Source organism: Ambystoma mexicanum, chromosome 3p (genome assembly GCF_040938575.1).
Source record: "Ambystoma mexicanum isolate Mex_15411 chromosome 3p, UKY_AmexF1_1, whole genome shotgun sequence".
NCBI classification, from domain to species: Eukaryota; Metazoa; Chordata; class Amphibia; order Caudata; family Ambystomatidae; genus Ambystoma; species Ambystoma mexicanum.
The window spans coordinates 434,042,833-434,187,011 of record NC_090925.1 but is presented as its reverse complement, the minus strand read 5'-3'; positions in this window follow the sequence as shown (position 1 = coordinate 434,187,011).

Here is a 144,179-nt window from a genome sequence, read left to right as displayed (position 1 = left end):
TGACATGTTTCATAGTATTCAAAAGTCTAATAAGAAAACAGTTATCATTTCACTATTTAACATGGCAAGCTTATGAATATTGCATCTCCATCATGTTTGCTGCACACAATGCCTACGTTTGTACATGAGCACGTTAGTGTACTGGATGAACTAATTAGCCCTTGATATTTATTCCAATGATCCTTCACACTTTTTTTTATTAACATTACAATAAGAACCCCTTGTACAGACTTTTCATGAAAGGTAAATGCACATGTGATGTCATCAGTGATGTCATCAATGACATTTGTGATGTCATCTTTGATGTCCTGTGTGTTAGTCTTAGCAGTGCACTGTAGTGGTGCTGCTGACGAAAAACTGACGAATTTCAAGGGTTTTTCAGTTTTACTTGGAACCATAACATCCCTTTAACAAAGTTTTTTCACTGAATATATATATATAGATATAGTAGTGGCCATGTAGTTATGGTTAAGTTGCTGTTTCCATAGGACGAGCACTTTTTGGGCGGCTTATAACTTCGCTCCCCTTTGGACCAAACTTTGCAAATAAAGTATATGGCCCACTCTGAATTTTTTTATATAGTTATAGGGGGGGGGGGTCCCAAAACTTTTTTTTTCCCATAGACTGAATGGGGAAAAATTTTGCTCGCGCCTACAGCACAAACCGCTGGATGGATTTTCACCAAATTTGGACCAGGAGTAGCGGCTTGGTCCCAAAGGTGTGCTTTTGCAGATTTGGTGAAAATCCGTCCAGTAGTTTTTTTTTAAAATGACCAAAAAGTAGGTCATAAAAAATTAGTGATAGCTGTGTTTGGTCCGCGGACACATGTCCCTGTCCGCTCCGCGGACAGTGTCCTGATTGGCCAATCGGCTTGCGTGATTTCTGCAGCCATGCAACATGTTCACTGATTGGACGGTGTGGAGCGTGAAGCGCGTCAGATTTTCGGTAGCGCCCGACATCTTGGATTCGCGATTGTCCGCGGACAGCGCGGTGAAACTTGGTTTAAAATTTGTATTTAGTAGAGTGTGTTGGTGTGTAAGAGTGTTTAGGGAGGGTGGGAGAGTATGAGATTGTCTGCGGACAACACGGCTGTTCAGAAATGTTCTAAATTAACTAAATGGGGGGGTGTTCTGAGGATGCAATATGTGTCCATTTTGTTCGCAAGCAAGCTGAAACTGTTCTAAGAACACATGCGGTGTCCTGAAATGTTCGTAAATAAACAAAATGGGGGTGTCCTGAGGACACTGCCGTATTGTACTCTGGTAAGTTGAATGTGTTCTAAGAACACTTGTGGTCTCCTGAAATGTTCGTAAAAAAACAAAATGAGGGTGTTCTCAGGACGCTGTCCGTATGGTTCGTTGTGAAGTTTAAAGTGTTCTAAGCACACTTGCAGTGTCCTGAAATGTTCGTAGGGTGTGCTGAGGACGAAGTCCGTATTGTTCGATGGGAAGATGAATGTGTTCTAAGAACACTGGCGGTGTTCTGAAATGTTCATATATAAACAAAATGGGGGTGTCCTGAGGACGCTGCCCGTATTGTACTCTGGCAAGTTGAATGTGTTCTAAGAACACTCGTGGTGTCCTGAAATGTTCATAAATAAACAAAATGGGGGTGTCCTGAGGACGCTGTCCATTTTGTTCAATGGCATGTTGAAAGTGTTCTAAGAACAGTTGCGGTGCCCTGAAATGTTCGTAGGGGGTGTCCCGAAGACACTGTCCGTATTGTTCTCTGGCAAGTTGAATGTGTTCTAAGAACACTGGCGGTGTCCTGAAATGTTCGCAAATAAAAAATGGGGGTGTTCTGAGGACGCTATCCGTATTGTTCTCTTGCAAGTTGAATGTGTTCTAAGAACACTTGTGGTGCCCTGAAATGTTCGTAAATAAACAAAATGGGGGTGTTCTGAGGACGCTGTCCGTTTTGTTCATTGTCAAGTTTAAAGTGTTCTAAGAACACTCACAGTGTCCTGAAATGTTCGTAGGGGGTGTCCTGAAGACACTGTCCGTATTGTTCTCTGGCAAGTTGAATGTGTTCTAAGAACACTTGTGGTGTCCTGAAATGTTTGTAAATAAACAAAATGGGGGTGTCCTGAGGACACTGTCCGTATTGTTCGATGGCAAGTTGAATGTGTTCTAAGAACACTCGCGGTGTCCTGAAATGTTCGCTAATAAACAAAATGGGGGTGTCCTGAGGACGCTGTCCATATTGTTCTCTGGCAAGTTGAATGTGTTCTAAGAACACCTGTGGTGTCCTGAAATGTTTGTAAATAAACAAAATGGGGGTGTCCTGAGGAAGCTGTCCATTTTGTTTGATGGCAAGTTGAATGTGTTCTAAGAACACTCGCGGTGTCCTGAAATGTTTTCAAATAAAAAAATGGGGGTGTCCTGAGGACGCTGTCCGTATTGTTCGTTGTCATGTTGAAAGTGTTCTAAGAACAGTTGCGGTGTCCTGAAATGTTCGTAGGGGGTGTCCCGAAGACACTGTCCGTATTGTTCGCTGGCAAGTTGAATGTGTTCTAAGAACACTTGCGGTGTCCTGAAATGTTCGCAAATAAAAAATGGGGGTGTTCTGAGGACGCTATCCGTATTGTTCTCTTGCAAGTTGAATGTGTTCTAAGAACACTTGTGGTGCCCTGAAATGTTCGTAAATAAACAAAATGGGGGTGTTCTGAGGACTCTGTCCGTTTTGTTCGTTGTCAAGTTTAAAGCGTTCTAAGAACACTCACGGTGTCCTGAAATGTTCGTAGGGGGTGTCCTGAAGACACTGTCCGTATTGTTCTCTGGCAAGTTGAATGTGTTCTAAGAACACTTGTGGTGTCCTGAAATGTTTGCTAATAAACAAAATGGGGGTGTCCTGAGGACGCTGTCCATATTGTTCTCTGGCAATTTGAATGTGTTCTAAGAACACTCGTGGTGTCCTGAAATGTTCGTAAATAACAAAATGGGGGTGTCCTGAGGACGCTGTCTGTATTGTTCGCTGGCAAGTTAAATGTGTTCTAAGAACACTCGCGGTGTCCTGAAATGTTCGCAAATAAACAGAATGGGGGTGTCCTGAGGACGCTGTCCGTATTGTTCGTTGTCAAGTTGAAAGTGTTCTAAGAACACTCGTGGTGTCCTGAAATGTTCGTAGGGGGTGTCATGAAGACGCTGTCCGTATTGTTCGCTGGCAAGTTGAATGTGTTCTAAGAACACTCGCGGTGTCCTGAAATGTTCGCAAATAAAAAAATGGGTGTGTTCTGGGAACGGTGTCTGTATTGTTCTCTTGCAAGTTGAATGTGTTCTAAGAACACTTGCGTTGTCCTGAAATGTTCACAAATAAACGAAATGGGGGTGTTCTGAGGACGCTGTCCGTATTGTTCTCTGGCAATTTGAATGTGTTCCAAGAGCACTCGTGGTGTCCTTAAATGTTCGTAAATAAACAAAATGGGGGTGTCCTGACGACGCTGTCCGTATTGTTCGATGGCAAGTTGAAAGTGTTCTAAGAACTGTCGTGGTGTCCTGAAATGTTCATAAATAAACAAAATGGGGGTGTCCTGAGGACGCTGTCCATTTTGTTCGATGGCAAGTTGAATGTGTTCTAAGAACACTTGTGGTGTCCTGAAATGTTCGTAAATAAACAAATTGGGAGTGTTCTGAGGACGCTGCACATTTTGTTGGTTGTCAAGTTTAAAGTGTTCTAAGAACACTCGCGGTGCCCTGAAATGTTCGTAGGGGGTGTCCTGAAGACGCTGTCCGTATTGTTCTCTGGCAAGTTGAATGTGTTCTAAGAACACTCGTGGTGTCCTTAAATGTTCGTAAATAAACAAAATGGGGGTGTCCTGAGGACGATGTGCGTATTGTTCGATGGCAAGTTGAATGTGTTCTAAGAACACTGGCGGTGTCCTGAAATGTTCGCAAATAAAAAATGGGGGTGTTCTGAGGACGCTATCCGTATTGTTCTCTTGCAAGTTGAATGTGTTCTAAGAACACTTGTGGTGCCCTGAAATGTTCGTAAATAAACAAAATGGGGGTGTTCTGAGGACGCTGTCCGGTTTGTTCATTGTCAAGTTTAAAGTGTTCTAAGAACACTCACAGTGTCCTGAAATGTTCGTAGGGGGTGTCCTGAAGACACTGTCCGTATTGTTCTCTGGCAAGTTGAATGTGTTCTAAGAACACTTGTGGTGTCCTGAAATGTTTGTAAATAAACAAAATAGGGGTGTCCTGAGGACACTGTCCGTATTGTTCGATGGCAAGTTGAATGTGTTCTTAGAACACTCACGGTGTCCTGAAATGTTCGCTAATAAACAAAATGGGGGTGTCCTGAGGACGCTGTCCATATTGTTCTCTGGCAAGTTGAATGTGTTCTAAGAACACTTGTGGTGTCCTGAAATGTTTGTAAATAAACAAAATGGGGGTGTCCTGAGGACGCTGTCCAGTTTGTTCGATGGCAAGTTGAATGTGTTCTAAGAACACTCGCGGTGTCCTGAAATGTTTGCAAATAAAAAAATGGGGGTGTCCTGAGGACGCTGTCCGTATTGTTCGTTGTCATGTTGAAAGTGTTCTAAGAACAGTTGCGGTGTCCTGAAATGTTCGTAGGGGGTATCCCGAAGACACTGTCCGTATTGTTCGCTGGCAAGTTGAATGTGTTCTAAGAACACTCGCGGTGTCCTGAAATGTTCGCAAATAAAAAATGGGGGTGTTCTGAGGACGCTATCCGTTTTGTTCTCTTGCAAGTTGAATGTGTTCTAAGAACACTTGTGGTGCCCTGAAATGTTCGTAAATAAACAAAATGGGGGTGTTCTGAGGACGCTGTACGTTTTGTTCGTTGTCAAGTTTAAAGCGTTCTAAGAACACTCACGGTGTCCTGAAATGTTCGTAGGGGGTGTCCTGAAGACACTGTCCGTATTGTTCTCTGGCAAGTTGAATGTGTTCTAAGAACACTTGTGGTGTCCTGAAATGTTTGTAAATAAACAAAATGGGGGTGTCCTGAGGACACTGTCCGTATTGTTCGATGGCAAGTTGAATGTGTTCTAAGAACACTCGCGGTGTCCTGAAATGTTTGCTAATAAACAAAATGGGGGTGTCCTGAGGACGCTGTCCATATTGTTCTCTGGCAATTTGAATGTGTTCTAAGAACACTCGTGGTGTCCTGAAATGTTCGTAAATAACAAATGGGGGTGTCCTGAGGACGCTGTCTGTATTGTTCGCTGGCAAGTTGAATGTGTTCTAAGAACACTCGCGGTGTCCTGAAATGTTCGCAAATAAACAAAATGGGGGTGTCCTGAGGACGCTGTCCGTATTGTTCGTTGTCAAGTTGAAAGTGTTCTAAGAACACTCGCGGTGTCCTGAAATGTTCGCAAATAAAAAAATGGGTGTGTTCTGGGGACAGTGTCTGTATTGTTCTCTTGCAAGTTGAATGTGTTCTAAGAACACTTGCGTTGTCCTGAAATGTTCGCAAATAAACGAAATGGGGGAGTTCTGAGGACGCTGTCCGTATTGTTCTCTGGCAATTTGAATGTGTTCCAAGAGCACTCGTGGTGTCCTTAAATGTTCGTAAATAAACAAAATGGGGGTGTCCTGACGACGCTGTCCGTATTGTTCGATGGCAAGTTGAAAGTGTTCTAAGAACTGTCGTGGTGTCCTAAAATGCTCATAGGGGGTTTCCTGAAGAGGCTGTCCGTATTGTTCGCTGGCAAGTTGAATGTGTTCTAAGACCACTTGCGGTGTCCTGAAATGTTCACAAATAAAATATGCGGGTGTTCTGAGGACGCTGTCCGTATTGTTCGATGGCAAGTTGAAAGTGTTCTAAGAATCCTCGCGGTGTCCTGAAATGTTCGTAGGGGGTGTCCTGAAGACGCTGTGCGCATTGTTCGCTGGCAAGTTGGATGTGTTCTAAGAACACTCGCAGTGTCCTGAAATGTTCGCATATAAAAGAATTGGGGTGTTCTGAGGACGCTGTCTGTATTGTTCTCTTGCAAGTTGAATGTGTTCTAAGAACACTTGTGGTGTCCTGAAATGTTCGTAAATAAACAAATTGGGAGTGTTCTGAGGACGCTGCACATTTTGTTGGTTGTCAAGTTTAAAGTGTTCTAAGAACACTCGCGGTGCCCTGAAATGTTCGTAGGGGGTGTCCTGAAGACGCTGTCCATATTGTTCTCTGGCAAGTTGAATGTGTTCTAAGAACACTCGTGGTGTCCTTAAATGTTCGTAAATAAACAAAATGGGGGTGTCCTGAGGACGATGTGCGTATTGTTCGATGGCAAGTTGAATGTGTTCTAAGAACACTCGCAGTGTCCTGAAATGGTCGCAAATAAACAAAATGGGGGTGTCCTGAGGACGCTGTCCGTATTGTTCATTGTCAAGTTCAAAGTGTTCTAAGAATCCTCGCGGTGTCCTGAAATGTTCGTAGGGGGTGTCCTGAAGACGCTGTCCGTATTGTTCGCTGGCAAGTTGGATGTGTTCTAAGAACACTCGCAGTGTCCTGAAATGTTCGCATATAAAATAATTGGGGTGTTCTGAGGATGCTGTCCGTATTGTTCTCTTGCAAGTTGAATGTGTTCTAAGAACACTCGCGTTGTCCTGAAATGTTCGCAAATAAACAAAATGGGGGTGTTCTGAGGACGCTGTCCGTATTGTTCTCTGGCAATTTGAATGTGTTCCAAGAACACTCGTGGTGTCCTGAAATGTTCGTAAATAAACAAAATGGGGGTGTCCTGAGGACGCTGTCCGTATTGTTCGATGGCAAGTTGAATGTGTTCTAAGAACACTCGTGGTGTCCTGAAATGTTCGCAAATAAACAAAATGGGGGTGTCCTGAGGACGCTCTCCGTATTGTTCGTTGTCAAGTTGAAAGTGTTCTAAAAACTGTCGCGGTGTCCTGAAATGCTCGTAGGGGGTGTCCTGAAGAGGCTGTCCGTATTGTTCGCTGGCAAGTTGAATGTGTTCTAAGAACACTCGCGGTGTCCTGAAATGTTCGCAAATAAAAAATGGGGGTGTTCTGAGGACGCTGTCCGTATTGTTTGATGGCAAGTTGAAAGTGTTCTAAGAACACTCATAATGTCCGCGGACATTAAAAGTTTCCATAGGCCATAGTTGAAATGTTTGAGTCTATGGGTGTGATATGCTGCAGTGGTTGTGGGCAGGGCATAGAGTCTTGGGTGCATGGCCATTTGGCCATGCACCCAAGACTCTATGCCCTAGCCACAACCACCACAGCATATCACACTCATAGTTGCTTATAACTTTGAGTCAAAAACACATTTATAAGGAACAAAGTTATAAGCCACTATGGGTGTGATATGCTGCGATGGTTGTACTTATTATAATATAGTTACTGTTAGGTTTAGTAACTGGAGTACATGTATTTCTTGTTCATTTCTGTGATAAAAGAAAATAGCATGTTAGTATTAGTATTTTGTAATGACTTATTACATTGTATAATCAACAATTTTTTTTGGACCCTCATATTTAGTAGATTACAAACCAGAGTACTGTGCAAATTGCTCAGTTTCTGTGTTGCTAAAATCATTGGGAGAAAAAAAAATCCATGTTGGGTTAAAAAAAAAAAAAATTCTGTTATGCTACAGTTTCTTTGTTTGTTTGTTTTCAGTGTTCACTTGTTGTTTCTGGCTAATGCTTTATACTTTGGCTTGTTGCAGTTTTTTGGAGCAGTAACATATTATTTATTTGTTTGGATATTGTAAAATTTTGCAGCAGTTAGATACCAGTAGGCGTATTCTGACTGTCTATTTCTTTATATATTTTAGTGGTATTGATTTATCTGTTTGGATATTGTTACATTTTGGGACAGTTAGATACCAATTGGCATATTCTAACCTTCTATTTTTTGCTCTAATTTAGTGGTATTCATTTATCTGATTAGTTGTTGCAGAATCTTTGGGCAGTTATATAATTTTTGGAATATTCTAACAGTTTATATTTTTTTACTATAAGTTTACTTAAAGTTTAAGTACAGTTTAGTTATAAAATTTTGGTTTTAAAAACATTAAATAAGCGTTTGTAAGATTTGCTGGTAATCTCTGCTTTAGAGTAATGGTACTATCATTACATTCAAACCATCCACATTTCTTTTTTATATATGCAGTGTAGTGCCCTGAATTGGTTGTGGCTCCTGCGTGGTCGATTATACCTATTGTTGTGAAGGTTTTCTTACCAAGTGATATTTGACCATGTGTGAATCCAGTCAGCTTGCAGTTGTTTTTGGTACCATCTGCATTGTAACGTAGAAGCATTAGTATTACGTATTTACTATGTGTTTGTATTACTAACGTGGAGCGATTATCTGAATTGCAGGTCGAACATAATCTACCATGGTTTGCTAGTTGCTAAAATGGAACGGATTCACAATTAGGTATTGATATATACACAAAGCATTCATTGGGGATTTGTTCTTGTGTCACATTGTTGCAGAGAGTGCATGTATGTTTCCACATGTATGAAATCTGAAGATTTAATTTATAGGTATGTTTTTGTTTTCCGGTACTAATAGTAAGTACATTAGAAATTCTTGTGGATCTTCCTGTGAGTTTATAGTGAATTTGACCATTCCAGCACACCAGTCCAATTGTTGTCTTATTCCATGAACACTATACGGGTTGTCAGGATTGTTTGTTGCGTTTCTATGAAGTACTAACATTTGTATACACAATGGGTCTGTAAAGTGTAAGTAAATGTTGTCAACAATTGGTGGTAATTGAAATAGAATATTGATTGCTACATTTGCGTAGCAACTTACACCAATTTCATTTTTAAGTTTAAATGGACCAAGTAGTTTTGTATCTGATTGATTTTTTTTAGTTTGTCTTCCTTCTTTGATGAATTACCTGGTTTACTTTCCCTAATGGGTTCTTTTATGTTTGTGGTACTTGTTGAAGTTTTAGTTTCTTTTACTCTCTTTGGAGGATTTGCAGTGACATCCTGTTGCATTTCTGTTTGATTTAGTTTTCTTTTACAACGTTTTACTTTTTGTGGTACAGAATATGTGTTTAGATGGGGGGTGTATTGTGAGAAAAGTCTATTGTATTCTAAAAATGCAAGGAATATCAGCGTTTACTTTACTTGCATCAAAGTTGATTAGAAATAGACCGTCAAGTGTACGTAAGCGTGATAGAGCTACGTAGCTCATGCCTTCTTTAAAGACTGTGTTACCAATGTCTATCATTGCTTTGTCTAGGGCTAGACCTTGTGATTTATGAACGGTGACTGCGTATGCAAGAGTTAGAGAAAATTGTTCTCTGCGTATATACATGTCTTTGAAGAGAAGGAATCGAGCTGTTCAGCGTCCTATCCTTTTTATTTCTGAAAGTTTGTCAAAGAGAATATTGACAAACTGAATTGTGTTGTCACGTGGGTATGTTTGCTCCAGTGCTCCATTAACTAGTCCTTGGTCCACGTCAAGGTTACGTTTAAGCATTACTCTGCAATTTAAGGATAATTTTAATATCTTTTCCAATCCTGCTGTGTTTGAGATTGATTTTTCTAAACTATTTAGTCTTGTTGTGGCTTGGTCACATATCGGTAGTGTCATACCATGTACATCTAGTTTGTCTGTGGCGCTAATTTCCATTATTATTTCATTGAATTTGAAACAGCTTGCAAGAGTTGGCATTAAGGCCATACAATTGACATTTATGTGGGCTAATTGTTCCATACCATCTGTAGCACATGCATTATCACCATAAAGTGCATGAATATGCCGGGTTTTCAATATTGCTTCTGCTTCTTTAGAAAGTATACCAACTCTGATACTTTTTAAAATGTTGGCATAAATGAGATCTGCAGATTGCAGCATGTTTTCTGTTAATTCTCTGTATTGGATATGTTGCCAAAGGTTGACATTTCCAATGCTGCCAACAGTTTTACGACAGAGTTTGTGTCCTAATGTTTTAAAAATAGGCTCACCTTTTACTGGTGTCAATTGACAAAGATCTCTGAAAACAATAATGTGTTTTCCTGCAAAGAGCTCTTCATAGTTTGTTTTGAGTACTTCTTGTAATCTGAGGTGAATCAAAGCCAACATTAGGTTGGACACCATGCTCACTTCATCTATTAGTAGCATTTTGATTTGTTTCAATACTCTGCGTAGTTCCATTGCAGCTTCTGTAGAAAGTTTGTAATAGTCTCATTTTTTTTGGTGTTCTACTGGCAGGAGTAGTAATCGGTGTAAAGTGACACCACCTATGTTGTAGGCAGCTAAACCTGTGAGGGCAGTGACAACAGCTGACAGTTTGTTGTTAGTCAATTGTTGAAGGAATTTACCAAGGATTTTGATTAGGAATGTTTTGCCAGAACCAGCTTCACCACTGACATACAATAGTATAGGTTTGTAATTTTGGCAGGTGCATTCTTTGTTTTCATGTTGTACACCATGTGAAATTTCTTTTGTTACTTCTTGAAAAATGCTACATTGCTCATTGTTTAGTTTTGATTGTAGTATAGTTAAGTCTTCTTTATCTTCATACTGACACATGGTGTTTTCTACTTCTATCATAGCTAATTCTGCCTCATTTGTTATTAGTGGCTCTCCCAGTGGTTCTTGGCTTCCTGTTACAGAAGGTTGACTACTGTCAGAAGTGTCCTTATCGAGTTGGGCCTGGAGTTCTTCTTCGTGTTGCAGTTTATTGTGCAACATTGTTTTGTACTGTGAAAAGTTTACATCAGTTATAGTGCTTTCATTTGCTGTGAAAGCGTTTTCATATGAGTCATAGTTATCTAGCATTTCTTCTTCTTTTCTCCATGGTTTAAAGAGTTGTAGCAGGGACATGTAATATACTTCTTTATGTTGAGGGGTCTTTAATGACAATTTGATATGATTAATTAAATTTGGTTTGGTGAGTTTAACTAAGCTGCCTTCACAGTTTGTCACTCTGTATTTACCGTTTTTTTCATCAGGTTTTATATTATTTTTGTATGTGTAGTTTTGGGCTATGTGGTATAGACACATGGTTTCCAAAGTGGTACTCCTGTTTGGGTAGTATGTGTCCAATACATTGTTTTCTAAAATGACTTGGCTGTTGGGATCATGTTTGGCTAGTGTTTCTATATCTTTGTATGATTTTAGAACTCTTTTTCTAGATTTAGCTGGACCAAGACTTAGCCATGCTATATTTTCAGATTTACCATACAGTGCAGTACCAGTTAAACGATCAGCTGCTTCATAGGATCCACATTCTCTATGGGACAGCATTTTTATGCCCAAGCTGTATAATTTTTGAGACACTGTTTTATCTGATGACAGGTCATTCCAGAGGTCTTGCAGCTCTGTCTTTTCTGCTTTGGTTAAGTATGCTGTGACATATCGTGCAACTGCAGTAGAATTGTCTGCAATGTACTGCACATCTATGTTTGCATTCCATAAGTGGGCAATGATTGCATTGTAATCTTTGATATATTTTTCTTCTTCTTTTCTTTTTATGTAATATGTATTTTTATGTGACTTACCTTTAACACTATGTCTAACTGAAGACATGAGGTTGTTCACTTAGACCTGTATTTGTAACTGGTCTAGGGAAACCAAATCAGCATTTGGTGTAGTGTTTCTCTTTGTTTTTGTATTTGCGACAACAATATTTGCCACATTTGTGTCTTTGAAATTGTAAAATTTGTGCAAGAAGATCACTATTTTTGGATTCCGATGGAATTTCACAAGTGACATATGTTTCAATAAACTGTAAAACAGTGGCATCACTGTCTTGACCAAATTTAGGAGCATCTTTAATCCATAAAAGCATGTGGATATGTGGTGCTCCTCTGGCTTGGTATTCTTTTCTACAAAAGAAGTGTTGCACTTCTCCAAGGGGAGGAACAGTTTTATTACAAATAAAATGTAGCATAGCAATGAAGCGATGGTGAACATATCTTGAAACATTAACAGGATCCAGAGAACAAAGTTCTCCAGGTGTTAGTATATCTATGTTTGTTTTGTTTTTGTGCGATATGCGTAGGAAATCTTGTAAATCTTCCCATGCATATTCTGCACAACTTAATGTAACAAACCAAGTGGGTGGGCCAAGGTTTCTGATCATACAACGTACATCTCCATGACGTTGAAACCAGTACTCTTTAGTACCACGCATATTTGATAATAGATTTGTAATATTTGATTGTAAAACCTCATCTTTTTGTTGCACTTTTTGTAATAATTGTGTAGCTGTCATATTTTGAAAGTGTGATCCTGATTTTAATATGTGTGCAACTCCGTAACATAAAGTTGCTAGTTCACTTTCAAAGAGTAGGTGGAATATGTATTCCGCATTTTGTCTAAATCTGGGATCTTCAGAATACATCCGTAATGAGCGGTATTCTGATGCTGATATTTGAATAGGTCTATCATCGTACCTTCCTCCTTTGCCAGTAGGAAAGAGTAGAGGAAAAGCACGTGCTTCTATACTTTTTTCCCATATGCTGATTGGTGATCCTTTTGTTTGACGCATTTGGTACGTTTCCAGTGCATCTTCTATCGTGTCATTAGAGTGCAATGGATGAATTGTATAATGGTCTAAAGTGTTTGATATTGTAGCAGGATCTAGGAGCTCAAATTGACCAGCTTCTTGTGTCTCTTGAATTATTCCAGTTGTATCCTTCAAGTTTTCTTCAATATTAATTTCTTTGTAATATTCATTATTCTCTTTAAGATATTGCAAGGCTTCTCTAACGTTATGTAAATCTACCAGCTGTTGCCAATTTTATTGTCTTTTGTAGGTACTCCATTTACCAAGATAATTAAAGATTGTTGCATTGGACGTTGCACTCCTAGAGTGTGCACATTTTCTTTTAGATCTAATGGTAAATACACTAATTTTCCACGAATACCTTTCACTAATTCAGAGGGAGGTAATTTTGCAGTTTTTGGTTGAAGGCGTATTATTGCTTGAAATGGGTGCACTGTTTGAATTATGATGGTCTCATTTAAATTAAGTTGTTGAAGGGGTTTTGGTAGTGGATATAATTCCAAATTATGTGTGATAGCATGTGAAGGAGTTTGGTTGTTGTCAAGTTTTGTAGTGCAGTAACTACAAAGTATTACAGGGTCAGTTATTTCGTATTTGTTTTCTGCTATAAGGTAGAGAGCTATTCATTGTCTTCTATTTTGTATAATAGGTCTACAGTTTTTATGTTACTTTTTTAAAAAGTTATGCGGCAACATACACACACATGGTTTGGTACTTCAGCTGATGTACTTTTAAATTTTAGTATTTCTTTTTTGTATGTGTGTAGTAAAAGGTTGCCATGTGTAGAATTGTTACTAATTTGGTTTACAGCTATTTCATTCTGTAAGTGGGTTTCACTTCCAAAATATTTTTTCTGGATAGTCGATTTCTTCTAGTAGGTCTTTTGCTGTACCATGTAGAAGAATGTTATTTAAATTGGCTAGTGCTAAAGCAGGACTTTTAGCATAGTACAGTTTATAAACAAGATTTCTTACAGATTTCTTATAGTTGAATGATGTGTTGATATCCTTTTGATATCATGGAAGGTGGTTTTGCAAGTAGGTCCTGTAATGCAGGCCAATGAATGTCCTTGTAGTGCTGTGTACTTGCGTACTGGACAGGTATCCATATTTTGCAGTAGTTTAATTTTGATTTTGTCTTTGCTTTTCACATATTGATTGAGGAATTGGCGTAAAGACTTGAAAAACTGTTTGGGAATGTTACACATTGACGTGCATGGCCATTTGTACACTGAATGGAGGGGTAATTCTAAGTTTTCAGGACATATTTTTGTAAGGAGTTCTTCTTGTTCCATTATGGTATTATTACCTTTTCATAACCTCGACCACTGCTATGTATGGCAATTGTATTTGTTTGCTTTTGTTTGTACACTTCTTCATTAAAGTATGGTTCTGTGCTCGTAGTGTGACTCCATTCACCTCTGCAGATACTTAAGAAGTTCTTTCTGTTGACATTTTGTTTATTTAGAAGTCTTTTTTGTAATTTAGTTATTAGTTTTGTTAGTGGTTTCATTTTGTTTAACACTAAAATAAATAACTTTCTTTTGAGAAGAATTGCACTGTCTATCAACGCTTCTAAGATTAATTTCCTATGACAGGTTTTAAGCTTTGAATCTGGTTTCTCTCCTGTTTTTATGAGATTTTGAAGGACTTTGTGACGGAACATTTTGGCTAAAATACTTTTCTTGGTGTGCTTACTTTGAACTATATCAAGATTTAAAGAAGCAGTTTTATCTGTAGTGATAGCTGATTTTCTACTAATTGTTTTTTGGTTTGGTTTACATTTTGATAGAGGAAGCAAAGTTTTTGTACTTGAAACTTCTTTTGTTTCACTAAATGACTGTATTAGCTGTTTTGTTTCAACTTTTTTTTACAAATTGTGCTAGAGATGGATGCTTATGTTGTACACTTTTATTTTCATTTGCTCTACTTCTGCGTTGCTTTCTATGGACTTGATTTTTGGTAAGCATTCTTTAGGGTCTGTTGAAAAAAATAAAGAAGGTATGGGTTGTGGTGTTCTGCAATGTATGTGTGATGTGTGCATGAGTGTTTGAGTAAGATGATAAAGATGTATGTAATGGTGTGTGATTGTGCATTGGGAACTACAACTAGTAGGGATGGGTATTCTTGAATTAATGTGTTACTAAACTGGGGTTCAGATGACAGAAAAAAGTAAGCTGGTGGTGTGGAGAAGTATAAATAGTATATCTAATGATACACAATTAAAACAGTGGTTTTTTCTATAACATCTAAATTCTAGCGGTTGAGTTGGGTAATTTGTGTCTCGAAAAATAAGAATTTGTGGGCCATTCTGGCTGTAAATCGCTGTTTAAGACATGGGGATTTTTGGACAGAATGGTGCAAAATCTCTATTTTTAGGCACAGAAATAGCATGAATTAACCTTACAGTGTGTTTGAGTAATAATACAAATATTATGGTGATATTCAACTTACTTTTTTTCTAAAATGAACAGGTTACTTCTTAGTTGTTCTTTGTATTTCAAATTCGGTTGCTTCTTTTCAGGAGAATGGTCTTCACTGCAATTGTAAAAGAAATAATTAGTAATTTTGTTTGTATATAGCACTGTTTTTAATTTAGACATTGATGTTTTCAATTGAAATCCTCAGCGCCTTCCTCAAAACCATTAAAACTATCTTATTTGCATAAGATGCGTCGCACCAGTTGAATACATATGAAATGTTCTTAATGAACAAATTGTATTGCAATGACTAACTGTAGCAAACAAAATATCTTTACTATGTCTTGTGAAATTCATAATGTACCACTGAATACCATTATTCCTGTAACTAAGATCTTCCAAGTAATAGTGCCTCAATGTCATGGGCTGCTTGTCCTATATAAATGCAAGTAATTAAATAAATGAAGAAATTAAAAAAATATGTAATTGTACAAGTATTATTGTTTGAGATTTGAAAATAGAGTGTGCATGCAATTTTTTTGACTATATGTAGTCTATATATTTCATTTAAAAAATGTTAGTTTAACATGATTTGAGTGGGTGTGTGTGTGTGTATAAAGAAATTAAATAGTGTGAAGATTTGTAAGTGACAGTTTATTTTAGGAGATTGAAGAAAGACAGTAGATTCATTTTACAGATTATACAAGCTAAACGTCAGTTAGAAAATGTGTTCATGTACTGTACAGAAAATATGCATACCTGTAGTTTGTGTTCATGCATATGGATATGCATGGAGCTGCAAGTAGAAATCTTGGAGACTTGTACAGTATTTCTTGTAGATGGTGCTTGCCAATGATATGACACTTGTACTCAGAGAGAGTCACAGTACATTTGCAGTGCTGATCTATGATGATGCAGTTAGATGTAGAGGTCTTGAATGGTCATGTGACTTCGTATCTACGTCCAATGAGGGAATAGCACAGAAAGTGAACTGGAAATGGTAGAAGGGCTGTTCATGTTACGATATGTCCGCGGACATGGCGGTAGTTTGTGGACATCGGGTGTTACATCCGGGGATATTTGGGTTCAGAAGTCATGCAAATGAGAATGAGCACTGAAAGGGATTGGTCAGGAAAGATTAGTGGGTGTGTTGTGCCAGGAGAGAGTTTCTCAGATACTCTTTTTGCTGCGAGAAGACCAGATAGCTATGGCTGTGTGTTTCAGAAAACAGATTGTTTGGATTTTGGGAGACTCGTGGATATATTGGTTGAGGTGCATGCAGAAACCTGTGGAGTAGCTTTATATCTTGGATTCCAACATGTGGAAGTACACAGGCATGGAGTACGTGCAATAAAGTGGTTGGACTTGTTACCTCTCTGTGCTACTTTGGAGACATAGCAACATCCAGATATATTTATAATTCATTGTGGAGGGAACAGTTAAGGACATGTGTCTGAAATTTCTTTGCAATTTGCAATGAAAGAAGGACTTGGGAAGGTCATGGACATGTTTCCAAATTCTCAAGTAATTTTTTCACGGATTGCGCAGAGACAAATGTGGCTTCGTTCTTCTTCATTTGATCCACAAATCGAGAAAGCAAGGCGCAATGTCAATAAGGCTGTTTGTGCCTTTCTAAGAGATTTTGACATGCCCTCTTTTCACAATGAAAATATTATGTTTCGTAGTACATACATTTTTCGCAGAGATGGAGTACATCTAACTTATGCTGGCAACCAGATTTTTCTAAGAAACATACTAAATGCATTGCAACCTTTTTTAGAATGACAGCATCCATTTTGAAGTAGGTTTTGAGTATTTATAATTTTTGAAACACAAACACCTCCCAAAGGCTCTTTTCAGAGCCACCACTTCCTCCCAGAGAAAATTGCAATGGTTTTGATAGGGTAGCACCCCAAAATTTTAGATGTCCGCGGACTTCTAAAAAATACATAGGGCCTTGCTTCATTTATTTTCACTTCTATTTTTTAACTGTGAAAGGCGGCTCTGAAAAGAGCCTTATTTTTTTTATTTTTGTTATATTATATTTTTTTTGGTTTTTTATACACAACACACTAAGAGAGGAGGGGAAAGGAGGGGAAAGGGGACACACCAACCACAGGGATAAGAAAGGGCGAGCTGAGAGAGGAAGATGTAGAGTGGGTTTTATTTGGGTAGTGAGCAGGTCTTCTCGTGCTCTGAGAGGATAGTCTCAAAAGCACTACGAAGTCGCTCCCCCCTGCAGAGTACTGTGTCGCAGTACATACACACAACTGTGACCCTCGAAAGGTAAGGGTCATCAGCATTATGTATAGCCTGTGAGGCAGCTTAAGGAAGACGCTGTCCCGCAGAGGTGTTCCATGTGGTGACAGGATCAGAAACAGAGGATGAAGTAGAGGAAGTCAACCTACTACGCTCCTCACAAGGTACAACCTTGCGAATGGCCCCAGAGTGAAATGACCTTAGGTGTCGCTTCATGGTAGTGGGCCCAAAGCTGTACGAACCATGCCTCCCGCGACTGAGTACCATTTTGCACTCATTGCAGGTGACTCGGTTCGCACAAGCCTTAGGACCATCCCCATGAATGGTAAATAACTGCCACACCCAAGACTCACGCCGAGTGCGGGTAGTAGGGATTTCCACTACCTCATTCTCGTCATCCTCTTCTTCCTCCTCTGCATCCTCACTCCTGTTCCCCTCTTCAGGCCCTTGGGGAGGTGGTGGTGGTGGAGGGGGTGGTGCTGAAGCAGGTGCAGCACCAGGTGGCAGTAGTGCAGCCATGGATGCCATCTCGATGATGGTGTAATCTGCAAGTTGTAGGTAAAACAGCTGTGCTCTGAAGAATAGCCAGAAACACAATGAGAATAAGCTCTAGGGCGTGGTCTTTTATAGGGGTGCTTGTACGCGGTTTGCGGACATGCGCGCTGTCCGCAGACAGATCGAACACAAAAAAAGGTTCAAAAACTTTCAAAAAGTATGTAGAAACTCAGGATTAGTATGTGGGACTTGTTCTATGGTGAGCTTTTATTGAGAAATATTGTGGATTACTTGAAAATGTACTTTTAAATTGTTCGGGGACACGAACAGTGTCCGCATTCAGAACACACGATCAGCATGGGCGCGGTCACATTATCGCTTCGCGAACATGTTCGAGAAGGAAGCGGCTGTCCGCGGGACACCAAATGCACAGACATTGGTTTGCGCATGCACGTTGATGTTCTGCAGACACTGTTCGGGTCCTGAAGTAATTAAAAGTGCGTCACACGTCAAACGAACAGTTACGGACAACCATTTGTTCTTAGAACAGTTTAACTTCCTTGCGAACAATACAGACAGACATAGCGTCCTCAGGACTCCTCCATTTTCGTTTATTTACGAACATTTCAGAACACTGCGTGTGTTCTTAGAACAGTTTCAACTTGCTAGCGAACAGTACGGACAGGTATACTGTTCTTCAGGACACCTCAATTTTTGTTTATTTACGAACATTTCAGGACACTGCTTGTGTTCTTAGAACAGTTTTAACTTGGTAGCGAACATTATGGACATGTATTGTGTTCTTCAGGATACCTCCATTTTCATTTATTTACGAACATTTCAGGACACCGCGTGTGTTCTAGAACAGTTTCAACTTGCTAGCGAACAGTACGGACAAGTATAGTGTTCTTCAGGACACCTCCATTTTCATTTATTTATGAACATTTCAGAACAGCCGCGCTGTCTGCGGACACGTAAATTGTTTTTTTTTAAAAACTGAAACTAATTACAACACGATATAAAAATGTAACTTTATTTAACATATATTAACAATTCATGACAGAGAAGGTGAGGCAGAAACGGAAACAAAAACAGGAGAATTAGGGGTTTCAACATGATTGGTATCAGGTGAAGAAGGGATGGAAGTCTCATCAAAAATGAGTGGCATAGGCTGGGTGACTGAGGGCCTTTCACAGTATATAGACAATATTCTCAAGGAATATGTTTTGCTGATGCCTTCCTTTATCAGGGATAGTACACACGTTCTACAAATATTGATGGATACAACATGGAATGATGATTTTCTTTTGGTTACGATGGATGTCACTGCTTTGTATACCTCCATTAGTCATGAACTAGCCCTACACACCATTGATTTTGTTTTTCAAGATGTGTCCGCATCTTATACACTACAGATTGACATGTTGAAGGAGTTTTTGAGATTTACATTAAACAACAATGTTTTCTTATTCAATGATACTTATTATTCCCAGGTGAAAGGTGTTGCAATCGGGGCCAAATTTGTGCCTTTATTGGCCAACTTATTCATGAGTTTCTTTGAAAAGAAGCATGTGTATTGTAAAGACAAGTATAAAGACAATTTGATATTATGGAAAAGATTTATCGATGATATCTTGATGATATGGAAAGGAACTGAACGAGATTTACTGAATTTCATTGAATATTTGAATCTGAACAATTTTGGGATCAAGTTAACAGCTGAATATAGTACCACCACAATTAATTTTCTCAACCTAACTATCTATATAGAGAACGGCAAGATTGAGACTAAAACATTTAGAAAACCGACAGAAGTGAACTCCACACTTCATGCAGAGAGTTGCCATAAAAAAACTGTTATTACCAACATAGCAGTAGGAGAATACTTTAGGGCACAGCGCAACTGCTCAACTGAAGAGATGTTCAGGCAAGAATGTGATCTTTTTTTTGTCAAAAAGATTTGCTGAGAGAGGATATAGTGACAAGGTAATTTCTAAAGCCTATCAGAGGGTTAAGGGGAGATCCAGGATGGATCTGTTGAGCAAACATACTCCTGAGGACCACAATAGATCTCCACGTAAACATAGTATCATAACTAGATATAATAGAGAGGCTGGCTTACTGTGCAACATTGTCAAAAGACACTGGAGTATATTGCATCTTGATAGGGACATTGCTCGCTTTCTGTATGACAAACCTTCTTTTATTTACACCAAAGCTCCGAACTTAAGAAATCAACTTCATTGGTATCAAATCCTATTCCAAAAGGTACAGATTGGTTGAAGCCCTTGAAGGGTTTCACAAAATGTGGCACTTGTAGTATGTGCCGTTACGCAATTCCAGAATGTTATGAATTCCATAATTATCTAGGCATAAGAGTTTGTATTGAGGAGTTCATAAATTGCCGCAGCAAATTTGTGATCTATGCAATTGTGTGTGTATGCCATAAAGTTTATGTGGGAAGCACAATCAATGTGTGTTAGAATAAGGGAACACATCTCCTCATTGAATAGAGTAGATCATAATCTGCCACTTACTATTCATTGGCAAAGTCACCATCAACTTGATCAGGTTAAAGCTATTTAAAAAGGTCCATTTGCGCAAACGTGGAGGTGACCTGCAACTCAAGTTAAGACAAATGGAATCTAAATATATTTGTAAGATGCAATGTGTCCTTATTGGGCTCAATACTGATCATGAAATGGGAAACCTGTTGTAAGTGGTATGCACATAAATATGCACTCCATGCTGTGTTGAATTCAACTGGTCAACAATATTATATTTTACTAATTTTGTATGTCATTATTGTATCTCACAATGTTAATCATCAATGTGATATTCCAGTTTATTGACAGTGGACGCATATGTGATTAGGAAGCAATAATCTTGTGCCAATTAGTACCAATAATAGTGCATTGCCAGGTCCATGGGATCCCACAACAAGTAACTCACCCCTAAAATGCTGCATCTTTAGGACTCAATGGTCTGAGATTGGACATCATATATTCGATTTTGCCTCACAAACTTATTTAAATTAATTATTGGAATAGAGGATCTCCATTAGAACCTAATTGGGTATTATACCCAACTTTATGACATAGTACTTATCATATTAAATTATTTTGTGTCGTAAACACATCTTTTCGGTGTTTATAACACACTGTTATACATTCATTCAACGGATTACGATTCTTTTATTTTGGGACTACACATTAGCCACATTAAGCTAATAATCCCTATTGATGTGTGGTATCTAATGACTCGTGCCTTGAATAATAGCACATCATGCGTTTAAACACTGCACTCTATGCACCTGCGCACTAGCTGTATTTTACTTGCAAACACGTCCTATGTTACGTAACTCGCATATCTTAAGTAACTTTTTATATCAATAGCCTAATCTCTCAGAGCATGCGGATTAGCAACCGCACATGTAGATTACGTGCCAATCACATGCGCTATGACGCTGCGGGCGTCACACGTCACTTCCCAATTCTTCTGATTCAACATAAACTCACAAGCGCATTGGACGCGCGCCGCTAAAGACCGAAGGGGATCACACGCGAATTACAAGTTCAGAGGGTAAGTGACCTTGCCGTCAGTACTTGGATGCCTCATACACATATCACAGAACTCAATTTATCATGCTCTAGAATGGCAATACCACAATCCATAGTGGCGCTATGAATTGATTACATAATACTTTTTTCATTAAGTGCAGCCTGCTAGCCAACACACTTCAGTTCTAATTTGTTATTTCAGGTATTTGGACCCATGGATTGTAGCGACATGTATGAAAACTAACACATTTTATTCACTAATCATTAAGCATCTAGCTTGTGAGTATTTTCAGTGCTCTTATATAACTTTACCATCACTGATGTTTATCTAATACAGTTACTATATAGTGTACATTTTCTGTTTTAATATCTATACAGTGACTTCTAGTTTGGGTAAGTCCCATATTACCTATATCTCAATATTAGTGATGATACATGTAGCCATCAATATAACATTATGACTTTCACATTTAATCTACTAACTATGAACACTTTGTGTCTGTATGGTCAGAGGATTGGCCCATTGGGGATATCTCTCGTTTTTTTGGTAATGGCAATGCACGACCTAACATATAACAGAAACTCACTATAAGTGTTGTTGAATTAAGTTTTTATTACTTACCTACATGGCTCATTTGATTTTACTCCTTTTGTTTTCCTTAACACCACTGCCTTGGATTTAATTTGGTATGTAAATCATTATTTATATAATTTTTGGATATCATTTTTGTTCTGTATTTGTTATATACACAATTTTGTGAAATTCTGATTTATGTATACTTGGAATGAATTATAACAGCCTTGAGAACGACCCATAGGTCGAAACACGTCTCGGCTGTATCAATTAAATGGATTCACTGGACACAAGCATTATTTGTCGGTTTTACTTGGTTCTGATCTAGTGTTTAGGTCTCAGCGCAAGACAGCACTACCTATGCTATGCTTATTATGAGTGTGTCAGGTTAGGGAGACTGCATGTGCTGATAGTTGCAGCTATTAGACCACTAAACTTTACACAATAGGACCAGCGCACCATGCACTGTTATTCCCTAAACTACTATTTTACTTTGAAACCATGCCTTCCTTACACCATATAATGTAGCTGCTTTCAATCTTGGCTTCAACAAAGACCGGTCTTGTATCAGTCTCCCCAACTCACTGCCTGTTTTGACTTCACTGATGCTGCTTTCTTCTTGGAGCCAGGGATGGTACCCAGCGGCTGGTGATTCTCCCCACCTTGATTACTGACGCAGGAGGGCGCCAGGTATCTGCGACAAACAATGCAGGATTCTTCAGCTTGGTTTCCTGTTCTTACACTTTCTATTCTAGAGGTCTCTGGAAAGTAATGGTTCCTTGTCGAAGAGGTCAAGGGATTTTCCCTCCTTGCTATCCTCTTTGGTTTTTTCGTTTTTCCCCTCGCGCTTAGCTGCCATCTCAAAACGGATGTTTCCTCATGTGCTTTGCCTCACTCAGAGTGTGCTCTCATGCTCTGCCTTTTTTCCGTGTGGGAAAGTGTAAGGGCAGTCAGGTGTGAGTGATTGTCGATAATTGCCTGACCCATAGTATTTGGACAAGTTGGGTACACGGCTCAGGTGATAGTCTGTTTTCCCTTAGAGCGGGCTGTCTGCGAGAAAGTGTATGTGTAGGTGTTGTAAAAGGGGATTAGAGTTCCTAAATATCCTACAGGGTAGGATGGGGTAAATGTGTTACAGGGAAGGGGATACCACGTCTTACCATCCGGATGACAGATCCCCGGGGGCTAGTGGGGGAGGCACCTTCTGATTTTTCACACACCGCAATTTCTTTAGGCGGCTAAACATTATTCCTGCTAAGAGACAGGGTGAATGTTTTGAATTCTTCCAAACTCCCCCCTTTGTCAATCTATTTGGGGTTAATTAAGTTAATATACAGTCAAACATGCTAACGGTCTACACAATCCCTCCCACTAATGAAAGGAAACCCACTAATGAAAGGGAATAGGTTAATTAAATCAATCCCCATGCTAGAATTTGGTTGGACAATCTGCTCACTTTTGGTTATCTCTCGGCTTGGCACTCATGGAGACTGAGCAGAGCTTCGCTTGTGGGGAAAAACAGGATTCTGGCCAGCACTTCCGTCAATGGGATCCCACAGCAGTCGTCCCTCTATGGCTCCAGGGAAGTATCACAGCGCCTGTTTTCTGATCTCACCACCAATGGGAATCTCCAGCCCTCTTCCAATATTTCAACCCATATGAGGTTTCAGCAGATCTCCTTTGGTGATTTGTTTAGGCTGCTTCCACAGTGCAAGACCTTTTTATGTTCTAAGCCCCTCCCATGGAACATTAATGTTAGGAGGCGCTAACTTATGATCTTACAACCAGGATTGGACATTTACATTTCTCTCCATCCCTTATGTCCAGCCTCTCTGTGCGATACATCCAGGGAGTGACGGGAGTGAGGTAAAGATGTACCCCTACTGTCACTTACATTTTTTTTATATGTCAGTTTTTGCACTGAAAAAGTCACAACATGGCAACAACCTGGGATTTTTCAAAGAAACATAATAACATATTTTTCAATACAGTTAATCGTGGCACATTTTTAGAGGTTACTCTCATGTTCACACTGTATGGCATGTGTGAATATTAGTTTTTATAGTTTACAGAAAAGCTACAATAGTTTATAAATATAGAATTTTCTACACAACTATGTAATTACAAAAGCAACCAGTTCTCCAAATGCAGCTTTTGGGGAAGATAGAAACAGAATGATAACATGTTAGTGATAACATGATTTCCAAAAATTGCATGTGGATCAAATTTACATCAGAATCACCAGCTTGTTACTATCCTTCAAATGACATATGGATGAACTCAGTGCGACTTATCGTTTCTGGGAAAATGAACAATTATGAAAGTCCATTTAAACTAATGGAAAAGTTCAAACATGTTATGCAAATCCAAACCTCCATTTCTCCATGTAGGTTTCATTTCTCTGAAGACAAGGGGCCTCATTACGAGTCCGGCGGTAACCGCGGCGGTAAAACCACCTGGTTACCGCAGGACTCGTCTTACCATTCCGCCTCTGTGATTCCCGGAATTACCGGGGCATTACAACCCCGGTTTTCTGGGAATCACGGAGGCGGAATGGTGTTAATCCCCATTCCCATCGAGTCCTATGGGACTCGATGGGAATGGGGATCAAGGAAACACCCGCAGCATCTCGTAATGCTGCCGGTGTTTCCTCGTCCGCCTGCAGGCGGGCGGTGTTAAACCCGCCAGGTCAGACCTGGTGGGAACATCACCTCCCGCCTGCAGGAGTCGGGATCAGGCAGTCCGGAAACAACAGTGGCGGCGGGTTTACCGCCACCGTTATTTCCAGACCGCCTGAGTTATAATGAGGCCCAAGGGGTCCAGATAGTCTGCTGCCTCATTGTTGGTTCAGCCTGCAATAAAATGATCAATCTTTTCCTTTGATGACAAATGTCGGACTGTAGCAGGCTGAAAAGATTGCATCTCTCGGCCCAGATGGTCTCTTGACATTAATGACATATTAAAGGCAGGCCATCCCCCATTGAAACCAAGACTCAGTCTACAAAATGTCTTCAATTTGGGGTATTTTTCAGAGTTCAGCTTTGCTTGATTGCAGCCTATGTTTATACAGCCCCTCAATAAATTCCTGTTACGCTCTGGCTAGGCCATTTGCCCTTCAAAGATATGAGCTTTCAGAGACAACAGGGCCTCACAGATCTGGCAATGATTGAAGTTCGTTTTGAATCTCCAGGTGGAAGTTAGCCCCACTGACCAGAATGCTGTACCTTGCTTGTCACAATATCTTTCCTTATAATATGTTCATTTTGGCAGCGGAACACTTTTCTCCACATGTTCATTTAAAGTTGCAAAATACACACACTTCAGGACATTTCAGTCCCTTAATTTGCACACAGCAATTTATTTATTAATGCTGCAAACTTTAAGTAAAGGGCTGCTGCAGTTCATTCTGACCACACACAATGTGCATTTCCATTTACCACAATGTGTGCTTCTGTGTTGGAAGGTGGGCTTTAGTCCCTTTTAAATGAATAATATTACTTGGCCTTAACTTTCAAATGCGTGGCCCAGTTTCTCTTAATTTCCGGTGTACACAGCATTTTGATATGTGAAAGTTTCCTGGATAATCTGCAAAAGAGTGTCCATCTTGAATTTGTCCTTCCTGAGGAACTTGTTCAAGCGCATAAGGTCCAAGAGGTTTACCTACAGTATTTCAAATGACATTTTTTCGAATGCCATAATGGCGAAAACATTTGGCCGGAAGAAAAAAAATTTGAATGTCTTTTATTTTATTTTCAGTGAAAAATGTTGCTTTAGCCTCTCAGCCGACACTGTGATGTGCCTTTTCAATTGGGGTTTGGGGGAACCCCCCTTTTTTTAACCCCTTTTTTTAACTCACAAAACCAAAAAAAACATGTAAATTAAAAAATAATGATGGGTCTCAGTCCTCCGTTTTTCTTGGGGGCCAGGAAATAGGTAGAGTACCAGCTCTGGTTCTGTTCCGCTACAGGTACCTTCTCCACGGAACCTTTCTCCAACAGGGAAAGAATCTCATGTAGGAGGAGCGGATCTGAATCCCAAAGAGATAGTTCACTCGGGGGACAATCTGCAGGACTTTGCAAGAATAGGAGACAGTAGCCTTGGCCCACTGTCTGTAGTGCCCATGTAGTTGCTTCCCACTGGGGTCCTGTGAGCAAAGTGCTCAGAAAGGTGTTGGGGTTCTGGCTTCTGCTATGAATAAAGTGGAGGTTGCGCCTGAACATTTTTTCCTCCACGACCTCTAGGGCCACGTGTAAAACATCTTTGTCCCTGCTTCTGACTTGTCGGACCTCTTCTCCTTCGACTTGAGGATTAGTAATAGCAAAAGGATTGCTGTCTGTATCTTTACTAAGTCCAATGTATGGCTGCACCTGAAGATTTTGCTGCAACCTTTGAAGCCTGTAATTCCTCGAGGGTGTCATTGGCCTTAAGACCAAATACATTGGAGCCATCGAAGGGCATATCTAAAAGCCTTGAATGGACATCAGGGCATAGCACAATGTGCATTTCCATTTACCACAATGTGTGCTTCTGTGTTGGAAGGTGGGCTTTAGTCCCTTTTAAATGAATAATATTACTTGGCCTTAACTTTCAAATGCGAGGCCCAGTTTCTCTTAATTTCCGGTGTACACAGCATTTTGATATGTGAAAGTTTCCTGGATAATCTGCAAAAGAGTGTCCATCTTGAATTTGTCCTTCCTGAGGAATTTGTTCAAGCGCATAAGGTCCAAGAGGTTTACCTACAGTATTTCGAATGACATTTTTTCGAATGCCATAATGGCGAAAACATTTGGCCGGAAGAAAAAAAATTTGAATGTCTTTTATTTTATTTTCAGTGAAAAATGTTGCTTTAGCCTCTCAGCCGACATTGTGATGTGCCTTTTCAATTGGGGGTTGGGAAAACCCCCCTTTTTTTAAACCCTTTTTTTTACTCACAAAACCAAAAAAAACATGTAAATTAAAAAATAATGATGGGTCTCAATCCTCCGTTTTTCTTGGGGGCCAGGAAATAGGTGGAGTACCAGCTCTGGTTCTGTTCCGCTACAGGTACCTTCTACACAGAACCTTTCTCCAACATGGAAAGAATCTCCTGTAGGAGGAGCGGATCTGAATCCCAAAGAGATAGTTCACTCGGGGGACAATCTGCAGGACTTTGCAAGAATTGGAGACAGTAGCCTTGGACCACTGTCTGTAGTGCCCATGTAGTTGCTTCCCACTGGGGTCCTGTGAGCAAAGTGCTCAGAAAGGTTTTGGGGTTGTGGCTGCTGCTATGAATAAAGTGGAGGTTGCGCCTGAACATTTTTTCCTCCACGACCTCTAGGGCCACGTGTAAAACATCTTTGTCCCTGCTTCTGACTTGTCGGACCTCTTCTCCTTCGACTTGAGGATTAGTAACAGAAAAAGGATTGCCGTCTGTATCTTTACTAAGTCCAATGTATGGCTGCCCCTGAAGATTTTGCTGCAACCTTTGAAGCCTGTAATTCCTCCAGGGTGTCATTGCCCTTAAGACCAAATACATTGGAGCCATCGAAGGGCATATCTAAAAGCCTTGATTGGACGTCAGGGGCATAGCCAGATTTACGCAGACACGCAAAATGCCTAATTACTGCACTAGACCTCATGCATTTTCCAACACAATCTGATGCGTCTAGTCCTAACTGAAGGATTGACAGGAAGTCTCCATTCCGACATTAATTAGGTTATTAAAACCTTCTTGCAACGTACTCCCCTTCAGAAATGTTTTCTGCAGCTTGCGCAATAACATTCCATAATATGTATGTATATTTTGCTAGTGCACAAGATGTGTTAATGTCTTTTAACCCATGCTTCCTGCTGAAAATAACCTTTTTGCAAGAGCGTCATAGTGCTTATATCTATCTGGAGGGATGGTTGGATAAGCTGCAGCTTTTGAAGTTGCCGCGTGTACATCTACACTCTCTTGTTTTGGATGCTTACAGAGGAAATCAGAGACCAAGGATTATACTTTTTCACCAACTCTTTATTTCATGCCGGAGTGGTGTCTGGCTTTTTCCAGATTTCCATAATTGGGTTCTTTAGTGCTGTATGGAAGGGCAGCACATGCTCCTTACGATGACTTTTATCTAAGATGTCAGTTAGATCATCTTGTGTAATGTCCTTTCAGGATGATCCCATCCAAAATACTTTAACACCCTATTCATGACAGTCATGTAGGCCACAATTGAATGAGAGTGCACATCTGGTGCATCAGAATGAACCTCAGAGAAGGTATCCAAGCCACTAGCATATTTCAAGCATGAGCCAGGTCTTCTAGTCAAGAATGATCTGAAATCACTTCCTCTAGAACATTTGCTGTTCCAAAACATTCCTATCCGAATGGGATGGCCTCTTTTTCCTCCTCGAAAATGGATCCAAAGGATATAAAGAAATCAGCTTTAGATTGGGGGTTTGAATTTTTAGGTTGACTCCGAGGTTGACATTGATGTCGAAGGTCCCCCTTCGACTTCGACTCCGAGGAGGATGTCACTGAAGCCTTTGCTTCGATGGTAGCTTGACGGTCGATGTCGGAGGCCTTTCAACTTGGGCTTTCGGGCATGTAGGTCGAAGCCTTACTTGATTCCCTGCTGGTTTTGGAGGACGCAGTGGGATCAACTGCCTTCTTAGGCTCTTTCCATGGACCAGCAGGCGTCGCCTTCGAAAAACACCTCCAACATTTTTCTTGAATCTGAAGACCGCAAACAATGGCGTTGTTTCTTGTGGGGTTAAATGACAGCATCATGTGATATAACAGGAAGGCGAGGATAGGCCTTAGTGCAAACTACCTTGATCTAATGGCAAGGCACACTAAAATATTACAGGCCTAAAACCTTAACACAGGGAAAAAAAGGGCCTTGTAAATTAACATATGGATCTTGCTAAAGATGACACACGGAATAGTGTATTAAGAAAAGTGTGTGTCTTTCTGCAGTCAAAACACAAAGTAGGATGCAAAGAATAATCAGATTGCAAATTGAAAAGGCACATCACAGTGTCGGCTGAGAGGCTAAAGCAACATTTTTCACTGAAAGTAAAATAAAAGACATTCAAATTTTTTTTTCGTGAGGTTAAATGACAGCCTCAACTGAAATATCAGGAAGGCCAGGATAGCCCTTAGTGCAAACTACCTTGATCTAATGGCAAGGCACACTAAAATATTACAGGCCTAAAACCTTAACACAGGGAAATAAAGGGCCTTGTAAATTAACATATGGATCTTGCTGAAGATGACACACGGAACAGTGTATTAAGAAAAGTGTGTGTCTTTCTGCAGTCAAAACACAAAGTAGGATGCAAAGAATAATCAGATTGCAAATTGAAAAGGCACATCACAGTGTCGGCTGAGAGGCTAAAGCAACATTTTTCACTGAAAATAAAATAAAAGACATTCAAATTTTTTTTCTTCCGGCCAAATGTTTTCGCCATTATGGCATTCGAAAAAATGTCATTCGAAATACTGTAGGTAAACCTCTTGGACCTTATGCGCTTGAACAAGTTCCTCAGGAAGGACAAATTCAAGATGGACACTCTTTTGCAGATTATCCAGGCCCTTCATCTCCAGGACTGAATGGTGTCCCTCGATTTTCAGGATGTTTACTTTCATATGAAAGTATACATTACAGGCCCAGCGGTAGCGGCCCTGTAGATATGGTTAAGCAGCTCAACTCATAGGAAGAATACTTTTTGGGTGGCTTATAACTCTGCTCCCTGTGGACAAATCCTTACCACAAAAAAGTATGTGGCCCACTCCGAATATTTTTCGGAAGTTTGGTGAGGTTTCGTCAAGGGGGGCAAAGTTATAGGGGTGCCAATTTCTTTTTTTTCCATAGACGCAATGGAATTGTTTTTAATTTTCTTGCTCACGCCTGCAGCCTAAACCGCTGGATGGATTTTCACCACATTTGCGGCAGGACCGGCGGTTTGGTCCCGAAAGCGTGCTTTTTCTAAATTTGGTGTCATTCTGTCCACTAGTTTACTTTAAAACAGGCAAAATGTAGGTCCAAAAAAATGTGTGATATCTGGGTCTGCTCCGTGGACTCATTTCCCTGTTCACTGTGTGGACAGGTATCCGATTGGTCCGGAGGGCGCCGTGATGTCTGCAGACACCCAACGTGCCTGCTGATTAGCTGGTGAAAAGCATGATGTGCGTCATATTTTTCCGAAACGCCCGCCATGCTCTATCCACGGACAGCCACAGAAGTCCATGGATAGCGCAATGGGGAACAGGGCTGGGAAGAGTTGGGTAGTGAAAGATGGATGATATGGGGCTATTTGTTTAGGTGGAAGAAGAGCTTGCGGGGTGCGGACAAGGCCTTGGGCGCAGCAGTTTATGTGGTGACTGCAGGCAGGCTTTATAAGGGTAGGAGACAGGAATGTAGATGATGTAAGGATTTTTGCATAGGTAAAAATAGGCCATGTACCCGAGAATCTAGGCCCTGGCACATCTACCACAGTATAATACGGCCATGCAACCAAGAATTTGGCCATAACTATTGCAGTAGATTGTGTTTGGTGGGCAGTCGGAGAAACATGTTTGGGGTTATTTGCTGACTGCAAGAGGGCTTGCTAGAGTAGGGGAGTGGAATCTAGATCATATGGTGATATTGCCATTGGTGAAAAATAGGGTTGGCAGTCTATTTAGATGTCTGGAGATGGTGTTTAAATTGGGAAGTTAAGGGCAAATTCTAAGGACTGGCCACAACCACCACAGCATAATACAGCCATGCACCCAAGAATCCGGCCACAGGGTACATGCATTGTAATAATATGGGTACAGAAAGGGAATTTGGCCATTGAAAGAACCATTACAATAATATGTGTATAGTCATTATACATACCCCATAGGCCGTGTATAGTTTTTGGAACACAGTGACACAATACCATTGAAGTGGAAATGGTACTTTTCATTGATGTACCATTGGGGGCACAGGTTGACTATGGTAATGCAGGAGAAATCTTTGCTTCTTTCTCTGTGAAAAAAGCATAGCATAATATGTTGGGTTAGGTACTTCACAATGTCTCATTGCACACAATCTCACATATTCATGTACTTTTTAGACCCTCATAATTAGTACATTCAAAGTACTATGCTTCAAATAACTTTAATGTGCAATTTGCACAGTTGCTGTGTTTGGTTGCATAAGCATTGGGGCTGTGGGAAAAAAATCCATGTCGGATTAAAAACACCATAGTACATTTATTTGACGTTACGTGTCACACTATGTTTGTTCTATGTGTGCAGTACTTAAAGGAATGTTTAAAGTGCACAAATAAGTGAATTTTCTGTTACAAGCACTGTTGTAGTAGGAAGAATTGTAATGGTGTATGTGTTTTGCTTTTCAAAAAGTGCTGGTGATATGGCTGTAGTTAGATACCAGTTGGCGTATTATAACTGTTTATAGTTTTGCAGTTTTTAAGAATATAATTTCATGCAGTTTGATTCCTGTTGGTGGATTAAGTTTTTTACTATTGGAAACTAATATTGTAGAACTATGGGTGCACTTAAATACCAGTTGGCGTATTCTAACTGTTGATAGTTTAACAGTTTTGAAGGGTATGTTTTGAAGCACTTTCATTCTTGTTGGTGGATTTTAAGTCTTCCACTATTGGAAAGTTATATTGCAGTGTTATGGGTGCAGTTAGATACCACTTGGCGTATTTTAACTGATGCTACTTTTATAGTTTTGAAGGGTATGTTTTGAAACACTTTCATTCAAGTTGGTGGATTGCGATTGGATTCACTATTGGAAAGTAACATTGCAGTGTTATGGGTGCAGTTAGATAGCAGTTGCCGTATTCTAACGATTGATAGTTTTACAGGTTAGTGACTAAAGTGTGTAGACCCAAATCAGTACATTTTAAGTACTATGGGTGAAACAACATTGGTTTTGCACAGTTGTTGTTTCTGTGTGCGTAATTATTGGGGAAAAATTGTATAGCATTATCAAAAATGTACAAAATATACATCTGTTGGCATATTGCCACGTTGTGTACCCACTTCGTTTGATAAATAAGTTCAGGAGCTACATATGGGATGCATAGCAAAAATCCAATTTCTAGTCTTTCCAAGTCCACATATAATGGCATTGCATTACCCATTTCAAATGCAATTTTTACCTGTACCACATCAATTTCCCTCCTGGTCAATCTTTCTATCATTTGACGAATAATATCCTGCGAAACAAAATACAAGGGGATACGTCCTTGAATCAATTGTGAAACTGCAGTTTGAACTTCTCTCATATAATTCGTTAATAGTCTATCAACAGGACTCATTATGTTCAATATTTCATTTAATAATAATAATAATAATAATAATAATAATAATAATAATAATAATTATTATTATTATTATTATATTGAAACGGTTTTCCATTTCACAAACATAATTGTAGCGCCATGGATGTAGTTACATACTAGTTGCTGTATGCTAATCTTTTATAGTTTTACATTTCAGAAGGGAATTTCTTTTTAGCACTTAGATGCCTGTTGGTGTCTATCGTGCACTAACTTACGATAGTTTTACAGGTCAGTTACAATATTTAGGTTTAAGGAATATTAAGTAGGCATATGCTAGATTTGCTGGTGATCTATGTTTTAGAGTAATGGAAGTGTCATTGCATTCAAACAAATCACATCTTTTTTAATGTAAGCAGTATAGTGACCTGCACCTGTTGTGGTGCCAATGTGGTAGATTATGTCTACTGTTGTGAAGGTTTTCTTGCCAAGGCACAATTGCCCATATGTGAAGCTAGTAAGCTTGCAGTTGTTTTTGCTACCATCTACGCTGTACCTTAAAAGCATTACTATAAAATATTGGTTATGTGAGTTTATGTGTAAGGTGGAACGATTGTCTGAATTGCAAACAGTACATAATATTCCATGATTTGCATTTTTTACCAGCTGATGAAATGGAATGGATTCACAATTAGGTATAGATACATACACACATCGTTCATTAGGGACCTGCTCCTGTGCAACATGGTTGCAGAGAGTGCATGTATGATTCCATGTGTATGAAATCTGGAAGATTTCATTTATAGGTATATTTTTGCTTTCTAGTACTTGGGGTAAGTACATTGGAAATACATGTGGATCATCCTGTGTGTTTATGGTGAATCTTACCATTCCTGCACAATAGTCCAATTCTTGCCTGATTCCTGAGACACTGCAAGTGGGTTCAGGAATATTTGTTGCATTTCTATGAAGGAGGAGCCTTTGCAAAAACAACTGGTCTGAGCCGTTCAAGTAAATGTTTTGAACAATTGGTGGCAATTTAAACAGAAGATTGATTGCTACATTTGCATAGCAATTTACACCAGTTGTGTTAGAAAATTTAAATGGACCAGAGAGTTCTGTCTCTTTGTCATTTGCTGGACCGCCACTTGTTTTATTAGAAGACATATTTCTCTGCATAGTTTTGTGGTTGTGCTACTTGGTGGAGTAGCAGCTGCTTTCAGTTTCTTTGGTGGCACTTTTGGGAGATCTCTTATAAGTTCTGTTTGCATTACTTTTACTTACTTTTTTCAAGTTTAACTTTTTGAGGAACAGGGTACATATCGAGATGGGGTGTGTAGGGTGCACATAGTCTGTTGTACTCCACAATGCAAGGAATGTAACCCCTAAATTGACTAGAAATAGTCCTTTGAGTATACGTAGACATGACAGTGCTACGTAACTGTTACGTTCTTTAAAGACTGTGCTGCCAATGTCAATCAATGCCTGATATAGGGTTAGACCTTTACATTTGTGAATAGTGACTGTATATGCAAGAGACAGAGAGAATTGTTCTCTGCATACATACATGTCTTGGAAAAGAAGGAATTGTGCTGTTGAGCATCCTAATCTTTTAACTTCTGAAAGTCGATGTTGACAAACTGAATGTTGTTGTTATGTGGATATGTCTGGAAGCCAACAACTGTTCCAACTGCTCCATTAACTAAACCTTGCTCCACGTCAAGGTTACGTCTCAGAATTACTCTACAGTTTAAACACACTATTAACATTTTCTCTAAACCAGCTGTGTTTGAGATACAGTTTTCTAAGCTATTCAGTCATGCTGTTGCTTGTTGACACATAGGGAGTGTCATGACGTGCACTTCCAGTGTGTCTGTGGAGTTAATATGCACTATTGATTCCATTTCTTTTTTTAACATTGTCTCATTGAATTGCGTACAGCTTGCTATGGTTGGCATTAAGGACATACATTTTACATTTTTGTGTGCTAATTGTTTACCTGACATCAGGAGCAGATGTGTCATGCCCATATAGCTCATGGATGAGTCTACTATTTAAGATAGATTGTGCATCTTTAGAAAGAAGACCAATCTAAGTGTTTTTTTAAATGCTGGCAGAGATTTAGATTTCCTATGCTGCCAAGTGTGTTGAGGCACTGTTTGTGTCCTACGGTTTTAAAAATAGGTTCACCTTTCACTAGTGTTAATTGTAGGAGATCTTCAAAAACAATAACGTGTTTTCTTCCAAAAAGCTCTTTGTAGTCCATTTTAAGGACTTCTTGTAATCTGAGGTGAATGAAAGCCAACATTAGGTTGGAGACCATGCTCACCTCATCTATTAGGAGCATTTTCATTTGTTTCAGAATTCTATGTACCTCAATAGCCGATTCTGCTGATATTTTGTAGTACTCTCATTTGTTTTGGTGCTCTACTGGAAGGAGCAGTAGTCGATGTTAAGAAACACCTCCTATGTTGTAGGCAGCTAAACCTGTGGGGGCTGTTAGAAGAGCTGAAAGTTTGTTGTTTGTTAACTTTTGGAGGAATTTTCTGATGATGTTTTTTAAGAATATTTTGCCTGAACCAGCTTCACCACTTACATAGAGGAGTACAAGTTTACAGCTACAAGTTTTATTTTCATGCTGAAAACCATGTTCAATTTCTTTAGTCACTTCTAGGAAAATTCTATGTTGCTCATCATTGAGTTGTGATTTGAGCATTGGCAAGTTTTCTTCTGAATCTTCAAAGACACATGGGCCTGATTCATGGAAGTGTGCAATCCCATAGGAAAACATTCCATGAATCAGGCCACATGTGTTTTCTACTTCAGTCATGGCTAATTCTGCTTCATTTACTATGAGTGTATATATCTCTAAGTGGTTCTTGGCTTCCTGTATTAGAAGTTTGACTGCCCTCAGGAGTGTCTTCATTTAATTGTGCTTCAACTTTTTCCTCTTGTTGGCGTTCATTGTCCAACATGTTTTTGTACTGCTTGAAATTAACATTTATTATACTGCTTTCATTTGCATTGAACGCATCTTCAAATGAGTCATGGGTGCATAATAAATCTTCTTCTTTTCTCTATGGTTTAAAAAGTTGGAGTAGGGACAGTTCTCTATGTTGAGGAGTTTTAAATGAAAGTTTTATATGATTTATTAGGCTGAGTTTGGTAAGTTTAACGAGGCTGCATCACAACTTTTGACTATGTATTTTCCATTTTTTTTATCTGGTTTAATATTATTCTTATACGAGAAATGTTGGGCTCTGTGGTATAGGCCCATGTTTTCCAAAGCACTACTTCTGTTTGGATAGTATGTGTCTAATAAATAGTTTTTCAAAATGTCCTGACTGTTGGGATCATTTTTGGCTATTGTTTCTATGTCGTGGTTTGACTTCAGCACTCTTTTTCTGGATGCAGCAGGACCGAGGCTTAGCCAAACTATGTGTTCAGATTTGCCATATAAGGCTGTGTCTGTTAAACGGTCTGCAGCTTCGTAGCATCCACATTCTCTATGGGAGAGCCTTTTTATGCCAAAGCTGTAAAATATTTGTTACAGTGTTTTGTCTTTGTCAGATGATATGTCATCCTAGAGGTCTTTTAGCTCTGTTTTCTCAGCTTTGGTTACATATCTTGCAACAGCAGTGGAAATGTCTGCAATGTATTATATATCTATGTTTGCATTCCACAAGAGGGCAATGATTGCATTCTAATCATTGATGTACTTTGAAGCTTCATTTCTTTTAATGCAGTATGTGCTTTTTGGTCGATTTGCCTTTACTCTGTGTCTAGCAGAAGACATGAAGCTGTTTACTTGTCCTTTTTCTGACACTGGCCTAGGGAAACCAAAGCAGCATTTGGTATAGTATTTGCCTTTGTTTTTATATCAGCATCAACAATATTTGCCACATTTATGTCTTTAGAAGCATAAAATTTGTGTATGTAGCTCACTGTGTGTGCTTTCTGAAAGGATGTCACAGGTTACATATTTGTAAATTAACTGCAAAACAGTGGCATCACTGTCATGACCAAATTTAGGAGCATCTGTTATCCACAAAAGCATGTGGATGTGTGGTGCTCCTCTGGATTGATATTCTTTTCTCCAAAAGAAGTGATCCACTTCTCTGAGGGGAGGATTTGTTTTATTACAGATGAAGTGCAGCATGGCAATAAAGCGGTGGTGAAAGTAGCTTGACAAATTTACAGGATAAAGAGAGCAGAGTTCTCCTGTGTTTTTATGTCTATCCCTTTTTCATTTTGGTTTGATATGCGTAGGAAGTCCTCCCACGCATATTCTGCACAACTCAACAACTCAAAGTGGCAAACCATGTGGGTGGGCCAAGGTTCTGTAGCATACACTGTACATCAGCGTGACGTTGGAACCAGTATTCTTCTGTACCATGCATGTTTGCCAAGAGATTTGTGATATTTGACCGCAAAACTTCATCTTTGTCTTTTATCTTTTGAAATAGTTGGGTAGCAGACATGTTTAAAAAACTGTAACCTGTTTTCAATGTGTGTGTAACTCTGTAATATAGAGTTGCTAGTTCACTTTCAAACAGGAGGTGGAGTATTTATTCAATGTTTTGTCTGAATCTGGGGTCTTCAGAATACATTCGTAAAGAGCGGTATTCTGATGCTGTAATTTTTGTGCATTTTTCTTCATAACTTCCCCCTTTTCCAGTAGGAAAGACTAGGCGCACCAGCAAAGTACCGACAAGTACGGTTTGCTGTGGTTTGCTCCGCGTCTGCCTCCTGCTGTTGGAGTTCCCGCGCCACGTCCATTTCTCTGTTGGTGCAGCCGGGAGGATCTGTGGACCATTTGCTTAGCCGGAGGACGTCTTAGTGTGAAACACACTTTTTGCCTGTCCTGCTTGTCTGAAGCTGGAGGTTTCCCTTGCGTGGGAGGCTCTGCCCCCCCGCGCTCGGTGACGCCCGCCCTGCCTCTACAATTACCAGCGGCGCAGTGCAACCGTGCCGCGCACCAGCAAAGTACCGACAAGTACCCTGCGTTGGCCTGTAGAGTGCGTATAGGATTATACTAATGTGTTTTTTGTTTTACTTGTCTATTGTTGGTAGTATTTTGCCGTGCGCTTAGAAAAGGAACCATAGCTTTTCTTCATATAATTTTCACGTGGCAAGCTAATCTCTGTTTTAGGGGGCATTGTCATAAGTTGGGTACCCACTGGTTCTCGGTGGCTCGAGTTTCACCTTTTGGCTGTCCATGCCCACAGGAGACTGCGGGCTTCATTGCCTTTGATCTTGCGGGCTTGGTGCGGCCATTTTTGTGATTCGATGTGCTCAGTCTACATCACAAGTGGTTTATGATGGTTACATCTCTTAAGTATTAATCAGTTATATGGGGGAATTGTTTTTGGTCACATTTACAGTAGGTCTCATTGCATGTTTCTTTGTTGGGTTGCTGTCTATTTTGTTTATCTAGTTGGAGGTTTCTAAAGTGCTTAATAACTTCATCTAACGCATTATATCTATTGACTGTATACTTTTGGCACTCAAACTGCCTCTTTTGCTCTAGCCGACGTATAGCGTGGCCAAGAAGGAGGAGGAGGTCACTTAGTTTTCCCCTTTAGGCTTTTGTGGCAGGCTATGTTTTTCTTCTCTTGCTCTTGAGTCATTTAAATACAAGAGCCCTCTTTTGACATTCCTATTGGAGGTGTCCTCCGCAGTTGAGCATGAGCCCAACTTTAAGAAGTGGCGGTAAAAGAGGTCCCTTATTGAAATCTAAGAAGGCACACGCTGGGAATAAAATCCTTAATCCCACTCTCCCCCAGTTACCTACGGATAAAAAGTCATTCTTATCTATGTCCAACCTCTCGGAGGAGATGGTTGGTGAACAGGTTCATGAGGAATGTCTTGAGAGTTCCCAGACAGTAGCTCCTTTCTCTGTAAAGGTTAGTTCTTCTCCTGCCTCCCCTTTGCAAACTTTTTCCGTTCAGGAAGCTAATGAAAATCATGGCGAGGTGGGCGGTTCAGTCGGGCATGCAAATGATATAAATTGCTCTCCTTTGCAGGATCTTGAAGGCCTTCCCTCTATTTCTGATACTTCAATATTGGCACCCACAATTATGAGTGAATTAGGTAAAAGAGTGCAGCTTTGTTTGGGTCCTTCTTCTCCAGCTGCATGTTCCTTTCCCTTTCGGGAACAAGTGCACTTCCATCTGCCATTAGGAAAGGGCAGCAAAAAATGTCAGCAACTCTGTTAAGGGGGCTGGAAGGTCGTCCACCCACAGGTTACTCCAATTCTCAGGTTGATGAGGGATTGCCCTTTTGAAATTCTCTGACATCAGGACTAGATGTCTTCTCCCTAGGTAATGATGAAGCAGATTTGTCAGCCCCAAAGGGGGGTGAAAGATTAGCCTCCACCCCGGTTGATTCTTCTGCCACCCTCCAGCCATCTGATCCCTTGAGTTTCCCGGTATTTTCACGGACTTTGAACTTGTTGGACACGGGACATGAGCTCACTCATTGTTCTATAAGGGAAATGCAGGGCTCTCTTGCATTTTTGAAAGACAAGATGGCTCGATTTGAGGGTTTTATCTTTGCAGAAGAACAATCCAAGTCCTTCTATTTGGCTCAATTTGAAAAAATGTTGGTGAGTGTGAGGTCCTCTCTACAACCTCCTTTGACCTGCACTACCACTCATTCACAAGGCTCACAAACTGACCCTGGGATCCTGCCTCCTCCCCCGCCTCAAAGATCCTACTCACAGGTAGTGCAAGGTGATAGATTGGTTGAATCGAGTCTTGGTGATGCTGAGGCTATTGACCTATTGGCAGTAGCCAAACTCCAACACGATCATATTTTGCAGGTGGAACAACCTCTCCATAAGCTAGTTATGACCCATAATTTAGATCCGTTGATCTGCCTAGGTGAGGAAACCAAAATTATGGAGAGGACGACTGTTCCTCCAGATAGTCCCTCTATATTGACAGATATTATCAATGACCAATTCCCCTGTCCACCCGTGGTTTCTTTTTTGCCACCGGAATCTGACGAATGTCCTGTTGTGCATGAAGGGAGGCACTTTGTCTCTCGTAAGGCAAGGAAGTCTTTCCTAAGAGCCCAAAAACGATTAAATCAAACAAAGGCCCTGCAGAAGAAAATGGCAACTAAGGCACCCTCTGTCACTCGAATGTCGGTGCCATTAGAGGCAGGGGCACTTGATATTCCTACAATCATAAAACATCAAGATGATTTGGGATTGAACCTGTGTGATTTAAATGAGGAAAGCAAAAAACATCTACAGATTGCAGCACTGAAAATTGGCAACGTCCAAATTGCATCCCATTCTCTGCCTATGACTTAAAATGTAAAGACACAACCTCAGCTTCACTCCTTTTTTCCTAAAATCGAAACTAAAAAGGTGCTCACTCGGCTCCCTGTAAAATCAAAAGAAGTTCATGTTCGAAACTCAGCAATCGTCCCTTTGCCTTTGGCACCGTCTGTTGGTGGTCAGGCAGTTGAGTCCCTTACATCGAAAACTTTTGCAGTTGAAAGTGAGGAACAGGGGGTTAATACCCCACAACCCCAGGTTGTCAAGGGCTCTTTGATTTCGGCGTGCCCTCTCCCCATTGAGGAGGTGTCATGTCCTCAATCACCTATTGTAGAAGCAATAAATGACACATTGTTCTTTTCGCAAATTCCTAGGGACATGAAACTTATTCTTGGCTGGACTAGCGACCCTGAGATCATCGGCCCTGCTCATATTAATAGGTAATTTTTGATTAATTCATTTTTTCAGATTCCCGCTTTAAGAAATCTTTCCTCAAAGGACCTGGATTGGGTAAAACTAGCGGCCCACAATAACCACAGAGTGCTATGTAGAGTGCAATCTCAAATCATATCTAAAATGCTTTTGGAGTTCTCAGATGATTTTCACTCCATTGGGCTTGTGCCGTGTTGGTTTGCAGACATGGAAAGTGCCTGGGCCTTTCTCGATTGGGTACCTATTCCCCAAAAAGAAGGCACTGAAGTTTCAGCTCAAATTCCTTTTGAGTCGCATGCTAACCAATTGTCTCTTCAACTGGCCTCGCTTACGCAAGTGCTTAACGGTTTATCTTGGTTGGAGCCCTTGATAAAAGTTGCGGTAGCCTTGAAGAATCCTTCTCCTGACTCATAATTGGGTCGTATCACTGTTGCCTCCTGGAATTGCTGTTGTACAAGCAACCTCGAGGCATGGCATAAACGTGTCTGGCCTGAGCTAAAACCTGATCTTCTATTATTAGAGGAAACGATGGCCTTAGGCGATGTAGTGTTGGACGGATATATTTGTTTTTCTGTCCCAGCTCGTCGTGTCCAAACAGGTCGCCCTTCGGGTGGCATCGCAATCCTTATCAACAATGGGTTGAAGGTGCTGTCTTCATTATTGGATTACTCTGACTCATGCTTATTGGTGGAACTGTCATTTGAGCATAGAAATGTTCCATCCTTGTTATTGCTGTCCATATACTGGAAGCCGCACGCAGTGAAGTTGTGCCTGGTTTTAGAGGAATTGGATCGAATTTTAGGCCATGCACTCGTTTCCTGTCCAAATCATGAAACAGTTAAGAGGCGATTTGAACTCATATCTGGATCTCTATTATGCTGCACAGCCTTCCTGTAATTCCTCTCCATATGTCCAACAAGCGTTTTATAGAGGCAAACAATGGACACGTTTTTTTGAAGCATGGGGTATTTATCCAATTCAACTTGCGCCACATTCCATCCAAATTTCTTGGAAGCGTGGAACAGCCACTTCACTCATTGACTATCTATTGGCGTCAAGGATGTGTACTGGTCTGCTCGACCCAATATCCATCTTGGATTTGGGATTGAGCGACCACTACATGTTGTTTTCGAGTCTTCATCTAAGGATTGGTGCATATGAAGCCTCGGCCCCTGCTACATTGGTGGAAAGCGACAGGAATACTATCTCTGTCATATGGAATCCATCAGTCTGTAGGTAGGAAATTGGTCTTTTTGGTGCACAGGGACCTCCTAGTGTGCCATTAGGACCACTTGTCGGTTGGTAATGAGGAATCAATCAATAAAATAAACTTATTAATGATCCACAGGTACTTGCTTAGCCTAGTGAAAGACCCACAGGCTGTGGGTTACCCGCAGAATGTCCTCCCTAATTTGGCTTTGGTTGCAGACCTAAAAAAGCAAAGAAATAGGGACCTTTATAAGCTAAGAACCACGTCCTACAATTTGCAGAATTATGTGAGAGAAAAAAATTTCATTGCAGCTTGCTTCAAACAGCAATTAAAGACTCTTCGACAGGCTGAGTATAACGCAGCCAATCAACATATGATTGAGCTGTTATGCAAAAAAAAATCAAGAGATTTGTGGTCTATTCTCAGAAATCCGACAGGTAAGGTAGATCAACGAATGGTTTCTAGCATCTCTGGTGCCGAATGGGAGCAATTTTTTTGTCAAAAATATGTATTGTTGGAATTACACTCCAAGTCTGAATCAATTGAAATGCAGTTGTCTTGCCCAAGGGTTTGTCCCTGGGATGTTAAAGACATAATATGGGCAATTTCGCAACTAAAATTCTCAAAGGCGGCTGGTCCAGATGGGCTTCCCGCATGTGTCTTTAAGGATGATCCCAATTTTTGGGCGAAGTACCTGCTTGCCCGCTATCAGCGGATTTATAAAACTGGTAGAATTCCGCAATCTTGGTTGATGGCAATAGTAATTCCGCTTCACAAAAAGGGTGCTCTAAGTAACCCGCTGAACTTCAGGCCAATTGCCTTAATAGATACTGCAGCAAAAATGTTTGCACAGTTGGTTTTGTGTGACTTGGAAGCACACCTTCGTGCCTCAAATATTCTTTCAAAAGCACAAGTTGGTTTTCTGCGGGAAATGGGCACACAGTTAAATGCTTCGATTCTTGCCCATCTTTTGCGGCATGCGCACTCCAAGTCAAATGGCACAATCTATATGGCATCGTTGGACCTTTCTGCCGCCTTTGATAATGCACTACGATCTCGCCTCTGGCATAAAATGTTGTCATATGGTATTCCGCCTGCGCTTGTAGCAATAATTGCTGCCTTGCATTGTAACACCTCATATAGAGTCCGTATTAATTCTGATGGGCTCTTAACTGACAACATCCCCACATGCATGGGTGTCAAACAGGGATGTAATCTGGCGGCAGTATTATTTAATCTTTACCTTGCCGATATAGACGAAATTTGGAGTGGCTCTAATTCCTTTCCGGTAGTCTTGGGCAAACTACGCCTTGACTGGTTGGCCTTTGCGGATGATGTCATCCTATTTGACAGGGTTCCTTTTGGCCTCCAAAATAAACTTAAGATCTTTCATGACTATTGTTTGTTGAATAATATGACTATAAATACAGCTAAATCTCATATTATTGTGTTTACTGCAAAAAAAAATACCCAGGTTTACCTTTGTGATTGGCACACAATCCATCATGAGAAAAGAAGAAACAGTTTACTTGGGCTATCACCTATCGAATAGGATGTCTATAGATGGATGGCGCTTGGTGTTGAATTCCAAGCTCTACCCATTGGCCACCCAAATGAGAATTATCTTTTGAAGGTATTGTAGAAATTCAATTATACCACTCTTACAATACTACACCATGAAAGTAGAGCCCATCTTACTTTATGCCGTTGACGTGTGTCTGATGAAGCTAAGCCTTTTATTAAATCTTCTACAAGGTAAACTTTGGAAAGAGATTCTAGGCTTACCAGGTTATTTACCAAATGCAATCATTTTACATGAACTAGGCCTATATCCTTAAGCGGACAAATATCTCTGGCGGATGGTTATTACCTTTAGTAAAATGATTTCTCCTCCTCCAAACTCTCTGTATGAGGATTTTAAGGCAATGCTCGCCAATGAGTGTCCCGTCTCGATTGTGGAATTTAAAGAACGTAAATATGCCATCTTGTTATCTTTGAATATGTCCCAGCAGGATCTAATTGACTCACCGCGTAAAATCAAATCTTGTTTCTTTAAAAATGCCTGGGCACGTAATTCAGACTTGATTGGTGGTTATTCCTCATTCAGTTCCTATGCTATTTTTAGGCATGCAGTTACACCTCGGCTCCCTTATTTACTGTGTTTCCCTGACAACGCTGCAAGAAGAACTTACATGCGTTTCCGTCTGGATCTTGTCCATACCCGCTCCCGTATTAGGAACTGGTCCGGTTATAGGACTTGGGGCAGTGGGATTGTTGCAGATTTTGCTTAGAATATGCAGAGATAGAATCCTTAGAACATCTGTTTATGCATTGTAAGTTTTTTGAGCAACAAAGGCGATGCTGCTTAGGTGCATTTTTATCCTCATATTCACCTTTTGAATGCCATTTAGTTTGGCTTTGTTGTATGCAGGGAAACTCTAATACCATCATACTTGCAACTGTCAGGCTTGTCCTGTTAATTGAGGTGTACCTGCTGCCACTAAAGAATGGCATTCTTAGTGGGTTGTTTTGAACTCGCTTCTTAAAAAAAATAATTAACATCCATTTTATAATTGGAATGTCTTGTGCTGATTGTTTGATTTTGTGTCATTTTCTATCTCCCAGCTATGTCCATACCTGCTCTTTTATGCTTGTAAATAATTTTCGTCATGTCTAATGTATGCTGGGTGGTGGTTTCTTTTTGTTTTGTTTTGTTTGGATTTGTTTTGTTATGTAGGTTATCTGGGCTGTAACATGTATTTAAAGTGTCTTATTATGTGATAAGGATTTTAAGATGTGTATTTTGTAAAAGACGATTACTATTTGAAAGTGAGTAAAAATTTGTAAAGGTGTAAATTAATTTTTGCTACCAAAAACAAATTAAAAAAAAAAGACTAGAGGAAAGGCTTGTGCTTCTATTCTTTTTTCCATATGCTAATTGGAGATACTTTGGCTTGATGCATTTGATATGATTCTAGTGCATCATCTATGGTGTCTTTGGAGTATAGTGGGTGAATTTTATACTGGTCCAAAATATTGGATGCCGTATTAGGATCTACAAGTTCAAATTGGCCAGTTAATGAGGAATCCTGAGTCCGGTGGTTTCCCTTAGGTTTTGTTCAATGTTTATTTCTTTGTAGTTCTCATTGTTTTCTTTAAGATATTGTAGGGCTTCTCTAACTGTGTTTAAGTTGACTAGTTGTTGCCACATTTTTTTGTCTTTTATTGGTACACCATTTACTAGGATAATCAAAGATATATCTATTGGCCGTTGCACTCCTAGAGTGTCTACATTTTCTTTAAGATCTAATGGCAAATAAATGACTTTGCCACAAATGCCTTTTAGTAATTCAGAAGGAGGCAATTTGTTTGTTTTGGGTTGAGGACATATTATAGTTAAAATTGGGTGTACTGTTTGGATTATAATGCTTTTATACAAATTAAGCTGTTGGAGAGGTTTTGGAAGGGGGAATATTTCCAAGTTATTAGTGATAGCCTGTGAAGGCATTTGGCTATTATAAAGCTTTGTATTGGAGTATGTGCAAAGTATTGAGGGGTTAGTCATTTTGTATTTTTTTTCTGCTATAAGATAGAGAGCTGTACGTTATAGCTACAGTTTTGGTGCTCGTTCTATAAAAAGGTCTGCAACAACACACAAATACTTGGTTTGGTACTTCAGCAGATGTGCTTTTAAACTTTGCTATTTCATTTTTGTACGTGTTTATTAGAAGATTGCCATTTGTAAGTTTTCGCTACTCTTTTATAAAGTTACTGGATTTTCTAAGTGTTCTTCACTTCCAAAATATTTGCTTTGGATGTGTTCTGTTTGTTGATAGTGTTCTTTGGCTGTGCTATGTAGGAGAATGTTATAAAAATGTTGCATTTCTAAAGCAGGACTTTTTTCATAGTCTGTAAAGTGGAATGGCGTGTTGCTAACATTTTGATGTGGTGGAAGGTGTTTTTGCACGCAGGTCCTGAAATGCAGGCTAATGAATGTCCACACAGTCCAGTGTAATTGCATACTGCCCAGTAGCCCATGGTTTGCAAAGATTTTATTCTAATGTTCTCTTTTACTTTCACATAGTGATTGAGGAATTGGCATAAAAATGTGAAGGATTGCTTCTGTACATTACAAATTGAGGTGCAGGGCCATTTGTAGACTGGACGGATTGGTTCGGTGGAATGGAGAGTTGATTTTAAGGTTGTTGGGGACATTTTTTCAATGAGGGTTTCTTCTGCCATAATGGTGTTGTTTACCATTTCATACCCTCGGCCACTGAAATGTATGGCAATTGGTTTTTTCTGCTCTTGTTAATATGCCTCTTCATTGGAATATGTTTCTGTGCTGGTTGTGTGAATCCACTAACCTGCACAGAAGTTTGCAAAGGTATCTATGTTGGCATTGCACATGTTTACAAGTACTTTTTGTAGTTTACTGATTAATGTTGTTAGTGGTTTCATTTTGGTTAAAAGTAATATAAACAATTCTCTTTTGAGGAGCATTGCACTATCAATGAGAGTTTCCAGGACTTGTCTTTGCAGTAATTTGTAAAGGTTTAGTGTGATTTCTCTGCTGTTTTTATAAGATTGTGAAGTACTCTACGGTGGAACATTTTCAGTAAAATAAATTTTTGGGAATGCTTAACTGTGCCTACGTTTAAATTGGTAGATGTAGTGCTGGTGCTATTAGTAGTTTTATTGCTCTTAATACATTTCTTTTTACTTTTACTTTTTGGATGAGGAGCCATAGTTTTTTTAGTGCTAGCTAGTTCAGTTTTGTTGACTGACTGTATTAGCTGTTTTATGTGACCAATTGCTATACATTCTGCTACAGGTGGAAGAATATCTTGCCTGCTTTTAGATTTATCTGCTCTATCTTTTCGTTGTTTTCTACAGAGTTGCCTTTTGGTAGGACTTCTGGTCTGTCTGTTGGAGAAAAAAGGAAAGTGTGGGTTTGAAATCTGTGCAATGTATTTGCGTGCATTGTGAATGAGTGTGTGAATATCAGGGCAGGCATAAATAGAGGGCTGTGTGATTGTGCAATGGGCTGTTAGTTCTGGTTGGGAAGATTGTAATAGTAGCTGTCTGTGTCTATGTGTGAGGGGCTTGGTTCAGTGTGTATGACAGTGTACTGTGCATGAATAAGTAAGGACATTACAATGTTTTCATGATACTAGTGGGTGTTACGATACTGGTGTTCAGATGAAAATAGAAAGAGTGTAACTGCTGAGGTGCAATGGACTAAGAGTGGAGTACATTCAGTTGGTTTTGATAGAAATTTGTAGGCTAAAGTACAGTTACACTGCACTGTATGAGTAACTGAAAGAATACTACTACACTACTGTACTTACTTTGTAGGATGTAAAGAGTAGTTTTTTCTGGCTCTCATCTTCTAGGGGAGACGTTGCTGTTTTTCAGGAGTCTGTTCTTAACTGCAATTGAAGGAAATTAGTGGGTATGTGTGGTAATGGCAAAAATATTGTAGTCTAAGAAGACATTATTGTACACTGTAGGAGGAGTTATTAGGAAGAAGAGTTAGTAACATTGCACATGATTACGAGTATGGTTGTAACACTGCTGTTGCTTCAGACAGGTTGCCACCAGATTCCTAATAATTGTTTGGCAGCTACCTTCCCAGTGTCACTGGGACATTACAAGTCATGTTGGCCTGGAAAGTCAGGTGGTAGAAAATGTTAGTCTCTATTTGTGTGCAGTTGCATAGCACTGCATGGGAATGGGGACATGGGAGCACCAGCAGCGTTGGTATTGGAGCCGGTGGTTGCATGATAAGTATGCTGTATGGGGCTGGAGTTTTGAAAGTGTGAGTGTTGTTGTTACATTCTTGGTATTAGAAATGGAGTAATGTAAGTCCTAGTATGCCAAGAACAATGGAGAAGCCAAGAAGCATGTACAGATTAGAAAGGAGAATGTTAGTGTGTGCAATTTTAGTAACTTTCCCACACATGCATGCTTGACATGTGAGTGCTATTGAACAATGTTGGAGAAATCATAACCATTTTCTTTCATTCATTTATTAAACATTACACACAGCACTGCTGTAAATGTACGCATGTGTTTATGTGGTTTCCTTCAAATGGTGCTGCAATGAATAGTTTTAAATGCATTGGATTTTGTCATTTTTCAATCCATGTACATGGTATGCTTTTGTACCATACATCCAGTTTTCGTTTTGAGTGGGCATTGTGGGAGTTTCAGTGCAGCTTTGTTAGTGGGAGAAGTGGTTTTAAAAGTGACAGAATGAAAGAAGAAAATAACAGTTTGTACATCGGAATGGGTGTGTTGTGGTAATATATTAAAGTTTCACATAAGATCTGGCACTTAAACATTCTGTGGAAATGTTTCCAATGTTGTTTTCTTTTCATTTACAAAAAAATCACAGAATGCTGCTGAAATTGAAATTTGTGTTTTCAAACTGTTATAAAAGTGCTCATTAAAAGACAACTTTCTAAGCACACAGCAGTTTAAGTTACTGCTACTTGATGTCAGGAGATTGGACAAATGAGAGTATGATTATTGAGTAGGTTATGCAGGGTAAATGGCAGGAACCCTGCTCAAATAAATTTGTAAAAGAGTTGGAAATTTACTTTACATAATATATGCATACCTGTAGTTTGTGCTGATTGATGCAGATGTGGATGAATCTGGAAGTAGACATCTTGGAGAGTTTTACAGTAGTTTTTGATGCAGGTGCTTGGGAATAACAGGAGACCTGTACTCTGAGTGTTGAACAGTACATCTGAAGTGTTGAACTGAGATGACACACTTAGGTGTAGAGATCTTGGATGTGATTGGTGGATGGGTGTGTGACTGCTTAACAGTAGCCAATAAGGAAGTACTGCAAAGAGTGAAGTAGAAACGGAAGAAGGGCTGTTCTGTGTTGCGGGATCCATGGACAATGCACTAGTCCGTGGACAGGGCGTGCCAAATCCGGGGCTTCTCCGGATGCCTGGCATGAAAATGGGACTCTGGGGATTAGCCAATCGGGTGTTCAGGTTGTGCTTTATACGAAGAGAGGGTAACATTTTTTTCATTGCTGTGTGTAGTGAAGATGGCTGTGGTTGCAGAGATGGAGAGTGTCAGTGTGTAGATGGTGTGAGATTGCTTTGTGACTGATCTGCAGAGGTATGCAGAGAGAAGTGGCATTTCTGCCACACTTGGATTTGAGGGAGTGGAGACTTTGTGGTGTGGTGTGCCTGGTCGCAATTTGTAAGGTGTGCTTGCACCTTTTTCGAGGTATGGCCACTTTCAATTCTTCAGATGTTCTTGTGGTACATCAGTGCAGTAAGTTTACAGAGTGCACTTCAGGACTTGCTAAAGGCACTTATGCTGCTTTTTCCAGGTGCAAAGTTGCTATTTTCACACATGCCACCTAGAGCACTATGTAACTGCCCCAATGTCCTCTGTCCTCAGCAAGATGCAGGAAGGTGTCTTGTGAACAGAGACCTTCACAAAAAGGGTGTTCCTGTGTATCAAGAAATGTTTAAACTTGTAAATACAACGTATAGTATTTCCATGTTGCCTTAAATGGTGATTTAATCACAAATTTTACAAATCTATTGTACCTGTATGTTATAAAGTTAACCGTATTAAAATTAAAAGTCACAGTGATGCAAAAAGTCAAGGAAAAGAGAAGAGTAGAAAAAGTGTAATGAAAAAATATTTTTCATTTTTTAGAAAAGCAGAAATTGTCTTGAAATCATGAAATAAACATGCCAGCTAAGTATCAATGCCGGTGATTGAACTCAATTAACAGAAACTGAAAAAAGTAGCTTGCAAAAAACTCAACAATGTTAGTAAAAAATATCAATATATGTTACAACATGTTACCGTTGGAAACCAACAGCAGAGAAATTATTGTTATGAAAAAACAGATAATACGTGCAAAGCACTAATTCCAAAATGCAAAGTACAGCTAAATTGACTGGCTGTCCCTGGCTAGTGCATATGTGATATATAGTTGAACCATCATCATGTGCAATTTAACAAAGGTGATATGAATTTGAACTTTTTATGAATATCAACAAATCCTTTCGAAGAATCCTAATTAAAGGATACCAGTATGAGGCTGATGTAAGAAAGCCTTAACAAAGAAAATATACATTTAAACTTTTTGTGAACATCAGTACGTCCTTTCAAAGAATCCTAGTTAGGAGATATCGATTTGATGCTGAAGTGGAAGAGCCTACGCCCTCCGCTTCCCTGAGTTAGTTGAAGCGGGTTGGGCCAACCGCTAATGTTCTAATAGTACAAAAAATTACCAAAGCGGGAGTTTGGCACAGTGGGTGTTTCGGTGCAATAAGAAGGATGTACCACCTTTATCAGGTAAAAGATTTCTCTGTTCAGCCCCTAAATAGGATATCTAGCTCTGGGTAATCAGTGGTAGGCCAAAAATAAATTGGCCAACTAGGAAAGAGAGTCCTTTGGAGTACATGGCAACAGCAACTTCAATATGTCTTTTGGGGCAAAAGTGCACACATTGGTACGCATCTGTAGTCAAAACCAGCTACAGTTTGCTGAGACACATCACAGCATGAATCATGTGCCGCTCAAATTGCGTGGAATATCAGAAAGCCCAAATTATTGTAGGAACTTTACAAGTAGTGTCAGGGTCTCTAGCAGGGACAGCTTGAAAATTAACAACACTGGAGTTCATCCACATCACAGTTTTGCCATCAGGTGGCCCCATCACTCGAGTATCACGGGGTTGGTGAAAACATGCCTTAATGTTGTTATAGGCAGATGGCCAGTTAAAACAATGCCGTAGCTGTAGCGATGCGGGTCACCTCCAAAAATGTGTTGGTCAAATGGAGCAGGAGCAGTTTGCTGTGTGAACAAACACCCAATCATAAACCTGGCCCAAAAAGTGCAGTAAGAGGCTATGGGTTTTGTGGCATAAAATAATGCTGACAAAAAGTGCTGGTCCGTTTACCTCCTTTTGCATTTCAAGCCGCTCAGTGCTGGGGCTGTCTGTTTCACTCTGGAAACATAGGGTACATTCAAGTCATCCGGAAGCTAACTGCGGTGGTGTGAACAGAGGCATATCTTCTTTTTTGTGTAGTGTTGGGATGTTCACTTTTGAGAATGAGAAAATTAATTATCAGAGTGTGAATTATTTTACTCCAGATGGCAATTATTTATCAAACATTGGAAATGGCATTTTGCTTTGAAATGTAATGAATGCTCTGAAGAAGTTCATGTAAGTCTGTAAGGAAAAAACAAGAGAAAAGCCAAACAAAAATAAAAAACAAAGGTGTTTGTTTACAAGCCCTTTACAAAAAAAGGCTCTTTTCAGAGCCACCACTAAAGAGAAAATACCTTGACCTGGGTTACATTTTTCTCCTCACCCCCTTGAACTGTACGATCTGTCTGCGGACACTGCGCTAGTCTGCGAACAGCACGTGCCACATGCAGGGCGTCTGAGGATGGCAGGCATGGAAATGGGACTGTGCAGCCGAGGGGATTGGCCAATAAGGTTTCCTGGGTGTGGTATGCAAGGAGAGAGTGTGGCAGAAGGTCTGTTTGCTGAGAGGAGTGCAGATGGCTATAGCTATGGCTGTGTCTTTCAGGAGGCAGACTGTGTGGCTTTTGGGGGACTCTTGGATCCATTGGTTACGGGTATATTTAGAGCAGTGTGGAGTCGCTGAACATCTTGGTTTTCCTCATGTTGATGTGAAGTGGTATGGAGTGCGTGATGTGAAGTGGGTAGACTTGATCTCATTTTGTGGCAATTTGGTCACGCTGCAACGTCCGGACATTATCATTGTTCATTCTGGAGGAAACAGTTTAGGCCATGTTACTGGAATTTCACTGCAGTTTGCGATGAAGGAGACATTTGGGAAAATCATGGACATGTTCTCGAACTCCTGAGTAATTTTTACTTGCATTGCCCAGACACAGATGTGGCTGCACTCCAGTTCATTTGGTCTGCAAATCGAGACAGTGAGGCGCAATGTAAACAAGGCTATTTGTGCCATTTTGATAGATGTTGTCATGTTGTCCTTCGACAATGAAAACATTGAATTTCATAGCACCAATATTTGTAGCAGAGATGGAGTCCATCTTACTGATGCTGGCAATCAGCTTGTTTTGCAAAATATCCAAAATGCGTTGGCGCCATTTTTGTAAATATAGCAAGCATTTTGCAGTAGGGTTTGAAAAAAAACTTCCAAAAACAAATAAAACAAAAAAAAGGCTCTTTTCAGAGCCACCACTTTCTCATGCAAAAGAGTGGAATGGTTTAGATGCCGCCACCACCTAAATGTCTTGGATGTCCGCTGACTTTCGAGCTATCCATGGACTTCGCAGGCTGTCCAGGGGCCTGTACCTTTTTTTGGTCCTTTTATTTTTGAACTGTCAAAGGTGACTCTGAAAAGATACGTCTTTTAAATTTTTCATGTTTTATGATTTATTTGGCTTATTAAAACAGGACACACAAGAGAGGGAAGGCAGGGTAGAGAAGGGGCACAAACCACAGGTACAAAAGGGGCAGGTGGAGAGAGGAAGATGTTGGGTGGGCCTCACTTAGGTAGGGAGCACTGTTTCTCGTGCTCCCGGACCGTAGCCCCGAAAGCACTTCAAAACTGTTCCCCCCTGCAGACAACTGTGTCACAGTATATACAATGTACAGTTACTCTCGAAAGATAAGGTTTCACTGCTTTATGTATGGCCTGCGAGGCATGTTCAGGGATCCACTGCCCCACAGGAGTGTCTTTTGTGGTGGCAGGAGCAGATGTTGAGAATGCAACAGAGGATGTCAACCTGCTACCGCCTTCAAAAGGGGTGACCCTCCGAACTGCTGCCTTGTGGTTAGACCTTGGGTGTCGCCACATGGAGGTGGTCCTGTCACAGCCCAGGCTTTCCATGACTGAGTACAACATTGCACTCAGAGCATCAAACCTTGGCTGCACATGCCATGGGTACCCGCCCCAACGGTGGTAAACAGCTTCAACACACAAGACTTATGCTGGCAGCTGGTAACAGGGATTTCCACTACCTAATCCTTTTCGTCTTCTTGATCCCCCTCTGCATCACCACTCCTGTTGCCCTCTCCAGGACCTCCAGATGGTGATATTGGTGGAGGTGGTGGTGGTGCTGAGGCAGCAGCAGCCATAGATGCCATTATATAGCAAAAGCAGAAAGCCACACAGAGCAATCTCCAGCAAGTGTCAGTCCTGGTCAGCCAGAAACACAATGAGGAGCAGCAGTGGGGTGTGGCCTTTTATAGGGGTGCTGTCCATGCACGGCGCAACTGTCTGCAGACACTTCGAGCCTCAGACGGGTTCCAAAAAAGTTCCAAAAAGTCTCTAGATCGACCAGGGCATGGACTGGGACCTCTGCAAGAGTGAAGTTGCACCTTAAAACACCCTTGATTGGCCAAAACAGCACTTTCTAACTGTCTGGGGGTAGGAACAGTGTCTGTGGATACTCCCGACGCTCAGCTCACATGATGACGTCCCTGGACGTCCGCGGATAGGACGGCTGTCCGTAGGAAACCTATTGCACGGGATGCAGTGTGCGCATGCACCCAGGTGTCCGTAGGACAGGGGTGGAACTCCCGAACGAATTAAAAGTGCATCACAAGTTTACGGACATCTCCGGACAGGCGTGGTGTTCTGAGGGCACAGGGGATCGGATGCGCCCAGGTGTCCGCAGGACAGGAGTGGGATCCCTGAACTAATTAAAAGTGCGTCACGGTTTACAGACATCTCCGGACAGGCTCGGTTTTCGAGGGCACAGGGGATCAGATGCGCATGCGCCCAGGTATCTGCGGGACAGGAGTGGGACCCCCAAACTAATTAAAAGTATGTCACGACTTTACATACATCTGCTGACAGAAGCAGTGTTCGGAGGGCACAGGTGATCGGATGCACATGCGCCCAGGTGCCCGCAGCACAGGGGCGTGGCCCCTGAATCATATAAAGGTGCGTCATGACTTTGTGGGGTACCTCCATTTTAGTTGCAGACAGCCTGGACAGTCGCTCTGTCCGACGACACCAAACAGGGCTTTTAAAAAAACACACACAACAACCTTACACACATAGATATTTATTAGGACACAGAAATACACTCAATTATGAAAGGGATGGGGTATCAGAATGGGAAACATATATAGGGGATATGGGGGAATTGGGGTTTTTGACAGACTGTCCATCAGGGGAGGAAGTGTAGAGGTAGAGGCAGGTACACCCACCCAAGCTTCGCCCCCATGCTGCCTACATGCTGGGGGTATGAGACACGTGCACTACCAGTGAGAAGGCCTATACGGTAAAGGATCATGGAAATAAGATACCCATTAAGGAAACCATATATGCATTCACGAAAAAAATGATGGCCATTTGAATGAAATCCCGGAGGAAGTGTGAAAAACGAGCGAGAAAGACAATTGGTGACGCACCCAGAAAAGAGGCAAGAGGCTGAAGAACGTAAACATTCTATGAGATCTGAAGAGGAGGTGTTAAAGATGAGCAACATTTCAGGCTCGAGATGAAGATGCTCGTGCTACAGAAATAATGAAGAAGATACCAAGTAATTTTAAAATTGTACAGATGCAGTAACGCAAGCAGACAAAGTATTCTTAAGGCTGGCTACGTAGTAAATAGATTGCGGTGATGCACCAACGTATATGCATAGGAATGTATGGACTATGGATGTTTCACAAGGCACTTTAGCAGTGCTTGGACCCCTTGAATAGAATGGCTTTTTCAGTGTGTCTCAGTTGGAAAAAACAGCTAATGACGGAGGTGATTTCAAGAAAGGCTTGGCTGGCCCAGCACCATGAAGTCAAGGCCACGTGAGCCTGGGTGTTCATGCAGTAGCTACAAAACGTGTGAAAAAAACAAACTCCTGTCCGAGACGAGGTGCAAGACCATTGAAAATGTCAGAGGTTCATCATTTCATAGTATTTTAGTACAGCAAAATGCTCTGAAACATGGTCTCCAGTCACATGGTCGGATGAAAATAGATACTGGGTTGAGCTACACCGAAACCAAGAGACAAAGTATGCCTATACTCCCTTTTAGTCTCAGGCACGAAGAACATTTACAAGGCCAAATGTTCAAAGGCTAATTGACTGGCAGACGGCAAGAGTGATGATAGATGTCAGGCTATTTGAGTGGGAAGCTATGGTCAAGACCAGCGCAACAGCACCTAGGCGCCAGCCTGCGTGCTGCTAGCGTGTGTGGAATATTACAGAGGGCTGCAAGGGTGTCAACCAATTATAGAGGGCCACGTAATAGAGAGCCCTATAGTTTGTATAACCAATAGGACGTTGTGTATTTGATGACGTTTATAGCGACTTGCACTAGAGGAGAGCTTTTTTTGATTTTTTTTGCATTTATATAGTGCTACAAACCGTCAAGCATCTGAGCACTGCTTATTACCCACAGTGTGTGGTGCTCATTTACCAACCTCAGAAGGATGAAAGGCTGAGTTTGGTCCTGCTGGAATTTGAACCTGTGCCGGCAGGCTCGGCACGGATGACAAAGCGAGCCCTACACTCGCTGCACTATCTGACTGGCATAGTTGCCCACCTGATGTTAGACACCCAATCACTTTCCCAGACAAGTATGGAAGGTATACCTAGATGTTCCCTCTAAGCCTATCACTTTCCCAAATAGGTTTTTGTAGTTTGCCATGTAGATTGACGTCAGTGATTGTTGTACTCCCTGTTTACAGACTTACTTTGCTAACTTCCTGGGTCAGCCTAATTATTGATATTTGAGTATATTCTGCATCCCCATCTATCTCGAAGTACTGCTACTTCATCTTAAAGCGCCTAGTGTTGGGTACACAAGTTCAGAAGGGATTGAGGTCTCATCATAGCGTTGTTGAATAAAGGGATTTGGTGGGGATGATTGGCTGGGACAGGGGGAAGGGGCACAGTGGTAGTGGTATCTAATATTGTCTATAATAGGACTTTTCACAAATGTCATTAACTGTGCAAAATTAGTGTTGAACTGATCCATTTCTATTAGTTATTTTGCAAAATTTGCATTTTGGGGCTGTCTGTGCCCATCTTCTTGCTCATTTGGTGGTATTTCCGGGCCGCTTTCTTCATTTGCACTATGTACTGCTAAAAAGAAAAACATGTTTTAGTGACACGTGAAACAATTTACATTACTTTTTCTACTGTAAAAATTGTATTGTGTACTATTAGAGTTATTTCCATCACTCATTTCATTGTGGGGGAAATTTTCCTCTAGCAGCTCAATACATCTATTTCTTACAAATCATGTCCATACAACAAACTCTGTTACAGGAAGAAATATAGTGTACTTACTACTTTTTGAATGGGTTTCTTTGTAGGTTGGACTTCCTTCTGACTGTGTACGCTAGACTGCACTGAAGTAATATTGTTAGATGAACCGGTCCCTTTTGTGCTTGGTGCATTCCATTATGTTGCGCAACCTATGAAATTGTACTTCTGGTTTCATAAGTACAGATTATGTATACATATTTAATTTTTGAATGTGCTACATATATGTGTTGTACTTTAAACATCTTCTGTTTGTTTGCTGCACGATATAACAATGTAAGGTAAACCCTGTGCTTTTGGGCAGTGTGAATGCTACCCGAAGTCCACGGACATTTGCACAGTCCGCGGACTCTATGGCTACAATGTTGGGGGCCAGGCGGTCAGTATGATGTAAGGGTCATGTAGAAAAATTAAGGGTATCCTGGTAAAAACCCATGAAATTCAGTAAAAAAACGTTGTTAAAGGGACGTTATGGTTAAGTTGCGCTAATAAAAACCTATCAAATTCAGTGAAAAAACTTTGTTGAAGGAACATTATGCTTAAATTGCACTAATAAAAACCTATCAAATTCAGTCGCAAAAGTTTGTTAAAGGGATATTATGGTTACAAGTAAAATTGAAAAACACCAGTAATTTGCCACCACTGTGCACTGCTAAAACTAACACCCAGGACATCAAATATGACATCACAAATGTCATTGATGATATCACTGATAACATCACATATCTGGGCCACTTGTTTTTGTTCACTGACATATCTAGGCCAGGTGGTTTTGTTCACTGACAGTCAGAATATTAAAATTCAAAAGGTACTGTACATCTAGATGTTACCCTTCTCATATGTTCTTACAGTACTTTCCTTAGAGTTTGGTCGCAGCTCATGGTGCATATAAATGGGGCAACAAGCAGGCCGCAAACATACAAATCATTTGTGTACATGAAGATAAACTTTTATGGTATTAACAGTTTCTGATGATGCTGCTTCTTTTTTGCTTACTTTAGTTTCCCTGTATGTGCCGCTGATTTGTATGCATTGTGGTCTTTATATGTATTTTTTTGCAGTACCACAAGTGTGTAGTAAGTGTTGAATTTTGATCTAGTTAGTACATGTTTAACAGTACTTAAAAATCTGATAAGGTAGCATTCATTATTTTACTATCCAACCTTGCAAGATTATACATATTGTACCTCTATGGTGCATGCTGCAAACATTGTTTATGTCTGATTTGGTTCCTGTACCGAGAACAACATTGCAATAGAATGTTGTTTAGAGGAGTACATTCTTTAATAGATTTATAATAGTTCATGATACATCTCCCGATCGCCCCTAACATGTTTTTACCAATGTTATACTCACAACCCCTTGTAGGGACTTTTCATCAACATTAATTTCACATGTGATGTCATCAGTGATGTCATCAATGACATTTGTGAAGTCATCTTTGATGTCCTGGGTGTTAGTCTTAGCAGTGCACAGTGGTGGCGTGAGTTATGCTTGCTTAGCTTACCATAACTGGAGAATTTGTGGGCTTTTTCAGTTTTACTTGTAACCATAATATCCCTTTAACCAAGTTTTTCCACTGAATTTCATAGGTTTTTATTAGCACAACTTAACCATAACGTCCCTTTAAGAAAGTTTTTGCTCTCAATATCAGATATAGCTTAGGTGCAAAACCTAGAATTGTCTTTCTTTTGGTGGCCTGATATTTTTTGTTTGTCATGCCCTCCCTTTTAGAATAATGATGCAGCTGGAGTCGGATGTAAAGCCCATGGTGGCACAGTTTACCTACAAAGGAGGCTCTAAGAGTTAATCGGATAATGTTCCAGATGAAGATGAGTGCAAAGGCTACTCCCCAGAATTGTCCATTGCCTCTTGTTAAACAGCATAAAAGGGTCATGATGAATAAGTGTTTGTTCGCAAGACGTAAGGCCCGAAGTGGGTAATAGGGATGAATCTTAGAACTAAGATAAATAGAAGTGAGGCAATGAATGCTTGTAAAGATTAGACCAACTCTTCAAAATAATATCTTGACTCACTGGGAGCCCGTGTAGTGTTAGTTGGTAAATAGAAATTGAAGACCGCTGGGTAATTTAAAAGTGAGGTGGACTACAGTGTTTTGATCTGAAATGCCTGCATGTACAGCATTGGTTTAATCCAGACTAGGGTTAAAAAGGGAAGCAACAACTGCAGCAGGACTATCTCTCAATAGACAGTGGAGGGCACGGCTAAGCAGACCAAAGCAGAAGAAAGCTGATTTCACTACTTCGTAAATCTGATTTGTAAGAGGTATATCAGGCTCCCAAACCACCCCCAGATTCCTGGCCATATTGGCCACATACAATTGGACACTGAGAAACACAATAACTGTCATTTAATAATGATTGGGTGCCAGCAAAGGTACTGCCATCTTATAAAGGATGAGTTGTAATCCACTGATGATCATCAATTGGTGAACATCAGATAAGTACTCCCCTAAACGAGGATAATTCCCAGTTCGATCAGATGCTTTAACAACTCAGTGTTATCAGCTTAAGAAGGGAATTGCAAATCACATTTGCAAAAATACCCAATAAAGGTTGAAAATAGTTTGCAGTTAAACAATAACAGGGAAAAGGGTGGTCCCTGAGGTACTCTGCAAGTCACAGGGGTGGAGTTAGACAAGAATGTACTGAGTTTGACCATTTAGGAACTTCCTACAAGGAAGCTGCTGAAAAATGATAAGGTTTGATTAGACATCCCAACTAGCCTTTTTAAATGAGAAAGAAGAATAGCATGGTCCAAAGTGACAGATGCTACCGAAGATGTAACATGACTAGCAATGAAACATGGAAATCTTCATCAGCACATTCCAGGATGTCATCCCATAATGAAACTTGAGTACCATGCTTGGGACGGAAGGTCCATTGCGACATGTCCAAGATGTGATTCTACTCAACATGATCTTGAACTTATGTAGTTGCAAGGTTTTCTAAGATCTTATCAATCCAAGATGACCTGGAAATAGGACAGATATTACTTATTTGAGTGGGGTGCAGAGTAGCTTTATTTAAAAGTGGAGAAATGAATACTGCTTTAAGGGAAGACTGCATCATTCCTTGATGACTTGAGAGATTAACACTGTCCCTAAGTGTTTTAGAGAAGGCTGTTGTGAGTGCAAATGTATTATTGCTGGCAGTACATATATGTATATATATATAGTGGCCGTGTAGTTATGGTTAAGTTGCTAAACCCATAGGAAGAGCACTTTTTGGGCATTTTATAACTTTGCTCCCCCTGGACGAATCCTCGTCAAATTCTTTTGCAAAGTTTGGTGAGGTTTGGTCCGGGGGGCAAAGTTATAGCGGGGTTCCAAAAATGTCTTTTTTTCCTGTTCGTTCTGCGGATAGGACACTGATTGGTGAATCAGCTTGTGTCATGTCCACGGACATGCAAATGGTTCTCTGATTGGCTGGGATGAAGTGTGAGGTGTGTCACATTGTTTCAATGTGCCCGCCATATTGGATCCGTGGACATCCGCGGACAGCACAGCGTGGAAGTGAGCATAAATCCAATTTTGGGGAGTGTGTTGTTGTGTAGGAGTGCTTGGAGAGGGTGGGGGGGTAAGAGATGGGTCAAATGCTGTATTTGTTTAGGTGGCAGGAGGCCATGATGTGGTTGTTGTGTCCACGGTCACTGCGGTTGTCCGCAGACATACTAAATACTGGGTGCCATACTGGCTATTTTACTTTATGATGATGTTGGTTTTGGGTTGTCAGTGGAGCATTGATTGCAATTATTTTTAGAATGTTAATTGAAGTGGATAGGTTTTGAGGTGGATATGTTATATTTTTGGGTTGTGGATATTTGGTGGGGGTTTGATTCTTTGGGTGTGTTATGCTGTGGTGGTTGTGGGCAGGGCCTAGAGTCTTGGGTGCATGGCCGAAGGGTCTTCGCCAAGGCACCCAAGACTCTAGGCCCGGGCCACAACCACCACAGCACACCCACGCTACCAAACATTTTGACTGTGGTATGTGCACTGCTTAGGGGATATATGTTTTCAAAAGTTTGTGTTCTGTTTCATTTGTTGAGGCTGTATGTAGAGTTTTGGCCAGGCCATGCAGTCAAGATTGTAGGGTTTGGCACCAAGCACTGCAGCATAAGATACCCATGGAAGCAAACATTTTGGATTGCGGTCTATGGTTAGACGTTTGCTAGAATGGGTGTGTTATGCTGTGGTGTTTGTGAGTCCATTCATGATACAGTAACTGTTTGACTGTTTGTGGTTGTATGCAGTTATTTTATGACATGGGTAATTGAAGCAGACATTCTTTTTCAATCTCTGTGATAAAAGAAAAGATCATATGTTAGTGTCAGTAGTTCATAATGAGTTATTGCATTGCATAATATACATTTCTGTAATTTGTCGACTCACATAGTTAGTACTTTAGAAGTACTATAGTTCAGATCAGTGTACTGTGCAATTTGCTCAGTTCCTGTGTTTGTTTATTAAATCATTGGGTCTGTGGGAAAAAAATCCATGCTCAATTAAAAAAACACCTTTCTACGTTGTGGTTCAATATATTCATTTCATTTATTTCAGTAGGAGGAATTGAATAGGTCTATGGTTTTGATTTGGAATTGGTGGTTGGTAGTATTGTTGCACTTAGATAGTAGTTGGTGCATTATATTTGTTTCTTTCTTTCTCCATTTTAGTGGTATTTGTCTATCTGTTGGTGTGCTGCAGATTTTTGGGGCAGTTAGATACCTGTTGGTGTATTCTAACTGTATATTTCTTGTTTGATTTTAGTGGTATTTATTGGTTTGCTTGTTGCAGAATTTTGGGGCAGTTAGATACCTTTTGGTGTATTGTAACCATTCATAGTTTTGGCATTGAAGTTTGTTAATGTTCATGTACAGATTAGTTATTAAATTTTGGTTTTAAGAATATTAAATAAGAGTTTACAATATTTGCTGGTAATCTCAGTTTTAGAGTAATGGTAGTATCATTACATTCAAACCATCCACATTTCTTTTTTATACATGCAGTGTAGTGACCTGCATTGGTTGTGGCTCCTGCATGGTAGATTATTCCTATTGTTGTGAAGGTTTTCTTACCAAGTGATACTTGACCATGTGTGAATCCAATCAGCTTGCAGTTGTTTTTGGTACCATGTGCATTGTAACATAAAAGCATTAATATTAAGTATTCACTATGTGACTGTGTTTGTAAAATGTAGCGATTATCTGAATTGCAGGTAGTACATAATCTGCTATGGTTTGTATTTTGTACAAGTTGCTGAAATGGAATGGATTAACAGTTAGATATGGATACATATACAAAGCGTTCATTAGGAACTTCTTCTTGTACGACATGCCTGCAAAGGGTGCATTTATGTTTCCACGTGTATGAAATCTGCAAGATTTCATTTATAGGTATGTTTCTGTTTTCTAGTACTTGTAGAAAGTACATTAGACATTCTTGTGGATCTTCTTCTAGTGAATTTGACCATTCCAGCACAGTAGTCCAATTCCTGTCTTATTCCATGAACACTGTAAGTGTTGTCAGGATTGTTGGTTGCATTTCTATGCAGGACTAATATTTGCAAACACAATTGGTCTGTACCGTGTAAGTAAATGTTGTCAATAATTGGTGGCAATTGGAATAGAATATTTATTGCTACATTTGCATAGCAATTTACACCAGTTGTATTCGAAAATTTGAATGGACCTGACAGTTCTGTGTCCAAGTCATTTGTTTGGAGTGTGCGTTTCTTTTTTGAAGAGGTAGTTGAGTTACTTTGGGCAGTAGCTCCTTCTTTGGTTGTGGTCCTTGATGAAGTATTAGCTTCTTTCACTTTCTTTGGAGGAATTGCTGTGAGAGCCTGCATAATTTGAGTCTGAAGTAGTTTTCTTTTACAACGTTTTGCTTTTTGCAGAACAGGATAGGTTTTTATGTGGGGGTATAGAGTAAACACAATCTATTGTATTCTAGAATGCAAGGAACATCAGCATTTACTTGGATCAAAGTTGATTAGAAATAGTCAGTCAAGTGTACGTAAGCGTGAAAGTGCTACATAGCTCATGCCTTCTTTAAAGACTGTGCTACCAATATCTATCAATGTGCTACCAATATCTATCGATGCTTTATCTAGGTAAGACCTTGTGATTTGTGAATGGAGACTGCGTATGCTAGAGTTAGAGAAAATTGTTCTCTGAGTACATACATGTCTTTGAAAAGAAGGAAGTGGGCTGTTGAGCATCCTATCCTTTTAACTTCGGATAGTTTGTCAAAGAGAACATTGACAAATTGAATGTTGTTGTCACGTGAGTATGTTTGAAAGCCAACAACTGTACCAAGTGCTCCATTAACTAGTGCTTGCTCCATGTCAAGGTTACATTTAAGCATTACTCTACAGTTTAAAGATCATTTTAATATTTTCTCCAAACCAGCTGTGCTAGAGATAGAGTTTTCCAAGGTGTTTAGACTTGTTGTGACTTGTTGACACATGGGTGTCATACCATGTACGTCCAGTATGTCTGTGGAGCCAATTTGAGGACCTCTTGTGGTCTGAAGTGAATCAAAGCCAACATTAGGTTGGAGACCATGCTCATCTCATCTATTAGCAGCATTTTCATTTGTTTGAACACTCTGCGTAGTTCCATTGAAGCTTTTTACAAGGTGTTTAAACTTGTTGTGGCTTGTTGACACATGGGTATTGTCATACCATGTACGTCCAGTTTGTCTGTGGAGCCAATTAGAAATATTGGTTGCATTTCTTTTTTTAACATCGTTTCATTAAATGTTTAACAGCTTGCAAGAGTTGGCATCAAGGACATACAATTGACATTTTTGTGTGGTAATTGTTCCATGACACATGAGTTATGTCCATAGAGTGCATGGATGTGCCTGGTTTTTAATATAGATTGTGCTTCTTGAGGTAGTACACCAACTCTAATACTTTTTAAAATGTTGGCGTATGTGAGGTCTGCAGACTGACGCATGTTTTCAGTTAATTCTCTGTATTGGAAATGTTGCCAAAGGTTGACATTTCCTTTGCTGCCAAGAGTTTTATGGCACAGTTTGTGCCCTAAGGTTTTAAAAATAGGTTCACCTTTCACTGGTGTTAATTGAAGAAAATCTCTGAAAACAATAATGTGTTTTCCTCCAAAGTGCTCTTCCTGGTCTGTTTTGAGGACCTCTTGTAATCTGAGGTGAATCAAAGCCAACATTAGGTTGGAGACCATGCTCACCTCATCTATTAGCAGCATTTTCATTTGTTTGAACACTCTGCGTAGTTCCATTGCAGCTTTTGAGAAAGTTTGTAGTAGTCTAATTTGTTTTTGTGTTCTACTGGAAGGAGTAGTAATTGGTGTAAAGTGATGCCCCCTATATTGTAGGCAGCTAAACCTGTGAGAGAAGTTACACCAGCTGACAGTTTGTTGTTTGTCAATTGTTGGAGGAACTTGCTGATGATTTTGATTAAGAATGTTTTGCTTGAACCAGCTTGACCACTTACGTATAGTAATATAGGTTTGTAGTCTTGGCAGGTACAGTTTTTACTTTCATGTTGCACACCAGGTTCAATTTGTTTTGTTACTTCTTGGAAAATGCTACAATGCTCATTGTTTAGTTGTGATTTCAGTACAGCAAAGTCTTCTGTAGACTGCTCATATTCTGTAGACTGCTCATACTGACACCTGGTGTTTTCTACTTCTGTCATGGCTAATTCTGCCTCATTTGCTATCAGTGGCTGTCCAAGTGGTTCTTGGCTTCCTGTTACAGAAGGTTAACTACTGTCAAAAGTGTCCACATCTAGTTGCACCTGGAGTTCTTCTTCATGTTGCTGTTCATTGTGCAACATTGTTTAGTACTGTGTAAAGTTTATGTCTGTTATAGTGCTTTAATTTGCTTTGAAAGCGTCTTCATAGGAGTCATAGATATGTAGTAACTCTTCTTCTTTTCTCCATGGTTTAAAAAGTTGGAGCAGGGACATGTAATACAGTTCTTTATGTTGAGGAATTTTTAATGACAATTTGATATGATCAATTAAGCTGCACTTGGTAAGTTTCACTAAGCTGCTTTCACAATTTCCCACTCTGTATCTACCTTTCTTTTCATCTGGTTTAATATTATTTTTGTATGTGAAGTTTTGGGCTATGTGGTATAGACACATGGTTTCCAAAGTGGTACGCCGTTTTGGGTAGTATGTGTCTAGTAAATTCAATATGTCTTGGCTGTTGGGATCATTTTTGGCAATTGGTTCTATCTCCTCATATGATTTGAGAACTCTTTTTCTAGATTTCGGAGGACCAAGACTTAGCCATACTATATTTTCAGATTTTCCATACAAGGCAGTACCGGTTAAACAGTCTGCAGCTTCATAGCAGCCACATTCTCTATGGGAGAGCATAGCTGTACAATTTCTGTGAATATGTTTTGTCAGATGATATGTCATCCCAGAGGTCTTGGAGCTCTGTTTTTTCTGCTTTGGTTAAGTAGGCTGTTACATATCGTGCAACTGCAGTGGAATTGTCTGCAATGTACTCCACATGTATGTTTGCATTCCATTGGCTAGTGCTAAAGCAGGAATTTTGGCGTAGTACAGTTTATGGACCAGATTTGTTATAGTTGAATGATGTGTTGATATCATTTTGACATGATAGAAGGTGCTTTTGCAAATAGGTCCAGAAATGCAGGCTAATGAATGTCCTTGTAGTCCTGTGTATTTGCGCACTGGACAGGTGTCCATATTTTGTAGTAGTTTCATTTTGAATTTGTCTTTGCCTTTCACATACTGATTGAGGAACTGGCGTAAAGATTTGAAAGGTTTTTTGGCAATGTTACACATTGATGTGCACGGCCATTTGTAGACTGGACGTATTGGTTCTGTGGAATGGAGAGGTGATACTGACTTTTCTGGGTATATTTTTGTGAGCAGCGTTTCTTGTTCCATAATGGTATTATTAAGTTTTGCATATCCTCGTCCACTGCTATGTTTGGCAATTGGGTTTGTTTGCTTTTGTTTGTATGCTTCTTCAGTGAAATATGGTTCTGTGCTTGTGGTGTGACTCCATTCACCTCCACAGATGTTTCAGAAGCTATTTTTTGTTGATATTATGTTCATTGTATAGTCTTTTTTGTAGTTTAGTACTTAATTTTGTTAGTGATTTCTCTCCTGTTATTATAAGGTTCTGAAGGACTATGCGGCGGAACATTTTTTGTTAAATCATTTTTTTGGTATGCTTACTTGTCACTACATCAAGATTTATAGGTGCAGTGTTAGCAGTAGTGGTAGCTGAAGTCTAGTTAATCACTTTCTGTTTCGTTTTACATTTTGAAAAAGGAGGCAAAGTTTCTGTACTGGAAGCTTGTTTGGTTTCGCTTAATGACTATATTGCCTGTTTTGTTTGAACTTTTTGTAGAAATTCTGTTAGAGGTGGATGCTTTTTTTTGGAGAGTTTTATTTTGATATTGTTTACTTTTGCGTTGCTTTCTACAGAGTTGCCTTTTGGTAGACATTCTTTGGGGTCTGTTGGAGAAATAAATAAAGTATGGGTTGGGCTGTTGTGCATTGTATGTGTGCTTTGTGAATGATTGTCTGAGTATGATGGTAAGGATGTATGTGGAGGTGTGTGATTGTCCAATGGTTAAATGATATTGCTTATCTGTGTGCATGAATAAAGATGCATGTACTCATCCTGGCTGCATCCCATTTTATAACACACTACAAAGCCTTTTTCCACAAATATACTGTTATTTCTCTCATTTATTAACATGAAATGACACTTTCTTAGATAGTTGTGTGTGTAAACAAAAATTTGGAGAGCAGACAGGTTTGCAAGTGACACTTGATCATATCAGATGGGAGAAATGCAGTAAACTTGTTTTACAGGTTATACAGGGTAAGTGCCAGTTATTCTGTTTACATGCATTCGTACAAGAGCTGTACATGCACTGTGCAGAAAATATTCATACCTGTAGTTTGTGTTCATGCATGTGGATGTGCATGAATCTGCAAGTAGAAATCTTGGGGAGTTTTATAGTAGTTGTTGCTGTAGGTGCTTTGCATTCACAGCCCGATTGTACTGAGAGTGATCAATAGTACATTTAAAGTGCTGAACTGTCATGATGGGGTTAGATTTAGAGTTCTTGCATGTGATTGGTGGATGGTTGTGTGACTGCTTAACACCAGCCAATGAGGGAATGGTGCAGAGAGTGAAGTGGAAAGGGCATGCCACATCCAGGGTTTCTCAGCAAATCCAGCATGGAAAGGGGACTGTAGGGATTAGCCAATGAGGTGTTGAGGTTCTGCTTTGTATTGAGAGAGGTTGTGTGTAGTGAAAATGGCTGAGGTGGAGAAAGTCAGGGTGTTGGTGCTTGGAGGTATGTTTGTGCATAGTTTGGAGCAGTATGCAAAATGTAGGAATGTGGCAAACAATGTTGATGTAGGAGGGGTGGAGGTGGTGTGGAGCACAGTGCCTGGTTTCAATTTGCAGGCAATTGTACAAGTTTTTGAAGATATGGACAGGCTGAACAGTCCACATGCAGTTGTTCTGCACTGTGGTGCTTTGCATTTGGGCTATGTCAGTACCCCTACTTTGTTGAAAGATCTCGAAAACTTGTTTGAGGCAGCAATGAAACTACTTCCAAATGCCAAGGTAATTTTTTCTGGTTTGGTACCTAGGGCAATATGGGACAATAGTTCTGTTTTTTGTTCTCAGCAAAATATTGCTAGGTGTTTAATCAACCGAGGCATGTTTCGTTTTATGCTTAAAGCTGGCATGTTCTTTTGTAACAATTACAAGATTGACTCTGATAATGTTGATTATTTTAAAGAAGATGGCATGTCTTTATCTTTTATAGGAAATGCTATGCTGTTTTGGAACATAAGGATTGCTTTGGAGAAGCTAATGTAAGGATTTTTGGAGGAAAATAAGGGAAAACCCCAATAATACAAAATAAAAGGTGTTTCTGAAGCATCTTAAAAAACAAAACAAAAAAGGCTCTTTTTAGAGCCAGCCTCAAAGTGAAAATGGGCCACACTATTTATATTTTGATTTCCCATGCTCAGATTTTTGATTTGCCCGTGGACACCATGGTTTTCCATGGACAGCGTGTATTACATCCGGGAATTTTGAGTCTGAGGGCCTCATTACGACCCAGGCGGTAAGTTACCGTCTGGGACGTACCTTTACCACCATGGCGTAAACTACGTTTATTGTCGTTATGGTGAGGCTGCTCTACGAAAAACCTATGAAATTCAGCAAAAAAACATTGTTAAAGGGACATTATGGTTAAGTTCCTCTACTAAAAACCTATGAAATTCAGTATTAAAAAACGTTGTAAAAGGGACATTATGGTTCCAAGTAAAACCGAAAACCCCTGAAATTCGCCAGTTATGGTAAGTTAAGCAACCATAAATCACACCACCACTGTGCACTGCTAAGACTAACACCCAGGACATCAAAGATGACATCACAAATTTCATTGATGACATCACTGATATCTAGGCCAGTAACAGTCAGGAACTAAAAATTCAAAAAGTACTATATTTGTAGACTTATAGTTGAAATATGTTCTAACAGTAATTCACTTGGGGTCCATTCACAGCATATGAAACACATACATAGAAGAACACACTGGGCCTCATTATGAGAATGGAGGTAGCCATGGAGCTATTAGCTTCATGGCTGCCTCCGTTCCGGCTCCATTACCGGGTTCCTGCAATGGGGACTTACTGGGTTACTCCAATTTAGGAGGACCCAGTAATTCCTCCTTGCAGGTACCCATTCCCATTTGAGCCCCTAATGGGCTCAATGGGAATGGGGAGGGAGGTAATAACGAGCAGATTACATCTGGCCCGATATTGCCTCCCTCTTCCCCTCGCGGGACCCAGAAAGCATGCCTGGTTTTACCAGGCTTACGATCCGGGTCCCGCGATGGGACGCTCGTAATCGGCACTCCCGGAATGAAGGGGGCCGGTCCCATACCGGCCCCCTTCATTACGGGAGAGCCAGCCTTATAATGAGGCCCACAGACTTGAAAGATAGCAATGCTTTATGTGTATGAAGATAATCAGTAAGGTTATCAACACTTTCTTATTGTTCTGCTGTTTTTTGATTACTGTACTTTTTCTGGATATGCTCATGTTTGTACTCACACTAATTTCCTTAGGGTCAGTCACATCATGTGATAGTTATGTATAAGGAAGTAGTAGCTTTGAAGTAGAGCAATCATTTCTGTGTATGAAGATAATCAGTTAGATTATGAATATTGTCTGGTAATATGGCTGTTTTTTTGTTTACTTCACTTTTCCTGTATATGCTCATATTTGTATATGTTGTTGTCTGTTTGTGTTTTGTTTGCACTAATGCAATTATGTAGTAAGTGGATTTTATTAGGTACTTATTAAATGTTTACAGTGTGCAAAACTCTAATAAGAAATCATTTATAATTTTAGCATTTAACATGGCAAGATTTTTAATATTGCACCTCCATCCTGTCTGCTGCACACAATGCATTGCTTAATGCACTACGTACCTCATGATATTTATTCCAATGATCCTTGACACTTTTTTATCAACATTACAATAAGAATCTCTTGTACAGACTTTTCATGAAAAGTAAATGCACATGTGATGTTTGTTTGTTTGTTTGTTTATTTTATTAATATAGAGCGTCTGACCGAGGGTATCCCGGCGCTAGGATGAGAATAACTGTTACATGGTACATTTTATCCAGATGAAATACAGATTGATGCAGTCAAATATAGTTGAAGTACATTTATAAATAGAGGTGAAATACAGGTGAAATACAGTTTTTATACAGAGAAGATATAAATTAGGTATACATTTTAAATAGACAATATGCAGTGAAAATTGCTAAGTCAAAGGGTTTAAAGCAGTAAGATTTAGCGTAGTGTAGTGGCATTAGTTTGAATAGTTTTGATGTCCTGCGGGAGTGAGTTCCATAATTGTGCTGGGAAACTGGCACCGCCAGCCCTTTTAAGGTTGTACCTAGGCACCACCAGGCAGGAAGTGTTGGATGATTGTGTGGTTCTCGGAAACAGTTTCCAGGTGAATTTGTCGGTGAGATATGGTGGGGCTTGGTGGTTGAGAGCTTTATGAGTGAGGCAGATAGTTTTTAGGTCCATTTTCTCTTGTATGGAAAGCCATTGTGGTGCTTTCTGGTAGCTGAAATATGCTCTTTTCTGGGGATGTTTAAAGCTGCTCTAAGTGCATTGTTTTGCAGGATCTGCAATTTGTTTGTTAAGATTTGTTGGCGTCTAAGTATAGGCCATTACAATAGCCAATTTAGATTGTATGAGAGCTCTGGCCAGTGTGAGGCAGCTGTTAGGGGACAATAGAGGTCTGCATGCCCTAATCAACTTGCCGGTATAGGCGGTGGCAGAGGTTGTCATACTTACCTGTTTAGTTAGATTAGAGTGGGCATTGAGGTAAAAACCTAAGGTTTTTACATTTTTGGCGATCAGTATATTGTTCCCATCAATAGGGATGCTTGTGTAGTTGGGGCTCAGTTTTAGAAGGTTATTAGGTGAGCCGACTAGGAGTAGCTCAGTCTTATCATCATTCAGGCAGAGGCCATGTGTGGCCATCCATGCCTGAATGATGGTGTAGACTTCGTTAATCCGGACGACGTCTATGTCGTAAATTCCTGATAGTGATAGGAGTATCTGGGTGTTATCTGTATAATTAGTGTTGGTGACACCCAGACGGTCCAGTTTGTCGAATAATGGCTTTGTAAAAATATTGTACAAAGTGGGCGATACCCAGGAGCCTTGAGGGACTCCACAAGTGATGGAATTGGGTCAGACGCAGCAGTCGGTGAAAAGACATGCATTGTTCTGTTTGCAAGGAAAGATTGGATCCATGTGACTGCGGGGACGGAGAATTGAGCTGCCGATGATAGGTGATCACATAATGTTTTATAGTCTACCAGATCAAAGGCAGCTGATAAGTCTAGGAGGAGTAGGATGGCTACTTTACCTTTGTCTTTTAGTTCGTGGATCTGGCTTTTGAGGTCGACAAGGGCAGTTTCCCTTCCATGCTGAGTTCTGAAGACAGATTGACGGGTTCTGAGTAATTGGTAGATTCTAGATAGTCTTGAATTTGCACATATGCAACTCTATCCAAGATTTTCAATAAGAAGAGAACTGTCGTGATGGGTCTATAATTAGTGGGTATAGCCAGATTTAATGTTTGTTTCTTCAGTAGAGGGAGAACCCAGGACTGTTTCAGGTTACTTGGGATGGAGTTACTGGCGAAAGAGGAGTTTATGAGTTTAGTGATGAAGGGGGCTAGATCTCTGGCTGCATCTTTTATAATCTGAGCAGGGCAGCTGTCGCCTTTGCAGTGAGATGTTTTAGAGATGCTATAATTTTTTGAACTTCAGGTAAGGAGACCTTATTGCATTTGAATCCTGAATTGAAGTATGCAGTGGAAGGCGGTGTCGGAATAGTAAGGTTGCAAGTGGTAAATGTGAGTCTTTAATCGGCTATTTGGAGCCCGTTGATTTTGTTAGAGAGGGCATTTTGTATGCTAGTGCACTAAGGTTTATCCTTGGTACTAGTGTCTGTTGGCGGGTTAGGGTTTTCTAGCTCTCTTAGGATATTAAATAACTCTTTAGTACTGAATGCTGCTTGGCTTATTCTGCCATTGAAGGTTTCTTTTTTGGTGCAGATTATCTCATTTTTGTAGGTGGCAGTAATAGTGGTAAGGTTGGTTTTGTTTACTAGAGAGGGGGTAGATTTCCAAAATGTTTCTAGTTTTCTCTTTTCTGTGTGTAGTACTTTGAGTTCAGGAGTGGCCCAAGAGTTCAAGTGTGCTCTGGGTTTACATTTGCGTAGTTTTAATGGGGCAATAGTGTCTATGTAATGACATTTGTGATGTCATCTTTGATGTCCTGGGTGTTAGTCTTAGCAGTGCACGGTGGTGGCGCGAGTTATGGTTGCTTAATTTACAATAACTGGTGAATTTCAGGGGTTTTTCGGTTTTACTTGGAACCATAACGTCCCTTTAACAAAGTTTTTTTACTGAATATATATATACATTTATATATATTTTATTTTATATTTTTTTATTTTTGCATGCATAGCAGCCAAAATCTCCCGCATCTGGGTGCTAGTTACAAGCGAATGTACAGGAGAAATCCAAACAGATGGTACAGGACTGAAGTTAGGTGAGGAAATGAGTCTTTAGGCTTTTTCTGAATCGCTGATAAGAAAACTCAGATCGCAGGTGAAGTGGCAGATTGTTCCAGAGGTTGGACACAACAGCTGGGAATCTGGAACCACCTGCTCATTTCCATCTAAATCTGATGGTGTGGAGTCGATGGCTGCTGGAAGATCTGAGTGGTCTTGCTGGTGTGTATTTGTTGATCCTCTGGACAAGGTAGGTGGAGGCTTTGTTAGCCAGACAACAGGGTAACTAGAATTGAATTTGCTTCGGAGTTGTGATAGTGCCAGATATCTGTCCCTGTTTTGGGAGGGGACCCCTCTCAGCCTCGGGATGGTGGCCTCCAAGCGTTGATGTCAAAGTCACTCCTTGTCAGCATTGTGGACAAATGCTTTCCCCGCCCGTCCCTGACCCTGCTCTTACCTGCTTCTGCCTGTCGCTGGCTCTGTTACTCAATAAAAGGTTAATCTCTACCTACTTTTGGTGTCGGTCTCTGCTACTTCATCAGTGGCGATGAGGATTTTCACTGCATACCTAGAGCAGAAGCAGCGACCGATTGTTCTGGAGCCGCTGTGAGCTCCCTGGGTTTCTCACCGGCGTCGGAAGGAGGCGTGGAGAAGAGGAGGAGCGACAGACACCGCATGCGCTGAAGGAACCAGGTCAGAAGGGAAGAACTGCACTTGGAGGGAGACAGGAGACCAGCATTCCCCAAATTAGGCCTTGGGCACACGCGCGCACGTACCATTCCCAACGTACATGAACAAGGACATTGAATGAGTGTGAAAGAAGCCTTCGAAACAACTCACATGTTGTCTGCTATTGTGGCACGTTGCCCAGCAACACAATGCATCACAGGAATCTCTGAGGACAAGGAAGGCCTGGGTTGCCAGGATATGGCAGACAAAGAAAGCACTACTAGCAGAAGCTGATCAGAAGCTCGATTCAGAGCTGAGAAGCACAAAAGAAATAAGATAAAAGAAGTTGGGAACACAGCACAGGGCTGATCATCACATTCAGTGGTGAAATAAGTATATACAAATAAAAAAAAAAAAAAGCAGATTCTGAGCAAACGTTAAAGGCACAGCTACATTACACTGTAACAAAACTCAAGTGCAGAATCAAACAGTACGTCCACTGATAAAGCTTGATACAGAAGACAAGCAAGAACTGACAATGGCTGCTGCTATTCCACCTCCTTCCCCGTTTCTAGCAGAGCTTGGCACCCCACCTATCAGGTGGGAAAGGTGGAGAAAGATGTTTGAGAACTATCTGATGGCCATAGGTGGAGATTCAGTCCATCCAGGAGAAAGGCTCTGTTACTCCACAATTTAGGTCCGAAGGGTCGCTGTGTGTTTGATGGTCTCCAAAGTCTGTCAGAGGAAGGGGCAGGAGAACTAGATGAGTATGCTGTGATGGTCAAAAGAATTGAAGAACATTTTGAACCCAGGAAAAATGTCATGTTTGAAAGGCACAAATTCTTTCAAAGATGTCAGGAATGTTCGGAGTCAATAGAGACTTATGTGGCTCCGCTGAGAACATTAAGTCACACCTGTGACTTTGGAGACCAGACTAATTCCTTTATCAGCGACCAATTGGTCAGGTGCACCAACAACCCTAGAGTCCAGGAGAAGTTGCTAGCTAAGGACATGTCTTTGGAGCAGGCTGTAGAGCTCACGAGAAGCATTGAGCAGACCACTCAGTACATGAAGGAGATGAAGATAATGAAACATGGGACACTGGAAGTGTGTGCAATTGCTAAAAGAAAAAGACTATCTGGACCAAAGAGGGAATAGTGGGGACACAAGTGTCTCAGGTGTGGCAACCCCAGACACACGGCGAGCAGCACATTCTGCCCCGCCAGAAATGCAGAGTGTTATAAGTGCAGGCGAAAGGGTCACTTCGTACATCTGTGCAAGGAAGCATCTATCAACATGGTGGAGCAAAGGGAGAGTAATGGTGATCAATCAGGTCTCTCAGCACCAAGTTCGCTAAGTATGTCTAGTCAGGAGGGCAGGCCATGTCACATTTTTTAAATCTCTGCTTTGTTCGAGGGGACAAGTGGTCCAATGGATGACTTCCTGATAGACGGGTACACGTTGTCGATGAAGGTGGATTATGCATCACTGTGGAAAATTGTATCTGAAGACACCCTCAAGCACACCCTGCACAAGAATGTGAAGGATCTATCTCCAGCTCAGGTACAGCCATGCAGCTATGGAGAAACTGTGATAGGTTTGCTAGAAAAATTTCAAGGATAAGTGAGGTACAAAGGAAGAGAGTGTCTGGCCAGCATTCTGGTAGCAAGGAAAGGTGCTTCTTTAATAGGATGGGAGGAGCAAAGAAACCTGGGTGTGAGGATCCAGGCCAGTGCACCAACACCCATCTCCATAGCTGAGGTGAGTGATAAATGGGCTGTGGAATTTCCAGAGGTGTTTTCAGAGAGTCTTGGAAAATTGAGAGATTTTGAACATGCCATCAAGTTAAAATCTAATGCATGTCCCGTAGTTCACAAGGTTAGACCTGTTCCGTATAAGATGAGGCAGCAACTACACAAAGAATTGAGCAACCTCCTATGAAGTGGCGTGATTGAACTGGTTCAAGGGACAGAGTGGTTGTTTCCAGTGGTTTTGGTGGCAAAGAGCAGCGGAAGGATGAGATTATGTGTTGATCTCAGAGACCTCAACAAACATATTTGGTGGAAAGACACCTTTGCCAATCATATCCGAGGCTTTAGCTGTATTGGGAGAGTCCAGTGGCAGGAAAACCGTCTTGTCAGTGGATGCAAGCCTGCTAGGTCTAGGGGATTCACTTTCGCAAGTGGACGCAGGGAAGGAAGAACATATTATTACCTTTGCTTCAAGACCCTTGAGAGGTGCTGAGAAGAACTACTCAGTCATAGAGAGGGAGGCACATCAGGGCCATCCTGGTATGAGTGGGACAAAAAGGTTGTTGAGACAAACCTTCTGGTGGCTGGCTATGGACAGTGAGGTGGACAGAAAGTTGAGGGTGTGCAGAGAGTGCACAGCATGCAATAAGAGTAAAGTAGTAAGAGAAACTCCTCTTTTGACGGTACAGTGCCATGTGAACCATGGCAAAGGTAGCAGTGGATTTAATGGGCCCCATCCAAGGAATGGGCGACGGGTTCAAATTTGTGGTGGTCATTATTGATTACCATTCAAAGTGGTTAGAATGGTGGGCCTTGAGAGAGGCTACCACGGGGGAACTGCTGTCGTTTTTTGAAGATGTGTTTTTCAGGGAAGGTTTCCCTTCAGAGATAGTTACTGACAACGGGGTCCAGTTTTTTTCAGAGAGGATGAAGGCATGTTTATCATGTTTTGGGATATGTCACACATGCAAGGCTCTGTATCACCCCAGGGCAAATTGGTTAGTAGAATGGGACAATAGATTCTTGAAGGGAGGCATCCAGTTGTCCATGAGGGCTGGTCTGTCGTGGATGGAGATTTTAAAGGAGATGGTGTGGGGCTATTGTGCCATGCCTCATTCGGTCACTAAGGTATCACCATTTGTGTCACTAAATGGGCGTCAACCAGCCAGCAAACTGTAACCAGGTTGGATGGGGTTGTCTGGCTGTGTGGAGGTGGACCGCAACAAGATTTTGAATTTGATAGAGAAGGCTCAGCATCAGTATAACTGTAACTTTGATGATGTAGCTAAAGTTAAAGCGCAAAAGTGGTCAGTAGAGGACGTGGTCTTGATAAAAAAAAACAGATTTGCGCTCAAATGCTTAGAGAGTAAATGTTTGGGTCCCAAGAGAATCAGAGCTGTTCGTGGTGGTGTGGTGCTTATGGATGGTGGTGAGGTTTGGTCTAAAGGGAGGTTCGTTATGAGGGGTGCAGGGATGAGTGATGAGGTGGAACAGCAAGAAGATGTGGCGAGGGACGGTGACTTGAAGAGTGTGGGTGAAGAGAAGGTTGTGCGAAACAGTTAACCTGAAAGAGGTGGCCAAACCAAAGGGAGGATCAGGAAGATTCCCATCAGGTTTAAAGACTTTTATTGTGAATAAGTCCATCAGGCTTAAATACTTTTACTGTGATTAAGTTGTTGTGTGGTTTTCTACAAGGGGGAGATGTGTTGTGTTTGTTAACTTCTGTGTGGGTGTTTGGTATACATTTTAAACTGGCTCCAGAATCCAAGGAGGTTTTGGAACCAGTGAGCAGTTTGAGCTGAGCCAGGCTGGGTGCCTGACGCTGGTTCTCTTACTCAATAAAAGGTTAATCTGTACCTACTTTTGGTGTCAGTCTCCACTACTTCATCACTATGCAGGACTCTGTGTGCCTTCCTGCATAGGTACCGCTTGCCCTGGTGGCTGCGGGATGCCAGACAGCATCCCTAGAATTCCTTATCTCCCGAACACGCAGAGACGGCACACCCTACAACAAATCCCATGACCTTTCCTCTAATTTCAATTATCTTGAGCACAAAGCCCCTATAAATCAGAAAGAGGCACAGAGCAGCAATGTTCTTGCAAAGGTTGCATTTCATGAGGACCTGAACCCCTGCATCCAGAGATTTCGTATTTCATGTATTTATTAATAGGTAATTAGTCAGGGCCTGGATCATTCCTTGGTGTTCCTGTTAGGAGCTTCTCATTCATAGGAAAGGACATTGCTATATTGTTTTCTACTATTGGATCTTGATTCTTGTGCTCTGTTCCCTATGCATTTTCACCAATTCCTAATGTCTCCTCTGTAGCTCCTGAACTCCATCTGTTCTTGCTTCCTGAGGGGATGTGTCACGTAGCACTCCTCCCTTGGGCAATTTGTCACACAGGTTGTTCCTCAATCAGTGGGTCACATTCCCTATGGTAGGGAGTAGCAGAGCATCAGGACTTCTGAGGGACATCAGCAACATCACTCAATCTGACAGTCCATGTTCCTTTCCCTTGTACCTGCATGCTTTTTTTGTGTCCCACAAGATTTCCAGTCTTAGCAACCTGGTTCAGAGGAGAGCTATGAAAGAGCCAAGCCAAATGAAAGAGAGTACCAACCAGACCATGGGGCATCAGAACAAGCTACTATGCGACTCACATTAGCACATTGTTAGCATAGTTCAGAGTGTTGAGCACTTCATGCTCAAAGACATTGTACTCACCTGTGAGGGGACCAAAAGTATGGTGCACTCACCAAGCTGGTATCGCAATCAGGCAGCAACCCACATACAGGAAAAGGTATGGGCTTTTTACCCATTGTGTATGTTTCTTTACTTCTAACAGCCTCCTGCAGATAATAACAGTCATGGGGTGGCCTGGGGATCCAGCAGAGGGAAAATGGAGGGGAAGTGGAAGGATAAAAAGGATGTTAGGAAGCAGGTGTTGGTAGTTTGATTGAGGTCAAGAGAGGAGAAGGAGTACCAAGAGGCGAGGCGGAGGAACTACAGAGCAGAGGAAAGTGGAAGAAAATTGCTGAAGGAGAGCATAGGTTTATGTGAGAATGTAATACTTTTGTGTGAGAGTATGTGTGTGAAGAGTTAGTGTGATTAATAGAGGGAGAGTAGAAAATGAATGATAAGGTGACTGAAAATGTGTAAGGAGGCTACTGTGGGTGAAGGTGTGGGTAGAGTGTAGTAGTTGTGTGGAGGGTAGTAGTGGTGTGGAGAGGATAGTGTATTAGTGATGTGTAGAGTGGAATGTAGTGGTGTTGTGAAGAGGAGGAAATGGTAGTGGTGTGGAGAAGGGAGACTATGTAGTTGTGTGGATAGAGGGACTAATAAGGAATAAGATCCAAGCTTGGAGGTAGAAAACAGAGAAAGGAACAATAGGAGGAAGAGTTGGCGGAGAGAGAGGAGAAACGGTGAGTGGATTTGTAGCAAGGAGACTACGAGGAGGAAATGAAGAGTGACAGTGACAATGAGCCAATTGGATAGCAAAGAAAGGAGCCAGCATTGTTATAAGAAACCAAAATACATCAACTTAATGCTAGAAGTCCCTCTAATGTGGGACAAGATTAAAATCAGTCTAAGCTTACTTTGTTGCACATTGTTATTAGCAACAAAATCAGATCTCCTACCCAAAAACACTTATTCTACCTTTTGATAACATCAAACATATTTCAAAATCAGACTGATACCAACATAGATTGTGTTGGGGGTAGGAAACCGTGTAATATTTTGGTACTGTGCTGTCCAGCAGAAACAACTTCACCTTGTTCTCTATCTAACCAGACTGTATTTGTGATTGTTCCTGCTCTGCTCTCTGTCCATTACCCTCGGTATCACCACCGTTCCCTCGTGGCTTGTCTTGCTTGGATCATTACTTGTATTAATATATTGTGAGTGGACATGCATGGTGGTCATATGAAAGTCCTGATTCTAGAATTATTATTGTTCAAGCAAAGACTAAAAAACTCCCAGAAAGCTGTGATTACTTGCTAAACACCAAGTATTATTATTATATGCACATCTTTAAAATGTCCATAGATCAAATACCAACATTTTCCATTTGCCATAATGTTTACCTCAATGGATTTGCATACCAGAGGATACACGACAGAGATAGGCATACCCAATCCATTTTTTATTAGGAAACTATAGTGTTAGTATAGTACTGACATTAAAGGTACCAATGAAAATCAGAGAGTCTTTACCACTGGTATATGCTGCCATAGATGTTACATGCATAAATATAACCCAAACCCCAAGAAAATGATATTCAGGTCACTGGTGAGTGGCCACCCTCTTTCACACTGAAAGCTTTGCACTGAGAACTATTGCATATACTATAAATGATCTAGCAGCCCCACTGACACTGCATTTTCTTAAGCTGTGAGTGTGGTTCCTGCAGCACAATCATATTCAACACTCTAAGTAACATTAATTCATATGTTTTCTGTTGTAGTTTCAGAATGTCTACAGTACAGTATTTGCTTATTTCTGTATTGACCTCCAGTACTCAGTGTATAATTTTATATAACGCACAGATCATCACACTCAATACATCTGATTTCAAGTAAAAATATTGCCCCTATTTTCATTCAATCCAAACTGCACACACCAACCCACTTTTATAAGCAGCGTTTTGTAAAAATAGGTTTTATTGTGCTCATACCATGATCTTCATTCAAAAAACTTCCTGGTTTCAAGATTTTCGAGTACCAGTGTTTTTTGTTTCATGTAAAAAATACATGATTTGTTTTAACAATTTCTTTTTTACATTTTTCATTTTCCTGTCACTTTTAGAAACCTATTTTTGTTTTTGAAGCATTACCCGTATCAGATTCAGATACCTAATGACAATTATCTTCAATTGTAGTTTACAACATTGTTTTTGCCGCATTTGTATTTGTTTGTGTTTCAAATGATTTTAAACCGCTACATGCAATACATTTGATCTTAGGGTCCTCAAAGGCTGTTTTGGGGGGGATTGGTGGGCAATTTTACTGATTTCTTACCCTTTGGCTTCTGGTTCTGCATTTTGTTTTTGAATGTTTGTAGGTGCTGCACTTAGCCAGTGTAATTTTTTCTCATTCCTGTTCGATAATTATGACAGTATTCAAGTTAAAACATATTTTCTTCCCATGCTTTTTACTTGCTTTGAAAACTGTAATTTCTGATCTTTTGTCTTTTGGTGTTCCTTCCTTGAGAAACACAACATTTGTCCCGAAAGTTTCATCGTTTTTTGAATATCTTTAGTGATACTTTGTGCCGGCTCTCCAATATTCTCCTTCTCTTGCTTTTTGTACTGGATCCAAGAAGTCGATTCTGCCTACTCCCGAAATGATGACTGTGCTGCTTTCGAAGTCCTAGAACAGGCTCATTCCAAATAATTTTGTATATATTGAATTCATCTGCTATTGCTTTATGTGTTTCTTAAAGAGGAACATCTGCTATCTGCTTCCTTCTCTGGAATCACATGATGAGAGCCTCTAGTTGCCTAGTGACTCTGGGCCATTCATATACCTTCTATAATTTCACTTTTATCCACCCCCCCCCTATAGAGCTCTGTATTCTGAAGTGTTGAAGTCCTGAAGCCTAGGGCGAGTAGTTAGCATTTTGATAACCAAAGGTTTGTTTATGAGCCAGATTAACATAATCCAGCCTGCTTTGGAAATCTTGCTGTCTCCAAGTGGCAGGCAAGCCTCCGGCATATATTGTGATGTGGTCTATCCATAACAATGCTCTGGCTGGGCTAGAACCCAGGAGATCAATTCAGAGTCTTATGAGAAGGGGGGTCCCGGGATGAATGCGCAAGCGTTTCCCCCTGTGGTGATTTTGGGCAGTGCACTTGCCAGCGAGCTGGCCTGCGCATAGAGCACCGAGAATGGAGTATAAAGGGGGGGCAAGGAAGGTTCGGGAACAAGGAAAAGTTGGGACGAGCATTTATCTCCAGGTCGCTGCTCCCGAGCCTTCCCTGTGTTTGGGGCCTGGCATAGCTTCAGTGAGGAAGGGTTTAGGGCTGGCAATAGCCGATAAAAGAGAGTAGCGGGTGGGTAGAGACAGAATTGTGTGCCTGTACATGCCTCGCACCCACAAGGAGTGCCGTAGGATCAGCCAGGTCGTCTGTGAAGAAGATGTGGGCCCAGTTTGGCTCGCCAGGCGGTGTGTCACCGTTGGGTCTGGGGAGGGAGATTTTCCTCGCTTCATTCTCTGGAGAAAGGGGAAAAGAGCAGTGTAGAGAGTGTCGGTAGCCTGCTTGTGCTAAGGCTGCTTCCTTTCAAAGGAGGGACAGCAGCGTGGTACCGTCCGTTCGCCACCAGGGGGCAGTACAGAGCCCGTAAAATGTGTGGCTGAACAGCCACTGCATTGGCTACACAGTAGGGTGCATAATATTTTAACCTGATAGGAGATATTCAGTGGTGTGGGTAGGTGAGAGGGTAAGAAGAATAAAAAAAAAGAAAAAAAATATTTTTAAATTTCATGGGCAAGGAGTTATTATGAGAGTGTAGGGGTCACGTTTCCTTGCCTTTTCACTGCTGGTAAGGAGAACCTAATTTTTCAAGGGGCCAGTGCATGCAGGCCACTGGGGACTTATTATAATTCAGGGTAGCTACACAGGTTGCAGGAGGAAGCCTGGTACTGCTTCATCAGATATATTTAGGCAGACCCAGCAGGGAGTTAGTACAAATGCTCGGGTGTGCCAGCTTACTTGGAAGGGTGGCAAGGGGCAGCAGCATTAACTTGAATTAATTTTAGGTGCTAAGGATGGCAGGAAAGGGACCTGGAAGTAGGGGCTTGGTGGACGCCCAGGCATTCAGTGAGGCTCTGAATATTATTAGCAGGCAACTAAAGCCCAGCTGGGAGGTGAAGTGGGGGAAGTTACGGGGAGAAGAGGGCTGTGGAGGGTAGGCCACAGCACAGAACCGCAGCGGTTGGGGCCCTCGCTGCAGTGTTGGCTCGTAGCCCGTCAGCAGGAAGGGGGTGTATGGGACAAGGGGGTCAGAAGGAGCAGGAGGGAGGTATCTAGGAGAGCGGCTAGGAGTAGGGAAGTAGTGGGTGAAGGGTTGGGTAGGGGGTCAGGAGCGAGAGGGTCGGACGAGGCTGTTAGCGGAGTGTGGGCAGAGGTGGGCATGAGGCAGGCTAGGGGCGAGGCTAGGGGCGGCAGGGACACAGGAGGGGTGGCTGTGCAGAGGGGCAGAGGGGGGAAATACCTGCAAAAGAGTGAAGGTTGGCGGAGGAATGAGCGGTCCCCGTCGATTAGTGAGGAGAGGGGAAGGTGCGGAATGACTTCCACAACTAGGCGGGCACTAGTCGGAGGGCATAGTACGGCCCCCGGGTTTCCTGAGGAGGCGGTAGGAGAGGGCTTGAGAATGGCCCCTCCGGAAGAATGCAGAGAGCAGACTAGAGGGTGCAGCACAGCCCCTAGCACGGAGGAGCAAAGGGTGGAGGAAAGAACCCCTGGCCCAAGAAGATAAGAGCAGGCAGAGGTCGGCACGACCCCGCTGAGAAGATGTCAATGGAGCGGCGAGACGGATGCCCCAGACTCACCCGAAGAGGAGCTGCATGGCCCGAGCATGCGCTCGCAACAGCAATGGTATTGTCACGACCCTCGCCCAAAACCCCCTCTGGCAAACCCATTGGCCACGTGGAGTCAGGACTCGGGCCTCTAGAGCCTGGCATCCTCTTCAAAAGCCCTCATGGGGCCAGTCCTGGCGCCTATGGTGCCAGGCTCATGCACCATGAAAAACAATGTGCTTGGCAACTACTTTCTTGTATTGTCAGCCAACATGGAGGCATCCACATAGCTTGGTTCGTAAGAACCAAGCTATGCGGTCTAGTGTTTTGGGTGTGGTAGCCTAAGGACTAATTTACCTGGACTATTTTGTTGGGGCTCTTTAAACCACACCCGAGCAAGACAACACGCTTTGTGTTACTTTGCAGCTTGCAACGTGATGCTCACCATGTCCAGCTATTCCCTCGAACCTCGGAGAAGCAGAACCTGCAAGGAGACAAAAGGAACATCAGTAGCAGCAGCATTTTACCTGCAGTATTCATCTTTAAACACTCACAGCTACTGAGAACAGCTTCCGCGAATCTGCACGCCTCCCGGACAGAACAACCTGAAAGAGGAAGATAGAGGCAACATTAAAGAAAGCAGTAGAGACATTTACAAATTACGAACTGCTCTAAAGGCTTACCTGGCTGGTCGCCTCTTGGCTGGCACCACTCCGGACATTCCACTCACGCTGAAGAACACCGCGACCTACAAGGAAGGAAAACACAGGTTAGCAAAGGCAAGACTTTGCAGCGCTGCGCATAGCACTTACTTACTGCATCATAGCGCTCTTAATGCGCCATCATTTACCAGCGGGGCTCAACCAAGCCAGTTCGTCGCGCTGAAGCTCTGCATATCTAAGGGAGAAAAAAGAGACATTTTAAACAAAGAAAGGCATACAGGATAGCAACAAAACTAATGAACAGCAATAAGACCTACCTGAACAATATCAAACGGGCCGGCATCAGTGAAGTAACTGGACCGCACTCGCCCATGAAAGACAACGCGCCCCTGCAAAGAAGGCAGGACGGAGAGCATGACTAATTCTACCACAAGGTGAGGAGAGGGCGCCAGAGGGACTGAAATCATACGGGGGTGGAGGGAGGATACTTACCCCAGTCGGTCAGTCTTGAACACAGTCCTCCTGTATTTTCAGGCAGAACCTTCTCCGCAGACCACATCAGGGCAAAGCTGAGAAGCATACCAGCGAGTAACCCGGCTGGGTGGCATCCCTGTGGATACCAGGTGAGCGTAACAGGTATTTCATTGGGGATGATGAATGGGAGGAGGATAATGTTGGCTAGTGGGAGGTTGAATAGCAAAATGGCTTATGGGGGAGGGAAAGCGTGAGAAGGGGTTTAAGGTTTGAAGGGGAAGGTCAGGTTGGGGGGTCAGGGAGGATACTTACCCCAGTCGGTCAGTCAAGGAAATTGGTTAGGGGAGTCTGCTGATGTTTTTTGTCCCCGTAGCAGGAGTCCGGTGAGAAAATAAATGAGGACTGTCGGAGTGGAGGCCAGGATGCCACGGCTAGGCAACGGCGGGCAGAAAGGGTTGAGTGGCAATGGGAGTGGGAGTGGTCAGTGGCTTGGCACAGGTTGGGCACGAGGTGGGGGACATGCAGAGAGGGAGCTGGGGCAAGGGGATAGGCAGGGACACAAGGTTTTGGACCATGGGGGCCTTGGAGCGGGAGAAGAGTGTATCCTCGCTGGAAGTACAAACTAACAAGGTGGAGGAGCTCGTGGCTCCAGAGGTAATGCAGGTTCCTAAGGAGAAGGCTGCCAAAGGTACAGGGAAGGACAAAAATATGGCTTATATGGGCATTACAAAGCCACTGGGCATGCATTTGATGGGGACGACAAAAGAAAAGATATGGGCTGGGGAGATTTTGTACATTTTTAAACTTCTACACAGAGAGGTGAGAGCGAAGGAAGGGTCTAAGGAAGAGGAGAGGGAGTTGGCCACAAGACCAATGGTACCAGTCACGATTGACAATTGGACATCAGCTTTTATTATATATGCAAGTGTTTACTGCGAAAAGTTTCCGGAGAGGTGTGTAGCGTTATTGAAATACATGGATGTAATAAAGAAGGTGTGTACGAGTTTTGGGAGTTTCGCATGGGTGAGATACAATGAAGAGTTTAGGGTGAGGATGGTGGAGGATAGCCGGATAGTGAAGCAGTGTGGGGAGAGATTGACATGGATCTCTCACTGCAATGGATGGCAACTACGCAGCCTGCACCAACACTGCATACAACAGGCGATTTACCTGTGCCTTACCGGCCCTTTCGTGGTCGCCCCGCCTCGGAGGAGGTGGGGGGAGAAGGAGGCCGGGGTCAGCCCTAAGCAGCATGTTGGGCTTTCAATAAAGAATGCTGCACAAGAGTTCGGTACAAGTTTAAGCACAAGTGTAGCAGATGCACAAGACGGCTTCCGAATATGCAATGTTTCCAAACAGGGGACAGAGGGAGAGGGAAGGGGAACAGGGCAAGATGTTGTGGGGGAAGGCCTATACTCCAGTTAAAGTTGCGGTTCTGGGTGAGTGTCTCAGTTTAACTGGACAGGGAGGGGGCCAAGCTTAGGAGAAGGGTTTTCGCAAGGGTTTTTAAGTGAATTATCCAGGTTCAAGGATGCGGAGGATGCAGTTCAAAGGCCAAAATTAGGTATACAAAGTGTTGCCTAGGTTCTGGACATTTTCATGTGCATGGTTGTGTGCTTTAGCTGTTGGTGTAGTGGGTTTTACTTACAGTTTCGGTTGGGTAGGAAGGTACATTAGCTAGACGATTTTCAGTGCGGCGGGCAGAGAACAGGAATGTCAGAGGATGTGGAGGTCTTGTCAGACATTAATGCAGGAATTAGGAGTGCCATGGGGGTAGGATATAACTGAAGAGCGGTGGGTGTGTTGACCTTTCTAAGGAGGGAGTTGGATGCGATGGCCGGGTCAGCAGGCTTGTAGGGTTTGCTTGATAAGGAGATAGTGGCCCGGAAAATAACACTGAGAGAGGTTAAGGGGGTATCTCAATTTCGAGTGTTTGGTTGTGGCCCCAGTTTGCATTTTGGTGGAAAACATGGTGGGAGATAAGTACCCACATCACAAGTTGAGGCCGACAGGAGCGTTCTGGGGAGGATTGCAGGTTTGGCCAGGATTATTGGTATTTACTGGGGGAAAAAGGGGATATATCAGAGTTTGGTGCTCAGGTGAAGGAGCAGAAGAAGAGCGGAACAAGAAGGGATAAGTGTGCAGAGATGCTACGTGAAGTGGCAGGTTATGTGGATTGGACTGCATGGACGGGGGTGCATGTTTGGCCCCTGGTGCAGTGGTGGTTTGTGGGGGGGACAGCAAGGAGAGGGAACTGCATGGACGGGGGTGCATGTTGGCCCCTGGTGCAGTGGGGTGGAACAGCATTGATATGGAACTGCACGGACGGGGGTGCACGGAAGGCCCCTGGTGCAGTTTGGGAAACATTATGATATGGATGTAAGGTGCTGGGAGGTTGGGCAAGGGAGAACAGGATAGCAGGCCTAAGGTGGGGAGATGTTACATTTATTAGAATTACGTGGGTGAAGATCTGCAGATCGAAGACGGATCAGAAAGGGAATGGCTGTTGGGTGCTTCTAACAGGGGTAGTAAGGATTTGTGCCCAGTGAGGATGGGATTATCTTGGAATGAGACATGTGGGGGAAGAGAAGGGTTGGTCTTTCAGCACGAAGACGGGTCGGCATTGTCGGCAGCACAAGTCTTGGGAGTCACAAGGAGGGCTTTGGTGGCCTTGGGGGAGAGAGCAGAGGTTTGTGGAACTCATTCTTTCATGATGGGGGGTGACATTGAGGGAAACAGGATAGGGCTAGCAGAGAAAAAGGTTAAAAGTATGGGGCGCTGGATGTAGGTAAATTACAAAGGGTACAGAGAATATTGGAAAAGGGGCCGGTTAGGATCATCGACAAGAGCAGGTGGTGTTTTGGAAGTGGCGGAGATAAACTCACAAAATTTTTTCTTTTGCCGATGTGGCAAAGAGGAGTGGTGAGTTGCCGCAGATATGGATTTGTGGACATTGAATTGTAAAATGGGCAGGAAAGGAGGCAGAAAAAAGGATTTGTGGGACAAAACTAGGTTGCAGCTACAATATTGCCTTATTGAGATGGTCAGGGATAGGTGGGCTTAAGTGGGACCAATTGCTGCCCATGTTAGCGGGATTGAAGGAGCACCATGGGGTTCTGGAGGGAATGAATGTACATGCAGGGGAGAATGACTTGGTTAGAGACACAGGTGTATCATTGTTAAGGAAGATGAAAAGGGACCTTAGCTGGTTAAAAGAGATATGGCTAAGGGTAAGTTTGGTCTGGACAAAGTTATTGTCAAGGAGAGTTTGGAGGGATGCGGTGAATGAAGGGGCAGTGGAAAGGACAAGGAAGAAGATTAACGAGGACTTGGGGAAGTTTTGTAGTGCTTCTTGGTTGCATGTGCTGGATCATCGGGAAATAGTCTAGGAGGATTTTCCAGTTTTTCGGGAGGACGGAGTGCATCTCTCTGTATACGGAAACAGTTATTACCTAGTGGATGTTACGTTGGCGGTGGAAGACATAATAAAAAGTTGGAAATCGAGGAACACCTAGGTTAGGGGGTGGGTCAGAAAGAACACCTCAGGGGAGGGTTTTGCTGGTGCCGGGGACATGGCTCTTTGGAGGGGGGAGTGGGGGAAGCACAATGGGGTACTAAAGGGGGTGGTGCTTTTTGCACGAACGGGCTACCCCGGGAGTACAAAGAGGGGGAAGAGGTATTGAAGAAGGAGGGGCGTGGCCTCAGGGAGAAGATGGGAGAAAGCGTGAATGAAGGTTGAGAGGATTTTAAGGACAATCACAAGGGGGTGGAGGACCTACGACCTTTGGAAAATGAGGCAGGACCGAACGGACTCCACCCAGCACCAGGTCACGCTCCACCGGAATTATTTGCATAAACATCACTTCTTTTCATGGACATTGTAGTAGAACGTGTCATCTATGAATTGCTGTGTTGTTTGGAGGGCGGCGGAATAAACGTGCAGGAAGGCCCAGCGGTGACTATCGGTCTATAAAGGTAATGCGGGTGGAAGGTGGGTCAGGCTAGCTAGATGGCTATGTTATGGGCAGGATGCTGCATTTCTTGGCTCCCAAGCCAATGAATAAATCACCACTGTTTGCCATCTACATAAAGTGAAGTGTGAGCCTGTTTTTTCTCGTACAATGGTAATTGATGTGGCTTTCCAGAAATACCACATGTGATATTTATGAAAATGTGCATACATTATTTTTCTTCTTTTTTTTATCCATTCCCACCACCATTTTGAGTATGAGAATACATTCTGTAGCGTAGCAGGTCACACCACTTACAGTACATTTAAAAAATATTTTTTATATAACGCAGAAAATGTTAATGTGGACAGATTTCATTACAAATGTAGAAAAGTTAGCCATAAAACTTGCCACTTTTTCAGTCCCAAACTTAACTCTTCACAAAAAGATATTTTGTATACAAAGTGGACTTTTCACAGTTGTTACCCTCACGTCTTGTATAAAGGTAAAATTTGGAAGAGTTTTTTGGGCTGAATTCACTTTATAAGTGTATTCTATAGGACTAGGGGTAAATAACTCCAATGTCATAATCTGTTTGGCGGTAAAAGGCAGTTTTTTAAATACCGCCTGACTTCTAAACTATTGCTCTGGAGTTCAGCTACTGGCCAGAGGTATGTTTATCCTTTTTGTTTTTTTTTACCAACAATGTTTTTGCCTTTCTTGCGTTAGAATGTATGCCTGTCGTGCATTTGAATTAGCAGCCAGTAAAATAGAGTCGCCCCTCCTGACGAAGAGTAGATTTAGAACTGGGAAGATGTGCGACTTACTGGTAGTAGCCATTAGCCAAGGAGGCCAATAATTCTTGCTTTTAGAAGAGAACAGTACATCAAATGTCTGTTAGAATTAAGTGAGAAGGAGCATACACTGCACTTTTCAACATTTTTGGAAAATACTTTCAACTCGTTCAATAACCATACAAAACAATTATACTAATTATTATACAACAAAACGTATCTTATAACTTCGTCACGCTGCAATGTTTCTACAGAATGTGTGCGTTTTGTGTTTTTCAGACTTCTTCCGCATTTAGCTTGAGTAAAAGTGACACAACACAAGACTCAATACAGCGAGTCTGCAGGAAGTTACACATTTCCGCAGTACGTGCTAGTATAATATTAAAAAATAAGCTAGTGGCACAGTGAAGCACTGCCAGTCGCAAGGGAAAACAAACATGATTGGGAAATATGTTTTTATTGTATGTAGCCTTTTAAACCACACTGATCTCGGTTTGGCCACTTTGACCACCTTACAGAATTTGTACACCGCTCGTCCCCATTTCTTGTTTTCACTGCACCGTTTTCAGTTGGCAGGCACTTAATGAATTTCTTTGGATGGTGGGTCCACTCAATTTTTCAATGGTCTGACTTTCTTTTTCCTAAAGTTACCGGCATGCTGGAAGGTGCCCGTTGGGATGGCCTCGAGAATCTAGAACTGAATTGCATTCTAGTGATGATGATCAACTGTCCTAGGTAGCACCGGTACTGCCTCATTCTGAATGAGGCGGACATGGAAAAAAGCAAGGAAAAGGCATTCATTGGTTGGTGAAGCATGATGTCATAAAGGTGCGCATTATGGAGGCATTGAACAGGGTGAAGAGGAGGCCATAAGGGAAGTGTTGGTAGTAGCCAGAGACTAGTTCAGAGTGTGGGAACCGAGACATGTGCCCCAGGACTCATCTAAATATGAAGTTCTGGAGAAAGAGATTGCTGTACTGTAAAGAAGAGAAAGGTTACTGTCAAGAGTGGGGACATAGTTAAAGTGTTGTATAATGTGTTCTTGCAGACTGGACAGGGTATATTTCAGTGCCAAAGCTAGGAGTAAGTAGGTGTTCTCAAGGAACTTCTGAGTTAGCGTGTAAATCTAGTGAGTGCAGGAATATCAAACCCAACTTTTATTACTAGATATGAATAACATTGACCTGTTCCCTTGCAAGTTTGCTTACCCTGTCTCTCCCTCCCACCCCTCCCATCTCACCATCCCCACTATGCTTGAAACCCTTTGTCTGATGCCAAGGGAGGCAGATGTTCTGGACTGTTTTGTGCTTTATGGAATGGGATGACGCAGGCCTCTGTTATCTTATCCCCACAAAGAATGTTTGTTGATGTGATTGTCAGTTGCTGCTGTGTGCCGAGGTGATTACCTGAGGACAGACCAATGGGACATTCCCAAAAAACTGCTACTTACACCAAATCCGTGTTGTAATCTCTACAGGTTGCTTGCACTGAGTCATAATAATCTTTGTGAATGAGCCAGACTGCGAAGATGCAGTAGCGGTCCGATCCTCCTACTCTAAGTCTCCGGGCTCTAAAGAAGAAGCCCTAAAGAGTTATGATGGAACACAAGGGCCAGGTCTCTCTGCTCTTGCAGCACCATTTTATCTCGTCCTAACTGTTCCATCTTCCTCTGAGAGAAAGCCTCATTCTATTGGTCAGAGTGCTAAAAGGATGATCATCTATATTTCAATGAACACTGTTCTTCTGTGATTGCCCGGGGCTGTGCTCTCCATGGGTCCATCACATCCCAATGACTCTGCTATCCCTTATTGGTGTAGACCTTTCCTACAAAAGGTGCTTGCTCCTGCTAGTGTGATGCTTGAATTTGCACCTAAGGCCTCAAGAGTCCAGCTAGGGCCATGTTTGTGTCTTGGAATGGTCATGCCAAAGCCTGGTCCCCACTGGATGAGTTGTCTACATCTCTCTACTCATCCAGCAAGGGACAGCATCTCCCTTTGCCACTTTGCGGAGTAAAAGGACATGCTGTCTCTTCTCATTCTGGCAAGGGTAATACTCTAGTTGCACCTAGGCAGTGTCGGTGGCCTGGTACTATTCCAGTCAGGTTAAGTGTCAATCTTTCATATCTGGGGGAAGAATAGAATTCTAAGTTTGCAGAGCTTCTCCATTTTGTGTAAAAGGTGTTATTATGCATGGTTTATTACAAACCTTATATACATAATCACATATCCCAAACACAGTGCAATGAATTAGAAAACGTATTACATAACTTATCAAACCAATAATGATTCCATTTCCTTATGTGCATAGAATAAAAAATGAAAAACACTCCCCTTATTTAAAAACATTCAGATAAAAATCGATGTGTTCACAAAATATTAAAATACAAGACGTACCATAATTCATCTGTCTAGCACATCTCATTCACAAATACACAATTACTATTTAAAACTCATTCAATTTCAAAGCTTTAAGAAAGTCACCACCCTAGAGCTTCTCCATTAACAGTGATAGAAGTCAACGTTTGGTGGTAGAGACAAGTCTGCCAGCTATGGAACCACTTCCTGTAGCAAGACAAGGAGGCGTGCCCTGCAAATTCGGATCTCGAGGAGGGAACGTTTCACGAAACATGTCATGCTTGTAAAGCACAGTTTACAATTGAAAATCATTAATGGCAATTGATGAATTGTATTAAAGAAAGTCAATAATCACAAGACTGCAAATAATGTATGAAGCCTATCCGAGAGTCCGGGCTTGCTGGTGAATGAAGTGAGTGCAAAGGAGGAGCTAATCATCTGCTCTGTTTGTTTAGTTGGTGTGCATTGCCTTCTATGAGGGTTAACCTTTGCACCACAATGTAATATAATCAGCAAGCGTGCAACTCTGCCAGTAAAGAAAAAGTCATGGCAATGGCGCAACTGTCTTGTGGTGGGGCTTCGATGGGTATTTCGCCTGCAATCAGGGTGCACAGGGAGGCCTGGCTGTACTAGCATCCTGCTCGTATCCTCCACAACTGGTTGGTAAAAGCTACTACAAAAGAATAAGTGTCTTTCAAATGTAGACTGGAGACCTAGCTTCCACGCAAGCAGCACCAGCAGCTACCTCCCAATTTATGTTTTTGCGCATATTCTTCTGGCATATGGAAAGGCTTCTTCTGGCCCTTCCCCTTTTATTAGGGGGTCTTTTTAAATGCTCTCCCATTTCTAGTGTTGCCCTCCGAGGAGAGGGTAGATGCCATTCTGGGAAAAGCTCAGCGACCCTTGTCACTGAAGACCGCCACAGTGCGGACCATCAAGTCGCTGCTCGGCATGATGTTGTCTTGCATCTACCTTATCTGGCTCTGCAGGTTACGGATGCGACTGCTTCAGGAGTTCCTGGACGCTCGCTGGATTCAGGTGCCTGGAAGCTTTGCAGACAAGACACCCAGTGGGTGAGAAAAAGAATGTTTCATCATTACACACTGTCCACCTACTACACAGCAGGAAGCACAATGCCCCATCACACAAAAACTACAACCAAACAACATCCTCAAGGACGTTCACCCAACAGAAACCAAAGAACCAACAGAAAGACAGTCATGACAGGTGGAAACGAATGACTGAATACACAGGCTCACCAAGACGGAAGCACTAGAATGCCACATCAAATACACAGGCTCACCAAGACGGAAACACTAGAATACCACATCAACACCACTCCGACACTGATCCTTTCAAAACCTCAACTGACTAGTGTCACACTAGATAACAAGAGAATAGAGATATTACCAACCCAGTCCCACACCCGAAGAAAGGGTCAGGCGCACCTATCAATCCAAACAATTACTCACTATGATACAGCTGGGTCAGCGCAGCACCAACAAAGCGAAGCGGCCCATGAGGAACCAGCATCAACCCAACCCACAGGGATACAACTCTAACGGAATCAGAAGTACCTGAATCAGGACACAGACCCCACTAACCAAACCCTCAATCTTCTGCATACTTAAACCACACAAAGCCACACAATCATCTCTCTCGCAGCAATCCGCACACACTTTACCACACCGCATCAACAACACATAAACATCACCTACAGCACTCGAGGTCTTACCCGATCCGATACTAGCACCAAAGCCCAGCACTCGGTGTATAGCGAGCAGAAGCTGCCAACAGCACATCACTTCTCCCGCTCTCCTGCTCCCCTCCTCCCGACTAACCCTACCCGTCCTTCCTGTTTACATATGTGCCAGAGCGCCTGGGGACCAATTCCGTACGTGACGGTGTGCTATATAAGTACCTTTAACATAACATAACATAACATAACATAACATAACATTTCTTGAAAGGGGTGATTTTTTTCCCCCTTAACCTTTTATTGTATGATGCTTTTCAGATAACCCACCTCCTCCCATGCATGCCACTCAATTCAGGGTTGAAACATCCTCACCTGAAGTTTCTGCGTGCAAGCTTCCTATCCATATTCAAAATGAACTGGCATCAAAAGCACCCTTGGCTTTCCTCCAGGGAGGATTCTCTCTTACCACTTGGAGAGGATGTTTCTGCAACACCCATCAATACTGGGGAACTCCTACTTCGATCTGGGTCCTCATGCCACCCTTTTGGGAGTAAGTCATTCCGTACATATGTTCCTAAGAGTAGATCTTAGAGGGAAAGCCACCAGTTCCTGGGGAGCTGTAGCACTAAATGATCTTTTCAGGTAGACCAGGCTCCAAAGGTACCCTAGAGATGGGGATGGTGAGGGGTGGTATTGTTCCATCTTCCTTATCAAACCTTACAAGTGTGGATTACTCAGGATCGTCATTCTCAAAAAGCCAAATCCCTCATGAAGGGGGAGATTGCTTTGTCCTGATCGCTTCATAAGGAGGTTGCATTAGGAATTGGTGTCAGGAATACATGTGTCAAGTACTGCAGTAGCAAAGCGCTTGAAACATTTTAAACGGCAGTCCTTCTGTCTACACCATTCAGAGCATCGGGAGCGGAGTGGGACCAAGGTCTCTTTCTTGAGACTTGAATGCTATTCAGTACCAGACGTGACATCAAATGAGTCCTCGTCAGACCACAAACCCAAAAGTATGCACTGCCATAAAAAGTAGGATCCAGTTAATCCTAGTTTAATTATTTCGATGCACACTTCTCTGAGGCCAGAGGTTGATTTTCAGATCTTGGTACAAATTAATTCGGAATACATTCTGGCTTCATATTCAAAAGGGATCCTAATTTCATCCCCTGAATTCTCCTGTACTGGATCTTTGATAGATTGACATGCTTTGAATATTCAGGGGGGAAATCCTTCATATAGTTGTAAAAGAATGATTTAAAGAAAAAACGAAAGCACTGGTCTAGCCCATCCACCTAATTTTGTGCCTTTTGCCTCCCATCCACTGAGTTGGAGGCCAGGGCCTCAGCTTTGCCCCAGAAGCCATCTTCAGATGCTAACTGCAAATCTTGCAGAAGGGAGTCCTTGGGATGAATTTCACTCAACAGTTTATCCTTCTGTAACCCCTGGCCAAATTAGGGCCAATTTAAAGTGGAGTTACACATAACCATATGACCCCTTAAGGAAAAAATGAAAATGAGGAGTTGGCAAAATACTATGGGCCTCATCAAGTTTGGCAGAATTTCGGGCCAATTTCTGCCCGGTGGATCAGTGCCAAAACAAGGCACACCGCCGAAATATCGGTTCTAATAGCACCACCGCCAGCGTCCCCAGCGCTATTAGTGACTGGCGGAAACAGCATCATCGCTGGAACGGGAAGCATGGCGGCGGCCATCTTTAAAAACTCAATCCAGACAGAATCACCCACTTCCTACAGCCATCCGGCCCCAAAGACACTGCAAACATGTCTTAGGAGAGGACCCGGTTGAAGCTGCTCTGGGACTGGCTGAGAAAGCCCAAATTCATTGAGGGAGAACTGGTGGTCCTCACAAATAAGGAAGTGGGCCACTGTGATGAGCTTAATGGCAGCAGGAAAAGGAAGAAAATCGGCCAGCGCAAGACTGCCATCTGGCTTGGCATCAGCCAGAAGGTGACTGGTGGGTAGCGTCCCCCATGATGCTAAAGACTGACGTAAGAGGTGGAACAACCTCAAGGTCAGGGTGCAGGGGCTCCTCTCCCAACACCGGCAGGAGTCCATGGCAGCTGGAGGTAGAACCATCGAGCCACTAGTCCTGACGGCATGGGAGGAGAAATGCAGCACCATCCTCAATATTGTTTTAAAAATGTGTTTATTTGTTTGTAACGCGCCAGACAGCCCGAGTGCATCAAGGTGCCACATAAACATGCTTGGGATGCAACACTAAGAGACAAGACAGGGAAAACAGAGAAAACCTGGAAAGCTATTTAAACATAGGCAGTCAGTTGAAAAGATGAGTTTTTAAGGCTTTAATAAACAATTGCAAATCCGGGTTAAGTCTAAGAGCCGGAGGCAGGTCATTCCAGAGGCCTGCTGCTTTGACTGGGAAGGATCTGCCAAGACCCCCAGAACATTTCCATGTTGGACCCTGGATCAACCCTACGCCTGAGGAGCTGAAGGATCTGTCAGGCCAATAATGGAGGGCCAAGGATTTAAGATAATCAGGAATGGAGCCAAAGAGGCAGTGGTGGACCAACGTGGCTGCTTTGATATGGAGGGCATCGAGCCAGTCAGAGGGGCAGAGGCGGGTGCCAGCAGGCAGTAGGTGAGTTAACCCCCCACCACACAGCAAATGAACATGCATAAATGTCATCCTAGCACAAGATGCTGTAGTGGACAGGGACACATGACAGCAGAACCAGCAGCTGGGCTGGCCAATCAGGGCAAAGTGACGGAGTGCCATACCAGCCACCCTCCACAGCAGCCAGGGGGCAGGGCACCAAGTGCAGCCCTGAGCGGTACTGCAGTGTGAAGCGGTGGCAGGTGACCAATCCAAGTGCAATGCACACCACACCCCTGCCGGTGCACCCTGTGCCAGTAGGATTGTTGTGCGTGGGTAACCACGACACTGCGCAGAAGCCACACCAACATATTGTGGGCCCAGTTGGCCTTCCCCATGTTGGCATGGCAGACGAGCTCCATGGAAGTACATGTCCCCCTCCACCGACATGGGTGCAGCAAGCCAAACATAGAACACAGCGCAACACTGCTGGCTGCGCTGCAGCTCCCCATAGAGCCATGGCAGTGCCATAAACAAAGCCACCACACCCACTCAGCGTGCATCACTTGGAGAGGGGCTGGGTGAGCATGAAGGACCATAAGCATGAATCTAATACGTCAGCTAACCCAGCATGGACATCCTGCCTTCCCGACACACAGGCCAAAGGGCACCTGGCCATGTGTCACACACACATGGCTGCAGCCATTCCCACAATGCTGTGCCCATATGCAATATCCCCTGAATAACCATGCCCTTCTGCCACAATGGGTGGGGTGCCACTCTGTACCATAGCTGATGTGCCTTGCATGCCAACACACGTGAAAGAACCATAAATGACAACATTTCATATGTCCCCTAGAGGCACTCATGCATCTCTGGAAGCATCTAAGGAGGATGAGGGGGCAAGCGTACAGGAAGTGGTGCCTCCATGCCCTCAAAGTCAGCCACCACCACACCTCAAGGATGCACACAAGCACGCCAAGGCGCAAGGACAACCATGCAACACCTGGACCTGGCAAGGCCAAGCCTTCAGGTGACAGCGCAGGCCCTGCACCAACACCACATGCCACCAGGACCACCGCCAGGCACACTGCACCCACTCCTGCAGCTGCAGTGGCAGACACAAAGGCCGTACCTGCTGGCAGGGCCACCACTGAGACACAGGGGGATACAAGCCCAGTGCCACAGCTTGATGAAGAATCACACACCCAGAAAGCCTTCCCCATTGCCAGCGTGCTCAGACACCAGAGCCAGATGTCGACACACCATCATAAGGCTCCCCGACCTACAGCCCTGAGCCTCTGCACAGCCCCCCTCCCATTCACCACACAGCACCAAGTCAATCCATTCTACAGAGACTGGACAAAATGAAGAGGCGACATCAGAAGATGAGGCAATTGGCCACACAATTCCCTGCACCTCCAGGCAATCCACGATTGCATGCAAAGGGCCCCTTGCAGGGTTGTGCAGATGATGGAGAGGAACAGGGCACAGGCAGCTGCCAGTGCCAGTACTGCCGCCCTGACCATGTGTGGGCAGCGAGTCAGGGAGCTCACAGAAGGGATCTCGGCCTTTGCGCGGTCCATGCCGCAAAGCATTGAACTAACCCTGCAGCACATTTGGGGGCCAGGGTCAGTACCCTCCAGTTCGGCCACACCCACTGAGGGGTCACTAGCCAGCACACCCAGGTGCCGGGCTGAGTGCCATCTGGGGCTGAGATCGCTTGGAGCAGCCCTGAGGGGAAGAGGCCACGGGAGTGACAATGACAAACCTTTTGCCCAGATTGGGCATGCTGGGGTGTTGGTGGAGGGAGGACGCATAGTGTGTGGAGTGGTGTGAGGGTGGATAGTGAGTGGGGGTTTTGGTAGTGGGAGGGGGAGTGGAGAAAGTATGTGGGGGTGTTGATGGTGGGAAGGGGGTGGGGATAATGTGTGGGGGTGTTGGTGGTGGGAGGGGTGAGGGGAACAGTGTTTGGGGGTGTTGGTGGTGGGAAGGGGGATCGTTAGTACACTTATTAACATTAAAATAGTTGAAATTCATCAATACAAGGACATTCCTCATTGAGTTATGGTTGTGTTTATTGAATGCCATGTGTGTCAAACAGTGGTGCATGGCATGTGCCATGTGAATGTCTCAGAAGAAATTGTCTATCAGTTCCTAGTAAGCCTGTTTGCTATTCCTGATGGTGTCTCTGGCAATGCGTGCAGACGCCTCCGCCACAGTCACTGCATCCTCATCCTCTGGGGATGGCATGTTTGCATCAGGGGGTAGATGGACATTCCGCTTGAGGCAGATATTGTACAGCATGACATACACAAGCACTATTTTACCAACTTTTTCTGGTGTGTAAATTAGCGCATTAGCGCTACTCCTATACAGTCCAGGGAGCGGAAACGGGCTGTCAGGAGGCCAAAGGTTTGTTCTATGCACACATGGGCCCTGCTGTGGGCGTGGCTGTAGGCAAAATCCTGTGGTGCTTGTGGATCACGCACAGGTGTCCTGAGCCAGGCCAGCTGCGGTTATCCTCAGTCACCTGCATGGAGATAGGTACAGCCATGAGTAACAGTGTATTGTGGGGGGTTGCATTTCACTACATTAGGGCAGTGGTCGAAGTGTACCAAAAGAAGTAGTGGAACTATGTTCCCTGCCGGTCTGCCCCGCTCCCCACAAACCACATCGCCACACCCCCTCCATTCACAATACAAACCCCAAAACACATATGCCTGCTGTTTAAGGCAGCGTTCAGTGCAGTGCACTGAAAGTGCAAGTTTCAACTGCTTCCTACACTTCTATTTTAAAATGAAACCATTCTTTTTTAAAAAAAAGTATAGGAATGGTAAAACTTAATTAAAAGAAGTAGAGGAGCACTGCTCCCGACCGCTCCCGCCCACTTCGACCACTGCATTAGGGCAATGGACATCATGTGCATGCATATGGGCCTTTATTGTGTTGCATGTGTCTTTACAATGTCTGTGCATGTTATGTCACTCTTATCATGCTTTGTTTTCACTTAACATGCACGCTGTGTACTTGCAGCGGATGTTACATCATGTGTCTTTCGGTGGCATGCCAAGCTGACATGGTTGCTGTCTTGTGGCAGTGTATTACTCTCATGCATGTGGCCTGATGTGTCTCATATCGCCCCTCCCTAGGCTTCTGGGGGCAGCGGGTTGGCATTGGGGACTGAGTGTACATGGGTACATGGCTGTGGTACCAGATGGGTTGATGTTGAGTGATGCGATGTGGCCCTTTGTTTGACATTGTTTAGGATTATGCATGTTGCATGGTGGTACCTGTAGTCATCTGTGTGTTTGGAGTTGCTACTGTATGTGTTCATCAGCTTCTCTGTCCAGGTGTGTCCAACATGTGCATGTTCCCTGGGCTGTACTGTACTGTGATGTTGGTGTGGGAGGTGGGCAGGTCTGACCTTTGCATTCACTTGTCATGCCATGTTTTGTGTTGCTTTTAACACTCCCCCATTTGTTCAGGTGCATCGCAGCATCTGCATGCTGACAGTTTTACTCCCCCACTATCCACATCCGTTGTCCTCTGTGCCTGTCTGTATATCCAGGCAGTGTACTGTTCTGTAGGACCATGGCATTGTGGGTGGAACTACGGTGGCGGGTACAGCAGTGGGTGATGTACAGGTTGGGGTTGTAGGTCACCTGCAAATTCAGAGAGTGGTAGTGCTTCCTATTGCAGTACACTGCTTTGTGGGCCTATGGGGCCACCAACGCATCATGGGTACAGTCTAGGTCTGCAATGACATTTGGCATTTGAGCAACGGCATACGACTGCGACTTCATGGTGTGAACCTGTGCTGGGGTGGTGGGCAGTGAAATGTGGCATGAAAGGAGGGAAAACATCCAGCACCTGGCCCAACATGGCACAGCGTGTTGGCTTTGCTATGCCGTGCATCATGGCCACGGAGTGCTGGAAGGTGCCAGTTCCTAGAAATTGTAGGACGAACACTAGCTTAGCAGTGGGAGCACAGCTCTCTGGATGTTTATCCTGCTCTCTATGTCACCCTGGATTGTGGTGAGCTTCTCAATAATGGTTTCCCTGTTGAGGCGGTACAGGGTGACCAACTGGATGTAAGTGAGGGTCCAGGGTGAGGGCCTGACCCTGGGGATTGGTGCATGCCTTGCTTGGCCTCTCCTCCTACCCTGTACTCCCTGTGCCCTGAGCTGGTTGCCCTGCCTCTGTACTTCCAGGCGGTTCTATGTCATTTTATCAAAAGCTATTTTTTCGACAGGTTTTTTAACAAATTTGTTTCACTAAAGAAACCCATTGAAAAGATTTCTTTTATTTTTGGGGGATTCCCCCACAATACGACCTCCTCTATCATTTATTTACTATTCCCACCCCCACTATATTTTTTGATGGGTTTTTCAGGGAAATATTTTTGTAAAACAAAACATCAAAAAAATAGCTGTGAATGAAAGGACGTTGTACCCTTCCAGGTGCAGCATGAGCAGCTGCATGTCCCATCTCACAACGGCTAGTGGCAGCATTGTTTTTGTAACTGTGTTTGGTGTGTGTGTGTGCCTTATGTAGTCCTCTGCGGTGGATTGGGATCACCTGTGGCTTAATTTCTGCCACCTGTGTCCATTTACCTCCATCTGGAGGCTGGGGCTAATTGCGCTGTGTTTCTGGCGCTAATACCACTGTACAGGGACTTGTGATGCAGCAGTGATTGTGCTTCATGGGATCGGTACAGATTCCGCCAGCTGTAATTGCACTGTTTTGCAGTATTTGCGCTGGCTCGTGATCCGGCGGAACAGTATTGGAAGCGCAAACACTATTAAGGTTGCTTTTAGGTCTTACTGCCCAGCTTGTTACCTACTGTGTTACCTTATTCTTCTGATTGTACCAATGAGCCTTAGAATGTTGGCACAGTGGATAATGGAAGCCCGCTGGGAGACAAGGGCATTGGGTGTTTGCCAGAGCCTGGAGCACCTCTTCCCTGTTGCAATTGCTGTCCTGCTGGTCCCTCTCACCCACCTGTGAAACTGTTTAAAAATCCCTGGCTTGCCTTTGAGGGTGAAGAATACGGGGAGACAACGGTGCAGGGTGTTTACATCTAGGAAGGAGTGTTCTCCTGGAGCCCCAGCCACCAACTCCTACGTCGGCTTGGATGACCATAGTTTGTTGCCGCCTGTTGATCATCAAGAGTAACTGTGCCTATTGTCGGGGACTGCCCTCTGCTCTGCTTTGCTGCTTCGGCATCTTGGACTCGGCAGGGGATTCCAAAAAGTGGGCAAGGTTGCTGTTGGAAAATCATCTATGTAAGCTGTCATTAACATTGACATTGATATTAAAACATTGCAAACATTTCTCCCCATCCACTATGTCTGGCACCCCGGAACTGGTGCAGGACTCTGCAGAGACATCTATTCCCCTGCCAGTGTTTGGACCCGGGCTCGGCTTGGGTTTTGGCCTTGGATTGGGGCCCAAAAGAAAGATCCTGTCCTTAAAGTGAAACAAACAATCCCTAAAATTGAAAGCAACCAACCTGACCCTCCCAGGCGACGTTGATCCTGCACCCTCAATTGGACCTGATGTTGCTGGCACTGCTGGCACTTTTGGGAATGCACATTTACTAATTTCTGAAATCCAATTTCTGGGCACTCTAAATGTCATCGCCAGTTCGCTTAAAGGAGAGGGGCAATTGTAGATACTGGTGTTGTCATTGATATCGTTGGAACAACAAAAGAAGCCCTGCCACCAATGCTGACACTTCATTGGTCATTGATTTGATCTTGATGTGTCAAAGTATTAGGACATTTAAGTTTCCAAACATTTAGGCCAGCACTTTGTCGTAGAAACACTGTGATACAATATGTAAGGAATAGCAAGAAAAATTATTGTGGTTATAATTTAAAAACAGAGCGAGACATTCAATACATTTAAAATTTCCTTTCAAACAAAAAAATAGGAGGAATAGCAAAGGAAGAAGGGAATGGCAAGAAGCAGTGAAAAGGAGAGAAAGGACCCGGTGAGAAAAGTTTTTTCTGAAAAAGAAATTAGAATAGAAAGCCAAGAGACAGAGTGGATGGTGTTAAGAACAAACAGCTCCTGAAGGTCGAGTTGACACGTACAATAATCATCAAATATTTAAAGGCACTTCAGAAATGATGATGTAAGTTCCTAAGTTAAACTGTCCCTTCAGATTTTGAAAGGATTTTCGAAGACAGAGAATCATTGGATCTGTGGGCAAAGTTTAAAAAAACCCAGCGGTTTTTAGTCATTGATATCATTACCAATGATGCTGTTTTGGCTGCTATATCTCCGGCATCTCATCCTGTTTGGTAACTTCCGCCCTGGGCGGCTTGACTCCACCCATCCATCGGGATCCTCTTGTCAAACATCTGTGCACATGGGGCAACCCAAGCACCCAGGGTCTAGCAGGCTGAGCGCCAGCCCCGATTTTCTGCTGTCCCGACCCCACGCAGGAGGTCTTCATTACCCCCTACCTGCAATGGACGGCCTGTGCACCCTGTCCCAGGTTATAACCCTGGCTCTCAGTGGGCAGGAGGTTAAGGAGGCTAAGATACCACCAACAGTGACCATTGATGACATGACCAGCCAACCACCCTATCTGCTAGCCGCATGTATGGGTACCAAGCCTGTGAGGTGCCTGCCAAGTGCTTTGGAAGCAGCCAATGCAGATCTGTCAGCTCAGTACCTGATGAAAGAAGCGTCTAGCGCCTCTCATGTTTCCCGGCTGCTAAAGCGGAGGGGAGCCCAGACGGTAGGAGGAGTTGCCACAGCTGCATCTGTGGCTTGGTGTTGGCTGAACTCTTCTAATTTGAAAAGACCTTTTTTTTTAAAGGTATCAAGAGAAAAAGACCGATTTACATAGACAGTTTTTCTTTTGATCGTATAACCGGCATTGTAACAGTCTTTTTGTCCTTAGACTTTTAAAATTTGGTTTTCCTTTTTTTTTAAAAGATTTGGGGGGGTTCACCTCCGAGCCCCACATTGTTCCTCCCTACCCTGAACCCGCAGGCCCCACTCCCCCAAACCAAAATGCAAACATACATACAACATGCACAACACACAAACCAACACGCACGCACCCACACACGCACCTGTTCTGCTGGTCCTGCGCTTTCAGGTCCCGCAGAGCATACACTCGTGTGTGAAAGGGGCGTGGCAGTTTAATTTAGAATGACCGCATCACCCTTCCCAATTTCCAACCAATACTGGGATGAGGAGGAGGCAACCGGGAGTATTGAAGATTTCCTATAGGAATAACATGGGGAGTGTAAGGGAAACCGGCATAGAAAGAACTTAAATTGTTCCATTGATAGTCAGGCAGAGTCAGGCATTCCCTAATTATCACACACACACCTGACTCCACTTGACTGCTTTTCCAACTACATAGCACTCAACCATTTGTGTCACAAAGGCGGGTGAAAACACCCGATTTTATTTTTGGCGGGTGAGAGGCCCATTGAAATGAATGGGCATGCAGGAGGCTTGGCGGGTGAGTCAGCTGTTTAGAAGGCGGGTGACACCCGCCAAAAGCGTGTGAGTTGAGAGCTATGCAACTATAAAAGGTATGGTTATGCACAGCTGAATGATAGAGCAGGTGACATTGTTTGGAATGGAGAGGCCAAGGAGCAGAGAGCAGCAGGATCGATGACTCAGAGGAGAACGGCGTGCCGAGACACTGGCCTGGTGTTTCTGAGGGGCAGCAGCGTGGCTAGGGAGCCATGTCTCCAGAGAGCTGGAGCAAAGCATCTTGCGGGCTGCTGTTGGCAGGTAAACATTGCTTGTTCCCTTGGGACCTGTGCTAAGCCCAAGGGTGTCTGAAGGGCAGGTGGTGAGATCCTAACCTCAGGTCTGGCCAACCAGGAGGGACTGCTTGTCACTGTGCTGCTGCCAGGGTGAGTCTCGTGAAGAGAGAGAGAGAGAGAATCAGGAGCATGCGACTGAGTGAAGCAGAGAGGGCATAAGAAAATGCATTAAAAGGCACAGAGCGGAAAAGAGTATAGAAAAGGAAACCAGTAAAGAAAGCAGATTGATTGAAGAGTAACGAAAGTGAGAGAAAGTCAGAAAGCAGGGCGTGCAAGGGACGCAAAGGAAAAAGACTATATTTAAGAGGGCATGAGCGACCCAAAAATAGAGAGAAGAGTGCAAGGTTCCCGGCAGAGTGAAAAAGGTGCCCCTGGACACAAAGAGGTACTGAAAGTGCAGGTCGGCATGGGAAAGTAGGAAGGAAGGTGTCAGTGTGCATGAAGAGGTAAAGAAAGTGCAAGTGTGCATAGGAAAGCTAGGAGGAAGGTGCCAGTGGGCAGGAAGAGGGAAAGATCGCGCAAGTGTGCAAGAGAAGGAAAGAAAGGTGCCAGTGTCGGGTGGATAGCTCAGGGGCAACGTGCACGTCTTGGAAGCAAGGAAGCAAGACAACACAGAGCACCACAGGTTCGATCCCCGGGTCCACGCTTAGAAACTTCTGGGTATTAAGCAAGTTGTAAATAACCTATCATAACATAGAGGAGAGTACAAGTGTGCAGGCGCGGGAAAGAAAGGTGCCAGTGGGAAGAAGAAGGAAAACCAAGAAAACAGAGGGGGACAAGAAGGGGTGCAGAAAAAGCACCTGAAGGAAAAAGTCAAGAGCAGGAAAATCAAAGAGAGGGGTTAAGGCTCAGAGTGGTCAAGCTTAGGAGGAGAAAATAACCTGGTGTTTTTTAGTCTCTAATGCTAACCCTTTGAGAGAACTGTACATGAAAAACAAGGTACATCCTGACAAACTGAACTTGTGTTTTCTTTTAAGCTCAAGAGGGGCCTAAACTTGGGAAAGGGGACCCTGAGAGGACCAAGAGCTGAATGTGTGTTTAAACTTGAAATAGGCCTGAGCTTGGGAAGGGAACCCTGAGAGGCCCAAGAAATGTACTTGCATTTGAACTTGAAAGAAGCCTAAGCTTGGGGAATGGAACCCTAAGGATCGCATCAAAGTGGAATCTTGTCTATATTTTCTTACTGAAGGAAGGGAACCCCAAGGCACTAAAGACATTGATATTGTTTGGACTTTGCAGAAGGTCCTATGAACTGTCCCTTTTGATTTAACTCATCCTTTTTAAGCTGTCCAACCTACCACTAGTGTGAAGACCACCTGAAACTAATCCTGGTTTTCTTGTTTTTGTTGAACCACCACCTTTTGCTTTTGAAAGACTACCTAACACATTTTTATCAAAGAGTGAGGGCATGCATAGGTTTAGACACAGATGGATTTTTATTCTGGACTTCTAGACTTCGACGGCCCTTGGAAGCATCAGTTAAGGGAACCATAACTTTAGTGTTAGGGCCAGTTAGGCCTTACACTAACCCAGTAACCTTTAGAAATAAAGGTTCTGAAAATGTATCTTTGAGTATATGGGCCTCATGATGAGTTGGCCGATAACCCCGGCGGTATTACCGCCGGGGCTATTAGCCCTACTGCCAAACCCCCCAGCACTATTAGCGCCGGATCACGGGTTTGGCGGAACGGTAAGTCCCCATTGCCCATTGTGCCCATTCAGGAATTTCCCATTACCCATTATCATCCTACCCTTGATCCAGCGCTAATAGCGCCGGACTCGGTGGCAGCAATGCTATTAGCGCGTGCTGGGATACCACCCAACTCGTGATGAGGCCCATAGACTTTTTCCTTCAGGTGATTACTCGGCTGCTATCACTTCCGCCAGAGCATTGAAAGAACTTCAGGCTTTGTCTAAAGAAGAGCTTTCCTTTATATTATATTATTGATATATGGCCAATAGAAGAGCCTCTTCTTTCATTCCTAAGGTTGTATTGTAATTTCCTGTTGACAAAGACATAATTCTCCAACTTTTCAGTGCAAATCACGTGCTTCTATGGTTGAAGAAACCTTGCATGAGCTGGATGTTGCTAGAGTTGTTAAACTTCATTTGGAAAAAATGAAACCATTCAGAACATCTAACCACCCATTTATTTGAAGTTTAAACATCTTTTTTTTAAATTTTTTTTATTACTTGTATATAATCAGAAATCAGATTTTTACAAGAACTGGTTCCACTCAAAGCGAATCCCCTTTGCATTGCGGATAGTTTTACAGTAGTATGAACCACAGTCTCAAGTTTCTATAGGTGAGGAATCGACGTCAATGCTAATTTTTATCTTTTCAATTGCAAATTCCAGAAGTTTTGCGGCTGCCGTGTGCCATCGAGTCTTTTCGCCATTGATTATGCGGTTCCACCAGATGTCTTCATTACCCGCAAAAGAGGTGGCTGTCAGAGAACTGAAGTAGGCGATTCTGGGTTGGTGCAAAGCAGGGCAGCACATCAGTAGATGCCTTATCGATTCAGTCTGTTCAGAGTTTTGGCAAAGTCTGCAGGTTTTTTCCTTTGATCCCGTTCTAATCGCTAGAATTTCTTGCGTCGGTAACACGTTCAAACAGGCTTTCAAAAAGGTTCTCATAAGAGATTTACTGGGGTATCTTTTACAGTAAGCCATTGGTTCTTTCAGCTTATTTGTATTCATTGGCAGGTGGACTAGAAGTTTGTTAGAAGTGGCTTTATCAATGGTGGTGATCCAGTCCCAACAATCCAGTTTGGTTTTAATCCTGGTTGGGTTGTTCTTCAGTTCCTCTTCCGTACAGGCAATTAAGTGGAGTTTTTGTTCCATGGCCCACTTATTCATAAAGCGGTTATTGCCTTTTCCAATTTCTTCAGCTATCATGTGATAAATTTTCCGGCTATCTTGATGGATGACTTTCCTATATAGCTGTAGAGTACTGTGGTCCACCACTGCTTTCAGGGATATGAGGCCAAGTTCTCGTCTGATCGGCGCTACCGGTGTAGAATTAGGTAGTCCTAGAACTGCCCTCCAAATTAAACCTTCAAGTCTTAACCAGAGATGTGAGGGAATTGAGGGTGTGGCGTCCATGCCATACGTCAGAGAAGGGATGATTTTTGCCTTGTAGAAACTGATTGCTGGCTGAAGTGAAAATTTGCCATATTTTCGATCAACTGCTCTTAATTGGGCTGCTAGGTTCTTTGCCTTGGCCCAAAGAGTAGCTTGCATGTTCTGGGAATTCTTTGTGGTATCGAGTTGGACTCCTAGGTATTTAAATGAGTCGACCACTTCGATTTTTGTCTCGTTGAGGTGCCATCGAAAACGATCTTTCTTTTTGCTCCCTGGTTTTTGCAAGACCATTATTTTTGTTTTGGATTTATTGATCTCGAGGTTATTGTCAATGATGTAAGTTGAGAGATTGTTTAGTTGACGTTGCAGACCGACCTGGGTTAGATCAAGTAGAATCAGGTCGTCCGCGTACAGAAGTCTGGGAACCCTTGTAGAGCCTATTTTTGGAGGAAAAGACCTTGTCTGTTCCTGGCTGTCTTTGAAGTCTCCGAGGAAGGATATAAACAGGGCGGGGGCCAAGTGGCAACCTTGCTTCACTCCACGAGAGGTCGGTATGGACTTCGAAATGAGACCTTGATTGTTTAGCCGAACCTTTATGCTGGTATTCGTGTGGAGGCTGATTATAGGTTCCAAAATGCTTTCTGGGCAATGCCATGTCCTCAGTTTCGACCACAATTTTGACCTGTCCACTCTGTCAAAAGCTTGGGACAGGTCGACGAATGCTAGAAAAATCCGAGGAGCTCCTGTCAAAACTCTTTCCGTCAGTACGTTCAAACACATTATGTTGACGCTGGTGCTCGCATTTTTTTGAAATCCTGTTTGCAGGAAATCGAAGCACGTAGAGGCAGAAGTCCATTTCTGGAAATGTAACAGAAGGAGTAAGGCGAACACCTTCCCGATGACGTCGAGAAGGGCTATTGGCCGATAGTTCAGGGGGTCCTCTCTTGCTCCTTTCTTAAAGATCGGGACGATCACAGCATTCGTCCATGAGTCCGGAATCGTTCTTCTTTCTTGGCAGACTTTGAAAATTGAGCTGATGAGGATCGACCACTCGTCCGGATGTTGTTTTAAATCAAAGTTCGCTAGGCCATCAGGCCCGGGCGCTCTTGATGACTTCAATTTCAGGATTATGGACTTGATGTCGCTAATGTCAGTCTGGTCCACCCAGGTTGAGACCTCTGTACGCTTTGTTTCTTCGTCGTTACCTTCTGCTGAGTGAAATAAGTTCAAGAAATGGGTGGCCCATTTTTCTTCCGGTACTGGATTTATCATGTGCGAGTTTGAGAACTTATTTGATTTATTGATAAGTGACCAGAAGTCGCGAGATTTTCTGTTTGAGAGGGCCTTCAGCATCTCTTCGGCGTCCAATTGATATAACAGACTTCTTTCGTTTCTCAGCCATTGCTTGAAGTTTCTTGTTTCTACTTTGAGGGCTTCCCAGTCTATTGGTAGGTTCGATGATACTGCCACTCTTTTCAATTTTCTGAGGAGTTTCCGTTTAGCAACCAAGGTCGCGTTATACTTATGGGTGTGTTGTATACTTCGGGTGTTGGAAGTCTTCCCAGGTTTTTTGAAAGCCAGCAGAAGGGGAATATAGCTCGATCTGGCCACTCCGTTTTGTAGTGCGGGATCTGATGTCAGGCTGACAAATTGTTCTCTAGTTTACGAATATCTGGAGCGATCATTCGAAGACGAGTTTGTTGCGAATTTGTCTCGATTTGAGTTTCGTAAGTTTGCAAAATGGTCCCTTTATTTCTGCAGATCAGGTTCAATAGATTATGATCGCTGTACTTTGTTTTAATGACGTTAAATGAGACTAGGTTGGAGTACACAGTATCAGAGACAAAGATGTAGTCAAGGGTGGCTGATGACGTGCCACGTTCCCAAGTTGGTATCAAGGCTTCTGAGTCTGTTATAACATCATTTATTGACTATTAAACAGAACATGGAGAATAACGCAAGGTGGGATCAACAATATGAACGGAGATCAAGAATGCGCATGGTTTCAAAAAAAGAAACACAAATTGTACATTTTCCCTGTATAAGCACACCATTCTTAGAAGAGCTCATCTGTCTGATGAAGCAGTAGAAAGTATATTTGCAGTTAGGGTCTAAGTGTGGGAAGCAATGGAGGACCATTCACGATATGAAAGGAACAAAGGGAAGACATTAGGGTGACAGTGCGGCGATAATGGGTGCATGGGAGGGCCAAGTAGATTTTTTGTCAACTTTTACAATATGACACAAATGTGTTTCTTGGAAGCAAACAGTGCTCTGTAGAACCATTCGATTTGTGTGTTAGAGGTGTGTAAGTCAAAAGATATTAGTCCCAGGAGACAGGTGATGGGCGTCTTTGCAAACGGTTCTCCCAGAACTAGGTCAAGTCTCGGTAGAAGCTCTGCTCCAGCATGGTTTAACCTTGCCACCGTGCCAGGACATGTGGAGTCTTGTGCCTGCTACATTTCCGCAAGACTGGTAATTTTAAGAGGCACAAAGTTCACTATTCTATATCCACACCTACCTTACATTTGAATGTGCTTGAACACATTTGATTCCACTCATGCACCTCAATTTACAGATCTAAAACAATCAGCTTCCCAGTTCTCCCCACTCCACGCTATGGGTCCTGGTGTCAGCAGCTGCAAGAAGATGGTAGATGGTAGATGGGTGAGGTACCATCTACCATCTACCATCTCGACCCTTCCGGCGTTCGACAAGACTCCTTTCTCAGATGTTCTCCGCGCCCTGATGCCTGCGGGCTGTCGGCGCGTTATAAACACATAGACATAGACATAGACGTAGGCAATAGGACTGCATTGGATAACTGGTACAGTCCGGGAGGGTCATGGATATTTGTGAATGTTTGCCATTTACTGGAGAGAGAACTGCAATGGATGGGGTGCACGTCTTTACTTTGCCATACATTTACTTTGACACTTTTACTGCTGCATACCTTTACCTCTCCTGTCGGTCACTTCTCAAAGCATTGAAACACTTGTGTATAGGCATGTTACAAATGCCATATCATATCATTCACTTCATCATGAGGCACGTTGTAAATGCCACATCATATCATATCATTACAGGGGGAGACCCCTTGTAACCCCCTTTCTTTTCTACCCCATATTCTTCCCATCTGCCAGCACTTGACTCCAACCCTAACCTTAAACTAAACTTAACCACGTCATTTGCCACTTTCACAATATGAAGATGCAGATGTAGTAAAGGCACGATGAAGTAAATTCCTCGCAACGTGAATCTAGACGAGGTAGGTGCGGACAACATTTTTTGGGTGAAGAAAATGAGGATACCCAATGTACAGAGAGAGGAGCTGTTGATATCTTTGGATTATACTTGTCGAAAAAATATATTTGAATTTCAAACATCCAAAATCCTTCAGGGTTTTTCCCACCAAAGCATGAACAATTTTCCATATCTAGCTGTTTGCCAGGATTTCCAGTGTGGAGTCTGGTGTGAGAAACCTGAAGGTGTCTCACCCACTAGTCCCCGGGGATCTGTCATCCAGGTGGCCAGGACGCAGCCATCGCTTTGGATCCAGTTCGTGGGGGCGGACCAGTGCGGGAGGATCACCTGGATGAGTTGTCTTTGGAAGTGGGACACCGGATGGTGAGATGTGGTATCCCCTTCCTTATACAACCTTTTCCCAATCTTACCAGGGAGGATTGTGTATCATCCTATGATGCTACTGGGAATATTGTATATGTAATATGTGGAATGTGGAACTGACAAGGGTGGAATGAGAATGCCAGGTTTTATCTTGTCAGTTGAAAGGAGTTGTGGACAAGGCCGCTGGGGCATATTGCAGATCTTAAGTATATGTAAATAAATAATCTTCACTGCCCTCCTTTGTGAGAAGAATCATTTCACTGGAGAGGCGGATCAAAGGAATTGATGTGTTACCACAGCAGCCCCACTGAGTAGCCGTGGTGCCAGGATTTTATGGATCAAGTAACTGTATTTTCTTTCATCAAGGACTAGAGGGTAAATACCAACCTGCAATCAATAAGGTGAGAGTGCTGCCAGCGTGCTAAACTGATAAGCACAAAGCCCAAGTTCCCTATATGGCATAGTCAAAGTATGCTGCCCCCAAAGCGCATCTCTCAAATAAAAAAGACTTTCATTTATTCACAAAGTGTAACTGACTGGCCATCTGCAGAACAATTTTGTCACTGCCGTGCTGGTAAACCAAGATAGCATTGCTTTTACAAATCCATGACAAAGACAAAACTCAGCAAGCCTGTTTCCACTAGCCATTTTAAAAGTAAACGGTGAGAGTCCTCCTGAAATGCACCTTTATGTTTCTTTGTGTTCAGATTAAGTTGCCCAGCAAACATACTTCAAGAACAACAAATAGACCTCTTTAAAGGATTTCCTGATAATCAAAGTTTCTCTTGGGTAGTCTGGATACACGAATATTTGGTTACCTTTGAAATAGGTGTTTCCTTTCTTCCTTGCAGCCCCTAGAAGGGTCTCTTTTAACCTGGTGTTCATCAGTGTGATTAAAATGTGTCTTGCCTTTGGGCCAGTGTTTCTCCCCACTCTATATATATTGTCGATATCTCCTGGGACTATTTGGTCACAGCCATAGCAGAACTTCAAAATATCCAATACCAGATGCAATAAATCTTCACTTGTATTTTCCTCAACTCCTACAAGTCTCAGATTTTTGTTCCTGATTTTTAAGTCCAATTCCAGGACTTTCTCTCTTCCTTTTTAAATTAGTTCTCTCAGGGTATTGTATGCTCTGAAACTCCCTGTGATTTCTGAAGACATAGAGGCTGAACCATTTTCTAGGATAGTAATCTTACTGTCCATTTGGGAGACGAAAGTCTTATCTAGGCTTGTGGTCGTTAAAGCTTTCCTTAATAGAGCGAATCTACTGACCCTGGCTCTACCTGATGGTGAAAGGAGCACATCTGACCCTAAGGAGGCCATCAAATGGCTGGAACCGCTAAAGGATAAGTGTACTTAGCATTTTATTATTGTATGTTTCCTGTGTTTCAAACACTACCCAAATCAAACTTGATTTATTTTTGATGAATTCCCCTTGATTGGCTTATAATGAGTTAAAATGGCGCTGACAGTATAAATCCGTTGAAGGTTTAGAATTGTTTTTTTAAAAAAAGAATACTAACTTTCATGCTGATGGATTCGATAGTTTTGATGCTCCGTGACAGCGGCGAGGGATTAGAGAAAAGTACCCCTCAGCATGCTTATCACGTGCCCACTACGTGTATCACGAAGTAAAATGGACTTGATCATGGCTTCCTGTTGTTCTAAAGAAAGTCCTGTGATGGACGGTCCGTATACCGTCAATAGTGCGGCATGCTTCTGGTGCAGATGCGGGTGTGGCTATGGGCTCCAGCACTGCTTCCGTCGACCTTCTGAAGAGAACTGAGATACTGCGATGTAAACAGGTAACATCTCGCATTACCGCTCTGAGGGGCCGGACCCAGAACACCCACCTCCTTCATAGCTATTGCTATGGTCACTGCTTTGTGTGATTCGTTATGGAGATCCAACACTGGGTTCGGTATCTGCGTGGACATTTCATATCCCGCCATATGTGTGAATATATTATGTTGAGGCAGAGGTGGTTCAATTTGAATGGTAATACTCAGAACTCTTCCATGTCCGTGTGCAACAGATACAGACATTTGGATGAAATGGTCAATTTTGAGGAGTTTCCCTGCAGACTTATTTATATTTTTTGTGGTTAAATGTCTAGTCGGCGTGGATGCCTCAAATCCGGCTCTTTCCAATGGGCTTCTCACCAATGTTGGAGGTCACGCATCGCTGCACGCAATGTCAGTGGGCCCCGAGAAGATATGCAGCGAGCCGTTTTGAAAACCCTGGTCTATTTTCAATAGCCTGCAGTTGTTGCTAGTTGTTGCGCCTGTGTTCAACCCTATGATACTATATGTTTTTATATGAATCCCTTCCTAATCTGCATGTCCATTGTTCTTGAAAGAGGTCATTAGCCTAAAAGAAGTCGGTTTGTAGGAACTTCTTGGATTTAAATACAGACTAAAGGGAAACGTTAACAGGTTTGTGAACTATAACAACTGGGAGAAGGAATAAGAACTGACAACTGGAAGCCAGTTTCAATCCTTTTTTAATTCTCAATCGTTTTTCTTATATTTCCCAATGATCTTTCATTTACGTTCTCCTTTCTTGTACTTGATTTGCCCTTCTTCCTATGATCCCTTTTATGCTGCTTCCATCTCTTCTGATTTGTGCTTCTATTTTAGCTTTGTCCCTTCCATTTCTATCCTCTTCTGTTTATATTGCGGGTCAGGTTGTGAGCAGGTGCAAATACATTAATACAATATTTGGCATGGAAGGGCAAGGTTTTGCATAAGATGACACTGTCTATTTTCTCAGCTTGAGATTCAAGTACTGGTCATAATTTGAGATGTAGCCTTTACACCGATATTGTCACATAAGGTTAACTCACGTCCATCCTTTCGTTTGATATGTATACATCACTCTAAGTTACGATGTTGTTCTAAAAGATACCGTGATAAGTCTGGGATAGATGATACATGCTTATAATGCTGAGTGTTACTATTCCCACTTTTTTAATATGACATATTCTGGTGAGATGCGATGTGTTGAAGTCAGTGATGGTCTAAGAGTCTCTTGGGTTGATTGGGGTGTTGATGAGGGATGGCCTATTTATGTACCAATATTAACCCCATATTTGATAATTACAAATTGACACGTGATACCTATATCCATATATTTGACCCATGTACTTATACTCATACATAAATACATACATATATACAGATACATGTAGGTGTTCAGTCTCAGATGAACATTTAGAGAATAGGTTGATACTGTTGATAGATGGGCAAGACATGGGGGGAGGGGGAATTGTGGGATGCAGGGTTAGGATGGCGAAATTAATATGTAATGCCATCAAAGGGGTATAGTGGTGTGAACAATGTGTGGTCAATATGGTATTTGGTGGTGATTCCTAGTTCTAATGGCTTTAATGGAGTCCTAGGTCATATGTGTCTGCCCTAGTTCCACTGAAAATATGTGGACTTACATTGGTCTTTGAAAAAGTGTGTATGATCTACATGCAATGTCAACAGGATGTGAAATGACATATTACATACCATTAGTGGTAATTTTGATCTTGAAACTGGGTGCTGAGCCAGAAGCTTCGTAATGATCCTCATTCTGGCTACTAATGTTTGAAGTTGGTGATATGCTATTACTGAGTCCTGATCTGCCAAATGTTCCAGGTACTCAACATGTGATCCATAAAAGAGTTAGCAAGTTTGCTTCGGATTTCGCTTGTGATTCAGTGGTTATAGGAGAGCTTAAGAATTTAATACTTGTTCTGGATGACGGTGAATATATACGTATGGGGAGAAAATGGAAGTGGATGATTTAGTGCTGTAGCTCTTTATTGAGAAGATTGGGGAAATGAATTTGTGCTACTTAGGTCTGTATGAATGGCTTGCTAATCCAGAGACAGAGGCTCATTGGGGACAACTGAGATACTTTTTCATATTACTAAGATACACTCGCTGGGTATTTAAAAACATTGAAGGGTATTTATAAATGTATTGAGTATTATATGTATATTTGCATTATGTTTGTTAAAATCTGGGAGCTGAAAATGAAAAGTTGTTTATTTCTGATAAAGTAAATGGACATGAATGGGCTATACTGTTTGGGATACCTATTACTGAGGATTTGAAAGGGGTTTTTCAGAATAATATATGTTAGGACAGTGTTTATTTAATTAGTGGTTGGGGATGTGAATGGCTTCGTTCCTTTTATGAGGCAATAGATTAGCTTGGGGAATATAGAGAAATTACTATGATTTATATACAAATGTGATGAGGATTGATTCAGAATTTAACATAGATGGGGTGGTGTTTGTCTCATTTGAGGTTTTTCAGTCGATTTATTACTAGTAAATAAGTTCATAGGTTTATAGGAGAGGTGTCCAGGACACTGGACTGATAGACATGTTATATTTAGTTTGTAAAATATATCTGTTGTTGCTGACTTTCTTCAGAGGGGGCGGGGGTGTGGTTCACATCTATTGATCACTTGTTAGGATTAATACGTTTAGCATAGGTTCCTTTATTTGGACAATTGGATACTAATGGTGAGATGATAAAGATGGCGGAGGACCTACGCGTGATTACATGGAACGTAAATGGATTAAATAATTCAAAAAAACAGCTGAAGATTATGACCCATTTAAGTGAGCAAAAAAGTGATATTTGTTTTATTCAAGAAACTCATCTTCTTAAGGATGAAATTGAAACCCTGAAGATGGGTTGGGTTCAGAGGGTCGATGGTTCCACTTTTTCCTCACGTTCAAGAGGAGTAGCAATTTTGATTCGGAGAAATGTTCCAATAAAAGTGATGAGAGAATTGTCAGATCGAGAGGGGAGAATGGTGGCATTATGAGTTAATATTCAGGGAAGTATTGTGGCATTATGTAATATTTATGCCCCGTCTGTGGACGATGGGTCATTTTACAGGAAAGTGGCTCAATCATTATAGGTTTTGGGTACAGATAATATCATTCTACGTGTTGATTTTAACACTGTTTTGAACAAGGATTTGGATAGAAGTGTGTCCGTGAAAAGTAAGCAGACGGACCATCATTATCTATCTCTCAAAAGCCTGCTAGAGGAACATGCCCTACAGGACTGTTGGAGGTTGAAACATCCATTTGCTAGAGAATATAGTTTTTACTCGGGTGCACACTCTGCTTATCATAGACTCAATATGTTACTGACAGCCGGGAAAATGACAGAGAACCATAAAACCAGTGAAATAGGTAACATTCTGCTTACAGACCATGCACATGTGACTATGTGCATTAAATTGGTTTGTGACGGACAAAGACAATATACTTGGAGAATTAATAATGCAGTTTTACAAGTTGAAGAAGAAGTAGAGAAATTGAAGACCGAAATTGATTGTTTTGTGTCAGAAAACCACAGGGGCGATATGAAACAAGAAATTGTATGGGAAGCTTTCAAATGTACCATGTACGGTTATTTGATTAATCTAACGTGTGTTTTAAATAGGAAACATGTTAATAGACAAAAGGAACTTGAGATGAAAATTGGTGATTTGTCTAAAAAAATAATGACAGACCCAAGTGACTCGAATGGTACTACTGAATTGATGATACTAAAGAGAAAACTGAAAAATATAATTGAGGAACGGGCGGAACGGAAATACCACAGCCATAGATGTGTGTATTTTGAGAAAGGAGAGATGTGTGACCGGTGGCTAGCCTACAGACTGAAGAAGAGGGAGTCAGAACGTTCAATTACATCTATCCAAGACAAGGATAGACGGGTCACCTTTAATCCAGAAGAAATCAATAAAATCTTTCGAGACTACTATGTAAATTTATACCGGAACGAATTAGGTGCAACCACCGGTAGTAGAGACTTTCTTGAGAAGGCAAAGCTTGCCAGGCTTACAGATTCGGAGTCACGGTTACTTGAGGAGGAATTGACATTGGATGAGATCAAAGGGGCTATCAACAGATTGAAAGTAGTGAAATCGCCAGGACCCGATGGCTTACCAGTGAAGTTTTACAAGCTGTTGCCAAATTCGGCCCTTGAATTACTAAAGGATATGTATGTGACATCTTTGGCAAATGGTCTACTACCGACATCTATGAGACATGCAATGATATCGGCCTTTCCTAAGAAGGGGAAAGATGAAACACTTCCTACGAGCTATAGGCCGATTAATCTTATTCACACAGACAATACAATTCTGGCGAAAGTCCTGGCTATTAGACTGGAAAATCTTCTACCAACCTTGATCAATGAGAACCAATCAGGTTTTGTGAAGGGTAGAAAGACATCAAGTAACTTTAGGAGGCAGTTCCATCCGATTGCTAAGGCGACTGATCCTTTGGACGGTGCTGCTGTTTTTACACTGGATGCAGAGAAGTCATTCGATTGAGTGGATTGGGACTTCCTCTTTTTAGGCTTTGAAAAAATGGGATTTGGGGTGAAGTACAGATCATGGATTAAACTACTATATTCAGATCCGATAGCTGATGTCATCACCAACGGTAGACATTTGGATCCATTCAGGCTGGAGAGAGGGACAAGACAAGGGTGTCCTCTTTCCCCGTTGTGGTTTGTTATTGCGATCAAACCACTGGTGGCTGCTATTAGAAATGACCCTAATATACAAGGAGTGTCATGTTGGGGGTTGCAACAAAAACTATGGCTGTTTGCTGATGACATCCTTCTGGTTCTTGGGGACTTGGAAAAGTCATTACAGACTCTCATGGAGGTTTTGACTATGTTTCATGCTTTCTCTGCATATAAAGTAAATTGGACAAAGTCAGAGGTGATGCCCCTAGTACCTTGTTGTAGTAGACAATATATAACTGGTCTGGGGATCAGATGGTGCCCTGATAAAATGCTGTATCTTGGGAACTGGAATACTCCGAAAGTCAGTGAGTTGGTGAAGGAAAACATGAATACGATCAGTATGACCTTTAAAAATGATTTAGAGCGATGGGGTTTATTGAATCTTTCGCTATGGGTAAAGGTTAATGCTTTAAAGATGGTATCAACCCCTAACATCAATTATATCTTGAGTATGATCCCACTAAATATTGAAAATCAATATTGGAATGAGTTGGACAGACTTATCCAGGGATTTCTGTGGGATAAGAAGCCCCCAAGGTTAAGATTGTGGAAACTACAATTACCGTTGGAGAAAGGTGGATTAGGAGTACCTAATTTTAGGGCCTATCATCTTGCCTTTATTTGTGATTTTATAGCTAAATTATTGACACTGATACCTGATGAGTGGGTTATGGCAGAGGCAAGTTATAATGGCCCATTATCACTGAGGGCATTATTGACCACAGAATCGAGAGCCAGAAGTATGAAAGATCCAGTGACGTTCTGTTTGAGAAACTCATGGAAGAAATTGGCTGGATTATTGGGTGTGGATTCATACAAAGATCCTGGTGCTTCATTATGGTTGAATCCCTCTATTAAATTGGAAAACAAAATGTTATTCTGGCCGGATTGGTTTTTGAGTGGTGTCAGTTGGATTGGAGATCTGCTCAAAGAGGGTAATTAGATGAGTGCTAGAGAATTACAACAACAATTTAATATTGAAAATTTCAGAATTTCAGATTACAGGAAATTAAAGATTGCTATTGGTGAGATTGATTCTCAGGCTACGTTAAATCTGGATTTTCTTAGAAGAGAGTCACTGGTGGGAGAGGGTGGCCTAGCTAGCCATGTATACAAACAGATTGTGAATGAATACAAAGGCAATGATATGCTGAGAGAGGAGTGGAGTAGAAGGATTGGCTCTGACATTACAGTGGAGACTTGAACGAGGATGTGTGCGAATGTCAAACTTTGTTCCCTGGGTTTGACTGAAAGAACAAGACAAATTAAAATCCTGAACAAGGTATATTGGAACCCGGATAGATTATGAAAGAGAGGTTTGAAGGATGATCCAGTGTGTTGGGCGTGTGCTCATGAAACCGATACTCTGGAACATATGATGTGGGATTGCAGGAAGGTGTGAGTATTTTGGAGTGAAATAGGTATAATCATGGAGAAGGTCTTGAATGAACAGATTGGTTTTGATTTTGAAACATTGATATTGGGAAATGATACAACCCTGGAGGAGCTCCCTCAATGCCAAAATAAATGGTTATTTAGAGGTGCCATGGTGGGAAAAAAAATCATCCTTAGGAAATGGAAATCTGATATTACTTTAGAGAAGGAACTATGGTTGAATGAAATGCATAACCTAGCGTATGTGGAACGATTTTTATATAGGAAACGAGGCAAGACTGGGTTGTTTATGAAGATTTGGGGAAAATTTCTAGCAATGTATTGAACCTGATTTTTGTATATTATATGGTGGGAACTGTGTACATTTTTTGGGGGGATAATACTATGATGTTTTATAATTATGTATATCGTTTTTATAATCTTCCTGAAATTTCATGTTTTGTTGTTGTATTTAAATTGAAAATAACATTTTTTTTAAAAAAGAACAACAAATGGACCTCTACATTCCACTAGCATCAGCATAAACTAGAAAGGACCCTTACATATCACAGTGAGGGAGAGGAATGTCCAGTGCCAACCCATGTCGTTCAGAAAATTACTAAAAACCTGCCTCTTCAACACCAGAGACTAAAACCGAAACAACAATAAGACAAACGACTCATCAAAAAAGGGACATTGACAAACCCCTAGAATCCGACAGAAGTACCCTTCCAGCACCAGTAGGGCTGACGCTGGACACAGAAGTCCACCCGCGAGACCCAGAGAAACGGAGGCAACTACTCCAGCCAACCCTTACCATCCCCCACCACCCGTACAGCCACAACTAGGTACCACGGGGCTGTGGAACGGACAAGATACCACCAATCACCACACAATCGGAAGTATGGACACTAGCAGCCACGCTAGTCATGTGGAGGGGGTGAGGAGCAGGCAAGGTTATTAAGGGAGCGGGCGGAGGGGACAGCTAAATCCTCAAACGGCCTCGAATGAAAAAACAGGCACGTACCTCCTGAGGCTCAGGGTGTACAAGCATCCCGTCGTGGAAGCTTACACAAGCCCAACCGGTTCAGTCCAGGATAGAGATACAAACTAACCAATACCACTAACAATTTCCTTCTCTGCATACACCTCTCAAACTCCAAACCAAACACAACCACAAACCTCTAGCGCAGCAAACCACACGAACTTCACTACACTGCAACAACAAAACAAAAACACACATAGACTCGCACATCAGCACACGACGACTACCGGCCGCATACACCCCAGGCCCAGCCGACGGAACCACCGGGCTGAGGCTGCCAACAGCACATCACTGCAATCTTGCACTTTTCCAGCCTCCACCCACTAACCCACCCTCCCTCCCTCTTTCAGAGCCGCCAGAGCACCAGGGGACCACTCCGGTGGTGATAGTGCGCTGTACAAATGACCTTTAACATTAACATTAACATAGGCAAAGGAACTTTCAAGTCTGTTAATATTCCTTTCAATTTTTACATTGTCCATGAGAGTAAAGGAACTCTTGTCTTCTTAGTATTCCTTTCAGAAAGGAATTTTCAAGCCAGCACACTCCACACATAAATAAATGAACCTCAGAGACTTGAGAGTATTCATCATTCATGGGACTAAAGTCCATTGTGAGTGCAAGTTAAGGGGAGAAAGAAGTGTCAAAGTCTCTCTGCTGTTTCAGTGTGCTTACAAATAAATCCAAGTATCCGTGGCACATATACAAAGACAACTGCTATTACCAATTAAGAACCTGCCTCTTTCGTGTGCAAAGATCGCTCTCCTGCTCTCAGACCTTTTGAAACATAAGAGGATCCATGGAGACTTTGGTTCTACAAGTGTGTAAAGTGCACACTTATACTCACAGTGAGTCAAAAAAAAGAAAAGCTTCATTTTATAAGAGCCACACATCAACTGACCACAGCAAAGGGTGCCAACACAACCAACACTGCAATATTGCAGCGCAATTACAAGCCAGCCACAGTGCCAGTGTCAGAGTGTGCATTTCTACTTGCAAGACTCAGTGAGCAAACCAAGTTGCAAGCAAGTTTATCAAGTACCAGTACAATAATCAGTATTCCTACATCACGAACAGAATGGTGTTACAAGGAGCACCACCTCCTAACTATTTTCTGGAGATACAAGGAGAGCCAAGTATACCTTGGAAGAGGTGGAAGAAGAGGTTTGATCACTATGTTTTAGCTACGCATGGAGTAAACTTTGCAGGAGAAAGGAAGAAATGTCTCCTCATGCACTGTCTTGGAAATTATGGAAAAGAGCAATTTGAAAACCTACCCGCTCTACCGGAAGAAGAAGCCAATGGCTTATCAGTATATGAGAAATGCATCAAGATGTTGGATAAACACTATGAAAAGTGCACAAACATTATATTAGAAAGATATCACTTTGGAAAAAGTTGACAGGGAAAGGATAAGTCAGTGGAACAATATATCACGGCCCTGAGAGGCTTAGCTGCTTTGTGTGAATTTTGTCACACCTGATCAATTCATGCTTGAATGTTGCAATGAAAAGGTGAGGGATGCACCATGGGCCAAGAACAACCCGACCATTGATTAGGTCATAAGGGTAGCGAAAGAAGTGGAGCATACCCACAGAGGTGTCAAGGAGTTGAAGAACCGGGTCAAAATATATGAGAAGAAACCGGTAGAGGATCAGGTCATGGAAGTGACCACCGGTCAGACAGGGAGATACGACAACCAGAAACAGAATGTTCAGAAGGATCATGGAAAAAGGAGAAATACAAGGAACAGGGGTAGAAAGGATGAATCCAACAAGAAAAGATGTTTTCGTTGTGATAGTCCTTCCCATTTTGCAAGCAGTGACAAATGCCCAGCAATTAAAGCCACATGCAAAAGGTGCAACGGGTGTGGACATTTTACCTCTTGTTGCAGGACAAAAAGTGAGAATATTGCTCTGTTGGATGAACTATGTGAGGTCATGGAGGACTGCACATGTCTCATTGATTTTACCTCAGATGATGTCACTATGTTACATGATGATGATGCTGACACCGAAAAACCCATGGCTGCCATTGAACTTCAAGGGATGAATCTGAATTGAATATGGTGATAGATTCAGGGGCGAAGTATACGTTACTGCCCAAACATGTGCTTGAAAAGGGATTGCAAAGTTCCATATCTCTCAATGCAGTTGATATCCGCCCTGTTGCCTATGGTGGAAAGAGAACAGATTTGGAGGGTTGGTTCTGGGCTTTATTGAAGTTCAAAGACCGGTCAGCAAAGTGCAAAGTGTACGTTTCTAAGAAAGGTAGCAATCCTCTACTAAGTTGGTCCCATCAGAAACAGCTTAAGAGAAAATTTGATCTGAATGCTGAGGAAACTGTGTATGCTGTAGAAGGCAATGTTGATATGTCCCAACATGCTGTGTTTCGTGATGAATTAGGCAGCCTGAAGGGTTTTATGCACACAATAAGAGTAAAACCAGGATCCATTCCTGTTGTACATTAACTCAGGAGTGTGTCACTAGCCATCAGGGATGCAGTTAAAAAGGAATTGCTTACCATGGAAAATAATTATGTTATTGAAAGAGTAGAGGCTGCTCAACAGGTCTCTCCTTTAGTAGTGGTGCATAAGCAAAGATTATGAGCACACTAGATTTGAGGTCTGCCTATCATCAGATTGTACTCATCCTTCTTCCAGGAATATGACAGCATTCATAACACCGGAGGGTCTATTCCAATTCAAACGCATGCCTTTCAGATTAGTTTCAGCTTCACCAGTCTTTTCAATGCATCATGTACCAATTATTTCACAATATGAATGGTGTTCTGTATTTCCAAGACGATGTGTTGGTATATGGTAAAGATCAGGAAGAACATAATAAGAGGTTGAAGAAAGTGTTCAATATTTTTATGGATGTGGGTTTAACCTTGAGTAAGGACAACTGTAATTTAGTAAGACTGCTATCCAATATTTGGGACATACTATATCTGAAGGGGGCATTGAGACTAAAGCTGAGCTAGTGGACAACATTGTACATTTTCCCAGTCCTTCTAATAAGTAGAAAATAGTATCTTTTTTAGGCATGGCAGAATGCTATTCCAAGTTTGTGCCAGGTCTAGCGAGCAAATCCACTCACATGAGGGAATTAGTAAAGTAAGGGGTAAGATTCCATTGGTCCGATCAGTGTGAAAGAGAATTCCAAGAGATTAAGCTTGCTCTCACGAAGGTAACCACGTTGATGAACTTTGATTCTTGGAGAAGTACCATAATCACCACTGATGCTAGTAACCATGGTCTGGGTGCAGTCACAAAAGGGTGAGAAAGAGGAGTATGTCTAAGGGATTGGATAAGGTGTCATCCAAGATTTGCAAGTGGGTGGCTGGATTACAAGACTTCAATTGGGATATTGAGCGCCTACCTGTTGTGAAGAATAAGGCAGCAGATTGCTTATCCAGGCTCACTAATCTGGTTGAGGGTGAGAAAGATGATGAGGAAAAAAATGAAGACATTTTGAGTATAGACCAGGCAGTAGTGACACAGAGGAATGGTGTGAGGCTATGTTGGCTGATGAGGTCCTCCTCAATGTTAAGGAAAGATTGGAGTGTGGTATGAAAGGTGCTGAATTAAGAAAAGGGGTGGTGCCTGATCCCTTTAGGCATGTTTTCGATGAACTATGCATAAAAGAGGATTTGATTTTAAGGGTTTATAAGATATTACCCCAACTGGTGTTAGGAAGAAAATTCTTGAAATGGATCATGAAGGCCACCATGAATGACTAAAACTAAACAATTGGGTAGAAAGGACTATTGGTGGCAAGGGATGGACGTATATATAGAAGCATTATCAGAGAATGTGGCATCTGTGAAGAAGCGGACAAAGGGTGGGTGTGTTTCTAGAGCTGAACCTATGACCCTTATGTATATTCCCTCTGTTCCCTTGGAAAGAGTAGATTTGGATATCATTGGTCCTGTGAGGTCTCAAGGAGTCACTAGATTTGGTATAATACTAGTTGATATGCTGTCTCACTGGGTGGAATTGTTGTGGGTCCAAAATGTGTGTACCAGGGATGTTACTGCATTTTGGGAAAATATATTTGGGAGGGAAGGCTATCCCTCTTCCATTGTCACTGATAATGTAGTCAAGTTAGTAGCAGATGAGATGAAAGAGTATCTTAGGACCAGTTGCTTTGATCATAAGACGAGTTCCATTTACCATCCCAAAACCAACAAAGTAGTTGAATGGTTTAACAGAGCTATTAAGAACAGTATAAGGGTGGCTATATGTCATGATTCCTGCCACTCATGTCCCCGCCCCTCCAAGATGTCAGGCTGGAGCCAGGCCACGATCACCTACATGGCCCTCAAGGGCCTCTCCGTCCCTCCAAAGACCCCCTTGGAGTCAGACTTGGCGCTTGTGGCACCAGACTCACTCACTCCCATAGGATAACATTGGGGATTGGACTTGTAGTGCATTGATGGGGACAAGATGGATGCCCCCACATATTTCGGTTCCCAGAACTGCATGTGCAGTCTAGTCTTTTGGGTGTGGTTCAGCCCAGAGACACCTGGGATACCCAGAGACTATTTGAGCCACGCCCAGGCTGAGAAACATGCTTTGTGTTTTCTGCACCTGCAGCGTGACACTCACCGTGTTTGGATCGGTCTCCAGTAGGCCTGCATCTTTCTTCTGCGCTCAGCTCCCGCTAGAACAAGAACACCGTTAGGAACAGCCTTACCTTGCGGTGCTTCTGCCCATCATTCGTCGCTTCTTCTGTTCTGCGGGCATCTTCGGCGGTGTCATTCCCATCCCGGCACGCCGCTTCCTAAGGAAAAGGGAAAAGAACAGAAAAAAGGCATTAGTAAGCATTCAGCAAATCTTTGCTTATTTTTACTGACTGTATGAGCTTCAAACGCTTACCAGAATCCCAGCCGCTCTGGGGGAACTCTGTCTCCGGAACTTCTCATCCATCTGCAAGAGGGAAAAGACACTCCAGGTTAGCGTGGAAACATCTAGAGGCGCCGCATACCGCACTTAATCACCACATTTCTTCTTCATAAGCGGCATCCACGCTAAAAACATCACGGCACCTAAAAGACACAGAAAAAGAACTCAGTTCAATACAAATACAAAAGGGTCGCATCGCGCATCGCACTCTCACTCACCTTCAGCGCTACTCATCTCAGCAGCACGTCACCATCCCCAGATGTCGGCCATCATCCAAGGAAGGAAAGGAACGAAGTTAGAGAACTGTTCAAAAGACTCATTATACTTACCTGTCGGAATCTTGCCAGTGAAGTAACTAGGCAGCAACGAGCCCGTATCAATCAACGCGCCCCTGCGCTGAAAGCAAGACTGAGAGCACACTTTCCAAGAAAACAAGGTGAGCTGTGGATCAAAGGGAAGGATTGGACCCCGGGGAAGAAGGGGTTCAAGCACACAGAGACAATAGGGAGTTGAATTCTACCAATCCTGTGTTTCAGGCCCAGTCTCCAGTCGAGTAGACTCCAGGGAAGGGTCCGAGGTCATAAGAGGTCAGAACAGGCTGAGTGACGTCCCCGTGGATACCAGGTGAGCATTACACTATCTCTGAAGGTGGGGATTTGAAGAAGGCTTACGGAGGACACTGTGGTAGCATACAGGTTCACACCCCATGTTACAACAGGTATCTCTCCTTTTGAAATGCTAAGAGGAAGGTAGCCTAACATAGAATCTGCCCAGGTTGGTTAGGTAGGGTGTGTCAAAGGAATATTGATTTAAATAATGTCCAGCAGAAGATAACTGCTAGACAATTCAGCAATAAGGCTACATTTGATTTGAGGAAAGCGACCAAGCAGGTTGTTGTTAATGAAGGGGAGTGCACATAAAAAACCCTTATAATAGAGTGGAATTGGGTTTGAGATAGTCGGTGCCCATGAGGGTCATAAAGAAATGACATGGCACTGTGAAGGTTTGTAGCATCAGTAAAGACAACACAGCCGGTGAGTCAGAGAGACTGATACCAAACCAGCTTTTGTTTTGAACCAAGCTTGCAAGCAGCGACATGGTATAAAGAGAACATTAAGTGAGGCTTTTGTAATGAGCAACGCGAATAATTGGAAATTAAAGGAGTGGTTGAACTTTATAATTGAACTTTGGGAGGCCAAGAAAAGATACCATAGATAGAGTGGTTCGGCGCCACATGGGTGAGCATTCGAAAGTCTCTGTTAGGTATCAAACTGATGTGAGTGTAAGAAAAAGGAATATTGAGATTGAGGTGGTCATGCAACGGGTCAAGCTAAACTCTGTGCACATTCGAAAGGCTTCAATAGTTTAAAGTAAATAACAATTGGTCCCAGCCCGGATGAGGGAGACTAAAGGGATTTGAAGGGAGGGAAAGAAAGGGACTTGAGCCCGGTTGAGGGGGATCCGGGGTGAACCAGAAGTCACCCAAGAAAGAATTCTCTGAACATTGTTTTGAAGGGAATTTGAGCCCGGAAGAGGGGGATCCAGCGTTGAACATTTGTTTTGAAATTGATTTGAGCCCGGCTGAGGGGATCCAAGTAAAACACAGGAATTGAATACTGGTAAAAGGAAAAGAACGTTTGCGTGTTGTTTTGCACAGCAGGACCTCTGAATCAACCGACTTACAAGAAGTAAAGTGGCTTGGACACAGAAGCCCCTGAATTGTGTAAATGGAACTGTATCCTCGTGCCGCAAAAGCCAGAGTGTGTATTTTGCCTGAGTGATCAGCCTTGCCCTGTGCTGAAAATGTGGGGAAGGGAGGTGAAAGGAACTCATAGTGGCAACAATAAAGACAGACACAAATTATCACAGTTCAAGGGTGTTTGTTTAACTGCAAAGGTAGGTTGGGAAAACGGCCAATCTAAACCTAAATCTAAGATGGGATCAATCTTCGACCATCAAATAATAATAAGAAAGTCTTAGTGGCATTGTGTCAAATAAAAGGGTCTGTACTAAGAAAAACCTGTTGCCAATCCTTACGCTAAATACAAAAAGAGGTGTGGGATAATGTTCTTAAGAATGAAGGAAGTGTTCACAAATAATAAGTCAGGATGCGGTACTTGAGGTCCCCCTTCCCCATGTTTTCAACACGGGACAAGGATGGACTTTGGAGCACAGCACACGCTCAAGCTTTCCCAGCACAAGCTAACAGTTCCACTTTCAGTAATCCGGGCATTCAGTGGTTAAGTCTCTTTTCTATCAAAAAGTCTCTTGCCGCCTGATGTATTCAAATTAATAAGCAAAAGTTATTTTCTGCCTGCACGTTGGATGATGCCTCTCACCCTTGGATTCCCATCTTCTCGGGCGCAAATCCCTAGAAAGTTCCTTAATGATACCGGGACCTCGGATAGCTATATTTCCGAGGGCCTGTGGTTCAAAATAATAAACAAAAGTTCAAAGTTCCTTTCTGTTTGCCCGTAATCTTCGGGTGGTGGCTGCTTACCCCTTGGATCTCCCTCGTTTGGGCTCAGACCCCTTTGGCATTCACAAACCGTTGTGTGATGACTTTTCACCCCATGGATATCCCTCGTTTGGGCTCAGACCCCTCTTGACTGTTCGCCCTCCCTCGTTCGGGTTCACTAAGGCGTTCTTCACAAGTCTTAATATCTTTTTGTACAGTACACTGTGGACATCCCTTGCTCGGGTTCACTCTTCACAACACACTGTATTTTGGAACTTTAGACTTCGCCCCCTCTTTACTGACATCCCTCGTTCGGGTTCACTCTTGCTAATATTGTCAATCGTGCCTTTTCCATTCAACTTAACAATGTCGGTCAAAGACTTTCGACTATACAGAGGATTTTAAAAGACCCCTGTATGACCACTTTGACCCTTTACGTTGCCTTTCCCAAGTCCTTCTGGCACTGGTTGTTTTAGCAATCAGGTAATAGCCCAGAGCTTTCCTGAGTGAGCACCCACGTGGTGCTGGACTCCTCTGGTGATGGTTTTCCACCTTTTTACATCACTTTTATGCTTTCAAAGTTCAATTAGCCATTTGTTACTTTTCGTTGAACACTGTTTGGTTTCTTATCGACTTTCCCCTCGACTAACCAGCTGTGATGAACTGCTTGGCTTTCTTTCTCCTCTGAGTCAAGGTTGGTACCACAGAGACAAGCATCTCTCTCCGGCTTTGTTATCAGCGGAGCAGGGTCTTGTGTACCGTTGACATCTGCTGCAACACACACTGGCTATTGTTCACAGTCTCACAATTTCTTCTGATGAGGTTTCACAGGCCTTGGTCGGAAAGCAAGGTTGCTTCTCTCCTTGTTGCCCTCTTGGTATGTGCCATCTTTCTCCTCCTCTTGAACTGCAGTGCAGTCTGCTTTGCTCGTATTGTGCTCTTGTGCTCTTGTGCTGCACCTTTTATCCCTGTGAGGAAGGGAAAGGGATGTCAGGTGTGTGTGATTTTGGTCAATTGCCTGACTTTGTCTGACCCTTGGGCTGGGACATGTCAGATAAATAGCTCAACTGTTAGTCCTTTGTCCTTCGTCCTTTGTAAAGGGGTATGTGGTAGGTTGGGGAAAAGTTGTCGGAAGAAGGGGGATACCACATCTCACCCATCGGTGTCCCACGTCCACTCTCCGTGGACCCACTCATCCAGGTGATCCTCCCTTACTGGTCCACCCCCAAGAAATGGATCCAATAGAGAGGGCCATTTCCTGCTCGCCTGGATGACAGACCTCTGGGGACAAGTGAGGGAGACACCTTCAGGTTTCTCACAGAGGCCAACGGCCCGAACATCCTGACATATAATTTTGTGAACACTTCTTTCTTTTTCATGAATAGTACCCCACATTATTTGTAAATTAGTGGTAAGGATTGGCAATAGTTTTTTTTTTTTAGCATAGGCCCTTTTATTTTTGACAAGACTCCACTAGGACTGCATTATGAGTATTTGATGGTCGTAGCTTGCTCCCATCTGTAGATTTAGGTTTAAATAGGCATTGATCACACCCATGCAAAAGTTCAATAAACACCCTTGAACTGTGATCACTTGTGTCTGCCTTTCCTCTCCTTCCCCCTGAAGCTCACTGTCTCTAGGGCTCTGGTTCTCTCTAGGCTGGACTACTGCAACAGCCTCTTTCTAAATCTGCCTGCTTCTACTCTCCGCCCTCTGCAACTCATCCAGAACAGAACTGCAAGACCTGTCCTTGGCCTCAAGCCCAGGGATCGTATCTCTCCAGCACTGAAATCTCTGCAATGGCTCCCAGTGGCTGCAAGGATTAAGTTCAAGACCCTCTGCATTGTCCACAAGGCCTTCTGGGTCCTTGGTCCTCAATCCCCCCAACTCTCTCTTCATAGATACCTTCCTAATCGAGCTCTTTGCTCCTCCACCTCCAACTCCCTTAGGGTCAGTCGCTTCTCCAAGCAACAAGTTGGTGGTAGATCTCTTTCTTAGGCTGGGGCCGCCCTCTGGAACAGCCTCCCTGCTTCTCTGAAACTCAAGGCAACCCTTGCATTTGGGTCTTTATCAGTAACCCTACAGTCCCCCTACCTGCACTTTTGGATAATTGCTGTCTGCACTCAACCTTGCACCTGCCACCTGCTGGCCGCATTTCTTGTTATTGTTTTGATCCCAAGTACAGCACTTCCCCCTCTCCTTTGCCCTGTCAATTTTTCCCTCCACCTCTCCTGCACTTGCATGATCTCAATGTCACTTGGCCTAGTAAGATTGCTGTCTCGGTCCTCCCTCTGTCCCCCCTTCCTTGACTTGTCGTGCCTTGAAACAACTGTGTATAGGTGCCTTAAAAAACATCATATCATATCATAGCATGGCTTCCTTACACTGGGTACTGACTTTCAAGGCTGGGTTCTTCCATAAATAAGATTCCCTAGAGAGTAGATATTTTGTCACCTCTGTCTGTGTTTCAATCTTTCCATTCTGAAAGAACATGGCAAACAGAAAGCAGAGTGAATCAAGCGGCATTGAACTTACTGAAGCCTGTTCTTTTTCCAGCCATTTGTGAATTATGGCGCTCTTGTTCCTGAACACAAAGTGATGAGAACGACCGCAGTCAGGAGGGTAGTCTTGTGTTTTTCCAAATTGTATTAAACCAGAAGCCTTCATGCTCCTCAGAGACATTGGGCCTCATTACAAGGTTGCCGGTAAAAAAAAGAAATTACTGGCATGCCGGTGCTACCGTGTCCATGTAGCACTGCTGGCGGAATCTACGGTAGATTCTGAGTCAACGTGCACGTGCAGTCCAGCATGCCGCAAACGGTAGTACTGGCATGCCAGTAACGGCCCCTAAACCCCCGATACCGGCATCCTTGATGCCACAGGCACCGACTCTGGCACTAATGATGCCGTAATTACCGGTACCCCGATACCGGTAATACCGGCAACAGAAACAACATCATTGCGCCGGAACGGGAAATGCACTAGCGGCCACTTTTAAAAACGCAATCCATTGCAATCCTCAGTCTACAGCAGTCCAAAAGGAAAACTGAGTAGACAGCAACAATGCAGACCATCATGACATCTAGGCAAGGCACCGTCCATCAGCGAAAACCACGTTTTAGTGAGCAGGAGCTAAACATGTTGGCCAACACACACTCGTGGAACATGCCGATGTCGTTTACTGCACTGACCTGCGGCGGCCAGCCCAACTCTGCAAAAAGGCCATATGGGAGGAAGTCGCCCGCAAGGTGTCGGCAGTGGGGACAACAACCCGGACTGTCCGAGATTGCTGTAAGAGATGGGACGATCTCCATCTCTGGGTCTGCAACCTCCTCGCTGCCGAGCACAACCAGGGGCTGGCCACAGGAGGTGGTGCACCATCCCCCATCAGACTCACATCGTGGGAGGAGACCTGCACCACCGTGCTCCACATGGAGAGCATTGAGGGAGTAGAAGATGCGGGGACGGTAGCGGCAACATCAGATGATGACGGTGAGTGACCATTACCTTAATCCCAAAGTCACACCACACACCTTTATCCCCAATGCCAATGGTGAAGTCCAAATGTGAAGCGAGTGGCACCAGATCCCTGCTGTATTTGCACCCACCAAAAGCCCCCTCCCACACCATTGCAGTGTTCCTGCCACGGAGACAATCAACAAACCTCACTGAAACACCCGATATCTCCCCTGTACTGGCAACACAAGAACCATCTGCATGCGCACAGACACACACACACATCACCATCCAACTGCAGCTGCCACCACCGTGCCACCAAATGTCAAGATGCACACATCACCAGCACCATTTGCACACCTGTCCCACCCACCATGGCCATACACACCGAGTAAACATCAATGCATCAACGGACAGAATGGGAACACATCAATTTCGCAATCAAACCCCACATAGCACACAGCCGCTGTGGCATGGCCACAACACCCAACCCACTACACACTGGTAACCCAGCCAACAGACACTGTGCACCACATAGCAGCACAACAATGATGCTCCCACACTGCACCCCCCCCCCACATTCTTGTGTGCACCATGCCAGGCCCTCCAACACGTCCATGACAATGCACATGCTTCTGAATGTACTAGCATTGATGTATGTCAGAGGGATGCACACCCATTACTAATGCCCTGCCTCACTGTCCCCCACAGGCACAACAGCACAACAACTGACAGCGAGGGTGAACTTGCCACCACACCCTATTCATCTGCTGCACGTCAATGCCGCTGCGAAGACACCGCCTCAAGCCAGGATCCATCCACCTCCAGGGCAAGACCTGAGCGTGCCACAGCAGCTGCGGCACAAACCCCCCACCACCAGGAAACACAGGCTCCCCAGCAGCCTCAGCACCCACCACCAACTGCCAGCAAGGCCACCAGTACACCTGCCAGCACGGACCCCTGTGCCACCAGTAAACATGCCAGCACGGACCCCCATGCCACCAGTACACATGCCAGCAAGGGCCCCTGTGCCACCAGTACACCTGCCAGCACGGACCCCCGTGCCACCAGTACACCTGCCAGCAAGGCCCCATTTGCCACCAGTACACCTACCAGCAAGGCCCCCGTGCCACCAGTACACCTGCCAGCAAGGCCCCCATGCCACTAGTACACCTGCCAGCAAGGCCCCCCAGTACTCTACCTCATCATCGAGCCAGCAGGCACATCAGCTGGAAGAGCTAGAGTCACCAGTGTGCAGCCAGCAGGAGGAGGCCCAATCCCCCTTGCACATCCAGCAGGATGAGCCTGAGTCACCAGCGTGCAGCCAGCAGGAGGAGGCCCAATCCCTCTTGCACATCCAGCAGGATGAGCCTGAGTCACCAGTCTACATCCAGCAGGATGGGCCTGAGTCACCAGTCTACAGCCAGCAGGATGAGGGAGACTCCACGCTATCCAGGCAGGCAAGCATACATGGAAGACAAACAGGAATGGAAGGGCGGTAGCAGGCAATGCACGCCTTGGTGACCCAATACATCACAGAGGCACAACTCACTAGGTAGACAATGCAGGACTCGATGCACAACATGCATAGAATGCATGGCAGAGCCAAGGAGAGCATCTACCACCTGGCTAGGTGCGTGCGAGAGGGTAATGGGGTCATGTCAAATATGGCAGAATCCATTGACAGGTTGGTGACTGTTAGGGAGAATTCTCCAGAATGGCTCATTTCCCTTACCTACTGAGTCCCTCAGCAGCTTTGCTGGATTTCTAGGATTTTTTTTTCACCTGGTAAGAGTGTGAGCCTTTTTACCCACCCTTACATGTGTTTTGCTGTGTGTGTGTTTAACATTTTTATGTGTTCATGGACTGTGGAGCCTCACCTACTCCACAGGCATCATCTTTTTACTGTGTGTCTCACAGCAACTTTAGTCCAGTGACACAGGGTTGGCTTTTTAGACTTCCCAACTCAGACTCCATTTTCTGAGACTGACTACTGTCTCCCAGAACATGGAAAGTTGCCATTGACTTTATTAGTCTTTTTAAATTCACAGACCCAGTACAAACTATCTTACATAGAGTTCTGGAAAGGGTTAATAGTTATCCCTTTTCGTCTGTTTCTCATGGAACATTATTTTGTTCCCCTTTCTTTAAGATTTGCCTAGTGGCAGTGGTATCTACCCTATTTTTCCTACTGCGCTCTATTTAAATAGCCTTGGTACTGTTTTAGGCTAAGTTCGTAGCCTCGACCTTAAATCCGCTGTACCCCATTTACTTTTATTTGGTTCCGGCTGGGTTTATTCACCATTTCTTTTTGTAAAGGTCTTGTTTTACTCTGCGTGCCAAACCAGGTTTGGTTCCTTTGTTCGCCTTCCTTTGGCGGGCTTCTGCTCTGAAGCCCTCCTGACACCTGAATGTCTGAGTGGGACAGGATGTGAGGGAGGGGTTTGAGATTCCCTGCACAGGGTCTCCTTGGAGACCCATGTCGCACTCTATATGATTGGCTGGGGTGACTGTCCCGCCAGGTGGGACCAACCAGTTCGCAAAACTGCAAGCCAGGCCTCCCTCCTCTGGTCGAATTTGCTGAGCACAGCTAAAGTGAACCGGATAGCCAGGAGGATCGGTCCCTGCTTGGGGTTTTAAGGAGCGCACCTTTTATTTGTCGCTTTTCTCTGCTGCTGGTTTCTTCCGTGGGCAATGCAGGAGCCTCCAATCTTCCTACTTAGTGTCAGTCCGACAGTTGCTTCAGGAATTGTGAGCCTGCAGGATCTGCCAGGAACATCTGCATCAGCTACAGCATTCTTCTGCTCTAAAGGTACTGTGCTAACCCGGTTGTTCGTTCCGTCCGACCGCGGTGAAAGTGTTTGAAATCTTTCCCAAATCCGAGGGCTTGTCCCCCTACTCTATTCCTTAAAGTAACTTTTCTTCCGACCAACTTCGTTTCGAACTCTTGGCAAAGACTTAACTGCAAACTACTCTGAACTGTGTGATGCTCTGCCAAGACTCTGGTCCATTGACTTTGGCTCAGGCCCCTTGATTTGATTTCCTCACCGTAGTTGCCTTTTCTAGATTGCCCTGCTTACTTACTTGTTGGTTCTGCTTCATTTTTGTCTAACCTTGTCTTTCCCTCCCTTTTAAATTACTGGAGTGCCATTTTGCTCTCACTTCATTTTGAGCTTAACTTGTCCAGAATCTATTGGGTGGTGTGTAGTATATTAAGAGTGTGATTTTTCTGATACTTTTACTTTGTGAATTGTTTTATAAATGATGTGTAAATAAATGTATATTCTTTTACTCAGAAACCTTGAGTCAGTGTTTGCTTGAACCTAGTAATTACTGTCCTTTGTATAACTATTGATACTGCTCACTTTACTCTTGAGATAAGTCTGGCTGCTCAGCCATCGCTACCACTTTACTGTGTAGTACAGGCTTGTACCAAAGGTGAATTTGTAGAGTCACTTGTAGTCTTAATTGTGTGTGGTGTTCCCAAAGGGTACTGCATATGATTCTGCCTAACAGTGACCGCTATCGCTGCACAACCTAACATCACCACATCACATGGCCCATCCTCCAGTACAACACCCAGCAGCTCAATCCACAGTAGCCCCGAGCATCAATTGCAGCGACTGAATTGCCCACCTCAGCCCCATCCCCCAAAAAGGGGGTGTAAATAGGTCAATGGACTACTTAATCTGTGGAGGGAGTAGTTGGGAAGGGGTAGTGTGGGTAGTGGGGGAGGGGGTGTTGGGGCATTGGGTGTGGGGGCAGTGGGTGAGGGGGTGTTGGGGCATTGGGTGTGGGGGTTGTGGGGAGGGGGTGTTGAGGCATTGGGTGTGGGGGTAGTGGGGGAGGGGATGTGGGGTCAAGTCAAGGGGATAGTAGGGTTAGGTAAAGAATGCCAATCTGTACATAGTTTTTCCTTTGTAAAAACACTTGGTGTAGCAAAAGAGAAATGACTGGACATTGCTTCTTGAGCGTGTGTCCCTTTAAACATGTACAGTGTCCAGTGTGACCCATGGCCAGTGCCGTTTATCTTACAGTCCATCAAAGGTTTTGGTCAATTATATTCTGCCATGTTGCACAGAGGAATTGCAGTATCTTCCTCATCCTCATCTTCAGGTGGCATCATGTCCATGTCAGGGGGTAGGGGGACGTTGCGCCGGATGCAGCATGGCACATACAGGCACAATTTTGCCAACCTTCTCAGGTCCATAAATCAGGGCACCCCCGACCTGCTGAGGCCGAATGTCTGTTCGATGGTGACACAAGTGTGTGTATGTGCATGGTTGTACACCTCTTTGTGCCTGTTGTGTGGTTGCCTGATGGGGGTTATGAGCCAACCCATCGGGGGATACCCGGCATCACCTGCATTGGAGCAAGAGAAAGGATACTTGTGAATTATTTGGTCATTCCATGTTGGCACTGGCTGTTCATTGTACACATGGAAATGTAACTGAGCATAGGGATTTAAAACTGTACATGGCATGTGTCATTTTGCATGGGCCCAGTAAGTGAATTTAGGGTTGATCCATGGGTGGGGGGGTGCAGTTGCTGTCACGTGGCCTGTTGAATGTGGACCTGTACACCCATAAATCAATTGCAACAGACCACAATGGTGTCAGATTTAATTGATGTGTTACCAATGCAAATGGACTGTGCATATACAGTGAGAACTCACATATGCCAAATTTGATTCATGTAACGCAGTGGTATGCCCAGTATGCATTCCACATATACAAGTCTCCATGTACACATCCATCCACACCTTCCCCCATTGGACTAAGTCATTTATCCATTGGTGGTATGTTTCACGGGTGAAGGGTTGCGTTACTGTAATACTGCTGGGTGGGTGTCAGCATGATGGAGCGGAGCTAGTCCTGTACCTCTGATTCATATCTTGGTGGTAGTCAATCATGGTAGATTTCTCAATGTTCATACTTGACCCATTTTACTTGGAGGTGTCCCTTATGGTGTCATGACAGGCATACTGATCTGCGGTGTACCTGTGTATTGAGTGCAGTGACTGATTTTGTCTGGGTTACAGATGGTATTTTCTCTGGCAGGGCCGCATGGCTCATGAATAGCTTTGCTGAGATCATGTATTTCATACATTCACACGACGGAGTGGTGCATTGTGGCACATGTGGTTCGTGTTTTGTGATGTCCCTGATACTTGTGCACTGTGTGTGTTGATTGCATGCAGACACGGCTGTGAAGGCCTTACACATCTGCATGCATCAGTTGTGTTGCACATTCTGTTTCATTTACAATGGTCACAGTTGAAGGCACCCAGTACGCTGTGTATGGTGTAGTTCCATTGCATTTGTGTGGTTTCATGTAGTGCTGTTTGTGATGTGGTTGCTAGGTCGAATTCCTGATCTGACTTAGCCTTCTGTTGCCCTACCCAGTCTCTCTTCAATGTAATGCATACCTGGTCATGTTTCCTGGTTATTCCAGGGGTTATGATGGATGTATACATGCAGTGTGCACTTGTGTTCATCATTAATGCAATCCTATGCTATGTTCCGACAATCCTCATGGCCCTGTGGTCAGACCCACCCAGCAGTCAGGTTGCCTATGCTGTAAACAGACCTCCCCGCTCCAATCAGCACCCCTCATGGCCCACCCAGTAGACAGGTTGCCTATGCTGTTAACAACCCCCCCCTAATGAACACCCTTCATTGCCCACCAAGCAGACAGGTTGCCTATGCTGTTAACATCCCCCCAATCAACACCCCTCATGGCCCACCCAGCAGACAGGTTGCCTATGCTCTTAACAGCCCCCTCAATTAACGCCCCTCATGTCCCTGTGGTTAGACTCACCCAACAGCCAGGTACGAGGTCAGGCATGTCATGCCATGTAGCGGGGCAGCGTGGAGTTCCACAGCACCATGGAGTCATCTGTGGAGCCAGGGAATCTTTCACAGCAATGGGTGATTATTTTGCATACATCACACACCATCTGCACATTCAGGGAATGGTACAGCTTCCTGTTGCGGTACACTACCTCCACAGCATGCCAGACAACCAGCTCAACATTTTTACAGTCTAGCACACCAATGACGTCGGGCATGCCTGCAAGTGCATAGAATGCTACTTTGGTGGCATTCACCTCCTCTGCAGTCTGTGGCAGGCTTATGTGGTCGTGTACATGGGAAAGGAGTGCATCTAGCACCTGGGTGAGCACAGGGGAGAAACAGGGTTGGGAAATTCCATGTAGCTACCGCACTGTGTTCTGATAGGTGCTGATAGGTGCCTGTGACAAGGAAGTGTAGCACACACACTACCTTCAGCAAGGGGGGGGTGGCTGTCCGGATGTTGATTAGGCTCACAAGGTCACTCCTGTGGTGATGGTGTCCCTGTCCAGATGGTACAGGGTGTGGGTCTGGGCAGGGGTTAGATTGAAAGAGCTAGCCCTTAGTCGAGGGATTGGTGGCTGCCTGCGGGATACAACTGCCTGCACAATGGGTATCTGCTGGCCCGTTCTCACTCTCCTTGTCCTCCTGCGCCTCCACTGCATACTCTGGCTCAGTGCCTCCTCAATGAGTAGCTATGCAGGCATGTCCTCCAGCTCTAGTACTGCTAGTGCTAATGCTAGAATTGTGGATTTGTGGGGGTGGCAGGGGAATTGTGGTGTCTGGAAGGGCTCCTTTTGTGTTGTGCCAGACTCCATTTCCTCCACGTGTGCTGATTGTGTGCACCTGTGGCAGGGTTATACACTCCAGATCCCTATTAACAGTTGCTACGCGATGCCGGTATTTTCACCATCATTGTATCTGTTATTACCGACATGGCCATGCCGGTAATTGCATGTCCGTGCACCCCTTGATGTGGCCCTAATTGCAGCATGCCGGTGTCACTGGCACGGCTGCCGTGTGTCAGCGCTGGTACCGGTACTGGTACCGGTGTGGCCGGCCACGCCAGGTCCCTGTCGATGCCGTTGACAACCGCATCGCGGTTCGTGATACTCTGGTCCTTTAAACGATTCTGGTACGGTAATACCGGCATCGATTTTACCAGACCAGCAACCTTGTAATGAGGCCCATTATGCCCGTTTTACTAGAGCTGCAGCAGCATCTTTCAAAAGGCATGTGCCCTTTTCAGAAATAGGCATTCTTGAGCGTAAGTCACTAATCATGCTTTCTGTAAGTATTAGTCACTTGATGTAGAATTTGGGCAAGAGCTTTTACACAACCATCTTGCGGCAACCCTGGTTGGTCACCTACCACCTCCTCCCTTCAAGGTTTTGGTATGTGGAATTGAATGTCTGATCAGCTGAGGAATGAGCAGAGTAGGACGATAGAGTAAGGTACAATTAGTGTTATGGTGATTATAGTACTCTTAGTCTTTGCACTCTCTCCTGCATAAGATCCTCTGAATCATACCTTTAGAGCATCTCAGTGCTACAACCTTGCCTTTCAGATAGTAAATAGCAGGGTTGCAACAGATGGCCTCAAGAGCACACCAACTTTCAAATGCAGTTCAAGGGTTTTTATTAAAGGTTTTGGAGAAGGGTTGCACTAAGGGACATCCCACCCTGTCTCATCTCCCACGGGTTTTTCCCTCCGTAGGCCAGGTGTACCTAATCACCAAGGTGTTAACGAGAAATTGGTAATCCCTACTATCTAACAACTGACCGGCTAATCGTGATGGCCTAAAGGCAAACACTGTATCGGCTGTCTCCCTCTGGAATTGTCTAGGTGGATCATATCCAGGGATCCCACAAAGCAACATTAGTTTTTACACCAATGACCACAGCTCCAATTATACTTCCCTCTCTCACCCTCATTTTCCTTGCCCAGATCGTCTCTCTGTCTCCTTTCCCTTCCCCCTACCCTGTCTTTCCTAATATCATCTTTCTCTTTTTCCCCCCTCTTCTGTTCTGCCTGTATTCATCTCTCTCTCTCTCTCTCTCTCGCTCCTCTACTCCTTTTCTCTGCCCTTCAATCTAGACTCTACTACTCCCTCATCGATCTACTTTTCATTGACTACTCTCCTTCCACTACTCTCCACTATCTCTCCTCCCACTATTCTCTATTCTCACTACTCTCCACTAATAGTCTCTGCTATTCTGCACAACACTCTCCTCCCACTACTACTCTCCCCTCTAACTACTCTCCACTGCTCGCTCCTCCCGCCACTCTCCACTACATTCTCTTCTGGCTGTATTACACACAACCCACACTTTCTCACACGCCACTTTCCTTTTGCTCTCCCATTCACCTTTCTCAGCCATGCTGACACACCCTCCTACATTTTCCATTAGTCTCGCTCACTCACCATGCACATACTCCCACACCTAAGTACCACTTTCTTTCACCATCCAATCCCTCTCCTTGCATACGCCTTCTCCAATTCTCCTCCATGCTATGCTATGCTGTGCTTTCTCCACCTGGTCTCTGGGCCCATGTCTCCTCCCTTTACTTCACCTGAACAAACAATGCTGACGTGTCCCCTTTTTCTCTCCTTTATCCTCCACCTTCCCTCCTGATTGGCCATCTGCATCTTTTGTGTCCCCGGGCCATCCACTGCCTTCTGGCTCTCCCTTAGCTAGGTTACTGCTGTCATAAAGCATAACATTGGTTTTAAGCCCAGCCCCCTCTCGTACGTGGATCCACTGCCTCTTTGTAATGGCGGTCCCCTATGGGCAAAGTGCATGTTAGAATTCATGTCTGCGTTATACTGAGTTTTTTTAATTGCTGGTTTGATTTTTACGGCTTTCCTCTTTTTCCACTCGCCACTGCTTTTCACCCTGGTGAGCTCTGATGTCGGGGTAACTGCTGCAAGGATTTCTGGAGTCCTGAAGGAGAAATAGAGAAGCTCTGGCCAGCATTGTGCACGTCAGGTATGGCTTATAAAAAAAGTGGCAGCCAGGCACAGGGAGAAGGGACAGAGACTGGGACCTTTCCAACTCCAACACCCCACTGTGGGTCAGGACTGGCACTGCCTGGAAAACATGCTGATAGGCCTACTGCTCCAGGTTGAGAGGGGTCCCCACCCCTTCTTGAAAGTAGCAGGTCCCTTTCCCTGTCACACACCTCCAACCTCTCTTCCAAGTCCTGTTCCCTGGGTCATCCAACTACCTGGGGATACCGGGAGGGGAAATCAACGTTGGACTGCTTGGATCCAGCCCTGTTTTCCACCGTGAACGAGCATGGCTGGAGGGCCAAGAGCCATCTTTGAATACTAGGGTTGGTGTCTTTGTTGCTGGCAATCCATACCAACAGTGACCAATTTCAATCTGCGTCCGTCATATAATATCGAAGGTTATGTATGGTAGACTTTACCCAGACACCACAGATACATGTTCTCCCTTACAAAGAGCTGCGGTTGATGTATAATATTTATTTCTGTTCCCCATCTTGGACCTGCATCAGCTGTGCATCAAGTTCCAATGTCCCCTTCTGTATCTCCGGTTTCTGCTTCTTTCCCCACTCTCAAACCTTCCAACTTCTCCAAACATGGGCCTCCTACAAACCACACTTGGCAAATGGTGCTGGTTGCTTTTTATAATGGATCACCCCCTCCTCTGTGATGTGGTTTCTAGGGAGGGTCAGCAGCTCTGGGTGGTAATTGAGTGAGAACCGGGATTGGCTATCTTCTTTGAGCACCTCTCATTTGAGCTCAGCAGGTTGCACGAAGCCTATATTGTGCCCGTCTGGCATAATGATTAGAGATTCCCCCTGTAGCTCTTGCTGATGCTACCCGCATTGAGCTGAGAGCTGTGCTGTGCTATTCATGTGGTTAACACACTTCAACTGAGAAATGCTTATAAACCTGTCTGAATCGCTTGTTATTCTGAGCAGGGGGGAGGGGTAATGCAATGTTTCCCACGCTGAAGATTCACCCAAACTGTAATGTTGGTATTTCTATGTGTTCAGGGTTGAAACATTGTGTTTGTGGAGCCACAGTATACGCTGTGGCTACTGTGGATATGTAAACACAAAATTGCTATGTGCTGATTGGAATGGTAAAGTTAGCAATGTATGTGCTACCTTTTTTGGGCAAACCGACTTTCCTTTAAAGAAAAAGGTGTTCCTTTTCAGTATTGAGAATTTGGTTCAGGATAGAGTGAGCTTTAGACTCTCTCCATTGTGGAGGGGAAGAATTTCCCTTACCCTGTAGAGTATTACATTTGAAATTTCGTTTTTATTTTATTGTGTTTGGTTTATTATACGCTTTTCTCAAACAAACACTGTAAAACCAAGAGAGAGTACAACAAAGTTAACAAATTATACAGATATTCTACAAGATAAATATACAGTATAAATTGAACTGTATAATATTACATAATACAAATTCAACATCAAAGGTTTTATACAAAAAATGTATGGCCGCAATTATTTAAGCGATTTCAGTACCATTCAAAATTATTTTCCCGAATTCTTTCTGTTGCAGAGCTATTTCATTGTGTACAAAATGTTTTAAAAAGCTTAAACAAATTAAGTGCAATACAGTGCAGTAGATGAACAAATGTTCTAATGTTTCGACATTGGAGGAGCAGAATCTACACAATCTGCCCTCTCCAGGCACTTGTTGCCAGCATCCAATGATCCAATGATCTCCATTGTTGGATACAGGTTGTGTTTGAGTCGCAAAAAAGCAAGCCTCCATTTTGTGTTCTGCAACTTTCCTTGATATCTGGGTAAAGTTTTTTATGCCTTTTCTTTAGCCATGATATATGAAAATAATTGATCTTTACCAGCCAAATTCCTTGTTTGAATCCAGTCCCAAGACCTGCTACTTCACCTTGACCCTAACTGGGTTCTCAAGGAGATCCTGCATAGATAGATCGGGGATTCCAAAATATGCGTACCCCCCTGCAACCACATATTAAGTGTAGTAGAAACCTTAGGGCCTGATTTACCAAAATGATTTTCTAAAATGTAATCTTTTTGTTAATATGTTGGAACAGAAACAAAAACAAAACTACTGTACGGTTTACATGTATCGTGGTTTACATAATAGTGAAGCGTGCATTGGCCTGTATGATGTGTAACATAAAACAACCCCCCTTACCCCCCAAACGTTCTTTTCAGATCATAACACATGTTTTATAGTGCTCTCGGGAATACGGGACGGCATTAGTGGGCTGTATCATTCAGAGGAAGGTCTCGATTATTAAGCTTAACTTGTCAGCGTGAACCGTAGACAATGCTTTTCTAATACTGACTCGCTCAGCATCGCAGATCTTGGATAACAAGCCTTGCCATTTCTGTTTATCCAGTGCAGCCACCGATTTCCATCCTAACAGGAAGGCTTTCCGTGCAGTCAAAAGAGGGATATGTATACGTTGGCGTGTCTGAGAGTCTTCATGCCACTCCTCGCTTTTGAGGCCGAAAATCATGTAATCGATGCCATAGAGATATCTCAGTCTTTGATTCTCCTCAGGTGACGAAATATAAGACTTTGAAAAGGTTGAATAACTGAGCAAAACCAAAAAATGTGGCCTACTGAGCCAACCACCCCACAGTGTCTACAACAGTTCGGTGGGTGCAATAATCTCATGTTGTATAGTTTGGAGGGTTTATAGTATGTTAATGTTAATGGTATTTGCATCACGCACCATCACAACGGAATTGGTCCCCAGGCGCTGAGGCGGATCTGTAAATGAGAAGGCGAGCCAGGTTAGTAAGGTGAGGAGGGAGTAGGATTGTGAGAAAAGCAGTATCCTGTTGGCAGCTTCAGTTAGGTATACACCGTGCGCTGAGCTTTGGTGGGAGTATCTGCTCGATGTCAGGCCTCCTGTGCTGTTGGTGCGGCTCATGTGTTGTTTGTTTGTTGTTGTATGCTCTTTGTGTAATTTTATAATGCATTTCCCTGTGCTTTAGGCTATAGCAAACGCTCTTAATTGCATCAAAAGCATCATATATGTCTTCAATGCAACGGAGTGTGTGGTCTTCAGCCCAAATCTCTGTTAATGTCACGTTTCGTTTAAGGTTAAGTAGTATGCAGAAGTCATAAAACATTAGTAGTCTGGGAAATTCTGATACATTGGGCCTCATCACGAGTTGGGCGGCAACACCAGCACTATTAGCACCGGAATTAATAGCCCTACCGCCAAACCCCCCGGCGCTAATAGCGCGGGATCACGGGTTTGGCGGAACGGGTATTGCCCATTCCCCACTGAGCCCATTGGGGAATTCCCCATTCCCCATTGGGCTCAATGGGGAATTTTCGCGCTCTTACCACCGGCGGATTTCCCGCCGGTGGTAATAGCGCAAATTTTCGGGGGATTTCCCCCCAGCTCAGAGCTGGGGAGAAATCCGCCAAAGCCCTGATTTGGCAGACCCTTAAATCCGGCGGTAATAGCGCTACCACCGGATTTAAGGGTTACTACCAATCTCGTGATGAGGCCCATTGTGTCCAAATTCCATCCCACAGAGGGATGGTTCCACCGCCCTAGAACCAGCAGTGGTGTTTTGAAAAAAGATGGATTTTATGGACATGTAGACCAACCAGTCATGATTAACGAGGCCCAGTATACTCCTAACTTCAGAAAAAGGCAGGATTGTTAAGTCGTCGTACAGATCCATAATTCATATATCAGCCCAAGCTGTGGTTTGTTGACTATGTATTTGTATGGGGGATCTAAGTGATAACATGACTCTCAAACTGATCCACGGTGGAATGGTATGTACGTTAGACCTTTTTAGTGTACGTATGCAATGCTACTGTAACAAGGTGGGTCCTATAATAAGTGAGCCTTAATTACTCTCGGAAAATGTCTAAGCGGAACAGCCAGAATCTCTGGAGGTGTGAGAGGGTGCATTACCTTTAATTTGATGGCCCTCCAGCTAGTCCTGTCATCAGTGTTTAGCCAATGCTTGGCCCAGGAGGCCTGTGCCGCGAGATAGTAGGCCTGCCAGGACTGTGGGGCCAATCCACTGTTGGCTTTAGAGGCCTGAAAGATGGATTTGTGTAGGCGTGCTTTCCTTCCTCGCCAGATACATTTTTATGTGGCCCTGTCTAGGTCATCATAGAAGCACTTTGGTGGGGGCATAGGAATCATAGCAGCTGAGTAAATGAGCTTCAGCATTGAGTTCATTTTAATCACATTTATTCTCCCAGTAAGTGAGATTGTTATTGTCTACCATTTTTCAAGGTCCAACTCTATCTTTTGAATTGGTGGTGGGTAGTTCAGATCAACTAACTCCGATAATCGTGCCCTTACTTTGATTCCTACATATTTAATGTGTTGGCTCTGTAGCCTAAAATGCATCTCACTGCTGGGATTCCATGGTATGTCTTGTCGTAGCGGCATAACTTCTGATTTGTCCTAGTTGACGCAATAGCCTGCAACAGGTCCATATTCTAATAATATTGTTCATATTCTGGGTAAAGAGCGTGTGTGCTTACTAATATAGAGCGATATATCATCTGTGTAGAGGGATAGTTTATGGTCCATATTCCCCTTCATATTCCCCTTCATGATCGCAGTCTATCCCGTATCCATGCTTAGCTTCATCGCTAAGGGTTAGATCACCACAAGCGCATACAGTAAGGGCGATAGGGGACATCCCTGTCTCGTACCATTGTAGAGTGGCAAAGGCTCAGAAGTGTGGCCATTGGTTACAACAGTGTGGTGAGGGGTGTCATATAGGAGGCGAACCATGTGAAGAAACCGCTCTGAGAATCCATACCTGCGTAGAACAGTGAACATATAGTCCCATCATGCCATTCTCTGCATCTACAGACAGGGTCACATCATCCAGATCGGTCGGACCCTCAATTAGGTGCAGCAGTCGGCGTAGATTGTCGGAGGAGTGGCGGTGTACTATAAAACCAGTCTGGCCATGGTGCACCAAGGTTGGCATAAGCATCTCAAGGTGCTTCGCGGGGCACTTTGCCAATATTTTACCATCTGCCTTTATTAGTGATATTGGACGAGATGCACCGCATTGCCTTGGATCGCGTCCCTTTTTGTTAAATACTATTATAGTCGCAGTCAATAAGGAGTTGGGGAGGTCCCAGTTTGGGGTCAATGATGTGGGAGGATAGCTCAAGGTCAACGTGCTCGCCTTGGAAGCAAGACAACACAGCGCCCCACAGGTTCGATCCCCGGGTCCGTGCTTAGAAACCTCTGGGTATTAAGCGCGTTATAAATAACCTATCAGATCATATCAGATCACCCACTCGTTTATATATATTTATCTGCAGGTCATCAGAGCCAGATGCTTTGCCAGTGGCCATTCCCCTAATTGCTCAATAATCGGCACCTTCAGCAAGTCCAGGTCACCTAGGAGTATGGACGGAAAAGACAAGGGGCGTAAAAAGTCATGTACCAGTCCCATATCTCTGTCCGTGGGTGAGGCATATAAACCCCTATAGTATTCTGCGAAACGACGATTGTTTTGTCCCCGACCAACAAAGTCCCTGTGCTCTCCTGTCTGCGCATGTTGCTTCCAATGCAGTGCTAGTGCTAGCAAACGGAGTGGCTGGTCCCCTTCGGTGTATAACGTCTGAGCCCATTTATTGATTAAATGCTTTGTGTGTTAGGTCAGATCTTGTTCGCACAATGCAGCCATAGGTTGTCAGGTGTTGTGACACTTTGTGCTCACGTTCATCGGCAGAAAATGTTTCGGTGAGTGCTTTCTCCTGTGATTTCCAGGTATGAAGTTTTGAAGTAATTACCCAAAAGGCACTGGAAGTACAGTAGACAGGGTGAAGCCCTAACAGGCTAAATTAGGAATTTCTTTCTATATGGAGAAACATTTTTCCAACAGTGTTCAGGAACTGCCATGGGAGCAACCTTTGCTCCGTCCCTGGCCAATCTATATGTGGCCGATTTTGAGGAAACACACCTATATCCTCATACGAACCCATATCTGAATAACATCACAGTATGGGCTCGTTATATAGATGACATTCTCCTAGTCTTCACAGGGGATTAAGCCACTCTCAATGGCTTTATCGAGTGGATTAATTCGAAAAATAGATACCTGAAATTCACTCTTAATTCAGCCAAAAAGACTATACAATTCCTTGATGTGGAAATAAATGCGAATCTGGGATCTTTGAACACCAGTGTGTTCAGAAAACAAACCAACAGATCGTAACTCCCTGTTACAATACTCAAGCTTCCACCCGAAAAGCCTGCGGGATAACTTGCCCTTTGGGCAGTTTCTCAGATATAGGAGAAACTGCTCCAGTGTACAGGAGTATGACACCCAATCGCTAATCTTGAAAGAACGTCTCGTGGAAAGAGGTTACCCTAATAAAATCATTAGGCAAGTTAGAAAACGGGCAAGAAATATCCCCCGCAATGTTACATTACAACAGACCAAACGCCCAGAGGGACGACAAACGATAACAGTGATCTTTGGATATTCCTCCAAAATCAACCAAATCAAAAGGGAAATCCTTAAACTTTGGCCCATTCTGAACGTAGAGACGGTAGACCTTCCTCCCTCTCGTTTTGCCATTAAAAAGAGAAAAAACATTAGAGACGTTCTAGTGCACTCCTATAGTGAACAGGCTAATGAAACACCCACCACTTTATGGAACACTATACCGGCAACAGGACACACACCTTGCGGCCAATGTAATGTGTGCAATTTGACAACATGGACAAAAACCTTAGAATTGGGCCTCCGTACCCCCTGGAAACAAAATACCCTGACAAACTGTAATACAGCAAATGCTATCTACATGATCACGTGCCCCTGTAATTTGTTGTACATAGGGATGACCAGTAGGCCAATAAAAAAACGGATACAGGAACACATGTCGTGTATCAGGACGAGACGGGAAAATGCACCGCTGTTAGCTCACTTTGTGGCTCTAAAACATAAACCTGAGGACATCAAATGGAACATTCTAGAAAGGGTCAAGTGCCCGAGAAGAGGAGGCGATATTGCTAGTATGCTTCTCAAACGAGAGCAAAACTGGATTTTTCGCCTTAAAACCGATACAAGGGGCCTTAATGAATCCATTCCCTGGCAAGCCCTTTCGGTCATAATATGATTATTTGGCAGCGTTTAAGCCAGTTCTTGTTCCTGACACCGTGTAGTCCAGGTTTGTCACCATGGAATATATCTTCCCTAGCTTCTAATGGACCCATGTTGGTACAAAACAAGCATACTAGACTGGCCACTAGGGATATCACATTTGGTCACAGTCCTACACACCCAGGTGTCTTATCCCGGGCCTCAGAGCCCAAAGGGAGTTCTGAATACTGAAAAGGAAAACACCTCCCACTCACGTGACTATAACATTTGCCTCCGTGAATGTTGGCAACCACAGCTCCACTTGAGCTGTGAGTACTCATATTTTGGGTAATTAAGTTTGTCCCTTTTTGTTTGTCTTTTCGGGTAACTACCCCCTCATTTCCAACCTAAATACCATTACTTTTTAGAAATTACAAAATAAACTAATTTGGGTATCTAGTAAGTTGTGAGTGGTGGCAATGGCTGTTGCACTGTGAGAAATATGTACTTTAAACATGACAGGCCTTAAGCACCTGGTATTAGTAACATTGACGTCCATATGCCTTTTGGCTATGAGGCGCCTGCCTTTTGCCTGACTTTACAGCCCATGCATCAGGCTGTGGAGCTGTGGGACTTGCACTTCCGTCCCCGACACGCTCGACGAAAAGAAAAAATGCACACGTGACTTTGTGAAGCATTAGCATTGAGCTTCCGAGTCTATTCCAGATACTGGTGGCAATGGGCTGAGCCCGAGCCTGGCAAGGAAAGAGAGGGAGACACGACTCACACTGCACCCTGGGGAACTAGACACTTTTTCCTTTCATTGGGCGGGCAGTCAGTGACAGCCCCGTTTCTCGGATAGGAACTAGACACTGACGGGAGATGCGAGGGGTTGAACTCGCATGCGCTTACAGACACGCAGAATGAGGCGGACCCAGGCAGGGCGGAGCGGTGACTGGGAGGAGGGTGCTGGGCTCGTGGAGGTGGAGCGGATTCTCGAGGCGGATGCAAGGAGTGAGTGTGCTTGGAGGAGGCGGTAAGAATGGGTAAGGGGAAAGGGAAGGTTGGAAAGAAGGGAGGGGTGAAGTAGGAGGCGAAGAGGGAGAGAACGCCGACTGTGAAGTCTACACCTGTG